The sequence below is a fragment of the Phyllostomus hastatus genome, unplaced genomic scaffold, assembly GCF_019186645.2.
Source record: "Phyllostomus hastatus isolate PE091 unplaced genomic scaffold, TTU_PhHast_1.1 phas_scaffold_60, whole genome shotgun sequence".
In the NCBI taxonomy this organism is placed as follows: Eukaryota; Metazoa; Chordata; class Mammalia; order Chiroptera; family Phyllostomidae; genus Phyllostomus; species Phyllostomus hastatus.
Window position 1 is genome coordinate 17,072,797 of NW_025334038.1, and position 114,741 is coordinate 17,187,537.

The following is a 114,741-nucleotide window of genomic DNA, read 5'->3' on the forward strand; positions in this document are numbered from 1 at the left end:
ATTATTGACTATGATAAATATTGGTGAGGATATGGAGTGTCAGGATCTGCCATACACTGCTCACCATAGTATAAACTGGGACAGCCCCATTGGTAAAGCAGTGTGTCTGTCAATTATTTCTTTTTTAAATTATATTTTATTGATTATGCTATTACAGTTGTCCCAATTTTCCCCCCTTTACCCACTCCACCCAGCACCTTACCCCTCAGACAATCCCCCCACCATTATTCATGTCCATGGGTATGTGTTTAAGTTCTTTGCTACTCCATGCACTACACTGTACTTTACATCCCCGTGACTTCCCTGTTTGTACTTCTTTTTTAAAAAAAAGATTTTATTTATTCCTTTTTAGAGAACAGGGAAGGGAAGGAGATAGAGTTATCAATGTGTGGTTGCCTCTCACTCACCCCCTACTGGGGACCTGGCCTGCAACCCAGGCATGTCCCCTGACTGGGAATGGAACTGGTGACACTTTGGTTTGAAGCCCGCGCCCAATCCACTGAACTACACCAGCCAGGGGTATTTGTACTTATGAATCCCCTCACTGTTAGGAGCCATCCTGCCTGGTTTCAGGGACTGTAGCCTCATTAGCAGACAAGAGTCCCACAGCAAGGGCTGAGCGAAAAGGCCTTGGGGCCATGAGCCACTAAGGAGACAGAACCTATCCTCCCTCTGCCTCCCTCACTTCACCCTGCTTGGCCCCAAAAGATGGCTGGTTAGTCAATGTCAGGTAAGATCCCTTGAGGGAGGGACAACCTAAGCTAGGCACAGCCACAAAAAGGGCCATCAGGGAAGGATTTATGGGACTACTATAGAGAAGGGGCAGTAAGACCTTCACCCTTTATCCTAGCCTGAGTCCTCATTCTATCTGTAAGAAGTCTCCTAATTTCTTGACTGCTTTGCTCCCCTCACCTTACTCACTCTGAAAACAATGCCAGAGGCAGCTGCAGCCTTGTACTAGAACTGATGGCTCCCAAGGGTAATCAGGCCTGATAAAGAATGTACACTGTTTCCGCCGAGGCTTGCTCTGCCTAGCGATAACCCTGTTGGTATGAACCAGATGTTTGAGCTCAAAGCATAGGGAGTAAAACTCCCTACTTCAGCATACACACCTCAACAACCTTTGGCGTCAGCATATCTCACTGACCCTGGCCAGAGACAATCCCTGTATTTATTCAATTATTATCTGTAGATGATGTCAGTTTTTCATGACTATAACTTTTTGGACATTGATTGATGAGCTTTACGAGCATACTATGTATCTCTGTGTGAGCTGAACACAGGGATACATAGTATGCAGGCAAATAAATACCCAGGCAAAGGGTGCTCAAGGCTCTTCTCCTCTGAGAGATTAGCCAGCCTTTTCTCCCCAAGCACATCTTGTCTTGGAAGTCTCATTTCATCCAAGACGGCTGGGAGGACTCTGCCCAACAGAGACTCCTACACCTCACCTCTTCACCCATTCTCCTACACACCCCTCCCATCTGGCAACCATCAAAATGTTCTTCGTATCCATGATTCTGTCTCTGCTCTTCTTGTTTGCTTAGTCTGTCAACTATTTCATTTGGATATCACACATATACATTAATAATTTCACTCCTAAGCATATAATTTTGAGAAATATCTGCTTAGGAGTGCCAGCATACACATACAAGATATATAGCAACATCGTTCATTATTTTGAAAAAATGAAAAAGAAATCAAATCTTACAAACAGAACACTTAACTTAAACTGTGATTTACCTATTCACTGGAACGCCATAAACAAACAGGGAAAGTAAACACTCTTACAGACATCTGTAACAACTTAGCAAATAGGCTATTGAAATAAAAAGAGGTAGCTCCATGGCTGGGCGTCCCATCACGTAGGTTACGCACACAATCCCTCTCCAGGGTCCACCTTGGCAGCTGCACCCTCGCTCACCCGGGCACTCCTGCGGAGGTGACAGCGCTGGTGCCTGTCGGGGCCCAAGGTGGAGCTCACCAGAGGCTGAGAAGAGGCTGAGAAGAGCCTGAGCGAGTCAGGGCCAACCACCAAGCGGTTGAGAGCTGTGGGGTTCCCACCCGTCGTTTTCCAGCCATCTGGGTCACGTTACTTGCTGGAAGCCAAGAACTTTGTGCCTCACAAGCCCTGGCCCCCCTGAGGGAATGTTCAAAAATGAGTACCAGGGGGGTGCATTTGTTGAAGTCTTTAGTGCTCAGGGGGAAAATCCTGAGCGAAATGGAAGATTCTTGGCAGTACATCTGTGATTTCGAAAGAACTTGATAAAGAAGTTAAAAGTTTTGTGTTTGTCCTGGAAGGCAGCAGCCAAACAAACAAAATTCAGTTACCAAAGGAGAATAAGCAGATCCTTGGACTGATCCAGATGTTTCTTGTACTTCAGATTTACATACCCCTAGGACAAGACTTCTCCACCAAATGCTGTAAGATATACAGAACTTCTTTCAATGTTTTATATGTATTAGACATTTGATCAAACAATATAAATAGGCATTAATTACAAGTGGCAGTTTTTGCATTAAAGAGCAATGACTTATCAAGTTGACATGAAGTAATTAAACTAATTGAGTCATACTTCTTAGATATCACTAGTCTGGCATTTCCCTAGAGGAAGGAAGCAAATTTCATCTGTTTTATAAATATCACAGGATTATGAATTTGGCAATAAACAACCTAAAACTGGAAGAAATAAATAATCCAAAAGTTTGAGATTTTTATTCAAATGAGGAGTGATGCTATGTTTCATGCTACCTGCTATTGAAAACTATGTTTTATTTAAAATTGATTGAGGTTCTGCCCAAGATGGAGGCATAAATAGAAACCCTTCACTTCCTTGCATACCCAAAAGAAGGATAACAACCAATCTAAAATCAGTAACAACCAGAAGTGCCAGAAAAATCAAACTGCATGAACTCCAACAACCAAGAAATTAAAGAAAAAGTCAACCAGAACAACCAGACTGTTATATCAAGAAAAATGTATGTGGCCCAAATGAAAGAACATAGCAAAACTTCAGAAAGAGAGCTAAGCAATGAGCAGATAGCCAACCTATCCGATGTTCTCCAGAATTTGAAGCCCTGGTAATCAAAATGTTCACAGAACTGATTTGGCTTGGTCAAAAAATAAAAAAACAAATGAAAGATACCCAAAATGAAATAAAGAAAATATTCAGGGAACCAACAGTAACAGGAAAAAAAAACAGGACTCAAAGCAACAATTTGGAACAAAAGGGAAAAATAAACATCAAGCCTGAACAGAATGAAAACATTAGAATTCAAAAAAGTGAAGAGAGACTAATGAATCTCTGGGACAGCCTGAAACGTTCCAATACCCGAATCATAGGGGTGCCAGAAGGAGAAGAACAACAGCAAGAAATTGAAAACTTATTTGAACAAATAATGAAGGGAAACTTCCCCAATGTGGTGAAGAAAATAGACTTCCAGGAAGCCCAGAGTGTCCTAAAGAAGTTGGACCCAAATAGGAACACACCAAGGCACATCATCATTAAGTTACCCAAGAGTAAAGATACAGAGAGAATCCTAAAAGCAGCAAGAGAAAAAGAGATAGTTACCTACAAGGGAGTTCCCATTAGACTATCAGATGATTTCTCAAAAGAGACATTACAGGCAAGAAGGGGCTAGAAAGAAGTACTTGAAGTCATGAAAGGCAAGGACCTACATCCAAGACTGCTCTATCTAGCAAAGCTTTCATTTAGAATGGAAGGGCAGATAAAGTGCTTCTCAGATAAGGTGAAATTGAAGGAGTTCATCACCACCAAGCCCTTATTATATGAAATGTTAAAGGCACTTATCTGAGAAAAATAAGATAAAAAATATGAACAATAAAATGACAAAAAACCCACAACTACCAACAAATGAACTGAAAAGAAAAGAAAAACAACAAAAACAAAAACTAAGCAAACAACCAGAACAGGAACAGAATCAGAGAAACGGATATCACATGGAGAAATTTCAGTGGGAGAAGGCAGGAATGGCAGGGAAGAAGAAGCAAAATTGGTAGGCATATGGGGAGAGCTCAAAAATGGTATAGGAAACAAAGAACTCAAAGAATTTCTATGTACAACCCTGGACATGAACTAAGTGGGGAGGTGGGGAATGCTGAAGGGTTGGAGGGTGCAGGGTGGAGGGGGGATAAAGGGAGAAAAATTGGGAAAACTGTAATAGTATAATCAATAAAAACTTTTAAAAATGATTTAAAGGAAATAAAATGAGGTCTCAAAAGAAAACAGATAGCATAATTTTGTTTGTATGAAAATTCTAAAGTTCAAAATAATCCATAGTGTTTAAAGATGTATATGTAGGCCCTGGCTGGTGTGGGTGGTGGGTTGAGTACCAGCCTGTGAACTGAAAGATTGTCAGTTCAATTCCTGGTCAGGGCACCTGCCTGGGTTATGGGCCAGGTCCCTGGTTGGGGATGTACGAGAGGCAACTGATTGATGTTTCTCTCCCTCTCTTTTGCCCTCCCTTCCCCTCCCTCTAGAAATGAATAAATAAAATCTTTTAGAAAATAATAAAATAAAATAAAATGCATACATAGGAGTGGAAACTCTAAAGAAAAGCCTAAACATGACCAAAGGAATTGTTACTGCTATGGAATATGGTGAGGAAATTTCTTGGTTATAAATTTTTCCCTGACTCTTGTCACATGGATTTACCTTTACACACTTTTGTTAAAATGCAAACAATTCATGCACCTCTTAATGATTGTGGTTTATGGTATAAAAGTATTAACAGTAATATTAACTCTTTATGTCTAATTGGAATAACCAAACTTTTCTCACAAAAGAGGTGGACAACTTCACCCATCAGAAGAGATCATGAATAAGAACTGAAACTCTGGGTTATCATCAATTCTGTCTATGACAGAGGAATCCATTGGAATACCGCTGCCCAAAGTCCCTCCCACTATGACAGAATGTTCTGTATCTGCACATCATGGCAGCCTCTGTCACTGTAACTTTGCAGCACTTTAAATACAGCTAGTATAATGGAAAGACTGAATTTCAAATTTTATTTTATTGCTTTAAACTTAAATGGTCACATGTGACAGGGCAGCATTAGAAAAATGAAATAAAGTGTCTGCTATAGTGTTTTAAAAATGCAGTCCATCCACCCAACAATAGCTTTGTTACTACCTTTGGAACATACCCCATTTCAATGAAAAAAAAATGTAACTTAAACATACTTGAGAAGTAAGATTTTCTTAAATTCATCAGCTAATCAAATATCTGAACTATAAAAAGGACACTATTTATCATTCTTCTCTTGGGTACAGAAAAAGAGTACCAAATTTTTATTTGTATGTGAAACAAAGTCCTTTTCCATTTACAGATTTGCTATAAAAAAGTGGCAAACTTATTCTACATATAGTTTTCTATTAAAGAGTTATTTTATAAATAGCTTTGTTAGGCTACTATATTTTAAAAATTATTTATGTAATCTAAAATTTTAAATCTAGCAATCCTCAAGCAGATAAAAAGGTAAGACATAGACTGGGAGAAAATATTTGCAAAACACAAAACTGACAAAGGATTGTTATCCAAAATAAACATAGAATTTAAAAACTCAACAATAAGAGAAAAAGTGATTTAAAATGGGCCAAAAACCTTAAGAGACACCTCACCAAAGATGATATACAGATGGCAAACAAGATACTCCACCTCATAATGTCATCAGAGAAATGCAAATTAAAATAACAATGAAATGTTATTTTAATGCCACTGCACACCTATCAGAGTGGCCAAAACCCAGAACACTGAAACACTGAGTGCCAGGAGGATGTGGAGCAGCAGCAGGCACTCTCACTGTCAGTCACTGCTGGGGGGAGTGCGAAGTGGTGCAGCCACCATGGAGGACGGCATAGTAGTTTCTCGCAGAACGAAGCACACTCCTACCTTTCCATCCAGCTGTTTTGCTCCTTGCTATTTGCCCAAGGGAGTTGAAAACTTAACTTTCACACAAATTTGCACACAGATGTCATTCATTCTACCACAAGCTAGTTTAGCATAAAAGGACTAGAAGATTTTTATGGTTTATACAATTTTCTTTTAGTTTGTAATTTAGGAACCCATGATTGACATTTACTTTTTATTGATACTCTCTAAGATTCATTGTACACACACGGCTTCTGTCAGACAGAGTTGCACATAATTAATTGAGTGTTGAACTGCTCACACTAACATTTTAACATAATATTTTATCAGAAAGTACAGTAAATCGCTTACTTTAAAAAATAAAATACATAAAAATTACAAGGATTTTGTCCATTTATTTATGATCTCAAATGGTAACGCTTAAATTAGGAACCAGTTAGCAACTTTCAAAACATATTTTTTAAAATAAAACTATTTTTAAACAACTTTATTGAGGTATCATTGATATACAAAAAAACTGCATGTATTTAATACGTATAATGTGTATGATGGTATGGGTGTCAGGGACAGGTCATGGCGGGCAGTGGGGGCCCAGTCTCCCACAGTCCTCACGTTATGCTGATAGGAACCCAGACATGAGATGCTCTTTGAAGAAGGGAAATCAGGAGATCCTGAAGTCACAAACTGGGGGCATGAACAAACCTTGTATCAGTTCCATATAAGGCAACTGTCTCACACTGGGAAAGAAAATAATCAAGAACAAATTCAGGTCAGTCACTGTAAGTGGTGACATTCTGAGCAACCCTTCAGTAACTCCAAATATCCAAACCCAGAGAATCCTCATTGCCCAGTCCTGTCGCCTCCACCCCAACCCCTGCCAGTGTCAGCATCTCACCTTTACAAGCTCTGAGAGGAGACACATCAAAGCCCTGGGCACTGTCACTGCCTGGGGTGGCACAAAACAGGACATGGTCGAGGCCCAGGAGAGGAGACTAAAGAAGGAACTGTGAGGGGTGAGGTCCCCCATGGGCTCCCATTTGCACTGACACAGGGTCTCAGGGGTCCCCTCTCCATATTCACTGGCAGCCTGAGCATAGCTCCCTCCTTTCCACCTCCAGGAAGAAAACATCCTGTAAGAGACAAGGAAGGGGGCAGGGCCATGAGGTCCTGAAGGAAGCCCTAGTGCTGGGCCCCAGAGAAGAAGTTTCCAGAACTCGGACTACAGACCCAGGGCAGTTATCAGGAAACCTGAGGAAAGTACATATGCGGGGACCAGACCAACTGCCCTCCTGGGGGTCTGTCCTCAGCAGGGACCTCCCACTCTGACCTGCTGGGTTCACAGGATGATGAATCACCAGATTAATCAAGGTGATAAATTTTCCTCTTTCGTATGTGCTTTTCAAAGGAGTGTTGGCAAAAAGGACCTCATGCACAAATATATGGATGGTGCCTCTAAGCATAAAGGCAAGAGGTTGGAAAATTTTTTTCCTATGGTTTGAAACTCTCCTGTGGGACAAGAAAACTCAGACCCTACCCCTCCCCTACCTGAGCACCTCCTTCCCTACATCACAGCTCCAGCCGCCACAGCTCCAAGCAGGACCAGGCCAACAACAATGACCATGATGATGGTAGTGGTCTGAGGAGGCAGCTCTGGAAAGGGAATGGAAGGTGAGGGCCCTGACTCCCAGGTCCCAGGCTCGACCCTGGTGAAGTCCTAGAGAGGCCCTGCCTCCCTGAGAAGAGACTCTGTGTCCAATTCTCCTCCTCACCCCATCTCAGGGTCAGGGGCTCGGGAAGTCCCCCATGCTGCACATGGCACGTGTATCTCTGCTCCTCTCCAAGGGACACCACCACCCACTTCTGGAAGGTCCCATCCGCTGCAGGCCTGGTCTCCACAAGCTCTATGTGCTGGGTCTGGTCCTCCCTTTCCTGCCGCCAGGTCAGGGTGATGTCTGCAGGGTAGAAGCCCCAGGCCCAGCACCTCAGGGTGACCTCACACTCAGAGTTGGGGTGGTGGGTCACATGTGTCTTTGGAGGGTCTGAGGATGAGAAAACGTAGGAACTCTGCGTTACCTCCCATGGGCCACTACAGCAGCACTCACATGACCATCCCAAGAATGGACAGAACAACTGGAGTGGGGGTAAGGAAGTGCAAAACTCCAGCCTGGACTCCAGGACCTGACATGACTTTCTGTTCCTTGGAAAGTTTCAAAATCAGGGTAAGAAGCCTAAGGCTCCTTAGGTCTCTGAGTGGGACAACAGAGACCTCTGATCCTGACCTGGATAGAAGCTGAGTGGCTCAAAAAACCTGAAGTCAGGCATCCATTGAAGTGAGGCATGAGGCAAACAAGGCCTGAGAGTGCAAGTCGCCCAGTGCTGCCCAAGGCTAGTTACTACCAGTGATAAAAAAAAAAAATCTATTACTTCAGAGATTTCCCTTTCCATCTCTGGAAAGACTGAATCCCTTAAATATCTTGAGAGAAAGTTGAGCCTTTTGGGTGAGTCACTTAAAGTTCTAGATCTGAAAACCCACAGAAATCTTTACCCTCAGAATCCAAGGAGCCAGGGAATGGGAGAAGAAATCTCGTGTCAGTCCCATTTTTCTCCCCTTTTGGTTTGGCCAGCTGGATGTACAGCTCCAGCCTGAGGGAAGATCCAGGAGGTACTCTGCAGTTCCTGGTACCTGCTCAATGCGGCATCTGCTTCACTTTCTCCAGGTACCTCAGAAGCCAATTCATACACTCCCCCTCCAGATATGCCGGGTAGTGCTCGGCTAATCTGGCCACCACCTACTTGTACAGGGTGGTCTAGGCCATCTCGTCTGCTGCTCTCCAGGAGCACAGGTCCTCATTCAGGCTGATGTAGTTGGTGCTGTGGTATTCAAACTGCTCATAACAGGAGGAAGCGACCATCAGGCCCCACATCGTAGCCAGAAGTCTACTGGAAGGTGTGAGACCCTGGCCCCAGGCCGGAAGTTAGCCAGGATTTGGCACCCGTGTAGTCTAACACTGAGCTACATCAATAGGTGGTGGTTGATCAGAGCCCCTTTCCTCCTAAATTGAAAACAAAATCCAAGTAAGTCCCTACTGGCTCTTCCTGGATCTAGGGGCCACAAGCATCTTCTGACCTGGGAGTGAATATTGGGCCCACAAAACTCCAAAAATAAAACTAAGCAATGAAGAGATAGCCAACCTATCAGATGCACAGTTCAAAACACTGGTAAGCAGGATGCTCACAGAAATGGTAGAGTATAGTCGCAAAATAGAGGAAAAAGTGATGGCTATGCAAAATGAAATGAAGAGAAATGTTACAGGGAACCAACAGTGAAGGGAAGGAAACTGGGACTCAAGTCATTGGCCTGGAGCAGAAGGAAGAAGTAAACATTCAACTAGAAAAGAATGAAGAAATAAGAATTTAAAAAAAAAAATGAAGAGAGGCTTAGGAACTTCCAGGACAACTTTAAGCACTCCAACATCTGAATCATAGGGGTGCCAGAAGGAGAAGAGGAAGAGCAAGAAATGGAAAACTTAGCTGAAAATATAATGAAGGAGAACTCCCTCAATCTGGCAAAAGAAATATACTTCCAGGAAGTCCAGGAAGTTCAGAGAGTCCCAAAGAAGTTGGACCCAAGGAGGCTCACACCTAGGCACATCATAATTACATTACCCAAGGTTAAAGATAAGGAAGGAATCTTAAAAACAGCAAGAGAAAAGGAGACAGTTACCTACAAAGGAGTTCCCATAAGACTTATCAGCTGATTTCTCAAAATAAAAGAAGAGGCTGGAAAGAAGTATTCAAAATCACAAAAGGCAAGGACTTATATCCAAGATTACTCTATCCAGCAAAACTATCACTTAGCATGGGATGGCAGGTAAAGTGCTTCCCAGAAAAGCTAAAATTAAAGAAGTTCATCATCACCAAGCCCTTATTATATGAACTGTTAAAAGGGCGTATCTAAGAAAAAAAGGTCAAAAACATGAACAGTAAAATGACAACAAACTCACAACTATCAACAACTAAACCTTAAAAAAAAAGAACAAAAGCAAACTAAGCAAACAACTAGAACAGGAACAAAATCACAGAAATGGAGATCACATGGAAAGTTATCAGCAGGGAGGGGGTGGGGGTAAAAGGTACAGGGAATAAGAAACATAATTGGTGGGAACAAAATAGACAGGGGGAGGTTAAGAACAGTATAGGAAATGGAGAAGCCAAAGAACTTACATGTACAACTCATGGACATTAACTAAGGAGAGGAAGACTGGTGGAATGGGGCATGCAGGGTGGAGGGAAATAAAGCAAAGAAAAAAATGGAACAACTATAATAGCATAATCAATAAAATATATTTTAAAAACAAAAAAAGAAATGTATAAATTTCATCTTGGTTTCCAATTTGTTGTTATACTGTTGTTCATAGTACTCTCTTATAATCCTTACTTCTGTAGAGTAGGTAGTAATATCCCCACTTTCATTTTGATTTTAGTAATGAAATTTCTCGCCTTTTTTCTTAATCATCCTAACTAAATTTTTGTCAATTCTGTTGTTGTTTTGAAAGAATTAACTTTTGGTTTCACTAATTTCTTGATTGTTTATCTACTTTATATTTTATTGATCTCTGCTCTTATATGTGTTATCTCTTTCTATTAGTCTTGGATTTAGTTTATTTTTTTTTTCATTGAGTTCATTAAGTTGTAATTTAAGCATTTGCAGCTATAAATTGCCCCCATCACTGCTTTCATTGCACCCCATAATTTAGGTATGCTGTATTTTCATTTTCATTTGTCTCTAATTACTTTCTAAGTTCTCTTGTGATTTCTTTATTTTTGACCCACTGGTTTTTTAGTGTGCTACTTAATTTTTACAAATGTGTATTTTCCTGTTTTCCTTCTGCTACTGATTTCTAACTTCCTCTCATTGGGTTGGAGGAGATAGTCTGTGTGATATCTACCTTTTTGAGTCTCCTAATATATGATATATTCTGGAGAATGTCTCATGTGCATTTGAGAAGAATATGCATTCTGTAGTCTTGGGTGGAGTGTTGTGAATATGTATGTTAAATATAGTTGATTTATTTTGTATCTCAAGTCTTCTATTTTCCTACTTTTATCTTCTGTCTGCTTGTTCTATCCATTATTGAGAGTGGAATTTTTAAGTCTTCAACTCTTGTGGGAGTTTCTACTTCCATCTCTAATTATGTCATGTTTTGCTTCATAATTTTGTTGACCTGCTCTCAGATGTTAAAGTTTATCATTGTTACATCTTCTTGCTCTATTGAAACTGTAATTAATATATAATCTTTGTCTCTTCTAAACTTGTTTGATTTACAGTCAATTTTGTCTTATAATAAACTAAACAGCTCAGCTTTCTTTAGGGTACTGTATGCATCTAATATTTTTTTCCATCCCATCACTTTTAAATTATTTGTGTCTTTGGGTAAAGTGAGTCTCTTGTAGACACCATATAGTTAGATCATCTTTCCCATTTTTCCCACTTCTGCCTTTTTATTGAAGAGTTTAATCCATTTAAATTTAAAGTAATTATGAGAAGATCCAATATGGCAGCATATTAGGTGGAACCTATACTAACCTCCTCCCAGGGCCAAACTGGAATTATAACTAAGTTATTTATAGAAAAATCATCCTGAATAACCAACTGAAAACTAGCTGGAAAGAATGCTTATAACCAAGGACTTACAGAAAAAGCCACATAGAGACTGGTAGGGAATACAAAGGCACAAGAGTGCTGGCTGGGCTCCCACAAACAGTAGCTGAGTTTCCAGAGGCATACCTCAGCTGCAGGGGCTTCCCCCTGAAAAGTATGAAGTCTAAACTCTAAGCTGGGCTTCCAAGCCTAGAGCACCAGAACCAGGAAAGACATCCACATAACATCTGGCTGTGAAGAGCAGCAGAGTTTCTGTCCACTAGGGAGAGACAGCTAGAAATGCAGCCACCCTCTTAAAGGTCCAGCAAACAAAATTTTGTTCACAACCACTCAGCCTGGGATCTAGTGGAAGGAGGGGAGAGTGGACTAGAGGTACATGAGGAAAGTCTGGAGTTGGTGGCTCTGGATAAAAAGCTGAGGGGTTAGCCACCAGAATCCCTGTGCTGAGTCATCACCCCATACTGCAGAAGCTATCATTCTTAGGCAGAGTACTCCCCTCCATGGTGCATCAGCATGGGGGGAAGTAATAGCCACAGCCACAGGAATCCCTCTGGTCCCACCTTGTAAAGCTTACACTCTGCTGGCAAGTACAGCTGGATGTTGATTCAGTAACTAAGCCCAATAAGCAGCCTGTATGCAAAGGCAGATCTCTGGGTGCTTTGAGACTTTTGATGACCTTTCCCCAGGCTCAGTGCTGGTAAAAGCTAGCCTTCATGCTCAGCTTGGTCATTTGCACATGCACCCAGGCCCAGCAGAGGAAACCACAAGCTGTGAATTGCTGATAGCTTAGCTCCAAACAGGTTGCCCAGGGTTAGTCACAAGCAGCGTCAGACATAGGTTTTCATGAGAGTCTTTTCAAAATGACCCAAACCAACACATGCAGTGGCCATCTTCAGACAACAACAGAGCAGAATCCAATAAGCTTCACTATGGCATATCCACAGGAGATCTCAGCAGACACCAAACCCTGCTGAGGTGGATTCAGCTTCATGTGATCAGCACCTACAAGCAGCTTGCACAGTGTTGTGGGCTGAGCCTCACAGTCAGCCAGCCTGAGGCTGATCTCATGCACAAATGGGCCAAAAGCAATCAAGACTCAATTACAATAGGAGGGCCCACAAAACAAACACAAGGGAAATTCCTAGAGCATCCAGCTCAAGTAATCAGGGATACTGTGCCACTGGGTCCCACAGGACATCTATTACATAAGGCCACCCTGACTAAAGTGGGAGTCATAGCAGATCTACCTAATACATAGAAACAAACACAAAGAGATCACCAAAATGGGGAGACAAAGAAACAGGTCCCAGATGAAAGAACAAGAGAATTCCCCAGAAGAGCTAAATGAAATGGAAGCAAGCAATTTATCAGATATAGAGTTCAAAGTAATGATTATAAGGATGCTCAACAGCATAAAAAGGACATAGGAACCCTAAAAAAGGACCAGTCAGAAATGAAGAATAAAATATCTGAAATAAAGAATACACTGGAAGGAATAAACAGTAGGTTAGATGAAGCAAAGGATTGAATCAGCAATTTGGAAGGCAAGATAGAAACCAACACACAATCAGAGCAGAAAATAAATAAATAAAAACAATGATAATTTAATAGACCTTTGGGACAACATCCACACCATAGGGGCACCAAAGTGAGACGAGAGAAAACAAAAGATTGAGAACTTATTTGAAGAAATAATGACACAAAATTGTCCTAACCTGGTGAAGAAAAAAACACAATTCCATGAAGTGCAGAGAGTCGCAAACAAGATGGTTCCAAAGAGGCCCACAACAAAACACATCATAATTAAAATGCCAATGGTTATATCAAAGACAGAATCTTACACATTGCAAGACAAAGGCAATTACCTACAAAGGAATTCCCATAAGACTCTCAGCAGATTTTGCAACAAGAACATTTGGGGCCACCGGGGATTGGCATGAAGTATTCAAAGTGATAAAAAGCAAGAACCTACAACCAAGGCTACTTTACCCAGCAAGGCTATCACTTAAAATTAAAGGGAATAAAGACCTCTCCAGGCATGAAAAATCTAAAGGAGTTTGTTCAGACAAAAACAGAGTACTACAAACCAGTACTATATGAATAAAGGGAGAAGAAGGAGGTGGAGAAAGGGAAGGGGAAGAGGAAGAGGAAAAAGAAGAAGAAAGAAGAAGGAGGAGGGGAAGAGAAGAAGAAGGAGGAGGAGGAGGAGGAGGAGGAGAAGGAGGAGGAGGAGAAGGAGAAGGAGAAGGAGAAGGAGAAGGAGAAGAAGAAGAAGAAGAAGAAGAAGAAGAGGAAGAGGAGGAGGAGGAGGAGAAAGAAGAAGAAACAAACTGAGGAACATAGTTAAAAATAAAATGGCAATAAATGCATGTCTATCAGTAATTACTCTAGATGTAAATGGCTTAAATTTCCAATCCAAAGATATAGGGTAGCTGAATGGATAAGAAAACAAGACCCATATACATGTTGTCATCAAGAGACCCACCTCAAAATGAAAGATACACAAAGATTAAACATAAAGGGATGGAAAAAGAATTTCAAGTAAATGGAAAGGGAAAAAAGCTTGGGTGGCAATATTTATATCTGACTAAATAAACTTTAAAACCAAGGCTATAGGAAGAGACAAAAAAGGACACAACATAATGATAAAGGAAGCAATCCATTTACTGGAAGATATAACCCTATAAACATTTATGTACCCAACATAGGAGCACCTAAATATGTAAAACAAAGGTTGATGGACATAAAGGGAGAGAATGACAGAAATACAGTCATAGTTGGGGATTTTTAACACCTCATTGACTTCAATAGATAGGTCTTCCAGACAGAAAATCAACAAAGAGACAATGGTCTTAAATGACACACTAGATCAAATGGATTCAATTGATATCTTCAGATCATTTCACCCCAAAACAGCAAAATATACATTCTTTACAAGTGCACATGGAACATTTTCTAGGATAGACCACATGTTAGGACACAAAACAAGTCTCAGTAAATTTAAGAAAATTGAAGTCATATCAAGCATCTTCTCTGACCATAATGATATGAAACTAGAAATCAATCACAAGAAGAAAACTGAAAAACAAAGACATTGAGGCTAAATAACATGTTACTAAACAATGAATGACTTAAAAATGAGGTCAAGGAACAAATAAAAGTACACTGAAACAAAAAAAAATGAGAACACAACAAAACAAAATCTATGGGACACTGGGAAAACAGTTCTAAAAGGGAAATTTACAGCATTACAGACCTATCTCAAGAAACAAGAAAAAGATCAAATACGCAATCTAACTTTACACTTAAAGGACGTTGAAAAAGAGTTGCAAAGGTCAAAGTGAGTAGAAGGAAGGAAATAATAAAGATTGGAGCAGAAATAAATGAAATGTAGTCTAAAATACAATAGAAAGAACTAATGAAACCAAGAGCTGGTTATTTGAAAAGATAAGCAAGACTGACAAACTTTTAAACAGACTCAACAAAGAAAAAAGAGAAACATGACAAATAAAATCAGAAATGAAAGAAGTAACAAATGACACAGAAATACAAAGGATTATAGGAAAATATTATAAACAATTATATGCCAACAAATTGGACAATCTGGATGAAGTGGATAAATTCCTAGAAACCTACCATCTTCCAAAACTAAATCAGGGAGAATCAGAGAATCTGAATAGACAATTTACAACTAGTGAAATTGAAGCAGTAATAAAAAAACTACCAACAAACAAAAGCCCTGTACCAGATGGCTTCACAGGTGAATTTTACCAAACATTCTGAGAAGAACTAACACCTCCTCTTCGCAAACTATTTCAAAAAATTCAAGATGATGGAAGACTCCCAAGCTCACTTTTTAAAAAATCTTATGGGTGCTTTATTCAGATAGCTGATGATCTGAGAAGACAGCAGATTTGTACCCTAACAGACTATCATACATGTCCTTTCAATCCAGCCCTTTTTTAATAGGGACAAAAAAGTGTAAGTAAGGAATTTGGAATTCAAGGGGGGAAGTGAAGATAAGGAATTTGGAATTCCAGAAAGAAGTTAATTACATAAAAGCTGCAGTGTGGCAATTTCCATAGCACCCTTTCATCCTCTGATCAGTGATTTTCTATCTAGGTCCTGGGTCCTGTGTCTTGAGTGGTGGACTGTCTCTCCCTGGATCACAATGACTCAGATGCCATCTTGATTGCTTATGGTCTCTTCTGGAGCACAAAAGCTTACTTGTTTGTGGTCTGCTAGAGTCAGGGTGGTCCATACTTTCAGTAATTTAATGTCTATCTTAGTCAGCTTAGGCTGCTATAAGAAACTACCACAGGCTGTATGACTTAAACAACATTTATTTCTCACAGTTCTGAAGGCTGGAAGTCCATGATCAAGAAGCTGGCCTCCTAAGCTCATTTTAAGAGGCCAACATTATCTTAATTCCAAAACCAGATAAAAGCACTACAAAGAAAGAAAATTATGGCCAATACCCTTGGTGAACATAGATGCTAATATCCTCAACAAAATATTAGCAAATCAAATACAGCAATACATTAAAAATATCATACACCATGATCAAGTGGGATTTATTCTGGGGGTGCAAGGTTGATATAATATCCACAAATCAATAAATTTGATATACCATCTAAACAAAATAAAGAATAAAAACCACATGATCACATCAATAGATGAAGAAAAACCATTTGATAAAATTCATCACTCATTTATGATAAAAACATTCAACAAAATGGGAATAGAGGGATCATACCTCAATGTAATAAAGTCTGTATACAACAAACCCTCAGCCTATATCATACTTAATGGGCAAAACTACAAGCATTCCCCTTAAGATTGGCAACAGGGTTGCCCTTTCTTGCCACTCTTATGTAACATAGTACTGGAAGTCCTAACCACAACAATCAGACAAGAAGAAATAAAAGGCATGCAGATTGGACAGGAAGAAGTAAAACTGTCATTATTTGCAGATGACATGATACTGTATATAGAAAATCCCAAAGATTCCACCAAAAAAAGAAACTACTAGAACTGATAAATTCCGTAAAATAGCAGGATACAAAATTAATATCCAGAAATCAGTTGCATTTTTATACTCTTATAATGAACTATCAGAAAGGAAAAATAAGAAAATGATCCCATTTGCAATTGCTTCAAAGAGAATAAAATACCTAGAAATAAACTTAACCAAAAATGTGAAAGACCTGTACTCAGAAAATTATAAGACACTGAAGAAAGAAATTAAGAAGATACAAATAAGTTGAAGTATGTACCATGTTCATGGATAGGAAGAATTAACATCATTTGAATGTCCATACTACCCAAAGCAATCTACAGATTCAATACAATTCCTATCAAGATACCAATGGTGTTTTTCACAGAGATAGTATATTTCAAAAATGTATGTGGAACTGCAAAACACCTTGAATAGCAACAGCAATCTTGAGAAAGAGTAACAAAGTTGGCTAAGTGACCAAACATCTCTAGGGTTCCACTACCCTCAGAATTATGTCATCAGCTGCTATTCAATTCTATCTGCCCTCCTGTACATGAGATAAAGTCTTCTCTATAAACTATTGTAGAAGCTCTCACACTTGCCAGTAATAATTTATTAACAATCCTTAGATTCTCATTATCCTTCTCTAGGGCAGCAATACAACTTGCAGTAACCAGCCCAAAAAATTATTTTCAAAGGCCTATATGATTACATTTTCTATAGCATTTCCCCAATGCAGGACATTTTCTCAGGTCACCACCAGAGACATCTAGCAGTTGAGTTGCTGCTATGTGCCACATCTATCAACCTGGATGATATCCTCTTGGTCTGCAGGCAGTGGATAAGTCAGTCCCAAATCCCCAGTTTTTTGCCTGTGCTCTTGGACCACCCCGATACCACTTGTGTTAGTTAGGGCCCTGTAAGGAGCAGACAATACTACAATATTAAATATGGAATATATTTTTAGAGAAAACACTTGTAAGAGAAAATGAAGAGGGAGACAGAAAAGGCTGAGTGAGCCACCAAAACTCAATGCAATTCTGAAACCAAATGAGAAAGAGAAAGAAGAAAGTTTGGCTAAGTATCCTAGACCCAGGGAAGAGTAAGGAAAAGTTCAGAGAGGATGACAAGGAGCCTGGAGCCTAAGTCAGCCTTTGAGAGCAATGGTTCTGCCTTAGTTTCCCTGCTCTGCTGAGTCAGTGGCAAGATAAGCCCATGGGAAGTATAGCATCAGCACAGATATGGCAGCAGATTTCAGACTGTCACAGCAGGAACCATCAGTCAGTTATGTTTCCTCTATCTGAGGTCTGGGATGTGCATTTTCATGATGTGCACACTGATCTAGTTAAGAGGAAAAAAATAATGATAAAGGAGAGCAAAGGGAAGAATTGCTGGACCAACACCTTTAAGTAGATGAGAAGGGATGAGGCATCAAGCACCAGCCTAGGGACTGACTCTGGCTGGGAGCGTAGACAACTCCCCTGTGGTGAAGGTCCCCACATACATGATGTTGGGAATCTGTAATAGCTGTCTTCTAACGTGTTCGGTTTTCTCAGTGAGGCAGGAAACAGGGTCACTGGCAGTAATAAGACGGGGCAGGAGGGTGGATGTTTGAGCAGAGGATGCGGGAGCCTGAGGGAGCCCTTCAGGGACAGGACTGAGGGCAGCAGTGTGGCCTCGCTATAGTCTCGGTCACGACGTTAACATGATAGCGTCAGCGTGGCTGTGTGGAGCTCCAGCCTCCTGTAGCTGGTGGGGCAGGTGTGGGGCAGGAGGAAGTAGAGTCACCAGCTGTGTAGTTTTTCCAGGCAAGGCCAACAAAGCAAGGGGGAGCCAAGGGAGGGATTAAAATGATGCCTCATGGAAGTTAAGAGCAGGGAGAAGAGGACACCAAGGGGTGAGGGAGAGTGAACAGATGGTAGGATCATAGACCGGGACCCCAGTGGGCTCCAATGGTTGTTGGACTTGATGTAACACAGGGTGGACTCAGGTCTGGAAACAGGCACAATTGTGAGGAAGGTTTGCTGATCTTACATTACAGCATATGATCAAGTAAACATACCAGTGTTTCCAGAGCTTGGGCCCCACTATGGGGATGAGCCGGACAGATGGTGGGCAGAGTGTGGGAAGTGTGAAGTGCAGACTGTGGCAGGCCTGGGTTACTGGCAATGACAAGAGCTAGGGGGTGATAAGGGAGGGGGCCCAGGGAGAGCAGGGTACCAGGTCATGGAGAGAGGAGCTCAGGGAAGTGAGAGACAGAGACTGAGAGCATCCTTGCTACTGTCTGTGTTCTGTTGCTGCTATAAAATTAGCACAAACTGAGTGGCTTGAAACAATAGCCACTTATTATCTCACGGTTGCCTCGTTTACACATCTGACATGGCCTCACTGGGCTAGGAGTAAGGTGGGGGCAGGCCTCTGCTCCTCACTGGGGCTCTGGAAGAACCCTCTACACAGCTCATTCACCTGGCTGTCTGAATCCAGATTCCTGCAGGTGCAGGACTGAGGTCCCATGTCCTTGCTGGCTGTTACCTGGAGCTTTCCCTTGATATCACTTGGGGACCCTGCATCTCATAACCAGCAGCAGCAACAATCCTTCCCAGGTTGAAATTTCTCTGATTTTGCTACTGCAGCCTCTCTGACTCCAGCCAAAGAAACTTCTCTAATTTTCAAAATTTATGAGACCTGACTGAACAGCCCAGATAATCCAGGAGAGTCTCCCTATCCCAAGGTCCTTAGCCTTAATGACATCACCCATGTCCCTTTGCCACGTGAGGAAACCTGTTCACAGGCTCCAAGGACCAGGCTGGGTATCTCTGGGGACACTGTTCAGCCTCCCACCTCTGATGGTGTTGTTGTCATTGAGGATCAAGGAGGCAGCGCTCTGGGAGGGTGACAGTGGGCTGGGAGCTAAAAGAAATGGTGGCGGGGGGGGGGGTCTGGGGGTCCACAGGGAATTCCTACAATGAGGGGAGTGGGGGCTCCAATCTGATGACAGAAGATTCATGGAAGAAAATGTTTAGGCCCTGGCTGGTGTGGGTCAGTGGTTTGAGTGCCAGTATGTGAACCAAAGGTTCACCAGTTCGAATACCAGTTAGGGCACATGCCTGGGTTACAGGCCAGGTCCCTGGTGAGGGTTGTGTGAGAGGCAACCACATATTGATGTTTCTCTCACTCTTTCTCCCTCCCTCCCTCTCTCTCTAGGAATAAATGGAAAGAAAGAAAGAAAGAAAGAAAGAAAGAAAGAAAGAAAGAAAGAAAGAAAGAAAGAAAGAAAGAAAGAAAGAAAGAAAGAAAGAAAGGGAGAGGGAGGGAGGGAGGGAGGGAGGGAGGGAGGGAGGGAAGGGAGGGAGGGAGGGAAGGGAAGGGAGGAAGGAAGGAAGGAAGGAAGGAAGGAAGGAAGGAAGGAAGGAAGGAAGGAAGGGAGAGAGAAAGAGAGAGAGAGAAAGAAAGGAAGGAAGGGAGAGAGAGAGAGAAAGAAAGAAAGAAAGAAAGAAAGAAAGAAAGAAAGAAAGAAAGAAAGAAAGAAAGAAAGAAAGAAAGAAAGAAAGAAAGGAAGGAAGGAAGGAAGGAAGGAAGAAAGGAAGAAAGGAAGAAAGGAAGACAAAGGAAGAAAGACAAAGGAAGGAAGGAAGGGAGGAAGGGAGGGAGGGAGGGAGGGAGGGAGGGAGGGAGGGAATATTTAGGAAAGAGGGAGGAACGTATGGTACTAGGTCTACTGGAGGGAAGAAACCCCAAGGGAGGACTGCAGAGGGAGCCGTGGCCTCAGGGAGACCCGAGTTCCTGTCAGAACTTCAAGGTGCAGGGACCTCATCCTGGGGGAGGGCTGTGCAGTACAGCTGGTCCTGGGCTGAGTACTCGGGGGCGCAGTGGACAGGTTTCAGGGATTGGGGAGGAGGGGGTGTGCAAGGGGACAGAGTGGGGTCTGCAGAGCCTGTGGAGATGAGCGTGCAGGATGTTTGGGGGACCAGGGGTGACTGAGACAAACAGGGACAAGGACACAATGAGGTGGCTTCAGGGCAGATGGTGGTGAGTGTGTGAGAGAGGGAGTGGGGAGGAGCAGGGGGTTGGGCTCTAGCTTGGGCTCTGTCGATGGGGATGAGGAGGTTGGGTGGTGGGGTCTTAGTCCCAGTGTGTGCAGCTTTTCTTGACCCCCTGATTATAGGGTGGAAACCCTGGGTGAGAAGGGGTCTTAAAGGTTAATCCATGGGTTCACTGCTGACCCTTGTGGGGTGGATGTGAACTCACACCAGCTCTCGGGTCTGCCTAGCACCTGCTTCAGAAGAGGCATTTTGGTGTGGCTCAGTGGATTGAGTGCTGGCCTGCAAAACAAGGGGTAGCTGGCTCAGTGCCCAGTCAGGACACATACCTCAGTTACAGGCCAGTTCCCCGGCAGGGGGCATGCGCGAAGCAACCACACATTCATGTTTCTCCATTTCTGGGACACTAGGTATGACCCTGACACAGAAGCCCCTCTTCTGTTCTGCTGAGGGAACAGAAGTTCTGGAGCAGCTGTGGCTCACTTGACCCAATAGCCCAGATGTGCATGTGCACACACTGGGCTATTGTGGAGGGTCATGTAGACATTAAAAAGGTGGTACCAAATAAGATAATTTTTTTAAATTGTTATAAAAGTTGACCTTTGGAGAATAACTAGTATCATTTTATATAATCTTAAAATTTGAAAACATGTGGGAATTATAGATATTTTCTCAGAAGAAGAAGAAGAAAAATGGCAATTTCATGGTTTGGAGGAAAATCTTCTTTGATAGAGATGAATGCTGAATATTTAGGGATCATGATGCTTGCAAGTGCTTTCTGATGATTTCCCCAAAACCATTAAAGGTAGTGTGTCATACACATGAAGTAAATGTGGCAAAATCTTAAAACTATTGAATCTAAGATAACCATTGCACTATTCTTTCACACTTCCTGTATATTTGAAAATATTCCCAATAATATGGAACACCTTTAGAAAAAAAAAAGCAATGACGTAGGAAATGTTCACAGCATAATGTCAAAATAAGAGCAGGGTTCAGTAGTGTGCATGTGAGTGTATGTGTGTCAGCGTGTGAGTCCACGTGTGTGAATTATTCTGCATGTGCATTTATTCACTCAAGATGTTTTAAAATCAACAACCAGGAAGTTTCAGGGCTGTAGAAATATGTCTGTGAAAATCAAATCCCTGTCCTTGTCCTCATAAATCTTGTGTTCTCAAGGAGGGACAGACAGTAAACGATTAAATGAATACGTTGAAAATGTGTGTTAGTGAACTGGGTGTGAGCAAAAGCAAAGCAGTGGGGTTGGAGGGAGGCTCAAGGGGCCTGGGCAGGGGCAGTGCAGGGAGGGCTGCTCAGAGAGGACGCTTGGGGACACTGCCAGGGAGGGAGGGGCTGCCTGGTGGCAGGTTTTCAGGCCCAGGACCAGCAGTGCCGGCTCTGAGGTGTGACAGCCTGGGCGCCTGGGCTGGAGGAACACGGGGAGGACCCGGATCTGGGCCTGTCACATGGCCACAGCTGTGACACCTGGACCTGACCTGGAAAGGGCCCTGCAAATAAGAGGGGTTTCAATGCAGTATAGCGTGCAAAGCTCTCTCCAGACAGTCCAAGAACCTGAAGTGGGAAATAATTTTCCCTCCCCAGACCCCAGGCACCCAGGATGGGTGCTAGAGAAGAGCATGTTGCCAATTTTTCATGTGTCCTTCCTGAGGAAAACTTATAAAATGTTTAGAGTCTCCTATGGTTTTGGACATCTTTGTAAAGTCAACTTGCTAGTCCTCAAATGTGCATAAACTCTTTATATTGCACTCCCTTTCCTGTTGGGGTATGTTGTGTCTTAGGATTGTTTTTGGCGCATATCTGACAGGCTTGGAATCTTCAGAATGGTCCCTTGTAAATGGAGCCCTTCAAATGTGGCCTAATGATATCTATTAAAGCATCCCTTCCATAATGGGTCCCTTCATGTAGGTGTTCGAGGATGGGATATACTAGCACTTCAGGGAGTAAGATCATACCAGGCAGGTTAATCTTCCATATAGAATTAGGGTCAGCATTAGGGAGTCCCCATTCACAGGCCTGTTCCTGATCTCATTCTTTTAATGAGATTTAAATTCTGACAAGTCTAGGTGGGGAGTTAAAACCCCAAGAAGTGGCGGCTCTTGGGTGGCTTGTCTTGCAGCTTTATTGGCAGTTTGATTTCCCTGGCTTGTTTGGGAACTGTTCTGCTGGTGTCCTTGGGCGGTGCATTATGGCAATCTGATTCTGTTGATTCACTGCCTCTGGCAATTGTAAAGTCTCTTTCGCATGTTTGAGGTCCTTACTCCCCTAGGTCAAAAGCCCTCTTTCTTTCCATATTGCCCCATGGGCATGAACTACCATGAAGGTATATTTAGTCTGTGTAGATGTTAACATTCTTTCCCTGGGGTAACTCAAAGTCTATGGTGAGGACTAATAAATAGTTCAGCCTTTTGTGCTGAGGTTCCTGCAGCAAGGGCTTGGGCTTCTATTACTTCATTTATGGTGATTACTGCATACATGGTCCGTCATATACCATTCTCCATGAAGCTGCCCCCATCTGTACATAATTTCCAGTCAGGTTATGTCAGCAGCTAGTCCAATAGATCCAGTATGCTAGAATAAATTTAGTCAATGATTTCTGAGCAATCATGTTGGAGGTCTGAGCTTCCCTCCGAGTCCAGGAGTGGGGTAACCAGGTTTAAGGTAGTGGTGGTTTGTAAGGTAATATTTAAGTTGTCTAATAAAATGGACTGATATTTTCTCATGCACCCTGCTGTCAGCCAGCATCCTCTTTTCTGTACCAATAGGGTTAACATTTGGCGTGGTACTAATACCAGAGTTGACAGCCATACTGTTGTCGTGTGATCTACTTTCTTTGAGATATAGGCTATGGGTTGAGGGGTATTTCCCATGGTCTGTGTTAGTACCCTAAGTCCAATTCCTTGCTTTTCATGAATGTATAATTTGAAAGATTTCTGTCTTGGCAAGGTTTTCTATTCTTTTTATTTTTCTTTTTGAGTTCTGGTCATTCCTTTCTCCAACAGCCTTTCTCTTTTCAATAGGCACATTGATTGGGGCCTAGTGGGTCTTTCCCTTTTCTTTTTGGGTTCTGACTCTCCTTCTGGTTCTCCCACACTGTTTCTAAGAAAAGGGTGGCCTGCTTTAATAACCTTGTTTCCCAGACACTGTAAACTTTAAAGGCTATGTCCACCAGCTGGGAGGGATTCATTCCTAATGCTCCATCTAAATGTTAGAGCTTCCTTCTGATATCTAGGGCACTTTACCCAATAAAAGTCACATTTACCATCTGGACATTTTCTGGGGTTGATGGGTCAACATCAGTGTGCTTTTGATAGGCCTGTCTGATAGATCTGTTCTAAAAAATTCAAAAGGGTCTTCATTTGGCTTCTGTTGAACAGCTTCTATTACATTCAGGGTCCTTTGTGTAGGCACCTTTCTTAAGCCCTTCCTGTTAGGGTCCTTGTTGGGCTCTGTCAAAGGAATCACTCCAACTGGGTTAGGGGTCTCATTGGGATTCTCTTAATGGAGGTGATAAGTCTCTTAATTACCCTTATTTATAACTAGCCACCTTTCATCTGCCATTAGCAGGAGATTTTTTAAAACATTTTATTTATTTTTAGAGAGACAGAATGGGAAGAAGAGAAACCAACCAATTCCCTCTCGCATGCCCCCAACTAGGGACCTGGACCGCAATCCAAGAATGTGCCCTGACCTGGAATTGAACCACAGCCTTTCAGTTCACAGGCCAGCACTCAATCCACTGAGCTACACCAGCCAGGGCTTTAGCAGGATGTTGAGGAGAACTTGTATATTTGCCCAGTTTGGATGGTGAGTGACAAAAATGGAGGTGATAAGATCTACTATTTTCTACATGAGGAGTTGGATTTCTTCCAATTCAGTAAATCTGAAGTGGAAAATGGAGTATGAGCCCAATAGTAGCCAGTAGGCTGGCCTTCCTGGTTTATTTCGCCCATAGAGTATATATGGTATTATCTCAAAGGGAATTGTCCTGCTTCAGATAGGGATGCTCCCTGGCCAAATTGAGTGCCCTGCCCAGTGTTTGCATGGTAGACCATTCCTTCCTCACACAGAGGTGGGACTGTTGTCCCTCTGGGATGTATTTCAGGGGTATCTAGCAGCAGGGGGGTTGGGGGGCGGGAATCTTCCTCTTGCTATCCTGATGAATGGGGCCCTATCCATTTATCTGTCTTGCTTTCAGCCTGCTTGGGTCCTGTCCATTCATCTTTCTAGCTTTTGGCCCACTCAGTGTAAGAACGACCCACTGGTGTTGTCTTGGCCAGTGGGTGAGACTCCCAGGCACTCTGAATGTCTATGGTAACAGTAATACTTGGGGCATGCAAAGAATGGGGGAACCTTGGAGGGAGACATTTAACCCTTTCATTGCTGGAAAAGGAAGTCTGACCAAAGGAACAGGACCCACAGGCCTGAGATATACAACATGTTGTGGATTCCCGGTAATGAGGGAAATGAGCCCCTCTCCCTACATCCTCTAAGGTGCTATACAGGGAGGAGACAGAACTCATCAACAGAGTATCTCATGGAAGAGCACTCAGGGGTCCAAAGAGAAAGTGGAAGGGTGAACTATTAGTGCCTCGTTATCTTGTCCCACACCAGGCAGCTCTCTCAAGCTGTAAAAGGAAATGATAATGGCCAGATTCATATCAATCATTCTCAGTCTTGATATCCTTATCATCATGAACAACCTATTGCCTTCCTATAACCTCGTACCTAAAGATCCCTTACAGCCCAAAACTGTCTCCTATCACCTCAAGGTCTGCTGACTTCAGGTCCCATAGGATCATACTTCAGGAAGTTGTGATCAATACTTCAGTGTCTGGGCCCCTGTCACCACGTGGATAATAATAAAGAGGACACTGGCTGAGCCATCAGGAAGAGCAATATTTACAGCAGACTCATGGGATGGGTGAAGCACATGGCCAGGCTTTATTCTAGGGCTTGTAGAGACCAGCTTGCCCTAACCCCAACCCCACCAACCCCACACATCTGGTATTTGTAGAAGTTGATCCCTCCAGGACTTCCACAGGACAGAGACACTATGGTGCCATGGCTGAGGGGGAACCAAGGTTCTTGAATAACTGGTTGATATTGCTTCCCATCTGGGATTGAGGTAGTTATACCCCAGAAAAAGAATGGGGAGGGTGATTACCAGGTAATCACACTCTTGCATGTCTGTTGGCAGCAATAGGTCTTCTTTTTGGGGTGGGAGTGACATAGGATCATTGTCCTGAAGGTTGCCACCTTGCTGTTCCCACCTGGGAAGGGAGCTTGACCCCTTCCCCCTGTGGTATAAACAACTCGTAGGTCTCAGCTACATGTATCTGCTACTTACATGTTAATTAATCCTATATGACCATATGAACATTTTAGATCTTATAAGAAATGAGCAAAGTAAAAGGATGTTTTTAGTAAAAGTAACTCGAGTGCTATGAGAATCAGGTTCCTGTGTCCTGGGTACCATATCTGTGCAGTTGAGAATCTTCACAAATTCCAGGGAAACTAGAGCCCAGAGAAGGTCACAGGGCTGAAGCTCTCTGGTGACAGGGACCTTGCTCTGGATGCTGGAGCTCAAGAGACAACTGCCTGGGTCTTCAGACAGGTTCTCCAGTCAGCTTGCACCTCCGTCTACCCTGGTTGACACACTTCTGCCTCCCAAGCCTCTTCTCTTACCTTCAAACTCCTGACTGAGGGCAGTAGTTTCTGCCAGTTGGTCTGTGTATCTGGTTCCCTCTCTGGGGTTTGTGGCTCTTCTGAGTCCATCATCCCCAGCCCCAGTGGGAACAGAGAAATGACATGGCAAACTGCCCACTTGCAGTGGTATCCACATAGATGCAGGGAATGAAGTCACATTCCCACCCTTTCCATACCTGAGAACTTCTTACATATCACAGCTCCACGGACTACAACAGCAAGAAGCACCAGGTCAGCAGTGACCTCTACATGGTTAGGATGAGCTGGGAAGGTGGTTCTAAAAAGGGAATAAAGCAGCCTTCATGTCACAACCCAGACCTTGCCCCAGGTACTCTGAATAGCTCCTGTCATACACAATCAGTGAAGAGGCTCTACCCTTCCATCCCTCCCTGCCCCTATCTCAACATAAAAAGTCTGGGCAGCCCCTCTGCTGCTTATGGCACATGTGTCTCTGCTCCTCCTTAGACAGCACCACCACAGCCTGCCACTTCTGGACGTTCCCATCCCCCTCAGGCTTGGTCTCCAAATGCCGCATGCCCTTAGCCTGGTTCTCCCTGCCCTGCCACCAAGTCTGCTGGGCAGAAGCCCTGGGCACAGCACCTTTAGGGCCTGAATGACAGGTCACACATGTGCTGATGGCTTGTCTGAGGAAGGAAAGTTGAAACATATTGAGCCATAGAAAATAAGATTCTCATTGTTGAAGAAACTTAGGTGAGAATCTCAGATATCCCCCTGCCTCCGGTTTAGGTGGCAGTAATTTTCAAACTAAAAATAGGTTCTGGAATGACAAGTCTTCCAAATTACTAATTCTTTCTTTCTTCAGATGTGTCTCATCTTCTGTTAAGCAACTAATTTGGTTTTAAAATTGATATTATTTTTCAGTTTTAAAACATTTATACTTGCTTATTTTCTAACTTGCTGTCAGACTGTACAGTTTGCTAATATTCACTATCTGCTACTTTCTGATACTGAAGCCTTTATGGGACTAATTCCATTTGCTGCTCTCTCTTCTGATTCCATTTCATGGTGTCTGCTCCTGGTCTGTTAAAACTTACTTTTAATTGTGTGCCACACCATTTTAGAAAGGAAAAGTATTGTTTTTAGTCCTGGATGATTTTTTTTCCTGCAGAAAGTTTCTCTGCATTCCTCTCTATGTTACACCTGGTGGGTTTCCAGTCCTGGAGTGTTTTGATCCACAATGGAGGTGTGAAGTATCCTAGATCACCCAGGGGTGAAGCCTGAGTAGTAAATTCCTACAGGTTCACAGCTACCTCTAGGAAACAATATTTCAGAGACCCTGTGTAATGCAGGGGTGCTCCACCACATCCCTACCTTTGTGGTCCTTGGCCCTCACTTCTCTTTCTACTCAATGTCTCGGGGCCATGGAAGGCTTCCTTATCTACTCAGGTTCTGAAATGCCTTTAGGACAGAAGCGGGTTAGGTGCCCCAGGAATCCTGATCTCACCTTCCTGGGCTGTGACTTCCACCTAACCTTGGCTGGCAATGGTTAGGTTATCATCTCAAAGAATGTTGCTTATCACAGAGGACCCGGATGGGAAGGACTCCCTTGGGAAGGTGGACCCCAAATACATCACCATGGATGAAGGTACCTGCTGTCCTTTCCTACGGATCTTCCTATATTCGTTTCCTCCTGTCCTCCCACCCTCCGGACACCTCAATATCCAGGACAGAATCCCCCCACTCAGGGAAAATGCTGAGAAAAGGGAGGAGGGCGCTGGTGTGTGTCCCCTCTTCCCTCCTGTAGGGATGCCTCCAGGAACCTAATCCAGTTTTGGAGAGTTCCTGTTTGTGGCCCACAGTGTCTAGTAGCTGCCTGAAGCAGCATCTGGATACCACACTGCAGGTATCTGAGAAGCCACTTGGTACAGTGACCTGTCAGTTTCCTGGTGGCCTTTATCATGTGTACTCAGTCCTCAGAGCCACAGTTGTAGATCCTTATTCAGGTAGATGAAGTCCTCATTGTTGAGGGTGGACTGAAAGTGTCCCCTGAGTAAGCTCTGTCAGGTAGCCACACAGCAAGATGTGGGAACCCAGGGCCCATGGGCATCAGCCTAGGCAGGGGCTCTGGTGTCCTATCACACCCTCCTCACACCCCTCCCACCTCAGCTTCCTCCTTGTGATTGGTCACAGCAAGCCTCAGTCACTATCAGGACTGAAAATGAAACTTGAAGCAAAAATGTCACTCCTCCTTCTCTCCTGTGAGGGGTCAGTGTGAAGTCCCACCCACAGTGCTGGGAAGGGAGACGGGATGTGTGGACCTATGTCCAGAGCCTGATGCCACTCTGCAGCCTCGCCCTGGTGATCATACCCTCCCAGGACCCTCAGGTTGCTGAGAGATAGATCCAGAGAGTCTTTCTGGACTTTCCCTCTAACAGCAGATGGTCAGGTCCCAGCTTCTCCATCTACCATGCCCACTGCTTCATGCTCTGATCCATTTTAGAGTTGAGGATCCAGGGAGAACTGGATGGACTTGGCAAGAGGTTTATTACTCAGAACCTCGAAGATCAGCCACAATGTCCTCTCTCCACCCTGAAGACCTTAAAGCTCAGTCCTTACCCTCTCCTGGGGGACGGGAGTGGCAATGCATTGCTACCTGTTGTTTTTTGAGAGACAGCTCTAAATATCTTGCAGTTTCTGAGTACTTTGTTGCTCAACAGAGATCTGATTAGGTGACTCTCCCATCTATATACATACACAAATGACAAATCCTCAAATGGTATACACATGGTGGGATTGGCTCAAATCCATCTCCAGCCCAAAATACTGTGGTCAGAGAAGCAGGTTGCACAGAGCAGAAGCTTTTATAACTTGCAGAATGAACTCATGAGGCATGATTTTACCTAACATGGGCTTTGAGCCCTTGCCAATGGGGCTCAGTTGGTTGGGTAACAATATGAAGGATTCCCAGTCAGGGCACTTGATTGGGTTGTGGGTTCAGTCCCAGTCAGGGCACATATGAGAGGCAACCAGTCAGTCGATGTTTCTCTCTCACATCAATGTTTCCCTCCCTCCTTTTCTCTCTCCCTTCCCCTCTCTCTAAAAATAAATACATAAAGTGGGCTTTGGGCATGGCCGGCACTGAGCACTCCACAGACTGTGACAGGATGGTCAGCATTTCCAATTCTGTATGCAGAGATGCCTCTACCCACAATGGATTTTTCTTTCATCTCTTCTTGGGGGTAAGGTCCTCATCTTAGCACCTGGATAATTCCTTTCCCTGGCACAAAATAAAATGATTTCTTCTCACAGTTAGAAAAGGGAGGCCAGGCAAAAAACCAGTATGAGAAATAGATCAGAAATAGGAAAGCACATGACAAATGCTTGCAAATTTGGGGGTAGAAGAATACTTTGGGGAAAGAGTCGTAATCCTAATTATCACTACCCCCCCAAAAAAAAACCTTACAACCCAGCACCAGGACTGAGCTCTTACCACGAGTGAGTCAATCACTGTGCTTCATGTTTCTTCACAAGAGCTGGTGAGACCAGTATGGGCTGCTCAGCCTCAGAAACATAGGGCAGCTGTGCACAGCCATCCAGTCCTGAAGTGGGAAACATATTATCTGAATACACATGTGTCTGACTATGTAGCCCAGAGAAATCATATAGACAGGTTCTGAAAGAATTGTTTGGACACTAATTAAATAATTTGTGTATGTGTGAGAGGAAAAATCCTGCCTTTCTGTTTCTATGACTGTAATACTTTTTACCTTACAACTGAGACCGTCTCTAACTGATACATATTTAGTCAACTTTAAAAATAATTATCTTGACTTCCAGTTAAGATGATGGCATAGGCAAGCACAGCTTGCCTCCTTGCACAACCACATCAAAATTACAACTAAACTATAGAACAACCATCACTCAGAACTGTCAGAAATTGAGTTGAATGAAAGTATGACAACTATAGAATTAAAGAAACTACATCCATCCAGACTGGTAGGAGGGGTGGAGATGCAGAACATGTTGGTCCCACATCCATGTGTGGTGGATAGAAATTCAGGAGGGATATCTCAGATGCAAGTAGTCCCAGGACCCCAAGCCCAGGGTTCCAGCACCAGGAAGAGAAGTCCTCATAACGTCTGGCTGCAAAAACCAGCAGGGATGAAGTTGGTAGAAGAAACTTCTGGAGTGCTAAGCAATTGCTCTTAAAGAACCCAACATGGATTTACTCAGACTCACTCCAACTCACTCCCTCTGAGCTTCTTGAAAGGCACCAGTGGCATACAGAAAGAAACTTAAGTGACATCAAGGTGAGAGCTGGGGGATAGCTTCTTCCCAGACGGAAAGGTGGGCAGAGGCCACTGTCCCTTCTCTGAACCCTCTCTCCACAGACCTACAGAGCCAGCAGGCTGGTGCCATATCTGAGACTCCATCAACCTGGCCAACACTGTTTGCCGCACCCTGGAGATCCCCTGAGGCTCCATTCCACCCAACTTACAGCTGTTAACAATGGCTTTTCCTTTTGAACAGCTGGTCTTGACTCATGCTTCACAACTTCCTAAATCCTCTCAAACAAGCAAAAGCCAGCCTCAGTAAGCCCCCAGCCCCCTGAACCTCTTGCTAAATAGTCCCAGGCACGGCATTAGCAGTAGCCAGCCTGGACTCACAGCTTAGTTTCCCCTAAAATTCTTCAAGCCCAGTACACGTAGCAGCCATCTCAGATTGGTTTATAGCTCAGACAAGGTGGCCCCAGGCAAAAACAGATGGGCTATGATCTTGGCCTGCACCACCTGGAAAGCCCCAGGGCCTGTGCACCCAGTGGACAGCTACAGACCATGTTGAAGCACCACTATCCTGCTCCTGCACAGCTGATCCTCCAAAGTGGGCAGAGGTTGGTAGTCAGTGGTCACAGCCAGTCCTTGCAGCTGAATGGCCTGGCTAAATCCCTCCCAGCGATCTACCAACAACAATCAAAGCTCAACTACAAGAAGAGGATGTATTCAGCTCCCACAAAGGGTATATCCTGAGTACCCAGCTTGGGTGATAGGGGAGGCTGTGCCACTGGACCCTACAGGACATGTACTACATTAGGCCAAACTACCAAGACAGGGAGTCAAAGCAGCTCTACCTAATACATAGAAACAAACACAGGGAGGCTGCCAAAATAAAGAGGCAAAGAAACATGCCCCAAGCCCTGGCTGGCGTAGCTCAGTGGATTGAGTGTGGGCTGAGAACCAAAGTGTCGCAGGTTCGATTCCCAGTCAGGGTACATGCCTGGGTTGCAGGCCATGACCCCCAGCAACCTCACATTGATGTTTCTCTCTCTCTCTCTCTCTCTCCCTCCCTTCCCTCTCTAAGGATAAATAAATTTTAAAAAAATTTTTAAAAAGAAACATGGCCCAAATGAAAGAACAGATCAAAACTCCAGGAAAAGAACTAAATAAAATCGAGATAAGCAATCTAAGCAATCTATCAGATGCAGAGTTCAAAACACTGGTTATAAGGATGCTCAAGGAAATTAGTGAGGACCTCAATAGCATAAAAAAGATCTAGTCAGAAATGAAGGATATACTAATTGAAATAAAGAACAATTTACAGGGAAACAACAGTAGAGTAGATGAAGCCAAGAATCAAATCAATGATTTGGAACATAAAATAGAAAAAAACAATCAATCAGAACAAGAGAAAAAAGAATCCAAAAAAAAAAATGAAGATGGTTTAAGCAGCCTCTGGGGCAACTTCAAGAGGTCCAAAATTCACATCAACGGATGCCACAAGAAGAAAAGAAAGAGCAAGAAATTGGACACCTATTTGAAAATATAATAAGAGAAAACTCCCCTAATTTGGTGAAGGAAATAGACATGCAAGTCCAGGAAGCATAGAGAGTCCCAAACAAGATGGATACAAAAAGGCCCACTCCAGCCCTGGCTGGTATAGCTCAGTGGATTGAGCACGGGCTGCGAACCAAAGCATCACAGGTTCAATTCCCAGTCAGGCCACATGCCTGGGTTGCAGGCCATGGCCCCCAGCAACTGCACATTAATGTTTCTCTCTCTCTTTTCTCCCTTCCTTCCCTCTCTAAAAATAAATAAATAAAAATCTTTAAAAAATACTTTAAAAAAAAGGCCCACTCCCAGACACATCATAATTAAAATAACAAAGGTTAAAGATAAAGAGAGAATCTTAAAAGCAGCAAGAGAAAAGAAGTTAGTTACCTATGGGGGAATACCCATAAGACTGTCTGCTGATTTCTCAAAAGAAACTTTGCAGACTAGAAGGGATTGGCAAGAAAAATTCAAAGTCATGAAAAGCAGAGACCTACAGCCAAGATTGCTCTATCCAGCAAAGCTATCATTTAGAATTGAAGAGCAGATTAAGAGCTTCCCAGACAAGAAAAAACTAAAGGAGTTCATTATCATCAAACCATTATTTTACGAAATGTTAAAGGGACTTCTTCAAGAAAAAGAAGATCAATTATGAACAATAAAATGGCAATAAACATATATCTATCAACAATTGAATCTAAAAAACAAACTAAGCAAACAAGAAGAATAGAGACAGAGCCATGGATATTTTGATAGTTTTCAGATCAGAGAGTAGTGTGGGGGAATGGGTGAAGAGGTGAGAATAAGAAATACAAATAGGTAATTATAGACAACCATGGGGATGTAAAGTACAGTATAGGAAATGGAGTAGCCAAAGAACTTATACTCATGATCCACGGACATGAAGAGTGGTGTGGGGATTGCCTGAGGGAGTAAGGAGTGCTTGATGGAGAGAGTCAAAGGGGTAAAAATTGGGACAACTGTAATAGCATAGTCAATAAAATATAATTTACAAAATAAAAATAATTATCCTGAATGCATTTAGAATCATAAATTTGCATAAAATTATGTCTTTTGATGAAAAGACATTTTTCTAAAAGTGTAATTTGCTGAAAACTTTCCTTAGTTCTAATTAAAAATACTAAATTGGTTTAGGAATTCAACAAGTCAGAGAATAGAAGACAATTGCAATAGAAATATAAACAAAATTCTTTGTTCCAGTTTTATTGCAATATAATCAACATGCAGCACTATGTAAGTTTAAGGTATACAGCATAGTGACTTACATATATTGTGAAATGATTTTCACAATAGGTTTAGTTAGGACTCATCATCTCATATAGATGCAATTTTTTTTTGCTTGTGGTGAGAACTATTAGGATCTATCATTCCCTTAGCAACCTTCAAATATACCATATAGCAGTGTCAACTATAGTCGTCATGCTGCACATTCCATCCCCAGCACTTACTTACCTCACAACTGAAACTTAGTACCTTTGACCAGCATCACCCTACTACTTCTACTTCTTCCTCTGGTAACCACAAAACTGATCTTTTCTAAGAGACACCACCCACTGTGTGCCCCAAACCAGAAGTCAGAAGAACCGAGTATCAGGTTGGGGGAAATTTCAACCCCCATAAGCTTTGCACAAGTCAAGGTGCTGCTGCTTGACTTATTAACCACATTCTGTGTCCATTTATTCTCTCCTTAACTCAGTCCACAGAGCAGCACAGTCACATCACTCCAGAAGCAAACTGACCCCTAATCTTCATGATCAGGAAACCCAAAGCACTGTCCCCTCCCCTGATGTCACACTTTAGCTCTGCTTCATTACAAGAGGGTGGTAGGTGTTCATAGCAGATTTTCCCCCAATAGTGTCAGCCGTGAACATTGGCCCAAATGTCCCGTTCCGTCTTCTCCCAGGCCTTTAGGCTTTGCTGTGAATCTGTCAGTCATAGGAGCTGGGGAAAGGACGTGGAGATTCGTTAGTGCTGTGTCAAGGCATCAAGATACACCTCTCCTTTTCTACAGGCCCACACAGTCTGTCCCTTCCCAGACACATGAAATAAACACAGACCAGCCATGTGTCTTTAAAGAATACTTCAACACTCATAAAGTTATACAGACTTACTTAATAAACATGAAGTAATGAATATAACTGTGTGACTTTGGTGAAGGGGAGTTCAAAGAGCCAGAAAGCTGGTATTAGACTCCTCAGAGGAGCCGTAATAAAGAAACTTACAGGTAAGCTAGTAGATAATAGTGTAACTATTGTATATGTAGTATATTATAATATAAAATAACAGAAATAATGATAATAACTAATGTAGCACAGATGTCAGCACCTCATGTCTATTTACACATTGAATCCTGCCCAGCACATGAAAATAAACACTATTATTTTCCCATTTCACAAAGCAGGAAACTGAGGCAGCACAAGGGAAAGTGCTTGTGAGACTAGAGCAGGGAGTCAACATAGGCCTCCAGGGTGCAGGTTCTAGGCTCCCACAGTTGTCAGTGGACCAGGAGCTGACAACAGAGACTGATGCCCCAGCTGCCGGGATCTGACCTTGATCCAGGTCTTGCAGGCTAACAAGCTCTGAGAGAAAAGAGAAACCAATAAAAGTTCAGTTGGTTGTGAAATACTGCTTCTTTCTCTCTCAAGGTTCTTCTTCAGTCACTCTAAAACCAGATAATTCCTTTCTCTGAGGGAGGATAATACCCTCACTTATTTAGGGGTGCATTTCACTTACTTAAGGGTTTAGACATGAAAACATCTTAAGAGCCAATAAAATATTGTACAGAGAAAAAAAAACACTTTTGAAAACTTGAGATGAAATACTATGAGGGAATTCTATCAGCTGTGAACATGCAGTTTCTGACTCTTGTTGCAGCACAAATGCTTGGGTTTCCTGAGCTTTCCTAATAACAGCAGGAGGCAAGACTGCATAGGAAATGTGCAATACATCAATAATTTACTTAAAAACTTTTAAGGACAGATTCCTTTTGTTTTTAAGCTTTATATTTTAGTTAACAGTGTTCATCAAACTAAGATTAACAAGCATGGTGATAAGGTATATAAGGCAGAAGGGGAAAAGATTGAATTAGAGTTTTCAAATCCACAGGATATGGTAATAAAGGGTCTTGCCCTGGCTCGTGTGGCTCAGTGGACTGAGTGTGGGCCTGCAAACCAAAAAGTCACCTGTTTGATTCCCTGTTTAGGCACATGCCTGGGTTGTGGGCCAGGTCCCCCAGAGAGGCAATCACACATTGATGTTTCTCTCCCCTTCTACCTCCCTTCCCCTCTTTAAAAATAAATAAATAAAATCTTTTAAAAAATGAAAATAAATAAAACCTTTTAAAATAAAAAATAAAAAAATAAAGGGTCTTAAACATGCACCTCATAACTAATGCCAGAGTAATTGAGATAGAAGTCAAATCAGGTTTGGGGATCAGTAACCGAAAGGCAAAAAGAGCCCGCCTGTGTTGAAAGGGACAGCCAGAGTGGAGGAACCGAAGCAGCATTTGCTACATGGAGGTGTCCACATATCACTCAGTGATGACAAGCCACACAGCTATTGGGTACTGAGGAGGGTGTCACCACCAACACCAAGGCCAGACTCCAGGACATGGCTGATTCTCACTCTGGAATCTGGAAAGGGGACAGCACCTTCACCTCTGCTGCTTTAAAGTCTCTAAGCAGTTCTGAAGAGCAGTCTTCTCCAGGGACCAATCCTCAGAAAGAAGCCTTTGGATGAGAAGAAGCTGGCTAGGATACAAATAAGAACAACAGCCATGAGCCAGAAGGACACCAGTCAGCCTGCTCCCACCCAGCCTGGGACCTGGCCCACAAACCAGGCACAAGCCCTGAGTGGGAATTGAACCAGCAACCTTTTGGTTCACAGGCAAATGCTCAACCCACTGAACCCCACCAGTCAGGGCTACTATTCTTAAAGGGTTTTTCAGAGTTGGAAAGGAACAAGCTGGCTATGTTGACTGGTGTCCTTCTGGCTAATGGATAGAGTCGGTCACCACCAACTCCAGATCTAAGACAAAGATGAACAACAAGGAGCAGTGTCCTGCCAAGGAATCCACTCTCCTTCTTCTGGTTTTTCCACATGGTATGAATTGGCTTCAGCACTTTCTGGAATCTTCACCCACCTGGCCCTGCACAGAACACAGAAGATGCGTCCTGTGAACTGACATGACCTCCTGGAGGGTTTGCATTCAGCCGGCTGGTTCTGGGCTATTTGCCCTGCTGTGCACCTCTAGCTGCTGACTCCTCCTGCAAGAGCTTGCTGAGGAGAGCTGCAACCAGCTGTCCAGGCCTCCTTCAGCTTGTCTTTGTCCTCCTCCAGTTTTGAAGAGCTCTCCAAATATCCCTTCATTTCTGCAAGCACTCCTTGAGAGTGCCTGGAACTTCTGCAGTTCATTTACTTGGATTTCTGTAGAGAGTCTGCATAGATCCCTTTTCATTGGTGAGATCTCCCTTCTATTCTGGGCAATTACTGAATGGGCCTGTTCTTTATCTCTTATGGAACCCTTTCATTTTGATGCCAACACACTCACTTGGATTTCTGAAGATGACAGGGCTTTTTACAGGCAGGCCTGGGCTCCCTGCCTCTTCTCAAGCTCTTCTCCAGTTTGGCCACACCCACCTCCTTGCTGGCAAGGTGTTCATTAAGGCAGCTGACTTCCCCTCATGATCATCCACAGCGTATTCACCACCTGCACACGTTCTGTGATGCAGACAGAGGTCTGTTTCTGGGCATCTACCAGCTGTTTGAGCTGAGTCAACTCATTCAATGGTTTGAGGACTGAGACTTTATTTTGGATAGCACCACTTCTGCCTCTGCCCTGGATGCCCTTGACTGCTGGAACTGACCCCTGTGTCAGTTCTTCCACTCAGCCTCACAGAGAGTCAGCTGGTACATCCCTAAAGACTTCCTCTTCCTGCAATCCTCCAGCTCAGCCTGTGCTTCTTTGTACAGGTGCAACAGCTTGCTCACCAGCTTCTTGAGTTCATCTGTCATCCTGTCATGGCCTCTTTCACATCCCAGCATCATCACTGGCCTCCTGCATCATCCAACTTGTTTTTTTAATATTTTATTTATCTACTTTTAGAGAGGGGGAGGGAGCAAGAGGGAGAGAAACATGGATGTATGAGAAAAACATCAATCAGTTGATTGATGCCTTTTAACTTGCATGCCCCCACCCAGCCTGGGACCTGGCCCACAAACCAGGCACAAGCCCTGAGTGGGAATTGAACCAGCAACCTTTTGGTTCACAGGCAAATGCTCAACCCACTGAGCCCCACCAGTCAGGGCTACTATTCTTAAAGGGTTTTTCAGAGTTGGAAAGGAACAAGCTGGCTATGTTGACTGGTGTCCTTCTGGCTAATGGAACACTTAATGCATCCATTCTGAATAGCTTTTATAATGAGGATTTGGTTAAAGGTTTCAGCAGCTTTTGCTGTAAAGCTCTTTAAATCATGGATAAATGAAAAAGATTCAATGCAGTAGCTGCAAGACTTCAGGAAGTCAGCATGGATAACAGACTGATGGAACTTTATCCTGCCACTAAACAAAGCATTGAGCAGTTCACAAAGTACTTTAGTGAGGCAGTTTTAAAAGAGCTTTCAGCTTCTGGCCAAGATGGAGGCATAGGTGGTCACACTGTACCTCCTCACGTAACGAAAACTAAGGACAACAAGAATTTACAAACAAAAAACAAGCAGAACAGAGAGAAACAAACCAAATGAAAGTCTGAATACCATACATCCAGTCCAGTAAGGAGGGGCGGAGTCGGAAGCCTACGGAGAGGAGTCAAGGGGTACCCGCAAGAAAAACCAGTGGCTGGCAGACGTGGGCGCGCAGGGCGCAGATGGCAGTTGGCAGACCCCAGAAGCGCAGGGACAGCTGATGGACTGGTGGCAGACCCTGGGCTCAGGAGGCCACGAGCAGACCCAGTGAGGCACGCAAGGCAGCCGGCTGTCCACAGCCACATTCGCGCGCAAACTAAGCGAAAACGGCAGCGACACAGACCATGCAACCCGGGGACCCAGCACCGGGAAACAAAGCCTGCAGGCACGGACTGAAAACACCTGTGGGAGTTGAGGCCGGGAGATTCTCTCAACCTCACAGGAGGCTCCTTGGGGAAACCCAGAGTCCGAGAGAGTGCACAAGCCCACCCACCCGGGAGCCAGCACCAGAGGGGCCCAATTTGCTTGTGAGAAGCAGCAAGGGGACCAGAGTCCTGGTGAGAGCAGAGCAGACACCATTGTTCCCTCTCAGACCACGCCCCCACATACAACGTCACAACCCAGGGACTAAGGTGCCCCGCTCTGGTGAACACCTAAGACTCCGCCCCTCATACATAACAGGAATGACCAGACCAAAGGAAAAAAATAAAATAAGATTAAAAAGATGGCTCAAACAGTTAAAAGCCCCAGAGCCAGTTTTTTAAAGCAACCGAGAAATAGCCAACCTATCAGATGCACAGTTCAAAGCACTGGTGATCAGGATGCTCACAGAATTGGTTGACTTTGGTCATAAATTAGATGAACAAATGCAGACTACAATAAGAGAAATGAAGGAAAATGCACAGGGAACCAATAGTGATGGAAAGAAAACTAGGTTTCAAATCAATGGAAGGGACCAGAAGGAGGAAAGGAACAACCAAACAGAAAAGAATGAAGAAACAAGAATTCAAAAAAATGAGGAACAGCTTGGGGACCTCCAGGACACCTTTAAACATTCCAATATCTGAATTATAGGGGTACCAGAAGGGGAAGAGGAAACAGAACAAGTGGAAAAGTTATTTGAACAAATAATAAAGGAGAACTATTTCCCAATATGGCAAGGGAAATAGACTTCCAGACAGTCCAGGAAGCTCAGAGAGTCCCAAAGAGGTTGGATCCAAGGAGGAACCCGCCAAGGCACATCATAATTATATTACCCAAGATAAAAATGAAGGAGAGAATTCTAGAAGCAGCAAGAGATAAGGGGACAGTTGCCTACAAAGGAGTTCTCATCAGAATGTCAGCTGATTTCTCAAAAGAGATCTTGCAGGCAAGAAGAGGCTGGAAAGAAGTATTCTAAGTCATGAAAGACAAGGACCTACATCCAAGAATACTCTATCCAGCAAAGCTTTCATTTAGAATGGAAGGGGAGATAAAGTGCTCCTCAGATAAGGCCAAGTTAAAGGAGTTCATCATCATCAAGCCCTAATATATGAAATGTTAAAGGGACTTATTTATCTAAGAAAAAGAAGATAAAAAATATGAACAGTAAAAAAAGACATCAAACTCACAGTAACATCCACACCTAAAACAAAAGCAAACTAAGCAAACAAAGAGAACAGGAGCAGAACCACAGAAATGGAGATCACATGGAGGGTTAGCAATAGGGAAGTGGGAGGAGGAGAGAGGAGGAAAAGATGTAGAGAATAAGTAGCATGGACAATAGGTAGAAAATAGACAGGGGGAGGGCAGGAATGGTGTGGGAAATGTAGAAGCTAAAGAACTATGACACATGGACATGAACTAAAGGGGGGGAATGTGGGTGGGAGGGGGTGGGCAGGGGAGAGGGGAGTGAAGGGGGAAAATGGGACAACTGTAATAGCATAATGAATAAAATATATTAAAAAAACACAGGTGAGATTGAAAAAAAAAAAAAGCTTTCAGAATATGTTCAGAATCAGCAAACCATAGGAACTCCAGAAAGAACTTCAAGAACAAATGTCCCGTGGTGATCCATTTAAGGATATAATTTTGTATGCCTAGGAGGAGATGAAAAAAAATTCCTAAAACCATTGTCTTTGGTTGGAATAGTCTGGTCCAGTGTAAGGAGCACCGTGAAATGGAACAAATGAAGGTGCTTGTTGCAGAGCAACACATCAGGCACTTGAACCCATACAGCCCTCTCCTTGCTGCCTCTACTACTCAAGGTCAGTCTGAGCTGACTCTGTTACTGAAGATTCAGGAGTATTTCTATAACACTCATTTCATAAAAACCTTCCAGAAAATAGTGGTGCTTTTTTACAAAGCTGAAGTCCTGAGTAAGGAGCCCATTCTGAAGTGGTAGAAGGATGCACATGTTGCAAAGGGGAAAAGTGTCTTTCTTGAACAAATGAAAAAGTTTATGTAGTGGCTCAAAAAGGCTGAAGGATTTGAATCTGAAGATGAAGACAGTGAATGAATTTTGAAACTATAGCATCAGTAAAGCAAACAGAGGTTGCAGATAAAATGTCACGTCTAATGTGTCCTACTTTACATAAAACATGATATAAGGGCTTTCATAGCAAATTTTATTTTACCTGTTTCTACGCTTACTGGAAATGTTTAGTTTCAAAAACATTTTAAGTAGCTACAGGAGCTATAGATTTGTATCTAATGTTGCATTTAGTCTTTTCAGTTATCTTCTACCTCCTGTATTTTCTACTATAATAATGTAATTTAAGGCCTTCCACAGTGAACAGTTCATTTTCCTGGGTTTCCTATAAAAAGTTGTCAAGGTATAATTTGGTTTAAAATGTTATAAAAATTGTTTGCAAATTAAACTGTAAAGTATCCAGTCTCAAAAAAGCAATGATTTGTGTGATAATTTGGTATGCCCGAAGCCCTCCTCATCCGAGAAAACTGTGTATACAGCAATTCATTAACATGAATTTTGAGTATTTGCACCATTGCTTGTTAATATTTTCTTGTACTTCTAACCCCAGATGTTCTCGAGTCCAATTGTTCCTCTTTGGTTTTCATTCCTTACTGAAGCCATGGAGAACTTGAAAGTGAGGTCTTTGGGAAATTGTATGTGGCACAGGTGATGGGAAGAAAGTTGAATTTTTTTTCCCATTAAGAAGCTTCTTCTGGGAGTTCTGCCTTAACTGGCAGCAACATTTTCACAACAGGAACAGGATTCTGCCCAGTGCCAGGCTGGGAGGAGGTGAGGGCAGGGCCAGGCACTGAAGCGAGACAAAAGGCTGGGAGAAGCCAGTTCCTGGTGGCTGTTGGGCAGCTCAGATAGCTCTCTGCCTCACCCGCCATGGTCCTCCTCCTAACCTGGCTTTCCCGGTGTTGTGGCCGCCTCCTTCTCTTGCCTTCCTGGCCCCTGGCCCCTGAGGGATCCCAAAGATGCTGCTGTTCCCAGAGCCCTGAGGCAAGCACAAAAGAGACCAGCTCCAGAGACAGTGGGAAGATGAAGTCCCCCACTACGGTAAGTGGCACCAGGAGTGGAAGGCATGACGGGAGATTTGGGAGGGGGGCCTCATTGTCATCCAGCTCCACAGGCCTACCAAGGACATATACCAATCCAGACCCCTGGAGCTTGTCTCCTAGTTCCAACTCCCAGCTGGCCCCCCCACCCCCACCCTGCTAGACCTCAGAGCTCCCTTTCCTAGCACTCCCCACCCCACAGTCCACTGAGTTCTAGAGCAGGAATTTCCCTTCATCTAACAGTTAATTATTTCTGGTGGTGGAGGGGGAGGGACAGGGGCAGGCAGGCAGTCCTCTCCTTCCTCCTTTTACAAGGAGTCCAGTTACAGCCCCTGGGCCAGTGACCTCTACGTGACCACCCCCTTCCTGAAGGGCCTATGCCTAGGAAGCTACCCTCAAACTAATCAAAACCTAGAGGCAAAATTCCTAACTCCCAGCCAGTTTCAGCTCCCTGCCCTGGCTGAGGCTCCCTCTCATGTCCCCTCCCCACCAGGGACCCAGGCACACAGCTGAGCTGGCCCAGGCGGAGGAGCTGCTGGAGCAGCAGCTGGAGCTATACCAGGCCCTGCTGGAAGGGCAAGAGGGAGCCTGGGAAGCAAAGGCCCTGGTGCTCAAGATCCAGAAGCTGAAGGAGCAGATGAGGAGACACCGAGAGAGCCTGGGAAGAGAAACCTAAGCTTCCCACCAGTTCCCACTTTGCCCTCCTAACCTGAAACACTGCACACTACTTGTGACCCTGAGTCCTTCGGTTGGAAACGTACCAGCCTTTCCCAAGCTACTAAAAAAAACAGAAGACACCTCCAGAGGACCAGAAGTTGGAAAGCAGTGGGGTAATCATGACCTCTGCAGTCTTTTTAGTCACATCCCCCACTATGCTTCTTCCCACTCACCACCTCAGCTCCACATACATAACCTAAAACCACCTCACCCCAAATCCAATAAAAGGAAAGAGTGCTTACAGACACAATAGACGCATGTGTTTTTTAGTTTTGTTTAAAAAAAAGTTCTGACAAATAAGGAAATGGGGGTTTAGAAGGGATGATGCAAAAGAGGGAAGGCATGGGGTGGGGTTGGGGGTTGTCAGGGGTAGGTGGCAGTAGTGTCTCCTTCACCCCCACGCCTGGTATCATCTCTTGAAGAGGGACAGACTGTCACATTCCAGGAGAGGTGGATGAGTCCTCTATCGTGTCTGTTCAACTGAAGAGAAAATACGGCAGTTAGAGTAAGACATGAAACAGAAAAAGTGAGATTGGCAGAAATACACATGCCCATACATGCAGATGTCTGTGTAGTGTCTGGGAGCAAAGGGCAGACTTGGGGGTGGAGAAAGACATAATCTGGTAAGAGAAAAGATCCCACATAAAGGTCAATTAAACATCCCAACCCGGCAACTGCCCATATGTACTAGTGTTTCACGTCCATAATGGGATTTAAGACAAACTAAGGAACAAGGAGAATCACAAAGGTTGGAGGAGCCAATTGCTGTGATCAATACTCACTGTAGGAGGAGATGTCTATCTCATCAGGCAGCTCACTGATATTGACCTCAAAGCGATCCTGCACATCATTGAGGATCTTGGCATCATTTTCATCTGACACAAACGTGATTGCCAAACCCTTGGTGCCAAACCGGCCTGCTCTGGCCACCTGGAAGGAGACAGAAGGTAGGACTGGAAGACCCCAAAGAAGAAAACATCTGAAAGGAGGGATAAAGATGTACGCCATGAAGATACAGAAAATAAAGTCAGTGGGAGAGGTCACTGAATGTCCTTGTGGGTACAGGGCGTACCCGGTGCAGGTAGGTGTCGGAATCTTCAGGCATGTCATAGTTAAAGGCAATGTTCACCCGTTCGATATCCATGCCTCGGCCAAATAAGTTGGTAGCCACAAGAATTCGTCGTTGAAAATCTTTAAACTGCTGATACCGAGAAAGCCTTTGTAAGAAAGGAAATTAGAAAAACGTTAAGTCCCTTCTCTCATTTTTCAGTCTTTTTCTCCTAAGGACACACAATACCTTCCCCACGTCCAACGTACCTCTCCTCCTGGGGCATCCCACGGTGGATGGCAATGGCTGGGAAGTTCTGCTCCACTAGGAGCTGGGCCAGGGCAATGCAGCGCTGCACAGACTTCACAAAGATCACCACCTGTGGATGTGTAGGGATGTGGGTCCACGCATGTGTGGAATTGTATGAAAAAGGCGTCTTCAGTAATTACTCTTCTAAAGGAATTCCCCTCAGTTCCTATCATGTATTTCCTCATCTGCTATAAATATTAACCTGATCCTAATCTTAGATCATTTTTAGTGCAAATAAGCCATGTAACAGGTAAAGTAATGAAATATTTCTCAGTAAAATAGTACAAAAACAGCCCTGGCTGGTGTGGCTCAGTGGACTGCCGGCCTGCGAACCAAAGGGTCACTGGTTTGATTCCCAGTCAGCGCACATGGCTCGGTTGCAGGCCAGGTCCCCAGCACGGGGTGCATAAGAGGTAACCACATATTGATGTTTCTCTCCCTCTTTCTTCCTTCCTTCCTTCCCCTCTCTCTAAAAAGTAAATAAAATCTTAAAAACTAAATACATAAATAGCACAAAAACCAATTTAAGAACCTAACAGAATGAAGGTATTTTGGGACTTTTACAACCTGACTAAAAAACCCTTTAAGGATTTTATTGTTTTGAGCTTTATTGCTTTATTTACTGAGGTTATTTATTGACTACCTGTCTGTGCCAGCAATGGAAAAGCAAAGCAGTTCCCACCTTGCTCATACTTGGCTCTAAGACATACTCTCATTTTAATAAGTTCTAGTTAGAATTTCTGCCCTTCTCTCACATCACATTCGAGGTTTTTTCAGTAACAGGGTACTGAATAGATTTCTGCTCCCGTGGGATGTGCTAATCCTCCTTCTGGACTTTGAACTGACCTGGTTGAACTCAAGGACATCCAGAAGGTCAAAGAGCTTCCGGTTCTTCTCGTTGTCCTTCAGTTTCACGTAGTACTGCTGCAACCCATGCAGCGTCAGCTTCGTCTCATCATCCACGAAGATCTCCATTGGCTGAGGGGGAGGGGGGAGGTAGGGGTAGGGAACGGGAGGGCAGAGTGGGGGGGTTAAACCTGGGGGGGTGGAGGAAGTTGATCTCCAATACACCCCATGGGGGGATGGGGAGAAGAGAGAAGACTGAAAACCTCACCCCACCCCCAAAAACACCATTTTAATATGCTCTCTTCCATCTTAGACCTAAAGTCCTTCCTATCAGTAAAGTTCTAACACTGGAACTGTCATGAGAGGAACTTTGCAAGGAGAAAAAGGAATAGAGAAACCACCCAATGGCAAGATGCCACTACCTCAAGTGGAGGTGATGAAGGGAAAAAAAAAAGCTTTTCCAAGGGAGAATATGATCCAAACAGCTGGGAAATGATGGGAAACACTGACTCGAGGTCAGAATAATTCCATCAGAGCAAGTGTAAGAATATGGGGGAAAGGACATGGACTGCTCCATTTGAGTCCTCTCTCAACTAGGGCAATCATATCCATGTTAAGATGGAATGCTAAAATAGATATAATCAAAATGCCATGAAAGCAGCAACAAAAATTACTCCAGATGAGTACCAACTTGTCCTGGACCACAGGGAATAGTTCTGGATGAGACTGGTCTCTGAGCTAAGAATCAGACCATCTGCAGTGTTACATGGAAGCTATCAGTAATACTTCAGAGCTGCACATTTGCAGTTACCTTTTAAAAAAAACAAAACACAACCCTTGAAGGGAAGGAAGTTTGCATTAAAAAGGAATTAACTCAAAATCCAACTCCAGAGCCCCAGTTTCCTAGCACTCTTCACTAATTTGGGAACGTAGTTAATATCAAGACTTGGAGTCCAAGACTTCAGGAAAGGATGTGTGTGTCACAAGGAGATAACCAGAAGCTGATCGCAGAAGGCAGGCTTTCCAAAAGGAAGTTCCACAGCCACCTTCATATCTAATTGTAGCCCCAAGTCCAGTTACAGACAAGGAACAGAGCAGGGAGATAAACAACACTCCACTGCTTATACAACTGGCCATCTAGCCCTAATCTGTAGCCCACCTGGTTACATCAAGTGGAGCACCTCACTTTACCTTTCCTATACCCCTCTGCCCTGAGTATGAAATAAAAGGAAAAAAAAACCTACCACCCCATTCAGGATACCCTTCCCCACCCCAATACATAAGGGAGAAACGAGGAGCACGGCACGCCTTGGGTTCAGCAAAAAAACCGGGAACGGAAAAAGAGGCTGGCTGGTCCTCAGCTTCCTGGTCAGGTTTCCCTGCGGCCTCCGCTGCCGCCATCCACCGCTGGGTGCCGTCCGAATTCTCCCGCCGTGCCACGAAGCTTCTCTCTGCTGCCAGCTCACATCAACCGAAGTTCCATGTGGGTGTGAGGTGTGCGTGGGAAGGAGTAGGGGATGGGGATTGAGGTGCCAAAGGCCCCCCACCCCTGGAGGTGGGGAGGGAGCGCATTCATTGTGCTGTTTGCTCTTCTTTTAGACATGCCCTGCCATCTGTCCCTCTCTTGCTCTCCTGCCACCGGGAGGAAATGAGTGTTGGGGAGCACAAGGCTCCAGTTGTATGCTCGATGTCACCTTGAGGGTGCGTGGCTGTAGGGGATATGTAGGAGACGATGGGTAGATGGTATGGCAGAAAATCCTGCCTTCACCCAAAAGGGAGAAGAGGTTCAAAATGCTGTGATTTAAAAAAAAAAAGTCGAACACTACCCGCTCTCAAGTTAACCCGACCAAGTCTTCCGGAATTTCCCTGGCGCCCGCGCAGAACCTAACACTAGCTATTTCTGCCTCTGTTCGTCTCTTCAAGGAGTCGTCACTCCCAGATGGGCTCGTGCCCCCTTCTTGGCACTTGAAGGACAAGGGAGTCTGGAGGAAGAGGGCACGGACGGGGAGAAGGCAGTGGGCGGGGAGTGGAAGAAGAGAAGGTAGAAGGGTATTTACGTCTTGCATGAACTTGCGGCAGACTGGACGGATCTCTTTGCTCAAGGTAGCACTGAACATCATGACCTGCTTCTCATGGGGGGTCATGCGAAAAATTTCCTGGACATCCCGACGCATGTCTAGAGGAAAAAGGGAACAAAATCATAGGAGAAAAGCAGCTTGTATCATAAACAAAGACCAGAGATAGGCTTCCCAATGAGGTCAAGACTGCTGGAAATAGGTAAACAAGAGTTAATTCAAAGAAAGATTTGCTTCTCTACTCTATTCTCCCCACTCTTATGAAACTACATCCATACTAATAAATACAATGGAAAGAGCAATGAATTTGGAATAAAGATTTGGGATGAGATCCCAGCTGTGTATTTTATCCAGGCAAGAAATATGATGAAACCCCACAGTCCACAACTATGGAACAGGGCTAGAGCCCACTGTAGAGGCACCCAAGGATATGACCTTTGAAAAACACTTTACAAGTCCCTTCTCCCTACTGCTCTCTCCCCAAGCCCCAACTACCTACAAATACTGCACACCTATTACATTCCAGCTCTCAGAGTCCACTCCATACTTGCCCTGGATCACACTTTCCTATCTAGTACCAAGGCTGCTTAAAAAGCACAACAAAGACCAACCCAGGAAGCCAAAGCTATCAGTCATGAGTAACAGACTGAGTCGTTCAGGCCCTACAGTACTCCTGTATCAGATAAATTTCATTTGGCTCCAAAGGGAAACTCCCAGATCACTAGCCCAATCCCAGCACTGCCACTCACCGAGCTGTTCAAGCATCTTATCACATTCATCCAAGATAAAGTGTTTAATATGTTTGAGGTTGAGGCTCTTATTTCGAGCAAGGGCAAGAATGCGGCCAGGGGTCCCCACGACGATATGCGGGCAGTTCTTCTTCAGCACCTCTTCATCCTTCTTGATAGACAGACCACCAAAAAACACTGCGACCTGCCAACCCAGGAGAAAAGAGTGCCTCACAATGAAGCAATTGTGGGTCCTAGAACAGCCTAACACCTAAGTTGCTTTCTAGTGGGTGGGGTGGGGTGGGGTGGGGTTGGGGGATGGGGAACCACTCAGGGGATAAGACAGACTATAAAGACTAATTCCATAATAAATCTAAAATCACCAGTTGTGAGACACCCAGGTTTACAACAAAACAGGAAGTACACAGCATCACCTATGAAGGATTCTTGCCAAAAATGTTTAATTAGTTTAGCTTTCAAATATAAACTTCAATTTACAGGAAATACTGTGAAAAAGTACAAGCTAAACAACACCATAAAGGAGTAACCAGATGAATCCAGAGATAGGACATTCTGCAGAACTGGCCCAGATTCTTCAAGTCACCGTACCATAATTTTAAGCAAAAGAAAATGTCATGACTATTTGTATTTGATCTCGACACCAAGAACACTGTCACAAAAGTGATGAGCTGGACCTATACGGGAGCAAGTGCAATCCTAGCTCACTACAGAGCTCAATAATAAATTATTTCCACAGTCATAACAATAGAAACTCTTTTCTGGCTTCCAAGTTTTAGAATCAACCTAGACAAGACTGCTGGGAGAAAGGACAGAAAGTAAACACTGCTGACAATGTAAAAATAGAAGTATACATAAAGGCACCTGTGTGTGTGTGTGTGTGTGTGTAGCATTCAAATCATATTTAGAAAATTAAAATGAATGTTTCAAAAAGAACACAAAGGAACTAAGTCAAAAAGTCTGTAAGTCGATAAATTTGAGGAAACAGTACCTAATGCTTGGTTTTAAAGAACAATTAGAACTTTTAAAAAAAAGTTAACAAGTGATTATCTTCTGTAATGAAGAATAAGTGATGTGAGAAAACAAATCTTTTCATTATAAGGCCTTCCAGACTATAAAAACATTTTTACCATGCAGGTATTGCTAGCACTACTTCAATTTTTTTATTTTTTAAATATAACAAGGAAAAATTGTAACAACATGAACAAAGGTACTATTCTTCACACCCTTCTAGCCAAGATAGTAGGAAGTTATATACACAAGTTTATATAATAAAGAACAACTCAAGCCAACTTTGTTGGGGCCTACAGACATCTTTCCATTTCTGCCACTTTAAAGATTTTCACCCCTGAAGGGTGTGGATCAGTGGACTGAGTGCTGGTCTGCAAACTGGAAGGTCTCCGGTTCAATTCCCAGTTCAAGCCCCAGTCAGGGCTCACACCTGGGTTCTGGGCCAGGTCCCCACAGTTGGGGGCATGCTAGAGGCAACCACACATTGATGTTTCTCTTCCTCTCTTTCTCCCTTCCCCTCTCTATAAAAATAAGTAAAACCTTTTCAATAAAAAATTCTCAAAATTCACATCTCACCACAGCCATTTTGGAATTACTAACCTTCTCTTGCCATATATATACCCCCTAAATCTCAAACTGTCAACCAAAGAACACTGAAATGATTCAAAATGTTAGCATAAAGAAGCAATAAGCAGAAGGATGGTCCTGTGGTAAGCATCTTCTCTAGCCCAATCACCCAGTCTCCTGCTGTACAAGCATCTTTATATAATGTGTTAAAAAACAAGGAAAACAAAAGCTTCTCCAAAATTAAAACACAGCACCTCTGAAATTATAATGCAAATCCAAGCAAGCCCTAGAATGTAAATCTCTTATACACCAAAGTCTGCAAGAAATTATTAGATGTATCTGAGGCTCACATATAGGCATTTAATGTCTGTGGAACATGAAGACTGCTGGTCTCTAAGTCTCTAATGCCTCCAACTCCCCAAACCCTCATACTCCCAGGTCTCTTTACCTTGGCTTACCTTGACATTGGGCATGTATTTAGAGAAGCGCTCATACTCCTTGCTGATCTGAAAAGCCAGCTCCCGAGTGTGACACATCACCAGCACAGACACCTTAGGGGGTAAGTAGATCGAAAAAATAGTATATCCCTTCACTATCCCTCTGGGGAAGTGACTATCACAAAAGTGTATCTGGCAGAACATAAACTTCAATTCTGAGACCTAAATCATTAACCCCATGATTACTACAAAATATTCCCCATGGCCTCAAGGGTAACAGAGGTCATCTTAGCAACAAGCACTCATGGTTCACAATGCATCATGTAGTTAAGATAAAAACACCCTGCTCTACCCTGGCCAGGTGGCTCAGTTGGTTAGAGCGTCATCCCAAACACCAAATTTTGCTTGGGTGTTCAACCCCCCAGTCAGGGCACATCCGGGAGGCAACAGATGTTTCTCTCACATCCGTGTTTCCCTTTTTCTCTTTCTCTCTCCCCCCACTCTCACCACCCTCTCTCCCCCTCCTCACTAAAATTAATTAAACATATTCTCAGGTGAGGGTCTTAAAAAAAAACAAAAAAAACACCCTGCCCAAATATTCCTACCAAAATGCCCTCCCCAGTACTCTCCCCAGCTGTACCTGCCCAGTAACTGGCTCCAGCTGCTGCAGCGTGGCCAGCACAAACACTGCCGTCTTTCCCATGCCTGACTTGGCCTGGCATAGGACATCCATTCCCAGAATGGCCTGAGGGATGCACTCATGCTGAACTAAAAGAAAAAAGATAAATCAGACCCTCCTAGTTCCTTCCAGCTTTAGCCTCCTCCAGCTCCAACCAACCCCTGCCCCCAGTCCTAACAACTCATCTGCACTCTGTCCTTATTTTCCTTCATCTTAAATAATCCATGATATCTGAGTGCCTGCCACAGGCCATTTCTCATACTTAGGTTGCCATGCTTCGGGTCATGTAACCCTACTGAATGAAGAACTTGGTACCTGACCTAGAAGCCAGCCACCTTTAGACCAGCCATAAAGGTTTCCAGAGACTAGAGTTGGCCTGGCCCCAAAGAGGAGAAATACAAGTAGAGCCAGCTCCTCTCCAGAAATTTAAAATTGCAAGTCAAAGTGATAAAATTAAAAACTAGCAGACAAGGGAAAAAGCCAGTCACCAGATGAACGGTAGTCCTCTAAGGTGCTGGATCACCAGCACTTCCACACTATTATAAATAATACCACCCTATACAAAACTCTTCTACTGATAATATAGTTTCTGGTACTTCCAGTACTTCCCTGTTCTCTAGTCTATCCTAAATATATATCTGTGTTACTAAGAGGCCATGAACACATCTGTTTCTAGGACCTTTAGAGCACCTAATGAATACTCTATGCCCAAGATGAAATTTACCTTCTGATGGATGCTCAAAGCCACAGTCGACAATGGCCCGGAGCAACTCTGGCTTGAGCAGGAAGTCCCGAAAGCCAGAGCTATGGATGGAGACATAGGAGCCCTTAACATCCTTCTTGGCAGGGGCCTCAGTCCCATCTCCCCCGGCTGCTGTCTCCACCTCATCATCTTCATAGTCCAAGAGCTCATTGTCCACATCATTCTCTGCCATAACTGGGCGGCAGGCAGATCAAGAGCGAGGGGGTGTCTGAATGGGTTCACGTAGAATAAGTGAAAACAAGGGAGGAAAGTGGGAGCTTAAGGAACAGAAGATACACTAGTTTGACAGAAGAGCTAGGAAAAAAAAGAAAAAAGACATCAGTCACAAGAAGACAAGCAGAGCCTTCAGCACCTCTTTTGCATCCTCCCCAGACCCCACTTTCCCTAAACTATGAAACCTTTACTTGGCAATAAAAGTAACAAAACACAAAACATAAAAGTAAAAGCAATACATGGAACAGAAAAAATGATTTCAAGGGAGGTAGCCAGGTCACAGGTTCCCAACAAGATTAGGATCAGAGTAGGAGAAACCAGGAAGTTGGAAGGGGAAGTTCAGCTTATAAACTCACCTGTAAATAACAACATTAAGGAAAAAGAATAGGTAATAAAAAGTATAACATGACGGGGTGAAGAATGTAAGTAAAATGAAGACAAGTCCTGAAAATCCTCAAAGAAAGACCCTGTTGCCCTTTCACTATAATCTCAAACTATCAACCCCTAAAGTAGCAGCCATCAGTCAAGGGTGATAGATCAACGTCATCACTGCGCAAAGCGCTCACTTGTCAAAATGAAAACATCATGTGGCTGCCCTTCACCTCCCACAGCTCAACAGCCTCCCATTCAGTGACCTCCACCTGCAGCCTAAGAAATCGCTATGTAATTATTTAGTGGCGGGAGTGGAGGTAAGAGAAATGGCTCTGCCGGGGGGCGGGGGGGGGGAGGAGTTCATCTCTTCATCATACCATGAATAACGTAACAGCTGAGAGGATGACACTTAGCTTTAACTTAGCCTTAACAGGCCTCACATCACCGCTGCGTCACTCCTCAGGTGAGACTCCTTTCCGAAAAACAGTGACACCTCTCGAAAACATTTGGAAAGCGCCCCATATAAAGGTGAGCAAGTAGAGATAAAAAAAACTCCAACTGACCCACCGCGGGCCAAAAGGACCCAAAAATCAGAAGGGGCGTGAAAAGAGCCCCGCCCTCCGCAAAATGCCCAGGACAGAGGACGCCTAGCGCCGCCTTTCACCGTCGCTAGGGCCTCCAGTAAACAAGGGACCCACCGGAGGCGCCGAAAGCGAGGGAACACAATGGCGCCGAGGCCACCATCTTGAATTGAGCCTGTCTAGCTTCCCTACCCGCCCCCGGGGCTCTTTGCTCTCGAAAGGGATGCAAGTGATGAAAATAACGACCAAACTAGGCCCCACAGACCAGGCTATAGCCTGTGGAAGGGGCATCAGGAGCCCATGCAATAGCATGGATGCAGAGAAACGCAGATGGAAATGGATGGTACTGAAGGCCAAACCTTACCTGAGCAAGGCGAACGCATATGGCGGCAGCAACAGCAACGAAGGAGGGAACCTGCCTTCACTTCCGGTTCCCGGTTTCCCTCGACCCCGGCCTTCCGCCTTCTGGGCTGCCAGTGAGCAGGCGCAAGGGACGGCAAGGACCTTCCACAGTTCTGTAGTTCTGCGCTCTATAGGGTTGCCTTTAGAAACTGCCTGTCTGAAATATTTTTTTAAATTCACTTCTAACTCCTCCACTACTGTCAGTGACAAAAGACATAAAGGAAACTAGCACCCCCTTCCACCGATATCTTTTTCTCTTGTCCTACTCTTCTCCACGCCCCTCATCTCTTTATATGTTCTTGCCGAGAAGGTCTTCTCTCTGGGCACCCCTCTACAGCAAGGGACGAGGCTGGCGGCGCTGCGATTTCCCACGGGGTCCTAGGCCCGGTAGTCAAGGTGACCTGGGGGCGTCCACGCTGGAGCTAGAGAAAGTCGACCCCAGCTTGGGTGAGAACTATCGGTGCTCAGCGGCCCTGCCCTTACTTTTTTCGCAACCATGGGGACCGTGGAATGGCATTTGCCCAAAGTAATGTTGGCCAATGTAGCAGATACCCTAACGGGCCCTAAGTGGTGAGTGGAAGACGCAGTCTGGATTGAGGGTTACAAAACATTTCATAAGTATCGTTAATGTGAGCAGAATGTTTTTTAGCTCCGTCTCCAATAGCCCCTTGTTCAGCCTGGACTTTTTCCTGAATGAAGCGTTTGATATCTCTCCCTGCCCCCACCCTATCTTTAATATGCTATGGAAGTCAGATTTGTTGGCTGCAGACTGTTTGACAAAAATGACAGTAAACGTTTGGCTCTTTATTACCATGTAACACAAAGAAGTAGGGACCAGTATTCCCATTCTATTAACACGCCCAGACTTAAAGAATAAAGCAACTTACAGAAAGTAACACAGCTAGTGAGGTGACAGAGCCACAATGTAAAAACCTCTTACTCTATTGTAGCCTACCTCCCTGCTAAGGGGGCTGGTTAATAAATGCACTATGGATTACCTCATTCGTTCAAGGCCTTCGGGAAGCAGGCTTGTTTCCTGTGGCCAAGAGAAATGCAGTAAGTGATCCAAGGATGGTGTCATAGGACAGTTTTTTTGAACCCTAAGTATCAAATTATTCAACAGTATTTATCCCAAGTGCTATCCTAGGATCAGTGGACACAGAAGTCAACAGCCCTGTCATCTCACGGAGTTCACATAAGGGGGGAGACAACACTCAAACACATAAGTATGTCAAGTAGTAGTAAGTGCTATGAAGAAAACTAAAGCAAGGTGATAATGGAGGAAATAAAATGGAATAAGCACTGCTTATAGAACCACCTAAAATAGAAGCAGAGCCACTGAAGAAGCAGGGCCTATGCACACCTTGTGCCTCAGTTCTCAGAGCTACTATAAAGTTGCTAAACTTGCTAAACTCAGTTCAAGGCTGACTCATAAACATCTTAGAACAACTGCTCCTTCATTTGCATATTGGGACTTACCAATCCCTAGCCAGCAATCTTTTATTTGCATGAAAGAATTGTACTGTGTGGTTTTTGCCTTTATAAACCCTGCCTTTCTTTGTTTTCTCAGGAAGCAGTTTGAGTAGTTAAGTGAATCTGCATCTATGGGAGTGGAAGTTCAGTCCTTTTGCTCAAATAAATAAATACCTTTTGTGCTTATTATAGCCTGGGCCTCTTTGGTTAACGAAGGGCCAGAGTGCTTGTTCCTACAGCCCAGCTTTCCTCTACAGCTGCCATCTATAGTCCTCAAGTTCCCAAACCAGGAATCACATGTTTCTCAACTTTAGAGACATAATAACATATTATTTGCTATGTTTCTCCAACAAGTTTCAAAAAACAACCCTTTTGGGCGTTTGGGGAATATGAAAACAAGGCACAAGAGAGTGACTGAAAATGAGAAATGATGAAGCAAAAAGATTTGCCCATAGCCCTGGCCAGTTTGCTCATTTGGTTAGAGTGTCATCCTGTTCACCAAAAGGTTTCAGGGTTCAATTCCCAGTCAGGGTACATACCTAGGTTGCAGGTTCAATCCCCCATGAGGGTGAGCACAGGAAGCAACTAATCAATGTTTCTCTCTCCCTTTCTCTCTCTTTAAAATCAATAAACATATCCTCAGGTGAGAAATTTTTTTTAATTTTTAAAAAAGGATTTGGCCCTGGCTGGTGTGGCTCAGGAGACTGAGTGCCAGCCTGTGTGAACCCAATGGTCGCCAGTTCAATTCCAGGTCAGGGCACATGCCTTGGTTGCAGGTCAGATCCCCGGTGGGGGATGCATGGGAGGCAAGCACACATTGATGTTTTCTCCCTGTCTTTCTACTTCTGTTCCTTCTCTCTAAAAACAAATAAATCTTTTTTAAAAAAGGATTTGCCCATAGTCATTTTATTGACAGTTTTTATTGTTACAAAGGAAGTCCATGCATACATGGGGACATAGCATCACTGTATCCCCAGATCTCAGGGAGCAGTGACTGTTTGATGGGTCTTCGGGGGAATAAGAAAAGGGAGAAATCCAATAAAGAGAAAGACCAACTTAAGAGAGACAAAAGAGTGCCTATGAAATGCCTCATCTTTCTGGAACTACAGTAGAGGGGCTAAATAAAATCATTTCACCTTTTTAGGGATCATAAGTTCTCTGGGAACAAAGAAAGGTGGGAAGAGCCAATTCTTCAGAGAATTACTGGGTCACAGAATACATGAGTAAAATTAGAGAGCCACAGAATGAGAAAACAGTTGTGTTTAGGTTTTGGCAGGTGGACAGGGTGGTAATAATATCACAGGATTGCCATTAATTGAATCACACCTACTACGTGCCAGAAACCATGCTAGGGTCTTTATGGAATGATTCCTAATCATTGCAGCAACCCTGGAAGGTAAGCATTATTGTTCCAGTGTAGCAGAGGAGGACAGTGAAGCTACAGGTTAAGTAACTTGCCCTGGTTAAGCAGCCAACAAGTAGCAGGGTCAGAAGAGGGACCCAAGCCTACAAGGCTCTGGAGTCAGGCTGTTTCCTACATTCCTACTTCTCCATTCTACAAATTTCACAGAGGGGATGGGTGAGGCTGACTTGGGAGTTTACAAGGTCCCAGTGAAGGTTAAAGAACAATAAGGGTACAGGAACAAGTATAAAGGACACATGGACAAAAACTAGGGTGGGATGGAAATGGGAGGGAGGTGGGGAGGGTTGGGGGGGTGGGCTGGAATGGGAGTAAAAGACAGAAAACTGTACTTGAACAACAATTAAAATAAAATGGAAAAAAAACAATGAGATTCAGGTCTGAGCAGGACACCTATATTTCACAGAGTTATTGGGTCCTGCCTCCTAGAATTTCTAGGAAATGGAGAGTAGGATTAGGGTGGAAGGTGATTCTGATTTGGGGATTTCTTTGAGGGAGGGAACCAGCAGGAAAGACAGGCCCCAGGATTTGTCTTAGGCAGCAATCCTGTAGTTGGAGTGGACCTGGGGCCTGACATCGAAGACCATGCCAAGAAGCTGGGCCAGGACACGTTCACGGTTTTTCTGCTGGGAGCTCTGCATGACCTGCACCTGGCGCCTTGTAGCCTGCTCCACTTCGGCGGACAGGTTCCCCTGGGATCCCATGGCCTGGGAGGTGGGGAGTAGAAGAAAGGAAAGAAGAAACAGAAAGGAAGGTCCAGGCGTGTGGAAGGAAAGATCCTGGAGCAAGGCCAGGAAGAAAGGCCCTCTCCAAAGACCACATCCCATGGAAATACCCAGAGACCAAAGAAAGCAACACAATCCCCCTTCCTCCAAGACCTGACATGTAACTTCTACCTAAAACAGACTGTACAATCCCCACCTTACCACCCATGACCACTAAAATCTGCCCTCAACCCCAAATATCACCATACTCCACACAGACTGGCAATTCCCCCACACGCTGTACAAGTTCTTCAAACGCCCAGATTCTGTTACATAAACAAAGCTTGACCAATGCCATGGTCCCCACCAGGATCCCCTTCTGTCCTTTACCACCTTATTTTCTTGTAGAATCACCCTGTACACATCCCACCAACTTACAACCCGGGATGCCTTCCCAACTCTCCTCAGACTCACCGCCTGCTGCTTGCTCTGGAATTCCTGCTCTCGCTCTCGTCGGTATTGTTCCACTTCCATCTGTGCCTCCTCCTTTGCCTGCTTCAGACGCCTGGCCTTTCCTGGAAGCAAAAGAAAAGACAGGATCAGGATGAGCCTTACACAAAAAGTGACAGTAGGGGGTCAGTCCTTTTCAGGAAGTTATTCTGTCTTCTCTCAGCCAACCAGCTGCTAGATTCTAACAGTCACCCATTTCTTCCCTCCTAATCAATCACCCCAGCCCCCAGCTCTCTGACCCCCCCCCGCCCCTCCCATCAGGCTTGGGTTTTTCTAAGGACTCAAATGCTTGCTGTCAACTATCCCCAAATTTCTTTCCAGATTCTTAGGGGAGGAAGAAGACTCACTCTTTCTGGCGTCTGCCACCTTCTCAGCCGCTCGTTTCTCTGCTTGCAGGAGTTGCTGGATACCCTGGGATTGGCTGGCCATTTCTGTGGTTATGGCAGATTCTGTTCAGGATGCTACCAAGGTACCAAATGGCTCCCACCCCACCCTCCACCGCCTACTTCTCCTCTTCCAGCTCGTTGCTGCAGTCCTCCACTACCCCTGGGTCTTAGTGCTCCCCTTTTCCCTCAGCATCCTGCATCGGCAGTCTCCCCCAAACTGATCTCCCAATGGTGGCAGGTCTTCCTCTCCCACCTCACTCTGGCAGTATCCAGAAGGAACGCTTGGGGGCAGCAGAGACCAGACCCAAAGCTGCCCATTAACTTCACGGCAAGCGCAAAGCTCTCCCAGTCGGGAGATCTAGGAATGGAGGCAGGGGCGGAGAGAAGGCAAAAGAGAAGAGTTTAGATGAGGGTGAGAAGGTAAGGAAGTCACCATGCGTGGAGCACTGGAAAAAGAGTATGCTGAACTTCTCTGAGTTCTTTTTTTTTTTTATTTTAAGCTCTGAGTTCTTTCAACGTTTTTTCTCCTCTTTTTTGTCTCCCTCCGGTTTCTATCTCTTCTCCTACGTCTTTCCCAAGTCCAAATTTCTGCATCCATCCCACTTGCCTTATCCTACATTGTTGTTTTTCCATGCCTGTGTTTTGCCCTTTTTTGATCTGTCCCTATTCTTGGCCTTACTGTGTGTTGTTTTTGTTGTTGTTTTTCATTTTCACTGTGATTTTTTAAAAGATTTTAACTTATTTATTTTTAGAGAGAGGGGAAGGGAGAGAAACATCAATGTGGTTGTTTCTCCTGTGTCCCCTGCTGGGAACCTGGCCCGCAACCCGGGCATGTGCCCTTCACTGGGAATCGAATCAGCCACCTCAATCCACTGAGCCACACCAGCTGGGGTTCACTGTAATTTTTTATTCAGTCCTTATTTCCCTGTTTTCTCTCTCTTTTCTCATCTTTTCGTCTTCCACTGCACCACTCCTCTCTCCTCCCAGTTTGGGAGAAGCAGGGATAAACCTCCAAAACGACCTCTTTATCCTTGCTCTCGCCTCTCTGCTCCTTTTTCTCGTCTATCCTCCAGTCTCCTGGTTTCAGGAGGACCTTTTATCTTAACCCTAGTTTCCCTCCGGAGGTCCGACAGCAGAAACACACTTCCCAGCCCCCACCACTGCCCCTCCTTGGGAATAACAACATCCGGTAACGTGCCTTAAGTCATTTCCGCCCTTTACTTGCGCCTACCCGCTGCACTTCTGCGAGTCTACAGTGTCTGCATCTTCCCAGCAGGCAGCCTCCCAGCGTTTCAAGCGTACGCCTCTGACCTCCTGCTATGGGAGTACTTAGGCGGGCGGGGGGAGGTCTGATGAGTAACCCCGACCCCCAGGGTCCCACAGGGAGAAGCCTCTACATCCGTCAGCTGGGTACATTATATTCAGTTTCTAGCTCCTTATTTGAAATTACAACTTTGTAACTCAAGTATCTGTTGATCAAAACTTCCCTCATCAGTCTCAATTTGACTTTTTCAATGAGCTGCAAAGTAATAATTTGTCCTCAATTTTACATAAAAAAATTAAATCTTTAACCCCAGCCCCCCTTAAAATTTTTCAAACTTATCACTTTGTAAGGGATGTGTGTTAGAACAGTCGTCATCTCTTGCTGAAGCTGTAAAAACCAGGTACTGAAGGGAGGGACGGAGGGAAAGGCAGAGGGAGAGGGGACAGGCCGCCAAGGCTGCGATCCCACGATGCCTTTTGCTTTCTCAGCCCAAGAGTTCCATGGCCTCCGCTTCCTGCCGCCAGCGCTCTGCGTCGCTTTGGTCGGTACTTGCCTACAGGTCGGCTAGTCTCGGCCGAGGCCCCCCTCCAGCGACACCCAGGCCTTGATGTAGATGCCAGGCCCCACCTGCAGCGGGCCTGTGCTCGCCATGACATCCCTGCTCTCTGCCTGTTTCTTGGGCTCCGGACTGACCCCGCCCACCAGGACCGCCACTGGAACTAGGAGCTGCAGGCTGCTGCCCGCCAGGGCCCTGATGGTGAGTCCACCTATGGGGAACAAGGTCCTGAGCAACTGACCGGGTCTGAGATGAAGGCCAGCAGTTGAAAAACAAGCTAGTTATTTGGTCGTGGGACTTAGAGAGGTAACTGACTGAGTTGGCACGTGGCTGTCACCTGTGCCATTACAATACTGAGCTACCTTTGTTTGAAGAGCCCATCATTCCTCAAACAGCAACTGGTCTTCAAATTTCACATCTTTCTAAATTAGTAGCCACTTTGTCTTTTGAGGGGTTTGCGGATAGCACAAAAAGTAGCATAGAGGGTAGGCTCTGGAGTTAGATTGCCTGGATTCAAATCCCAGCTCCATACAAACTTTGCTGAGGCTTAGTTTGCCATGTGCAAAATTAAATAATAACAACTCTTGCTATGTGGCCAGCACTTCTCATAAAGGAACTCTTTTAATCAAAGTAACATGTTTAATCCTCACAATAATCCTGCAAAGTAATAAGTACTAATATTTCCCACATTAGGATACAACACAGAGAAGTTAAGTAATTTGCTACAGTGGTAAAGCAGGGATTGTAACTCAGGTAGACCAGCAAGAGTATGATACTGTGTGATACATTACAGAATCATACTGTGGTAGTGCCTGTGTTCATAGACCCCTGCTGGGGTGAGTGTTTTGAGAACCAACTGAAACAGTACACGAGATAAGCACTCAGTTGACACTGGCCATATTGTTCCTATTGTTGTCACCACATCCATACTCCCTTACCCACAGTGCTGCAACTCACACACACTCTGAGAAACAAACACTTTTTATCAGTCTGCCACCAAATGAGTTTGGTGGCAAAACCTAACCTGAGCTAATGATTTGTTTTTATTGTACTGATGTCAGTATCCAGACCTTTTGCTGCATACATCCATGTGTTTGGTTCCTGGTGCCGCCCAGGACCTTCTGGGCTACTTGATACACAGTATGTGAACTTTCAGATCAGCTCTATTGAATCCCAAAACATGGAGACCTGAAAAACCTTTGACACTGCAGTTTCCTGTGGGGACCTGTTGATCCCGTACTGGCAGTGGAGGCAACTCTGTAGAGGTACAACCCTCCTTAGGAAAAGGAAAGGTGAAACCCTCATTTCCCATCTGGGGATTTTCCTTCCAGAGTAAGAGCATTTGAGGAGAACCTCTAGGTTAGGATGAACAACCTTCACTTAATTTGATTGCCACTATTACCATCTCCCAGCTTCCCAAGTACAGGAACCCACTCCCACTCCCCAGTATCTGCCTCATAGTAAAAAGGAAAAGATTCCCCTTTAATTCCCCTTAATATAAGTGAGATAGGCTGGCACACTGCGATTTTCTTAACTTAAAGAGAGGAAGTTTATAAAGTGCAGCAATCTAGCCGAACTGGCATTGTAGGTAGTAAGAACCGAGCACCCCGAGGCAGGCCAGAGACCTCATCCAAGTCGCAGGCCAGCCACTGCAGGCTGTGTGACTGGGACAGGCAACTCACCCTCTGAGAGCCTGACTTGCCTCTAAAACACAGGCTGTGTGAATAAGAGAGGCAAGAACCTGGTGCAGTTTGGCACTAACTAGATGACAGGTAGTGTTCTTTTTATTCTGATATTATTCAATTAAGGCTATTTGAATAATAAAAATCTCCCTCAATGTATGGTAAGTGCTTCCTTCATTGTATTGAATTCTCAGAAGCCTACAAGATTAATAATATCTCGCATGCTGTCCAGCCTCTTAGGCCTTACTTTCTTCTAGTCCCTGCCAGCCCTGCCACCAGGGGGCCTTCTAACTCCTAAATAGAAAGGTCCATCTTATTCAGTTGCCACCTGCTTTAGAAACCACTGTGCCTTTAAACACATTTTTTTTTAACTGTTGAAATGATCTAGGATCCCCTGAGGAGACAGCATGCCGCTCAGCTCCTATGTTAGGCCTGAGGGATTTGCCCGTTATTGCTGGGTTGGCTGTGCTGAGTTGTCATACCAGGGAGATGCTGGTGATTGACCCCTACCTTTGGGCTTTTGGTAACTTCTCTTTGGACCCATCACCTCAGAGGGAAGCTGTCTCAGTTGTCAGAGACCCCTTTATAAACACATCTTTGACAATTACTATTCTCTACATACAAAAAGAATTAGCAAACACTGAAAAACAGGATCATTTTCTCACAATCTTTACAAAAAGGATAAAATCCAATGCCAACCTGACATATAGATATATAGATGCAGGTTTTTTTAATGCGACATTCACTGCACCTCTGCTGTGTTGGCGGCACAGTAGCTGACATACACCATCCATTACTCACTTGGATCCTCACTGCAGAAGTAGGCTGCGGCCCTCTTTTACAGGTGGCTGAGCCATCTAGTCTGTGTTCCATTTGCCTTTCCAACCTTACCTCCCATGGCACACCCTCAAACCCACAGCTCCAGCTACGTGGGTCTGTGTTCAGTGACCCCCCCCAACCCAGCATATTTTTCACAGGGCTGTCTCTCTTGCCTGTTGCCTTCCTATCCACCTGATTTCCACTTTGCTATTTTACCTTCCCAGCCCAACATAAGCCACACCTCCTCCTGGAAGCCCTCTCTGACCTTCCTGCCCAGTTACCTTTTCTTCCTCTGCACCTGCCTCAGTCAGTTGTCCTCAATATAAGCCTCTGATATTGGTGGGGTTTTTTGAGTGACTTGTACCAGTTAGTGTGGACTTTGCTTTAAGGTGGAAAGCATCTTATTATGGGAAGGGGAAGAGCAGCCTTTCATCACTAAGACAAAAAGTCCATATATACTCCAGAAAGTGTTTTTCATATTTATTTTTCCCAATATAAAAGTACATTGGAAAAAGTTGATCTCTACTGCTAAATTGATGATAAAGTTGGCATTTCAAGTTACTGGAGGGAGGTGAAAAAATGGAGTTCTTCCTCATACCTACCTTAAAAGTAAATTACAGCAGATTAAACATCTAAATATCACAGGAAGGGTACATACCAAATTCATGGAAGCAGTTCCGCTGGGGGCAATAAAACTTAGAAGGCAGCATCAAAGAAAACTTTAGCTTACCTATGATGGCTTTACTTCTTTAAAATGAAATGATGTTGCCCTGGCTGGTGTGGCTCAGTGGCTTGAATGCTGGCCTGTGAATCAAAAGGTCTCCAGTTGGATTCCCAGTCAGAGTACATGCCTAGGTTGCAGGCCGGGTCCCCAGAAGGGAGTGTGCAAGAGGCAACTGGTCGATGTATCTCTCGCACATCGATGTTTCTCTCCCTGTCTTTCTCTCTCCCTTCCCTCTCTCTAAAAATAAATAAACTTTTTAAATAAAATAAAGTGGTGTTACAAAAATGACAATATGTTAACATACCCTGTGATAGGAATATGGATACTTATTGTACTATACTTCGTACTTTTTTAATTTTTTAAATTCCGCCCCCCCCCAAAAGTAAATATGGTAGGAAAAACACACAGGAATATCTTTATAATCTTGGAGTGGAGAAAACCTTCCTAAGAATGAAATAAAGTCAAAAGCTATTGCTACAGATTTAACTACATTAAATTTTTAAATTTTATTTTTATTCATTGATTTCAGGGAAAGAGGAAGGAAAGAGAGAGAAACATCAATTTGATGTTCCACTTATTTATACATACATTGGCTGATTCTTTAATGTGCCCTCACTGGAGATCGAACCCACAACCTTGGCATATTGTACATAAAATTTTTTTTAATGGAGAAAATATTTACAATGTCTATAACAGACATACAGGGTTGATATCTAAAGTAAATGTGAACAAGTCATTCACAAAAGAAACACAAAAAGCATATGAAAAAGAAAATTTCATAATTAGAATCATTTTTTAATTTGTCAGATGGGCAAAATTGAAAGGTTGATAAGATTCAGTTTGGTAAAGGACGATGCAGGCGCTCATTTTCTTGGTAAGGGTGTACGTTGGCACAAACTTGAGGGCAGTTTGGCAAACTCGCGCATGTTCTTTACTCAGAAATTCCACTTCTGAGAATTCACCCCGCAGAAATACCGTAAGGAGTCTGCAGAGACATGTGTATGAGGCTGAACAGTTTTGGAAACAAGTCTATAAATTGGTGGTAGGAGACATTTGTTTCATGATCAGTGGAACCCTACAGAGTCATAAAAAAGAATGAGATCAATTATGTTTACTCTTGTGGAAAAATATAAGGTGTTAAGTGAAAAAAGCAAGTTGCCAAATAATACATATAGTGTGGTCACAGGTCTCTGAAAAAAAAAACTGTGATGTGTATGCATTTATATACACCAAGACAAGATTGGAAGGGACCACAGCATACTCTTAAGAGTGAATAAATTTATTCTTTATTCTTTAAAAATTTAAAAAACAAAAACAAAAAACGGCACCCTGACTTGTTGGGTGGAGCATCATCCTGTAAACCATAAGGTCAAGGGTTTGATTCCCAGTCGGGGCACACACCTAAGTTGTAGGTTCGGGCCCCAATCAGAGTGTGCACAAGAGGCAACCAGTCGATGTTTCTCTCCCTTTCTGTCTCCCTACCATTCCCTCTCTCTAAAAATAAAAAATAAAGAAGTATGTCCTTGAGTGAGGATGAAATAATAATAATAACTAAATGAGAGGAATTTTTTACATTAGTTATGTCCCTTTTACATTAAAATATCAGTAAATAAGATGGGGGAAGCCACCCATGGTCCTGCCACCCAGAGACTGGAATTTGCACATGTCCAATCTGTGTTCTTGAATCACAGCATTTGGTTTCTTTTGCACACAGTTGTAATCAGACCCCATGTACAGTTTTGTAGCCAGCTTATTTCCACACAGAGACATCATTTTTAGTGCCTATGTAATATCCCATATCGTATTTTACTTATGTTTTTTAGTTGGAAGCCTTAAAACCTATGAACTTAAAAAACATCTGTGCAAGACTGAGCATGCACCCACTCTCATACCTGCCATGAACCGTGGGAGGGAGTAAGCAGCTGAAAGACAGGACTACTTACTTGTTGGATGGGACAAGTTGGGAGGGCTTGTGACAGGTCATATCAGTACTAAACAGAAGTGCCCCTCATCCTGATGTGGTTTGGGTACATGGCACTCAAGTATGCCAGGAGATGGGCAGTGGCCAGCCAAGACTGGGTGCATTCTGTCTTCCTACCTTCCTGGCAGTAACAAAACAGCCCTTCTCCTGTCCCATCCTTTTCCTAGATAGCTAGTACTTCCTAGTACCACAAAAGATTTAAGGACCTCCAGCCCTGGGGCGAATAAGTAGGTCTACAGGAAGAGAGGGTGCCTCACTCACCTTCCTCTGTCCCAAGAGTGGAAGAGGTGCTTGGTGGCCTTGGCAGGTGGGCCTGGCCAGGAATAAGATGCCCGGGTTGGCAGTGAACAGCACAGCCCTGAGCCGGCCTGCCCTGGAGCAGATGCAGTGAGGTCAGGGCACAGGAAGGGGGAGCTCAGCAATGGCAGTCTCTCTTTTGTGTTCCCCAGCCTCTTGTCAGACAGCCCCTGGCAGGGACCCTCTGTCTCAGTCCCTTCCCTCCTGCCCCACAACCCGCCCTTTGGCCAGCAGTCATTTGGACAGAGCTTGCTCTGCTGCTAGGAACTTTTCTGTGGCTCACACTCATTGCTGATCTGGGCCCTCTACCTCCCCACTCTCCTCAGCACAGCCTGCGAAAGGCTGGCTGAGAGAAACTCCCCTAAAAACATTCATTTTATGCAGTTATTGAAAAGTGGTATAAAAAGATACTTTTCTATATCTGTATATTTATAATGGTATAGAATGGAATGTTCAGATATTTTACCATCTGGATTATAATGTGGGATGACAAATGCAATAAGAGGTAGAGAGTGACTGTATTTTCCAAGCCAAAAACAGAGTACATGGAGGTTTTTGACATTGCCCTGGGTGGCTGCAGGCAGGCCGGAAAATGTCATTTGACACAGTAGAACCCCCCAGGAAACTAAAATAGTTTGTGGGGACACAGGTCAGAATATGTTAAACTACCACACTTATTATGCATGTGGCAAACTGTCAGTAAATAATTGGTCTAGTCCAGAAGGGCGTGAGTGACTGGCAGGATCCAGATGGTGCCCTGCCAAGGAGGGAGGCCCCAGCTAACTCCTCTCACTGCTCTGCCACCAAGAGCCTGCATGACTTCTTCCAGCCACTGCCAAGTCACAGTCCATCTGCCATGGGAATAAAGAGTAAGGATGGAGAGACCCCTGGGCAACTCCTGGGCTGGACCTCGCCCTGGGATGCTGCTGAAGAGGAAGAAGAAGACAAGGCATCCAGGGAGCACATTGAAGGCAGAAGCCGCATGGAGAGCTCGAGGATGAGTGGAACGGCAGGAGGTCTTTGGACCACTTGAAGGTGAGGAACCCTTTCCCAGCCACAGCTGCCTTTCCCCGCAGTCTGCTTTACCTATACGCCCTCCCTCTGGCCCACCCTGCTTCTCTTTCCCCATAACCTTCTCACAGATTCTTCCTAACCACTCCCATTCCACCTTCCCAAACACAGGACACTTCCCAAGAGGCCCAGGAACCTGAGCCCTTCCCAGCCTGGACAGATCACCTGGCCTGGGAAAATGCCCAGAAGTGCCAGCAGCAGCTGCAGCAGCAGGAGGCAGAGAGCTTGCAGACCCCCACAGGCTGAGGGCTCCAGTCTCAGCTGGTGGCAACAGGAGAAGGAGCAGTGGCTCTTCCGAGAGTGAGCTGGAGCCGAGGAGGAGGAGCTGTGTGAGAGGCAAGCCAGGAGCCAGGCCATCACCGCAGGCTCTCAGGGGCCTGGGGCCCAGGGCCCAACACCCCGCAGAGCAGGGAGGGGCAGCCTCTGGCACTTAGATCAAGTGCCCAGGCCCCACCCTGGGGGAGGAGACGCAGAGGCCATGGCTGCAGTCCTGGTGGCCAGGGCCCGCCCCCCCCCCCCCCTTGGAGGAGCAGGTGGCTCCTGAGGGTCCAGTGCATTCGCTGGCACCCTGACCACTTCCTACAGTGATTATGGAGCCAGATTGAGACCTGGGAGCTAGGCCAGGTGATGGGAGCTGTGACAACCCTTTCCCAGGCCCTGAATCATTCAGAGGCCCTTAAATGACCTCAGGAAAACGGAGAAACTGCAAGGAACGCAGCCTTGGGGCAGGATGGCAGGAAGGGCACAGTCAGAGACAGGAATGATGAGGGCCAGGCAGATGCTGCACAGCAGAGGACACATGGGGTGGGAGTGGAACTGGTAATGAGTGGGGGTGGGGAGGACAGGCCACCACCGCTGCTCCTTGACTCTTTCATTTCCTAATAAGACCTGGTTCGCATCTCACTCCTGGTGTCTCCTCTGCCTTTTTTCCATTGCTGTGGTTTTCATCACCCATGACATCTCCTTTCCCGCCCCGCCAGCCAAAACCCACAGCTCCCACACACCTGTGACATGCATGCACGCACTAACACGTGCCCTCAGCTGGCGACAAGAAACCCCCTGCTTGCCCACCCATTAGGTTGGTCCTAAGAAGGCCCAGTTTGCCCTCCTGCGTGACTCCACTCCCTATGCTGGTCTCCCCTCTGCAGTCAGCCCCTGGAGAAATAGATGTGAAGAGAGGCCAAAAAAAAAAAGGAACAAACCCAGTTTCCCTCCCCTCCCCAGCCAGAACCACATCCTCCTCCCCACTAACACCCCTCCCCCAGCATAGACAGGGCTTTCCCTTTGCTGAGTCACTGAATGGTCCAAGTTGGGGGCAGCCAGAGCTGGGGGACATAAGGAGGTTGTAGGAGGTCAGAGGATAGAAGCAGGATGGATGGAGGAAGAGCTCTGTGTGTGGGAGTGGAATTTCAGTTGCTAAAATTAGAAGCAGGGGAAGCAGGCGGAAAGAGCCAAATTATGTAACCTGGGTTGTCTGCTCTTGGGCAACATGGAATCCAACCCGAGGCCATCTCTCCCCTTCAGTTCACTCCTCTCTCTCCTCCAGACCCTGAGGAAAGAGTGAAGTAAGATGGACTCACTATAGTCAAGTTGTTAAAAACTAACATCAGGTAGGTTGAGGCCTGAGGAAATGATTCTCTTCTCATTTTAACTAGCCTTGGAACTAAAATTTCTTAATTTTCCAGTCCTGCCTCAATGCCTGGGCACACATCTGACCTCCAGGTAACCCCCTGATTACCCCTGAAGGACTCAGGTATACATTCACCTGGCATCCACCATCCGGACCACCTGTCATCTGACAGATAACTTTCCTGGACCAATCCTAGAATGCAGGACTGACAGTTCTCAAGGATTACACTTTTTACTATAAGAACTCTTAATTTTTCTTCCTTCTTCAGAAATATTTGTGGGTTTCTGCCTAGTTATATTTCCAGTTTGCAAACTCTTTAATAAATCTTTATCATTTATTTCTAGCCAAAGCCTTCAAACACTTTTTTTTTGGGGGGGGGGGGTTGACAGCCTCAGTTCTTAACTCCCTCCATCCAGCTTCTGCCCCCATCCCAAATTTGAGGTTTATCTCTGGGCAGGCAGGCATGGCCTTCCAGATAAACCTCTCCTCTTCCTGAGGCTGAGGAAAAGGTCCTGTGGGATAGAAGGAGGAGGTCTAGAACTCCCACAGAGGACTGGGGGCGCCACCCCTCCCGCTGTTCATACTCAGTTCTCACTCCTGCTCCCTGGACTGGGTGGGATAGGAAGTTGTGGACGGCACCAAACCCACTGCCGCCCCCAAGGACCAGCGGCAAACTTGGTGAAGAGAAAGGGCAGGACTGAGGGTACGGGCATGAGCAGGCGTGTACAGTCTGCACTCGTCCACATCAGAGAAGCTTATGAATCAGGAACTTATTTTTCAGGTTAGGGCCCCAGCCTGCACAGGAGAAGCCCAAGGGTAGAGGGCTCTGGAGGATGCGGAGTGGCAGCCTCAGGAACGTGGGGTGAGCATGAAACCGTTGGAGAAGACCCATCCGAGAGGCCCAAGGCCTCCGAGGGACCAGCCAGATGTTCCGGGAGCGGGAGGAGGAAGGGCTGGTGAGAAAGAGCCTGTGAGAGGAAGCTGCTGTGATTCAGAGAAGAGACTTTGAGCTGTGAGCAACCCAGGCGTCCGGTTCCTTTCACAGGCCGGAGATTTCGGAAGTGGCATGCAAAGAGCTCAGGTTTGGGTGGGGGGATCCAAAGCTGGAGGTTGACAGGTGAACAGCAGAAAACTTTGGTGTCCGACTTTGCTCCTGCATCCAGGTTTCTCTCTGGTTTTTCAGCACATCACCAACCATTTGCAAGAGTTATATAAAACCACAGCAAAATAAGCCCCGATACCTGGCCCCCCAGACCTCCCTGTTTTCAGTGTTTCTCCCTGATGTCTGGCCCCCAGCCCTGTTGGGGGTTCCCCTAAGATGAGGGCTGTTCACTTTCTCTGACCACACGGTTTCCGCTTCTGTGTCTATTTTTCCTAGGCTGATAAAAATACTGAGCCCTAGAGGCCCTGGCTTCCTCTGACCCCCTGGGGCCAGGCAGCAGGCATCCTGTCCACCACAGTGGGGGCAGGGAGGGGGCCCAGGGATCCCCAAGGGGTGACTCAGTGCCCACCATGAAACAAACACTAGGGAGGTGGAAGAGTGCATGTCCTCTAGAGTTGGAGCGAGGAATCAGTTCTCTGGAGGACGCCTTGGGTTTCAGTTAGAGAAACGGAATTGGGAATGAGACTGGTAAGACTGAAGAGGGACTGAGTGGGAATTGGGGTCCAGGCAGGTCTGGGTTAAGTCAGGAAAAGGACCCAGAGGGACTCTCTTCAGTACAGTTCAACCCAGCATCAAGTAGCCCAGAGATAAATTCAAGCTCGGCTTCAACTTTCCAGTCCCTTAGGGGAGGCATGGTGGGTACAGAAGAGGGGCCTGTGAGGCGGAGAGGGCATGAGAGCTTGCACTGACTAACGGGGAGAATTTCTGTGGGCAGAGGTAGAAGGGCTCTGTGGGTAAAGGAAATGGCTTGAGCAGAGGAGGAAGTCAGAAAAGCAGTATGTTGAGGAAAAGAGTGTCCTGAGGTGGACAAAGCACAGGTGTGAGTGAGCAGGTATCGGAGGGACAGGATTCAGGCTGTGTGATGTGCGATGGCGCTGTGACCACTGTGCTGGAGAGCGCTACAGGTGCAGGCTCCAAGGGAAGAAGACAGCAACGGTGTTTTGAACACCCACTATGTGTGACCATGGCAGGTCCTCCCTTTCTTAACACCAGTAATGCTGTCGACTACTGTCCAGAAGGGTCGGAGTGAGTCTCCATTGTACAGATGAGAAAACTGAGGCCATCCATGTCCTGTTACTTGCTTAGGGCCACACAGCTGAAGAGTAATGGAATCATTAAACTCATCTTATTCTAAGACTCCTGTGTACTTACTGCATAGGTCTCAATAACTCCAAATGGCATTAAAAGAGGAAACAGGCCCTGGCTGGTGTAGCTCAGTAGACTAAGCCCAGGCTGTGAACCAAAGGGTTGCTGATTCAATTCAAAGAGGACACAGATTTTATAAACTTCAAGAAGGTAAGTCAAGACATGGCAGCTGATTGGGGGTGAGAATGAGAGAAGAGTCAAATGACTCCGAGTTTTGAGCCAAGGGGATCGGAAAGGGCAAGTTGTCCTAAACCAAGGAGATGCATGTCCAAGGGGAAGTTGAGGAGTTAATTTCAGGTATTCGATCAGTAAATCTGTATTCAGCAGCAGACAGAAGCATGGTGCTCTGCTAGACAATGAACACAAGTGAAATAAAGTCACTGCCCTCAGCACGCGTGGTCTAACGAAACAAACACTACACAGGTATAAATGAGACAACTACACATAATAACGGGAGCTACATCTGCATAGAACAGTGATTTTCAGCCTCATCTCATGGCACCCAAACTTAACATTCTGCAGGACACAAAGATGCATATAATTTTGATTGATTCATGCTGGAGACTGTTGTGTTGCATGTTGTCATTTTTTTAATTTGACAATCTAAGGGAAAAGGTCAGTGTCCCTCACTAAATAATCAGGTATTGCACGTTTTAAGAATTCTTGCAGCACACCAGTTGAAAATCGCTGGCTTAGAATAATAAGGGCTCACAGAAGGCCCACGGAGCCGGAGGTGCTAGCATGCCACTCAGGTGGAGATCTCCAGCAAGCCAGTATGGAGCATGAGAAGGACATTTGGGCTGGAAGAATAGATTTGGGCATTACTCCTCCCCATGAAGGTTGAACCTCTGAGTTGATGGGATTTCCAGAAGAGAAGGTGACCAGATGAGTCCTGAGGGAGATCAAAGGAAGAAGAACCAGTGAAGGAGCGAGATCAGGGAGCAGTCAGTAAGTAGGGCAAGGAAGTGTGATGCTGTGCAGAGGCCGCATCTGATGCTTCAAAGGCGTCAGGTAGGTGAGGGTTGAAAAGATCCTTTGGGTTCAAGAACTAGATGATTACAAATTTCGAGAAAATAGTTTCCACTTATCAGAGGGGCAGAAATCACTTTACATAAGATGAGGAATGAGTGGGAGGTGAGGAAAGGGAGGTCGTGGGTACAAAGTCATAGAATGGTGAATACAGAAGAAACTAAGAATTGTCTCTGGTTCAACCCACGAATTTTACAGATGAGGAAAATTTTACTAGTTCCTAAAGTGGTTAAAGGGGTTAGTCTTAAGACAGCATGCAGAAAAGGAAGGTGAGAGATGGAGTGGACATTTGAGGGAGAAAGAGTAAGGATTTTTTATTCTCAAGGCAAAACTATCATCTGTAAAATGAAGGGAAGGAGCATGAAGAGAGCAAGATACTGAAAACATAAGAAAGAGAGAGAATGCAATAAAGACAGGGAATGGGATACAGAGTACACAGGAAAGAGCACTTCCCTGAGTTGAGAAGAAAGGAAAGATCAAACATAAAGGTAACAGAACTCAGGAACTGTACTTTGCGTGGCCTTGAGCTCAGTGAAATAGATGACAGCATCACCAACTGAGATGAAAGAGGTAGAATGGAGAGCATAAGAGGCACGGAGACTTAGACCGTCACCTGCACTGTGACGGATATAATCAATAAAGAAGAACTGAGAAACACGGGGCTCTCAGGTCAGACAGTCAGGATTAGCTGTAGGCCTCTTACAGTGTCATGACTCCTGCAATGCTTGGCAGCCTAGGAGAAATGCTCAAGGACAAGACCATTAAGTTTACCCAAATCAAGTGTTTCAGATCCTCTAGCTAGAACGTCAGGTAGGTAAGTGATTCCAAAGCTGAATGAATGAGAGGCCGGAGTATAAGTCTCATCTTTGTGGTTTCAAAGTCTCTAAAAATGGTGGTAGGGGATGAGATGGAGAATAACTGAGTTAGATATACAAGTTGTTAACAGCATGGTAGAGATGTTGGTGGAGAAGACTGCGTGCACACAGGAAGAGCATGGCAAATGCAGAAGGAATGGGCTTCAAGAGGAGGAGTTTCCAAAGGCGCAGGGGAGAAGGAAACTGGCTTCTCCTCTGCCACCTGTCCCTCGTGATGAGTGTGGAAGAAGGAGCAGGCAGGATTCACCAGAGAGAAGGAGCATCATTAGGAGAAATCCAGGTTTCCGAGTGCCAAAGGAAGATGCTTTCAAAAATAAAAGAGAGGATTTGAATATAAGAGAAGTTCCACAGGATGCTGTGAAACAGATCTGTAGACATGTCCTTGCAGAGTAGGAAATCTAATCCAGGGAGAAAATCCCACTGAGAGGTCAGAAGCAAACAAAATCTGGACAGTTCTGTCCCTAGGAGCAAGAGGTTGCTGCTTCTGGAATTTCAAAATGGAAGACATACAGCATTTATTAAGGCAAAATAAAAATAACCTCAAAGGTGTCCTATGGGAGTAGGCAAGGTAAGGCATCTCATCCAGCCCTGCAGCTTTAATAAACACCTGCTTTGCTGACAGTGCCTGTCCAGCTCTGGCCTGGCCTGTGAAATCTAGACTCAATCAACTGCTAAGTGACATCTCCACTTGGATCAATAGGTTTAGAGTTAACAAACCCAAAATTAAACTTTTGGTTCTCCCACCCCTTCGGAATCCTACATCTCTCCCAGTCTCCCCATGTTCACCCCCAGCATCCGTCCAATCTATCATCTAGTCCCGTCAATTCTACCCCTGAAATATATCCCAAATTTGTCTACTTTTGTCCAGGAGACACATTTTTCTTGGCTGCCACCATCTCTCTCCAGGATTATAGTAATTGCCCCTGAACTGGTGTCCCAGCTCTCAATGTTGCCTCCTACAATCCAGTCTAAACAGAGGAGCCACAGCAATCATTTAAAACATAAATCCAATCACCTCTGCCTCTCACCTCCCTCCCTCTCTCTCCCTCTCTCCCTCTCTCTCTCTCTCTCTCTCTCTCTCTCTCTCTCTCTCTCTCTCTCTCTCTCTCACACACACACACACACACACACACACACACACTGACATCCTTCAAAGCCTCTCAGAACAAAGAACAGTTTAACAAAACCCAGATGCTTTACCCCTCCTTGCCTAGCTTTCTGTGAGCTGGGCCCTGATCTCCCCTTCGACCTTATTTCCCAGCCCTCTCTCATGCCTCTCTCTGCTCCAGCCATACTGGCTCCTTTCTGTTCTTCAGCACTCCTAGCGGGTGCCCACCCTTTAGCCTCTGCAGAAGATATTCCCTTTGCCTGGAATGTTTTTCCTCCAAACCTCCACCCAATCACTCTTGTCATTTGGGTCCCACCTTAAATGCCACTTAGGACTTTTCTGACCACTGTGTCTAAAGTAGTTCCCCACCACTGTTATCACACCCCTGTCTTACTTCCTCACAGCACTTCTTGCTGATTCCTCTTCAGTGTATTTCTTTTCCGCCTTGCCTTACTGGGATATAAACTCCAAGAGCGACAGACCCCTGTCTGACTGGTTTGCCGCAGTACCCCTCCTGCCTAGAACAGTGCCCGGGATGCAGTAACCTCCCAATGAAGAGTTATTAAATGGAGAGATGGGTGAATAATGGGGCAAAGCAGGATAAAGCTCAACTTTAGGTCTGTGGCTCAGACTGGGCTTCATTTAGAGCCAGGGTTAACTATAGGGTTACACATGACGATCGGTTTGTTTGAAGATTAGCTCTAGAAACAGGGTTGTGTTAGATTAGAGAATAAACTTGTTTGGGGTTCGTTTATCGGGATGTACTTAGATTTGGCATTAGGGTTGAGTTTGGGTTGTGATTTGGGTTGAGGTTAAATTTGGGTTAAGGTCAAAGTTGGTATTAAATCCCAATTTTGATTTTTGAGGCTAAATTTAGGTTTCAGACTAATGTCATTTCAACCCCATGGGGAGCCTCAGAGATTTCATTGGTTTCTCCACAGAGACCACTGTAGAAACTGCATTTCCCTGAGTTTGGAGCACAAGACTCCAGTCATCACCACTCCCACTCAGGGAAAGCCCCAAACCAACTGCTGGCCACCCCAAGAAAGAAACCAAATTTCACATAACCTCTGAAACTGAGATTGAAACCAAGATTGGCCCATGTCAAGGAGCATCCTTCAGCTCAGCACAAACCCTGTGACAGCCAGCCCGGCCCAACTCTGCCTTTCCTTCCTCTCTGTCTCTCATGTCTCCCTACCACTCCTCACCTTCCCCTTTCTGTCCGTCGATGCATCAGCCTTTCTCTCTGACCTCAGTTTCCCCATTTCTATTTCTCACTGTTAATTGTAATGTCCTTTTAGATTTTTAGAGAGCTGAGGTCTCTGTTCATCAGCTCCTACCATTAGAGAGGGAGAAAAAAAAGGACCCCAGAGAAAGAGGGACACAGAGAAAAGGAAAGGGGCACAGACCAGGAGGGAAACCAACAGCAACACAACAGACAGTGAGGTTAAAAGAATAAGAAGCTGAGACGCAGACCAGGAAATTAAAAGAGGCATCTATGACTGCTCTCTCCTCCATCACATCTGCTCAGTCATCAAGACCTGTAGATTGTGCCTAGAAACTCTCTTCTCCTTTCCATTCTCCTTCTGTGGTCTCAATATAAATGCAGGCTCTTGTCACCTATTTGCTTGGTTATGCAAAACCCTCCTAACTGACCTGAACACTTCTGGTTTCCCCCCCAGCACCCTCAACTCCCTTACCTCAGTCCTCCTTTTGTGTAGCTGCCAGACTCATTTTTCTAATATATTAATCTGGTAGGTCCCTCTCTCACTCAAAATTTTTTTGTGGCTTCCATTATAATTAGAATGAAATGCAAACTTCTTTTTGTGGTTTCAAACCTTCAGGATGAGTTCTCAGCTTCCCTCCCAAGCCTGTGGCTTCCTCTTCTATCTGTACCCAATAGCATAACTCAGCACACTCCATACCATCTTTTAATAGGGTCTTTTTTAAAAAATTATTTAATTTTAGAGAGAGGGGAAGGAAGGGAGAGAGAGAGAGAAATATCACTTTGGTTGCCTCTTGCACATGCCCCAGCTAGGGACCAGGCCCACAACCCAGACATGTGCCCTGACTGGGAATTGAACCTGCTTGATTTAGTTCACAGGCCAACACTCAATCCACTGAGCCACACCAGCCAGGGCTCCATAACATCTTTTAATTCCAGTCTTTGCACATACTGTTCCCTCCATCTGGAATACTCCTCACCATCTTCTTTGCCTCTGTGCTTAATGCCTGAATCACCTCTCCCAAAGTCCGATGGCTTTTCTGTAGGCTGCCGTGAGCCCATTGTCACAGAACTTATCATACCTTATTGTAATTTTTTTATAACTTTCCTGTCTCCCACACTGGTCTTTGAGGTCCTGGAGAAAGACTATTCTCAAGGTCTTATACAAGGTCGATAAATGTTAGTAGAATAGAAAGACAGCTAAGGAGACGGAATGAGAATAAAAAGAAATAATAGATAAGACTAGTAAGGCATGAAAGGCAAAGTTGCAGGACTTCAGGTAGAGGGAAGAAGACAGGAAAATAGTTTGTACACATCCTGAACATTACTTATGAGCCACAGGACACCAGGACCCCTCAGAGACTTTGTGCCAGAGGAGCGTGGCAATCTGCCCAATGCCAGAGCAGGAAGGTTTCGGCCTCCATCACTACCACCCTCAGCACCAGCCCCTCCAAAACTCTCCAAATGAAAACATCACAACATTAGTAAGAGTGATTATTGTTTTCTCAATATCATGAAACATGAATAAAATCCTGTTTAGAGACCTGATTTTTTTTTAACCTGCAACTTATAAGCTAAGTGATAACTAGCTCATGTTCTCATCAATGGTTTTCATAATAGCCAAAACCTAGACACAAACCAAATGCCCCTCGGCAGGAGAATAGATAAATGAATTACAGCCTACTCACCAGACTCTAAATAGAAATTATTCCACAGTGAAAACCCACTACAATCTGCGCGACCATGATGATGGCACTCACGGACAGCGCTGCCTGGAAGGAGCGAAACTCCAGTGAGTGCATTCTGTGTGGTTTCATTTACCTCAAGTTCAGAAGCAGGAAGAACTAATCTACGGTAATGGAGGTCAGAAAGTGGTTGGTGATCTCTAGAGGATATTAACTGGGAGGGGGCTTGAGAGAAACTTCTGGGGACCCAGGAATATGTTGAACCGGGTGGTAGCTACATAGCTATGAACAGATGGAAAAGTCTGTCAGGCTATTCCCTTAGAAAACGAGCATCTCACCATATCTAAGTCACACATCAAAAAATAAAAACAGGGAAATCCTTAACAATTTTAAAACAATGTATTGGTTCTACAAATGCAGCTTCAAGGCCAATGGCTTAGCTGCCACACTCCTTGACCCTGGAATGTGTTTGTTTGCAGTTACTTAAGTCTGACCTGGGGGTGAGGTATAGGTCCTCATCATACATGGCTGTGTGGCATCGACTCTGGGAAGGGGGACATACATCTATCTCAGGACACTTTGGAATGTGCTCCATGAGTTGTTTCACTAGGACAGCAGGCACAAACCAGAATGTCCTAGGAAAGAGGTATGTCCCAGGTTTCTTGATATGAAACATGCCAGACAACCTAGAAAGTACTCACACTGGGACAAGTGTGACCTGGGCCATTTGGGACAAGGATAGGGGTAAAGAAGAGGAAATGGGCACAGAGAGAAGCCTGTAATCAGCCAAGGATGCCGAGGTGTTATACATAATCACTCTTCAGGGAAACAGGCCTCCAGCCCACACCCCAGCTGATACTCTTCTGGCTCCCCTGAATTTACTGTCTTTCTCTGGAACTCCTAAGCCTGACCCCACTCCCTGGCCCTGCCAGCCCACAATTCCCCTGACCCCACTCCCCTTCCCAGAACTCAGTTGTCTGAGCCCCCAGCTTGCGGTTCTCTCCTAGGCCTCAGCCTTTCCTGCCTTCGGCTGAAACAGCAGCATCTTCTAAGCCCTGGGGGCTTCCCCGGCCCCAGCCTTGGCCTAGAACCCGCCTGCCGCCTGCCTGCCACTGCCGCTTCCTCTATAAAGGGACCCAGGGGCCTCGCACAGCAGGTGAGACTCTCCCACCCCATCTCCTTGGGCTGCCCGGCGGTGGACTCTACCCGGCCCCTCCTGCACCTCCTGCCTGGGCCTGGGCCTTAGTGGGTTTGGTTTTGGTTTGTTTCCCTTCTCTGGCTCTCTATCTGTCAGTCTCTTTCTCTCTGTCTCTGTCTTTTCTGTTTCTGCCGCGATCTCTCTCTGTTTGTCTTTCTGTCTCCAACTGCTCACCTCGGGGTTTCCCTGACTGCATCTTGTCCCCTTCTCTGTCTATCACCCTATGTCTTGTGGTGGCTGTCTCCTCAGGAGCAGGCCAGTCTTGTGCAGCGCCCCACCCCAACCCAATCACTGTCTCTCTCCATGCAGGTTCTCCTCATGACACCATTTGGACATCTCTACCTCCTGAGGGTGCATGGTGCCCACCTCCTCCTCCTTCTCCTTCTGGGGCTACTGCTGGCTCTGCTGCCTGAGGCCCAGGTGAGGCAGCAGGAGAAGAAGGTTGCAGGGGTAGCCCAGCTGAACTTTGGGCCCTAGAGCCCAGCAAACTCTCTTCTCCCCCTAGGGGCTCCCTGATGTTGGCCTCTCAGCTGCACGGACTGCCCATTATCACTCCCAGAAGCACTTCGAACAAGGCACCCTCAAACCTGCCGCTCACCTTGTTGGTAAACATCCTCTTGCCCTCCCAGACATGTATCCCTCAGCCCCCTTCTAACCTCCTTCAGGGACCCAATCATCTATCTATCCCACCTTTTCCCAACTTTCCCCACCCCCCAAAACAGAGGCTCCTACTCCTACTGCAGGAACTCAGTCCAGCATCTGCTTCTTCAGGGATTAAGACCTCTGACCCCCAGGTCCTTGACCCACCCCCAAACACACGTACCTATGGCTCTTCCTAGGAGACCCAAGCACCCAGAACTCACTGCGCTGGAGAGCGAACACAGATCGTGCCTTCCTCCGCCATGGCTTCTCTTTGAGCAACAATTCACTCCTGGTCCCCACCAGTGGCCTCTACTTCGTCTATTCCCAGGTGGTCTTCTCTGGGGAAGGCTGCTTCCCCAAGGCCACCCCCACCCCTCTCTACCTGGCCCATGAAGTCCAGCTCTTCTCCTCCCAGTACCCCTTCCACGTATCTCTCCTCAGTGCTCAGAAGTCTGTGTGCCCAGGGCCACAGGGACCTTGGGTACGCTCAGTGTACCAGGGGGCAGTGTTCCTGCTTACCCAAGGAGACCAGCTCTCCACTCACACAGATGGCATTTCCCACCTACTCCTCAGTCCCAGCAGTGTCTTCTTTGGAGCCTTCGCTCTGTAGAAACATCCAGAAAGGAAAAATTGGTTTCAAGGCCTTCTCCCCATCTTGCCTCCATCCTGACTATTTCAAGGGTCACGACACCTCTCCTTTGACTATTCCAACAGTCTCAAGTCTTCCCTGCTCACATCACCTGGAGCTTCCAAAGAAGGAATCTCGGCACCCCAGGACTCCCTCCTCCTTGAATCACCCCAGTGCTCTGCTCAATGCTCGATGCTCGGCTGCGGACTTAAGCCTGCCTAGAGATCCCGGCTCCGGCTCCGAGCTCTGCTCTGCGCTGCCGGTGCAAGGGCTTAGCCCTGGGCGTGGAGGGAAGCAGACACATTGGGAGCTTGGGTGGACGTCTGGAGGCAGGGAGAGGGGATTATTTATGAAGAGAAAAATTAAATTATTTATTTATGGAGAATGCAGAGAAGGTAATAGTAGAGGGACATCAGAAGAGAAAGAGATAAATATGCCCCAGAGATGAAGCTGAGAGGCATTGCACAAGAAAGACCACACGAGAACTCGAGTGGAGTTGAGGGACCGAGGTGCTCTAGAAGAACATGACGGGTTCTGAAGGGCCAGCACTGCTTGACTAGACACCCCACGAGGCAATATCTGCAGCCTCGTTTAAGCCCAATAAATGTTTTTTTCTCTGAAATGCTGTCTGCCTGTGTCTGTCTGGGAAGGAATTTCTCAGGTCTCTCTTAAGGAGTGAAGAGAGGACAGAAGCCTCAGAGGGCGTAGGAGCTGGGGGCGTACAAAGAGATACAGGGGCTTAAGGAGCCCTGTGGCTGGTGCAGGGATGGGGAGTGGGGTGGTGCAAGGCAGCCAGGCCCTGCAGGGGAACCAAAGAATAAGCTGAAAAGACAAAAAAATGGGGTTCAGGGTCTGGAGGAGTGAAAGTCAGAGGATCCCTGGCAGATATGGCCACATAGCAAGGCTGTAAGGTGTAGGGGTTACAGGAAGCCTCCGGAGGGAAGTGACTTCACAAAAGGGTCTTCAGGACCACAGGGATGGAGCATGGGGGTCCCCGGGAAGACAGGGCCATGCAAGGGCCCTGAGGAGTTGGAAAGTCTCCAAGGCTAGGGGCTTGGGAAACACAGATGACATTTGAGGGGACGTGGTCACACACAGGGGGTCTGAGGTCTGGGGCTGTCTCCAGGGATCTGAAGAGAGCAGGAGTTCTTTGGGGATACATAGCTATATGTGGGGGTTCTGAGGGATGGAGCCTTCAGGCGAAAATCAGGGTCTCAGGTTCTTCTGGAAGCCAAGACTGAAACCAGCACTGTGAGTCCCTGATCAGAACGAAAGGAAAAGGCCTGCCCTGGTGGAGTTTGTGAATTCCCAGGGTTGCCTTCATTCCCTCTGGGGCTGTCCCAGGGCTGTCCCTGCTGTCCGCCCCCAAGCCCTTCCAGAGGCCCTGTCCATACCCCCACCTCCCTTCCCCCAGCTCTTTCTTACTCCAGGGACCCAAACTCATGTCTCAGGACCCAGCACAGCTTCTCTCCTTTTTCTCACCATCAAGGACTCAGCTTTCTAAAGCCCCTTCCATTTCTACTTCTGCTCCTATGTTAGTCCTCTCTGAAAATCAGAGGGGACTGGTCCCCAAAAGGAATGGAGTCAATGGGAGTTGGATCAGAGGGGAACAGGGTCCAGCCTTCAAGGTCCTACAGTCACAGCAGTAGCTGGCCCAGCAAGCCCCTCTCAGAATCCAAGTGGGGAGGGTGGTGAGTATCCCTGATGCCTGGGTGTCCCCAACTTTCCAAATCCCCGCCCCCGTGATGGAGAAGAAACCGAGACAGAAGGTGTAGGGCCCACTACCGCTTCCTCCAGATGAGCTCATGGGTTTCTCCACAAAGGAAGTTTTCCGCTGGTTGAATGAGAGCCTTTCCCCGCCCTCCTCTCCTCGGGGCGTATAAAGGCAGCTGTTTGCACAGCCTGCCAGCAGAAGCTCCCTCAGCGAGGACAACAGGGAACCGGCCAAGAGAGAGAGAAGCAACTCCAGACCCCCTGGAAGTAATCTCTCAGACGACACAGCTCCCAGAGAAGCAGCCAGGCGACTCTACTCTCTTCCTCTGATACCACTTCCCAGCTAGACGTGAGCCCCTCTGGAAAGGACACCATGAGCACTGAAAGCATGATCCGGGACGTGGAGCTGGCTGAGAAGGTGCTCCCCAAGAAGGCAGGGGGTCACCAGGGCTCCAGACGGTGCTTGTGCCTCAGCCTCTTCTCCTTCTTCCTCGTGGCAGGAGCCACTACACTCTTCTGTCTGTTGCACTTCGGTGTGATCGGCCCCCAGAGGGAAGAGGTGAGTGTCTTACCAGCCTGGGCTTCTTCTCCCAGCCAGAAAGAAATGGGGGAGAAGGAGGGTCAGAGATGGGGAGAGAACACTGGAGAAAGATGGGAAGGCAGAAAGAGAAATGGAGAGAGATCAGGGAAGAGAGAAGGATGGAGAGATAGAATATCTGTCACCTGGAAGGTGCTAACTAAACACTTGTTGAATGAATGAATGAACAAGAGATAAACATATATAAAGAGATATGTAGAAAGATATGGGGTGTGGGTAGAGAGATGGGAAGAAAACAAGTGATATGAATAAAGATGGTGAAATAAAGAGATAAGGGAGATGTGAAAGACTGGTGAGGGAAGGAGAGATAAGGAAAGATGAAGGCAGAATGTCTGGCTTGTGGAAGGCACTCAACAAAAGATTGTTGAATGAATGAATGGACAAATGAAGAGAGAAAACTAGACACATCAGACAGAGAACACCCACTAGACACGTAGCCAGCTGTTTCTATCTAGGGGTGACTTGCTCTGATTCTAATTCTCCTCCTTCTCCCCAGCAGTTCCTAATTGGCCCCTCACTGGCCCGGACCCTTGGTAAGTGTCTCCAAAGCCCCTCTCCTACTTCTGGGTTTGGGTAGAGTTGGGGTTAGTCCTGGGATGGTAGCAGCGGGGGAAATTTAGACTTGGGATTTGGGGGGATGAGGAATGGAGGTCAAAGAAGCAGGGTATTTTTTTTCCGGAAGCTTAAGGGTCTCATCTCTTTCTTTCTTCTTTCCTCCTCAGGATTATCTTCTCGAACCCCAAGTGACAAGCCTGTTGCCCATGTTGTAGGTAAGAGTTCTGAGGATATGTCTAGGGAATGAAGAAGCAGGTGGGCTGAGGAAGGATAGGATTTGGGGACTGAACCCAAGATGAAGGTAGACAGACCTTGGAGACAGTATGAGAAGAACTCACTGAATTCAAGGGAAGGGTGGAGAAACACCACAGGCCTTGCAAGGTATACTCAGAACCTCATGGCCCGATGGGATATGGGAAGACAGACAGAGGGGACAGGAACAGGATGTGGGGGGTGAGCAGAACTTGAGGGCCAGGATGTGGAGAGTGGAACTGACAGGTTCACCTCTCCCTCTCTCTCTCCCTCCCTCCAGCAAATCAGCAAACTGTGGGGCAGCTGCAGTGGAAGAATCAGGTTGCCAATGCTCTCCTGGCCAATGGTGTGCAACTGAAAAACAACCAGCTGGTTGTGCCGTTGGATGGGCTGTACCTCATCTACTCCCAGGTCCTCTTCAAGGGCCAAGGCTGCCCTCCCACCCACTTGCTCCTCACCCACACCATCAGCCGCTATTCCGCCTCCTACGCCCAAAAGGTCAACCTCCTCTCCGCCATCAAGAGCCCTTGCCAAAGGGAGACCCCAGAAGGGACTGACGCCAAGCCCTGGTATGAACCCATCTACCTGGGAGGGGTCTTCCAGCTGGAGAAAGATGATCAACTCAGCGCCGAGGTCAACCTGCCTGACTATCTCGATTTTGCCGAATTTGGGCAGGTCTACTTTGGGCTCATTGCCCTGTGAGGGAGCAGGATGTCCATCCCAGTCCACCTTAATCCCTTTATCAACCTCTCCTTCAGACCTCTTCATCCCTTCTGGTTTAAAAGGGGAATTAGCGGCTCAAGGCCGGGTCCTGAGCTTAGAACTTCAAACACTTAGAAACCTAGGATGCACGAATGCGCTGCCTGGACAGTGGGGCACTGGCCACCACCAAGCCCTCAAACTAGGGCTTCCAGAATGCACTGGGGGCCTCAGGTTTGGGTCTCTGAATGCAACCTAGGTCACCTGGAATGTGGAGGCCAGAACACTTCGGACACATCCCTTGAGATCTTACCTACAAACTGATATAAGTGGACCTCAGGCCTCCATGGCTTCAAATGTTTCCAGACGCTTCCCTGAGATGGAGAGCCCAGCCCCTCCCCCATGGGGCCAGCTCCCTCTATTTATGTTTGCACTTGTGATTATTTATTTATTATTTATTATTTATTTATTTACTGATGAAAGTTATTTATTCAGGATGTTGGGTGTCCTGGGAGACCCAACACAGGGGCCGCCTTGGCTCAGACATGTTTTCTGTGAAAATGGAGCTGAACTTTAGGCTATTACCACCTGGCCTCTCGGCCTCTGTGCCTCCTTTTGCTAATGTTTTGAAAAAATATTTATCTGATCAAGGTGTCTAAACAATGCTGATTTGGTGACTGACTGTCACTACATCACAGAACCTCTGCTCCCCAGGGGAGTTGTGTCTGTAACCGCCCTACTGGTCAGTGGCGAGAAATAAAGTGTGCTTAAGAAAAGAAACATGGTCTCTTTCTTGGAATTAACTCTGCATTGGGGGTGGGAGGCTGCTCCCTGAAGTCCTCTTCCACCAGGCTTAAGATCCATGGACCCAGTCTTAACTCCCTGGACTGCTGGGGCTCCGGAGACCCTACAGAAAACAAAGCTCAACCAGATATGCCCCACCCCCAGGAAACTGAAGCCTGAACCTAATTACCTTTCCCTCAGGACATGGGAATTTCCAACTCAGGGAATTCCAAACCAGTGGGGAAGTCCTGCAGCTCAGGTGCTCGGGTGAGATTTCCGGCTGTTGCCCGTGAAAGAAGACGGGGAGGAGCCATGTTCTCTGACACCTGAATCATAGCCAAGGGACTTCCAGACATTCAAGCATCTTGCACTCCAGATCACACTCTGGGAGCCCTCCAGCCAACCCTTGCCTAACTGTGCAACCTGAACCAGTCACTGAACCTCATCTATCAGATGGAGATAAGAATGCCCAGCACATATGGGACTACAAGAGAAGAGAAGATATAAGCTACCTCAGGGCACTTAGCATAGCACGTGGCAGGGTAGGCACTCAGTGAATTCTGGCTTTTTTCCTTTATTCAGCCCCCAGCCATCCTATCCCCTTCCATCTCTCAGTGGGTGGAATTGAAGAGATAGAAGAAAATAACAAACTCGGAATTAGATGTGGCTGAAGGGTTCATATGCCAGCTTGGTCTCACTGATTTTCTTGACAATTGATGAAAGAAGGAATGTGAGGTGGGTGAGTTGGCAAGAGAAAAGCACCTCTTACCCCCAGGAGGCTCTTCTGGGCACAGTCACAAACAAATATGAAGTCAGAAATGGAGGCCCAGAGAATGTGAGCCCACACTGGGCTCGGAAGTTGGGCTTTCTCCCCTGCCACTGCGAAACAGCATGAAGAAATAAAATGGAGTCACTGTCGTCGTCAAGCCACTAAATTACTAAAATCAAGTAGGTTGGGGCCTGAGGAAACAATTCTATTCTTGTTTTAACTAGCCTGAGAACTTAAACTTTTGAACTTTCCTTTCCTGTGTCAATGCTTAGATATACATCAAACCTTCTGCCTGATAAAACCGTGACTACCCCCTGAAGGACTAGGGAAAGAATGCTCATGTATCCAGACCACCTGACATCCAGTATCCAGAACACTGGTCATCTAGAACTTTGCCGTCTTGGACCAATCCAGAGACTAAGAATGCAGAACTGACTTCTCTCAAGCGTGTACTGTTTGCTGTAAGAACCCTCAGCTTTCCTCTCTTCCTCAGAACACTCTGCACATTGTCTAGTGGTGTTTGTTTTTTCCACTTTGCAAACCATAAAACCTTTGAATAAATCTTTATTATTTATTACTAGCCAAAGCCTTCTGATACATTTATGCTTACTCGATATTATGGGGGCAGCAGTGCGATCCGAAAACCACCCTGCTGCAATCCCAGCACCGCCACTGGATTCGAGCAAGGTAGCTATTTGAGCCCTCTGTGCTCTGTCATCTCCGTGACAGTTCTGGGATTCCGGTGGTGCATTCTCTGAGTTCTGAACCTCCTTCCTTTGGTTGAGTGGTTGAGGTTCAGAGCTTATATTCTTCGGTACCAATTTTTGTAATGGGATGTCCTCTGTCTAAGTTTACCTCAGAAGGAGTCCCCACCTGGAACACCAGCTATATATATGTTCAAAACTGATGGTTTATTCTCAATGAAGTTATTACCCCAAAGGACCACATATACAAAAGATAACTTAGAACTGCAGTGGTCATTTTATTTATTTATTTATATTTTTTAACACTTTATTTGTTTCAGTTTAATTTTAATTTTTATTTTTTAGAGAGAGAGAGGGGAAGGGAGGGAGAAAGAGAGGGAGAGAAACATCAATGTGTGGTTGCCTCTCGCACATTCCCTTCTGGGGACCTGGCCCACAACTTAGGCATGTGCCCTGACTGGGAATTGAACTGGCAACCTGATGAAGAACCTGGCCCACAGGGTCCATGTGTTGTGGATGCAAGAAACAAATTTATACAGACTACAGAAGTCCTGTGGAGAAAAAGGGATGGCATGGCCACTCCCTGAGTGAGAGAGGGCCCCAACCCCTCCCTGGACAGGCTTTTATTGCTTTTCTGGGCACATTACATGGAGGATGGTCCTCATTTACAATGCACAGGTTCCCTTTAGGTGGTTACCTATTATAGATAACAAAGGAGAGGAAGTTGCTAATTACTACAAAGAAAAAAGATATTTGCAAATGCAGAGGAAAAAGTGCTTGAACTGGTTACACTCCATCCTTGGGAGGTTTAGCATAGATTTTAGAAGTTACTTGCAAGATATGCAGTAAACATTTGCTGCCTCAATTTAAGGTGAGGGAGTTTTAGCAAAAAGCAAGCCTCAAAGCACCCTAGGTACAATGCAGGCCTGATTCCCCACAGAAAAACTGACCTGCGGGTTTGGCTTCCTGTGTGCTGACTGGCCCCTGTCGGCTTTCTGACAAGGCTGGGTTACATTCGCCATGCCACTCGGAAAGGTTCCCTGTAGCGACCCTTTTGTTCCTGGCTACCCTTTGGTTTATGAGCTGGCACACAATCCACTGAGCCACAGTAGCCAGGGCTATTTATTTATTTTTAAAGATATTCCTTATTTATTTTTAGAGAGAGGGGAAGAGAGAGAAGAGAGGGAGAGAAACATTGATTGGCTGCCTCTCACACGCCCCCCAAGTGGGGACCTGGCCCACAACCCAGGCTTGTGGGAATCAAACCAGTGACCTTTTGGCTCGAAGGCCAGCGCTCAGTCCACTGAGCCACCCCATCCAGGGCTTCAGTGGCTACTTCAGAGATTTTTAAAAATGTATTAATTGATTGATGAGAGAGAAAGAAAGAAAGAAAGAAAGAAAGAAAGAAAGAAAGAAAGAAAGAAAGAAAGAAAGAAAGAAAGATCAATTTGGTTTTCCACTTATTGATGCATTCATTGGTTGATTCTTGTATGTGCCCTGGCTAGGGATCAAACCCAAAATCTTGGCATAGTGGGATGATGCTCTAACCTTCTGAGCTACCCTGCCAAGCCGAGGGATCTTTTGAAATTCCAAAATTAGTGACTTTGCATGCACAATTGAAAAACCTTAGAAATGTTAAACAAGCTGAATTTAAAGCAGTTTTCAATTGGTATTTAGAGGACTCAGAAATTAAATGATTCAAAGGTAGCCTAGCCCTAGCTGGTGTAGCTCAGTGGGTTGAGCACAGGCTGCAAACCAAAGGGTCACCAGTTCCATTCCCAATCAGAGCACATGCCTGGGTTGTGGACCAGGTCTCCGGTGGGGGTTGCACAAGAAGCAACCACACATTGATGTTTTTCTCCCTCTTTCTCCCTCCCTTCCCTCTCTCTAAAAATAAATAAATAAAATAGTTCAATTAATTAATTAATTAATTAATTAAAAGAGCTCTAAAAGGATTCTAAAAGAAACTTTGCCCATCTCAACAGATGCTTTATTTTTTTTTTACTTTTTCTCCCCACTGGAACCTGATATTTCAAATAATTTAATGACTCTATGATCAGGAATTTGGCAAAATTGAAAGCTAAAGATTCAAAGCTTAATGGGAATTTTTTTAAATCCTCCTTCTCTAACCTAAAATAAAACTATGTACTCAGAGGGAAAGAAGCAAATTAGGAATGATGTACTGGAACAGGTAGCTCAACCTATGATGCCACATAAGTTAAAACCCAGTCTGGGGGAAGTTGAGAGCAGCTGGCCTTATCTTACAAATCTTTGTGAAGCCAGAAATGCAGCTCCAGAAGCAGGGCAAATCCACCTATCTTTACCGTCCTCAATTCCTAAGATTGAAACACGAGAAAGAGAAATGTTCTTTTTTTAAAGCACAAACTGCTGCTCTGATTCCAAAACTCCTTGCCAAGGACAAATACAAATCTTAATTGTATTATCTACAAATATTAATAAGAAAAGGCCTTAGCCATCTAAAAAATTAACTTATAAATTAGTGGAGTTTTGCCTTATTGTACTGACTCATGGCTGAAATTTTGAAAACAAAACTATTAGGTCTTTGTTTGCATCTGTGTATGTTCATGTATGTTGTGTGGTATTTTTTATCTCTGGATAATACTGCTAATTTGGATAAGAGCTATGTCTACCTGGCTTAAAGAAATTAAATGCTTACATAAAACTTCTAAAAATATTATAAAAACTAATCCAGCTTTCACCAATGTGGCTCAGTTGGTTGAGTGTTATCCCGCAAAGTGAAAGGTCGGTATCGGGTTTGATACCCGGTCAGGACACATGCCTGGGCTGTGAATTCAGTCCAGGGTCAGGGTGCTTACAAGAAGCAAGCAATCAATGTTTCACTCTGACATTGATGTTTCTCTCCCTCTCTTTCTCTCTCCCTTCCCCTCTCTAAAAATAAGTGAATAAAATCTTTTAAAAAAATCCAAGTGCTTTTTCAGGATAAAGTGCTCTGGGAAGATATTTGATACTAAAACTGGTTTGGTTTGCTTAAATAAGCATATCTTTACAGTTATCAGAATTATTTACAATACTTTTATTCTACCTGGGCTTATTAGTTAAATAAGTTCACACTATCTCTGTTGCAAAATTTATCAGCAAGAAAAATAACTCCATAGAATAAAATTTTCAAGTAACCTAACCAAATTATTGAGAACAAGTAAAATAAATAGATGTAAATGAGTTAAAAGTTTTAGGTGAAATTTTCAGCAATATTTATGTTTCATGGTATATTTACTTAAATAGTTTATCAAAATCTTTTGGTAACTTGTATCTTAGAGTTTTGCCAAGTTAAGTTAAACTGTGAGTCAAGTTAAATTCATTAACTGTCTACATCATTTCCCAGTAACATAAAATACTAGAACATCAATAATTAAATAAGTCTATCTACTTTTGACTTCTTATTACAGAGAAACTAAAAGATAAATTCGGATCTGTTAATGAACATGTTTCATACTTTGTTGAGGAAGTATATGTTATCTAAAATTTATGAAATGTATTTGCCAGTAAAAGACACTATGTTTCCAGAGGTTAGGAAATATATTCATAAATTTGCCAATCTACAGAATGCTAATTGCTTACTTTTCAGTGGTCATTAGGAATTAAGGTTTTGCTCTGGCTGGTGTGGCTCAGTGGATTGAGTGCCAGCCTATGAACACAAAGGTTGCTGGTTCAATTCCCAGTCAGGGCACATGCCTGGGTTGCAGGCCAGGTCCCCAATTGGGGGCTTGCAAGAAGCAACTAATCAATGTATCTCTCGCACATTGATGTTTATCTCCCTCTCTCCCTCCCTTTCCCTCTCTCTAAAAATAAATAAATAAAATATTTTTTTAAATAAATTAAGGTTTCTAAGGGTTAAGAATTCTAATTACTATGGAAGGAAATAACAAAAGTGTTCAGGAAAAGAAGATATAAGGCATGGAAATGTCTTTTAAAAATCTTTTTTTTATTGATTGTGTTTACAGAGACAGAAAGGAAGGGGGGGAGAGAGAAATGTTGATTTGTTGTTCCACTTATTTGTGCATTCGTTGCTGCTTCTTGTATGTGCCCCAACCAAGGACTGAACCTGAGATCTTGGTGTACTGGGACAATGCTTTAACAAACTGAGCTACCTGGCCAGGGCCTGGAAGTGCATTTTTTTTCTAATGCATTTTTTAAGAAATTAAAAAGAAAATAGTTTGTACTAAAATAAGTTGATTGTTTCTGAATAACTAAAAGGAGATAAGCTAAGAAGGACAAGGAAAGTTGTGAAAGGTTTGTGAATAAGAAAACCTGAGAAAGAAATTTTACATATGGTCAAACTAAATAAAATCAAAATGAGTTTAATTCAGTAAATGAATGTATTATTTTTTAAGGACTTTATTTATTTATTTTAGAGAGGGGAGGGAAGGGAAGGAGAAAGAGAGGAAGAGAAACATCAATGTGTGGTTGCCTCTCACGCACCCAGAACTGGGGACCTGGCCCACAACCCTGCAGGTGCCCTCACTCGGAATCAAACTGGCAACCCTTTGGTTTGCAGGCCTGTAGGAGACTGTTCTGTGTGACATGGGCCCAGCTCCCACTCAGAAGGCCAGTGGAAAGTGAGGTCCGATGCATAGGACCCATGCTCACAAATAGGTTCTCCCATGGGGAATCGGGCCTGCATTGTACCTAGACTACTATGAGACTTGCTTTTGTTAAAACTTCCTCACCCTGAATTGAGGCAGCAAGTACTTACTGTAACTTCCTAAAGTCTGTGCTAAACCTCCCCAATATGGAGTGTAACCAGTTCAACCACTTTTACCCTTGGTCTGCAACATCCTTCTCTTTGAAGTAAGTAGCACCATTCTCTCCTTTGTTTTCTGTAAAAGGTAACCACCTAAAGCGAACCTATGTGAACCTGTGCTTAGTAAACAAGGAACCTCCTAAATGTAATGTGCCCAGAAAAGCAATAAAAGCTTGTCAAGGCAAGGGTCGGTGCTCTCCCCTTGAGAAAGTGGCCGTGCTGTCCCTTTCTCTCCACAGGACTCAGTAGTTCATATGAATTTGTCTCATATTTCATCCACAATGTCATGGACCCCACAAGCCAGGGTCCACATCATTGAGGCCAGCACTCAATCCACTGAGCCACGCCAGCCAGGGCTGATATACTCTTCATAAGAGATTATAAAGAGAAAGCAAACATTTTGTTTTATTAAAGTTATGTTCTGCCCTCTGTACTTCCAGGTTTTTGATTGCTTAAGTCAACAGTCTTCTTAATATTAAAAGAGCTAAATTTTGCTTACAACTATTTAACTTTCTGTATTTGTTGTGAAGTTTTGTGTTTTATGTATTTTAAAGATTTTATTTATGTATTTAAGGGAGAAGGGAGAAAGAGAGAGGGAGAAATATCGATGCTTGTGAGAGATACATCAATCGGTTCCTTCTCGCACACACCCATCTGGGCACCTGGCTCACAACCCAGGCATGTCCCCTGACTGGGAACTGAACCAGCAACCTTTGGATTCACAGACTGGCACTCAGTCCACTGAGTCACCCCAGCCAGGGCTGCCAGTGAAGTCTTTGCCACCATGACTAAGTAGATAACTAAGTATTGTTTTACAGTGACCTATGATCCTATTTGACCAATTATATTAAAGTTTTTATATGTTTGACAAACTTCCCAAAATTCAAAAACTAGTTCTTTTCTTAACATAAAGATAACTGAGATTTTTAAAAAGAATCTTTGAAACATTCCAAAGGATCTCCCTCTATCTCTCTCTCTCTCTCTTTATGAAAAAGGAAAATAAACTAATTAAGTCTATTTGAGTTGCTGACATTACATGAGAAGCATTGTCAAATAAGAAATAATAATTATATGCTATACTTGTATGCATATATTATTGTTAAAATACATTTTCTAGAAATTATATTAAAATTCCTGAAATCTACAATGTCCTAATATAATGTCTTCATTCATCATTCTAGTTATCTTAAAATGTGCTGCAGAGGAAAGCAAATATGTCAACTGCATCATAATCAGATCTTTAATCGTGTCACATTAAGTCTTTGACATTTATAGAACGTCATTGTCTTACTCTGACTTTTTTTGCAAATATGTTTCATCTTCATAGAGGACTTGGACACTTACTCTAAAATACATGTTTCCGTTTAACTCTCAGATTATACCTTTAAACTGGCTGAGGATTTGCAGAAGTCTAAGGAAAAACTGGATTCATGAAACTGTTAACCAAAAGAGCAAGATCAACAAGAATTAATAACATGGAGCCGAATGAACTGATGAGAATGATTACAATTTTTATAACTTTATTTAAAATATTGCTGGTTCTTTAATCTTTTGTGTTTCTAGATATAAGGGAAACTTTTCTCTTTTTTTAAAGATCGTATCTATTTATTTTTAGAGAGATGGGAAGGGAGGGAGAAAGAAAGGGAGAGAGACATCAATGTGTGGTCGCCTCTCCCATGCCTCTCATCAGGGCCCTGGCCCACAACCCAGGTGTGTGCCCTGACTGGGAATTGAGCCGGCGACCCTTTGGTTAGCAGGTGGCACTCAATCCAATACAAGTGAGCTACATCGGCAGGGGGAAACTTTGCTCTTAAGCAACAAATTATACTTTTGTAAGCAGAATTGAAACATTTACCTTTTTCTACCTACTTGGTCCCTTCAGAATTCAGAAACTCTCAGTGACTATTCTTATTTTCATGACAATATTGTTATTTATATAAGTTAATAAGAACCTGTTCTCCTTGTAACAGAACACAACTGGAAACTGATTATACTACGGAGGCTTTCACTGTAATGTAATACCGGAGAGACACGCACATAGACTCAGATACGAGCAGACAGCTTTGAGGAATTGAGACTGATTTATGGAAGCCAAAAAACCCTTGGATATATCACCCTGGTACTTTGCTTACAGAATTCTCAGAAGCCTTAACCAGGTGAATAAAGAAGGTTGCTTCCTGGCAGGTGCAGGAATCTGAATTACTCAAAGAGAGAACCTCACCCAAATATATAGGTATTGCAGACGATGTCTGATGGCAAGTCCTTGCCTTGACTTTTCTGGCCTCAGGGGCCTTTAAAGCTCAATCTGAAGATTCCTTACGAAAAATTCCAGCAAAGCAGATTTAAAAGAAGTCTATTGGTTATTTACCATTCCTGCTGCTTATACTTAAATAACAGGCCAACTTGTTTGAAACTAGACTTATTTCACAAACAAATTAGTCTTGGCTACATGGGGTAAAAATGAGGCTTATTTTAGAGAGAAAAATCACTGAGGACTAAAACTGCCCCTTTCCCAAAGCCGTACAGGTGAAAGTGGGGCAACTTGATAAAAACTTCGGAGAAATCACTACAACAGTTCACATATGGACAGCCTTCATGCCTGTTGCAGAAAAAAGACATTCGAATTGAAAACCACGAGAACTACCAAACCCTTGCACGCCTGCTTTCGCTCCATCTGAAGGTGACTCAAGCCAGACATCCTCAAATCTTCTCGACTGGCTGCCTTCAGAACTCACTAACTGGGATTATAGTCGGCTTCAATCAGTAAGCATTGTTTTCCTTTTGTTTCCATAGAGATGCCTCTTATTAAATACCTGATTATTTTCACTAGAGGCCTAATTTTGGGAGTTACCTGCATCGTAGCCTCTTAAAATGAGAGACAACTATTTAACTGAACTCACCTATTCCCAAGACTGAAACTGGTTTCTAAAACTGATATCTAACAGCCCTGGCCACTTAGTTCAGCCGGTTAGAGTGTCCTACTGATAGGCCAAGGTTGCAAGTTTGATCCCCAGTCAGGGTACATACAAGAATTGACCAATACGTGCATAACTAAGTGGAACAACAAATAGAAGTTTCCTTCTCTCTCTCCCTTCCCCTCTCTCCCTTCTCCTCTCTCTACTCTAAAATCAATTTTTAAAGAAAATAAATAAAACTATAAATAATAATATCTTAATTGATCCTTTCCTAATGCTTCAGTCTAAAAATTGGCACAAATATTGAGCTGACTATAAACTCCTATGGCAGGCATGTCTTTGACCCATGTCTTCCCTCCTAGGGGCATGATGGACCCAAGGAAGGCACTGCCACCTTGGCATCAAGGGGCTTTAAAATGTTTTGTTTGATCTACAATGTTTTCTAGGAGAAAAATCCTAATCAAAAAGGGAAAATGAGGAGTAGAGTGAAGAAATAAAATAGAGTCACCAGCAGGCAGGGGAAAACCACATGGTGTGCCGCAGGGGTGGGGTGACCCACTGGGGTGACCTCGATAGGGCCTGGAGTCCCCCTCTGCCTCCTCCAGCCCAGGGCTGAAAGGCAGTCATAGGACGAGAGGGCTGCTGTTACTCACCCTGGCCCCCACATTTGCCCATTCAAGGGAAGGAGACCTGAAGTGTGAAAGAGGGGTGAGAACTTTCCATCCCCACAACAGGTGGCATCAGATTTTCCTCCTCTCCTTCTCCCCAGGTTCTCCATGGCGTCCTCAGATACCATCCCCATACCATCTCTCTCTGAAACACCCTCCCAGCTTTTTCCTTCAGCCTCCTCCCTTCACACCCCATGAGCTGTTGTTTTTGCTCCTTGGAAGGAAAGTTAACTCTGGGGTAGCGGTGAAAGGGCCTTCAGGTTACCCGCAGGGGAGAAGTGCTGGGCCCTTCAGGCCTCCAGTTCTCAGCCAGTTCCAGGGTTCCTCTGGGGCTGGGCCTTTCTGAGTAGTGTTTGCCTTCCCCTATAATGACCCCTCTCTCCATATTGGAGGGGCCCAAGAGAAGAGTGCAGTGGGGTGGGGTGGTGTTCATGTGGCTCTGAGAATCAGGGTGCTTGGAGGCGCTCTGAGTCTGAGGAGATCCCCTTCCTTCTACCCTCCAACTGGGCCAATGCTGGGACAAGGCCATTCAGAGGCAGAGGGTGGGTGGGACTACAGACCCCCATCCCAGGGATCAGCCCCCACACAACGTGTTATGAATTGTTTCAAGTATCCAGTAAAACACAAGAGAATACTTAACCAACCCTTGTTTCAAGCATCCAGAAGAACACAGAGAATACTTAACCAATTTTGTGTGCCCACCCTGAACCGAGACATGTTAACATGTCAGCACCTGTATGGGCAGCACTAAAGCTTGACATTCTTTATTTTCATCAGGATCAAAATCAGTTTCCAAACAGTGTCCTGCATTTTATCCCTGCCACGGGGTCCCTGATGATTGGGTCCCCAATAGCTGGGCTAACAGACACACTCCCACCCTGCAGGGCTGCCATCATCACCCCACCATCACAGCCCCAAAGAAAGTCTTCCCTCTCCTGTAGTCCACCATGTCGGGGTGGCTGATGTTGACGTACACCCTCTCGCCCCTCTGGAGCTGCACCAGGCCGCCGACCCCCACGCTGGTGTACCAGAGCTTCCGGGTGCGGTCCAAGGCTGGGCTCACAGTCTCGACACCCTCGAGCAGTAGGTCGGGAGTCCTGGGTCCGTAGGCGCCCCCCGCCCGGTACAGCCGGCTGCGCAGCGTGAACGAGCGGTCGAGGGGGTCCCCGTCCGCAGGGGGCGCCCGGCCTCGGTAGCCGACCTGGCAGTAGAGGTAATAGAGGCCGTCCCGCGGGAGGGCCAGGCCGTCAGCGCTGGAGAACTGCGCCCCGCTCCTCAGAAACGCCTCTTCTTTCTCCGCCTCCCAGCCTAGACCCTGTCCCTGCGTCCAGGCGCCTGCGGAGAAATGGGTGGGTCGGCTCGGCTCTCGGAAATCCGATCCCAGAGGAGCGATTGAGGCCGGGATATCCTGGGAGGGCGGGCAGGGGGGCAGGGGGGGGGCCGCTTCTAACCCCCTGTGGGAACCAAGCTGGGAGAGGGCAGGGTAAGGGTGCTGCCTCTGCAATGGGTGCAGTTGGGGACTGAGGGCACCTGGGCAGGGTGTGGAGCGCGGCTCTGGGGAGGAGATCCAGGCCAGGTTTTGCCTGCTCCCGTAGGGAAGCCAGAAGCTGGAATGTGGGGCTGGTGGAAGTGTGGCTCATTAGGGGCGAGAGGTGGTGAATTGAGTAAGGCCCAGGGCACTGCAATAACGGAGTAAAGGGTCTCTAACAATGGGCAAACAGAACTGGCCCCCTTGGACTATTCAGATCTACGAGACTCTTACCTATGAGGTGAGCAGCTGGGAGCCTGGGGCTGGGATCTGTTTCTGAGTCCTGCTCAGGCAGCTCCTGGGACCCTGAAAGGGGCGAAGAGTCCACGATTGGGACGGGGCGGCTACCCAGGCATGATCGTCCTGAGAAGACAGGGCGCCAGGGCCCAGGGATGGGGCACCTGGATTCCTGGACGGAGAGTAAGAGAGTATCTGGGGATGCAGATGGATGAGAGATGGGAGTCCCTAAGGGGCTGGAGCCGGGACGGGAGATGATCTGCTCTTACCCAGTTGCTGCTGAGCCTTTGCTTGTGCCCCGGGGTCAGTGGTCTCCGTTACCTGAGTGGGTGGGGTCACAGTAGCCAGAATTCAGTCTCCGCTGATGCCAGTCCCACCCCTCTCAACCATAGACCCAACCTCCCAGCCCAACATCCATTCCCCAGCAGGGGAGCAATCAAGGTAGATACACTTCGACAGGCAGACTGAGGCCTAAGTATTTCTTGGGAAGAGGGAGGAGACAGAGAGACAACCAGGAAGGGCCTTGCAGACATCAGGACACAACAGCATCACAGGAACAGGGAAAGAGCCAGCAAAGAGGAGAAGCAGAAACCCCTGCCAGAGACAGCCAAGCCAGCTGAGCAGGTGACGCAAGAGACCCCAGACATAGCCCAAAATAAGTGAGCATGAGCAACAGCCCTCTGGGTTCTTGTGGCCACTCACCGGTCCTCCTTGCTTCTGGGGCACCACAGCCAGCACAGCCAGGACAGTGATAGGCACAGCCAGCAGTAAGGTCACCAGGGAAGTGGTTCCTGCCACAGCCAGCAGGAGGCAGCCCTTCCCCCGGGGCCTCCTCCCCCAGCCTTCCAGCCCCAGCGCCCCCATTGAGACTGAGCCAGGGCCAGGGGAAGGGGGCTTTCATATCTCAGGGGTGGGGCCCACCCTCCCCATAGACCCACACACCTGCTTGGGACTTTCCACACACCCCTGCTCCCCTCACCCAGCTTCCTGTTTACCCAGAGCTGGGGTGGGGCAGCTGGATGCCGGGGTTCCTTGAACTGGGGAAGGAGTTGAGGTGAAGAGACAGGCTTTCAGCATAGATCTGGAGGGGATCTTAGAGATCTTCTGGCTCAATAGGGAGGGAAACTGAGGCCCAGGCAGGGCAGGTAGCTTGCCGAAAAGTCTGGTAGCAAAGCTGCAATGAGAACACAGAACTCCCAATATCCAGTGCATCCTGTAGGCTTCTGCACCCCAGAGGAGGGTGCTGGAGAGAGGGCTGCACCCACATCCCTGATGTCAAGAACTGGGGTCTTGAGAGATGGACATCCAGGTCCCTAAGAAGAACATTTCCCCACACTGGACTGACCTCCTCCATTCCTGTCTCCCCCAGCCCCTAGAACTGAGTCTCCACAGCAATGGCAGCTGAAGGGGGTCTCACCGAGGAGGGATGGAATGAGCATTACCTTACTGGCTGCAGAGTACACATAAGAAAACCATAAGGCATGTCCTTGAAGAGCTTTGCAGCCCAGAATGAGCTCCATCCATTGAGTAGGTGTTGACTAAGTGTTTATGAATAAATGAAGAAAGGACAAATGAATGAGTAAGCAAGATCAGGCAGCACAGATCAAACGAACGTTAGGGCAGACCATGCGGTAGGAGTTGAGGGAAAGACCAAGTCCAAGGAAGTTAGAGGTGGTCGCAGATCATCTCCCTTTCTCGGCGACATCTCTGTGTGTTTGGATAATAATAACAATATAGTTAGTAGGTAAACAGCACTTAGCATGTGCCTGCAACTGATGCATACACTTTATATATAATAATTCTTTTAATCACAATGAAAATCCTATAAGAGGAAACTGAGACAGAGAGACATTAAGGAACTTGTGGAAAGTCACACAGTAGTGGTGGAGTTGGAATTTGAACCCAGGCAACCTGGCTCCAGAGCCTTGATCAAAAGTTTAAAAGCTAGCCCTGGCTGGCATAAGCTCAGTGGATTGAGCGCAGGCTGGGAACCAAAGTGTCCCAGGTTCGATTCCCAGCCAGGGTACATTCCTGGGTTGCAGGCCAGAACCCCCAGCAACCACACACTGATGTCTCTCTCTCTCTCTCTCTCTCTCTCTCTCCCCCTCTCCCTCCTTTCCCTCTCTAAAAATAAATAAATAAAATCTTAAAAAAAAAAAGTTTAAAAGCTAAGTGAATTCAGATTTGTGCATTTCACTACATGTAAATTTTGCTTTCTTCAGCTCTCCAAAAGAGAAACAGAGAAACAAATAATGAACTCAGTCAATGCTAAACATGGCAAAGGGTTTAGAGATGAAATGTGCTGATGTTTGCAACTTCAGAAGGTATCAAAAAATCAGATGGATTGATAGATAAGTGATATAGCAAATGTAGAAAAATGTTTAATTGTAGAATCTAGATGGTAGGGATACGTTCACTGTACAATTCTTTCCATTTTTTCTGTGTTTAAACTTTTTAATAATAAATGTATAAAACTTCCCCAAACTGAATATTATCCTACTGTCCTGCAAGAGAGAAAAAAACAATATGAAGGGGGAGTGAGAGGAAATAGCAAAAAGTTTCTGAATTTGGAGAAGAAAATGCAAATGCTTACAGACCCAGGCACCAGATCTCCTCCCGACCCCTTGCCTCCCTGAGTTCCCCAGTCCACCCTCCTCAGGGACGGGTGTGCAGCCCTCCAGCACACATCTCCCTGACCATCACAGTGCCACTAAGAAGGCTTCAGCCACGACCCTGTCCAGAGGGCCTCAGACTACTGCCCTTACTTATTTTTGTGCTTAATATCAGAATGCTGCCTCTAGCAAAAGTCCACCTGGATTACCCATCCCTTTTTTCAAAACATCAATTTGTCATCAACTTTCTCTCCTAGATCTAACAGCAGCGCTTCTGTAGATCTAGTCTGGCTGCCTAGACTTTCCCGTTTGTAAATCCGTCAGCCAAGCACCCTGCTAGATAGAGCCCGGAACAGGAGAAGGTGAGTCACCTCAAAAGCACCAGAGCTCCCAGTCTGCTGTGGGAGCTAGGGTGTGTCCACACACATACACTGAGATCATGAGCTCTCAGTGGATGCAGTTCGAGAAGTAACTGGGAGAGAGTTAATCAGGGAAGGCACCTGGAGGATGTATGCAGTCACTGACTCCTTGCAGAGTCAAGAGGATGGCAGGATCTGAGAGGGATTACAGGCTTCTTTACAGTCTGAGGAGTCTGAAAGGAAAAATGTCCTAACCCTACGGTAAAGCCTAACTTCCTGTTCTAACAATGCTGGGGAGGCCTCAAGGCTGGGGGGAGAAGTGAAAGCCAGAGAAGGGGCAAGAATGTCACAGGTGTCAACAATTCCTTCCACCCAGGCAGTTCCAGCCAGTTGCCCAACCCAGCCCTCAACCCCCTGCAGGCCATAGGCTCCGGGTAAGCTGGAAAGATGCAGGGACCCTTGGGGGAGGGTGTGGGACAGGCACACCCCGGAGTAACATGAGGCTATGGTGAAAAAGTATAGCTTTGAGGTCCCCTCAGCCCTGGAGGAGTCCTCTGTCCACCCTCTGTCTCTGCTCCCTTCCAAAATTAAAAACAATCCACTTCTGCCCCTACTGCCTTCCGTGGCCACCTCAGGCCCTCCTCTCCACCTGGGCTTCTGCTCCCAACCCCACCAACCCCCACCACCCCATACAGCCCAGAATTCCTCTTGTACCCAGGAGGGTCTCAGTTTTCAGACTCTGGTCAGTGCATCTGGCTCTGGGGTAAAGTCAGAGGCCGCCTCTTTGCCTTCAAACAGGAACCAGTGGTTGTAGGCAGGAAGTGCCTGAAGGGAAGTTATGGGGCCCCAGCCACTCCTCCATGGCCCACTTCAGCCCCACAGAATCTGCCCAAGAGAAACAGCTCTCCAAGCTCTGCTGAGTCCCTCTGGGGCTGAAGGAGAGGACCCCTGAGTCCCTCAGGGGCCAGGTGGTGCTGGATATTTTTAGGTCACCATGGTGGCTAAGAAAGGACCAGGAGATAAAAAGGTCCAATTAAGGGTTTTCATTCAAGGCCGAGACACTGAGATCAGGCAGGCCGAGTCCGAGCAGTCTGCAGCAGCAAGGGAAAGGGCAGCAGGATTTTTAAGGGTGCATAGCCAACCTCCGAGGAGGGTGGGTCACCCTGCTGATCTGCCCCAGGTGTCCAGGGCATAGGTGTTTGCAAGACGATGTCCTCTGATCAGTGATGGCTGATTCGGTGGCAGAAAGTCAGGAAGATTTATGGGCCTTCCCTCTGGAAAAAGCTCGAAGGAGAGGGGAGGACAGTGAGGATTCAACAGGTTTCCAGAAGGATGCCAGCAGCTGTCTCAGTTGCTTCTGGTAACAGGGAATGTCGTGGTTAGTAGTCAGGTATTTAGCTGGTGACGCATACCTTCTTTGTTATAGCATAGGAGGTGGCTTTGTTCTTGAAGTCCCAGTACATTCTAACAGACACTGCCCTCCCTACCTTTCCACCAGTCCCCACAGGCATTCCAAACTCTGGGTTGTCCTTTTCCATCAACTCCCTTTCTGAACAGAACTTAGAAGTATCCAGTGCTGGGAAGGCCCTTATAGTCAGCCTGAGGCAGGCAAAAGGGGATGGGCTCTGGAGCTGGACAAACTGAACTTGAACCCCAGCTCTGGCACTTCCAGGCTGGTTCCTCACCAGAGAGATGGGCACCACCGCACCCTCCTATGTGCAGTGATGAATGGAAAGGGCCCAGTTCAGGGCTGGACAGGAGTGAGGGTACTCGGCCTGGGAAGATTATAACAGAGGGCCTGTACTTTACAAATGAGGAACTTGGGGCACGTGACTCACCCCAGGCCATTTAGGCTGGCAGGGCAGGGGCTAGGTTTTCTGACCTCCAGGCCAGTCTTCCTTCAGTCCCCAACCTAATGGCAGATTTGAATGACTTGATAGCAGGCGAGGTGACCCTCGCACAGGGTGCAGTGTGTGAAAAGGGATGTGTGCAGTTTATGAGTAAGTAACCTCTCAGGACCAGCAGTGAGGTGGGCAAGGGACTTCATGGGGAGACCCAGAAGCAGTAGGGATGGCAATGGGAGCCTCTGAGGGATAAGAGGTCTCAGGAGCGAGTGACATAGCCAATGATGGGTGGGTCCCTCTGGTAGGAGGTGAGGGAAGAATCTCGGAGAGTGTATTTGCCTGCCTCTAATACTGTAGGAGGGGTCACTGAGATATCCCCACCAACCAGGAAGATGAGGTAAACTGAAGAGGGAAAGGGGCCCTCTCATACTCATTCCTTTTCCCTACAGACAAATGCCTTTACCTCTATGGCAGCTCAGGGCTGGGAGGGCTCCTGGTGTGGTTCTGTCCTCCTGTATGTGTCGGCTGCATCAGGGAGGTGAGCCCACCCTGACCTCCGTCATCACCGCCCAGCAATGCCCCAAGGGACCCCACCCACACCCTTTCTTACCGCTTTCCCAGAAGCTCCCATCAACCCTGACACGCCCTGGTGAGGAAGGTGGGAGAAGCTGGTGGGAGAGGGAAGGGAGAGTGTCCAAAAAGAGAGTCCAGGGCTTTGGCCATGGGAACAACAGGCAAGTCAACGAGTGAGGAACAGACCTAGGGGGTGAGGAACTGTGGGGGACACTCAGGAGGATTGGGAAGCACAAAGGTTGGGCCATGCTGACCTTTTTTTTCTTTCAGTGAGGAAGCTGGAAAGGAGCTAGGTGAGTGCAGGGGGCAGGGAAGTGGGTGAGGGGGCCACTAGAGAAGGCTGAAGCTTGAGATGGTGGGGGCCAGGGAAGAGAGAGAAAGCAGGAGCATGAGAGAGTCACTGAGATAAAAATAAAAGAGAGGCAAAAACAGAAACAAGAGAATGGGTAGAAGAGAGGAAAGAAATGGTGTAGAGATAGGAAAAGGAAGTAAAACAAAAGAGAAAGAGAGGAGAAATGAGAGAGACAAAGAGTGAGAGCCAAAGAGACAATAAAAGAGGCTCTGGAAAAGAGAGACACCAAGAGAAAAGTGAGGGAGAATTAGAGTAAGGGGCGGGGATGGAGGGAGGTGGACAGTGAGACACAGAGCCAAAGGGAAACAGGAGAAAAGAGCCTGAGCTGAGGGGAGAAGGGAGGGGTGTGGGGGAGGAGAGACTGAGGAGGCAATGATGTAAGAAAGTGGGGGTGGGGCAAGCACTCACAGGTCAGGCTCCGCTGAGGGAGGCCTCTCCTGTCACCTCCCTCCTGTCAGCTTCAGCACTGGCCTCTAGGAGCAGGAACTCCACCATGCGTCTCTGTGGAGGCTGCCCTACTGCAAGCGACCTGACTTTGGCGATCCAGAAAGGGAAGGCTCCATGGGGGACCCCAGCACCAACTACACCTGCATTGCTGAAAACAAACCCACCTGAGCCCCCAGATACCACCCTCAACCCAGGCAAACATCCTGTGGCTCACCCAGCAAAGACCATAGTCTTGAGGCCTCCCATGTCTCAGACTTCTCAGTCTATCTCAAGCCCCCATTCAATATGGCCACCATCAGAACTTAACTCACTTACCTTCCCACCCACTCTGGGATCAAGTAGTGACTTATTGGATGAAGAAGGGTGTTTAGGGACCCAAGCTCCCCTGAGGCCAGAACAGAGTATAATAGCCCCTGCCCCACCCCTTGTATGCAGTTTCTCTTTCTACTGTTTCAGTTACCTGCAGGCAGAAAATACTAAATGGATAATTCTAGAAGTAAACAATTCCTAAGTTTCAAATTGCACACCATTCTGAGTAGCTTGCTGAGATTTCATGCTGTCCCGCCTCATCCTGCCTGGTACATGAGTCATCCGTTTGTGCACAAATCCACCCTGGATACGCTACCCAGCTGCAGTGCATCCCACTGGGTTACAAGACCAGCCATTGTAGCATTGCAGTGTTTGTGTTCAAGTCACCCGTATCGCACGCAGCCTAACACTCTGCCACAGTGCCTGTGCCTACGCCTTTCACGTTGGTCCCCTCACTTCATCACATCACCTAGGCAAGCATTGTTCATCTCATGTATCACAAGAAGAAGGGTGAGTACAGGACAATACGATATTTTGAGAGGGAGAAACCACATCCATATAATTTTTATTATAGTATGTTGTTATAATTGTTCTATTTTATTATTATTGTTTTCAATCTCTTACTGTGCCTAATTCATAAATTAATGCTTATCATAGATATGTACATGCAGAAAAAAAACAGAGGTTTTGAAATATATCTCCTGTGGATTGGGGCAGACTTTTATATTTGTCTATGGGCAACTGACAAGTAGGACCAATCAGATTTGATACGTCTCATTTCTCAGGAGAATCAGCCTCAGCCTCCTGGGCCCAGGGGAATTGGGTCCTATTCTGTTGAGCCCCAGGATAATGGTGGGAGGGGTTCTAGGCACAATTGCTGGGAAGCTCCCTTCTTGGACCTTTCTAGGTCAGGCTTAGCAGAAGGGAGAGTTAAGAATCAGGGGAACCTGGAGAAGAGCACACCAGGGTATCCAGAAAATGTGGAAGGAAATACATGAGACCTATTAGAAGTTAATGGTGGGACAGAGAGAGAGATTTATTGGGGTCTTCTGATGAGCACTGGGATCTGGAATCACTTAGCAGAGGCCATCCAAGCTGTGGCAGTGTGTTCCCATGTGACAGTGGCCTGGTGGTGACATGGCCAGAGTCAATTCTCTTCTTGATCTCGGTCTCCTCCTCCTCCACCTCTCTCACTGCCCCTCCATCTCTTCCATTGCCATGGCTCCATAACTCACATTTGCCTTGGTAATAGATGGTGCTGCCCATGGCCACGGAGAGAAAGCTGAAGGCGTAGAATCCAGCCCGAAGGAGGAGGACTGTGAGGGCCCCTAGCTGAGGAGGTCCTGCATATGGGTGGTAAAGAAGAAGAGCTTGGTAAAGGGGACCCAGGGAATAATGTGCACAGGCTCAGGGAGGGAGAGAGGGCAGGGAGCCTCAGGGAAGGACTCTCAACTCCCTCTTCCAGGGAGAGTGGAGCCTCTAGCCAAGGACATGCAGCCTCCTGGGGCCTCACCTTTCTCCACCACCAGCAGGGTCCCATTCCCTGTCCCGACACCCAGGCCCAGCACCTCCACACTGCACACATAGATTCCAGCGTCACTGCCTCGGGTGTCCCAAATCTGCAGCTCAGCCTGGTGGTCACAGAGGAAGCGGGAAGAGGCAAGAGGGGCCAGGCGGCCCCTGAACTCTGGAGTCCTGTTCCTCACCTCCTTCTCTGGGGCCACCTTATCCCGGTACCACGTGACGGAGCCAATGGCCAGTCTCCCTTGGCTGGCATTGAAGGAGCAGGGCAGGAGGACAGCGGCACCTTCCTGGGTACGAATCTCAGGGGGCTGGGACACCCAGAGAGCACAGGATTCTAGGGGCAGAGAGAAGACCCAGATAAATGCCTCCCCAGTCACTCTGAAAAGACAAGAGAGCTTGCAGTAGAATATCCCAGCTGTCACTAACCCACAGAGAGTCAGGGGACTAACACATCATGTGCCTCATTAAACCTATTCCTATTTACCAATCTAATGTCTTAACATTGCTTATTAAATCATTCTCAATTCTTTCCTGTACCAATTCTCACACTCAGCTTTCATCATTTTCCAGCTACACTCACCAGTAACATCTTGCTGAAATTTAACCTGTCACAATGAAATTGAATCTCAGAAATGAATGTGGCTGCCTAGTTCACTGATAGCATTAATTATATCATCCCAGGTATTATTTCTGTGCTAATGACATCCTATAGTATACCACCCTTGCTACTTTGGTTTTTGTTAAAGAGCATTAACTACTTAAAACATCAGGTGAGGACCTGGTTGTAATTGATTGCGATCCCTATTTAAATGATCTAAATTGATGAATTAAACCAGTTATTAAAATCCCTGATCAAATTCTCTGATTAGTGAAATTTACCAGCCATTCTTCTATTTCAGTGGTTCTCAAACTTAAAAGCTCATTGAAATCACCTGGAGTCTTTGTTAAAACAGCTCCCTGGGCCCCATCCCCAGACTTTTTTATTCTGTGGGTCAGGAGTGGGGCCTAGATTTGCCCCAGGTTCCAGCTGATCTGAAGCTACAAGTCTGGAGTCCACACTGCATTTAGTTAAGGAATATGTCTGATAGGTAAGGTCTCTCAGTTAATTAAAACCAGCTTCACTAAGAAACTTATCTCAGATTTAATTAGGCCTTCCAAACTCCTAATTATATCTAGACCCAGATAATAAGCCTTGTTTAATTGGCTTATTACGCTCATCAAATTCAAACTGACCCCTTAAAAAAATGGATCCCTTCAAGTCGATTTTATTGGCCCTTTCAACTTTATCCTTTTAGGTAGGTGGCTGAGGAGAAAAGAGCTCTGGGTGGAAGCTGGGGAGTGACCCCGCCAGCAGGCAACATGGAAGAAACTGAACTGCGGAGTCCCTGGATTTCAGCTCTGTGGAGGGCCACGTGCTCCCACTATCCTTTCCTTGCCACTCCCTCAGGGCTCAATATTCAGCCCCCACCAGCCTGCACCGCAGGACATCTATGTCCGGCCTCCCTCATTCTTCCTCCTCCCAGCCCCATAGCCCTCAGAGTCCTGGGAGAAAGCCCTGTCACCTGGATGGACCGCGATAAAGATGAGCAACATCATCTGGGCTGTGCCGGAGGACATTCCAGTTGAAGGGAACCTGGGCAGTGAGGTCTGAGCGAAGGAGGAATGGTCTTTGGTCTCGAAGGCCTTTGGTGACGATGAGGGCGGAAAGCTTTCTATGACCCACAGGACTCACATATCACTTGCCAAGAACCTCAACCGCCTGGGACCTTGGGCATGAAATGCATGACTCTCTGAGGAGAGAGGCTTCTGCTGATGGTGATATCTGGGTCACGAGGAGGTGAGAGCAGGTTGCCTAAGTATTTGAGAGAGAAGGTAGGGCTTAAATGTCTGGTAACACCAGGGTGGGTGGGTGGGCAGGTGAGACCAGGATGTGGTTCCCCCAACTTCCGATGTTCAAGAAGACCAACCCTTAACCCAGAAGCACCTCCCAGAGCCCTCCTGGCCCAGAGCTAACCTATGTCCCCACCCCTTGGGTCAACAGGGCCCAGGCCCACCCCATTCATTTTTTTCCCTTGAATCTGGATCTCCCCCAGAGCAGCTCTAGAAATTCTATAATTGTAGGGTTTAGGAGAAGCAAACTGATTGGTGGTGGTGACAGGGTTGCTAGGGACTTAGTCCCTGTTTAACTTTGGCTGTTGACTAGGAAGGTTTGGCAAAGTGAGTGCAGCTGATGGAGATGCTTGGACTCATCCAGATCTCCACTAAAGGAATTCACCTCTCACAGAGGTCTGCTTTATGGAGAACTCGGTGCATGGACTTATCACCCACTGGTAAATTCACTCATTTATTATTTTATTCATTGTTTAACTAACATTTATTGAGAAATTACAAAGTGTCCATTACATGAAATGTGTTTGTAGAGACACAAATGAAAGATACATTATGTTACATGTGGCTGCAAAGTTATACAGGGATTAATACAAGAGTATGCCACACATGTATCTTACAGACCTTTGTGAGACAACACAGCAGGTAGAAAAAAAAGATTATCTGTAATGTGTCTGGTGAAACATGGGCCCAGCTCTCACCACACACTTCTCTCTGGCTCCTTTCAGATCAACACGTTATTTTTCTTTGTGTCTGTGTTTCCAACTCCTCCCCGTGGCCCCCATAGTCCCCCTTCTACTGCAGTGAACTGGAGTGTTTTGTTTTGTTTTTCTAGAGAAGCAGTAATCTCATGCTTAAGAATTCTGTCTTAGAGTCAGGTTGGATTCAAATGCCAGCTCCCCAACAAACTAGTTATATAAGTTTGAACAAATTATTTAACTTACTCTGAACCATCTAGGCCAGGACGCTTGCCAGGGGGGCCTAACCAGAGGGTGTGGGACTGCGGTGCCAAGGCAAGGCAAGGGCTGCCCCCTGGTGGCTACATTGCATGAGAAGCCTCCCCAGGATCTTAAATTCTAGCTTCTGCCCTGTCCCTTACCTTGCCTCTTGCTATCAACACCTACCACCCCACAAAGAGTAAATGTAGAGAAAATTGGGTGTTCACTCAACTGTGAGAAACCCATGGTTTGGAGAGGGAGAGAAGGTGACCACTTAGTGGAGTGGGGGCGGGGGCTGGAATGGGTGACTGGCCTGAAAGTAAAACCTTACTGTCACAGTGCATACTCACTTACAGAGCTCTACTTCATGGCCTAAGGCAACATAGCTTAGAAGTCTAGTCAGCCTAAATTGGAGTCCTGGTTCCACTACTAGCACATGTGGAAAATGGGAATAGTAGCATCTGTCACTCCCAGATCCTGCTGTGCTGGGTGCTCAGTGTCTGGTAGCCCCTAGTTCCTCCCCAGTCACGGGCCAGGATGACCCATGTGACAGCTGGGCCTGAACTCACGGGTGTTTTGTTCTCTCTATCTTTTATTTACTTACGATTTTAAATATACAAAAATGCTGTGGACTCCAAAGACAATATTTAGATTTCTTAAGTCCATCTAGAATAAATTCTGTGTAGAATTTTTTCAATAATTCTGAGATGCTCTGGGGAACTTTCACCCGAAGGATGGGAACTGCCATGCAAATCAGCTCAGCGCACACAAGGATGGAATTTTTCAAAAGAAAATTTTAGCAGAGACTCAAGAGGAGAGGCAATGAATAGAAAAGTTGTTGGGTGGAGGTGGAGAAAGGGAGAAAAAGAGTGAAAAACTGTAATGGCATAAACAATAAAAATAAATTAATGTTTTAAAAGATTAAAATAAAATAAAAATAAAAGGTGTGAAGTGGATATACACACATATCTAGCCTATTTTTTAAGTTGATTTTTAAAGAGAGAGAAAGAGAGACATCAGTTTGTTATTCCTCTTAGTTTTGCATTCGTTGGTTAATTATTGAGCCAGGATCAAACCTGCAACTTTGGTGTATAGGAATGATCCTCTAATCAACTGGACTACCAAGCCAGGGCTGGTCTAACTTCTTTAACATCCAGCTGTGGGCTGACTTCAGTGTGATCAGAACAAGTAAACTCCCACCTCAGAGCTCAGAGCAGGTGAAGAAGTGACGACCCAGAAGGGACTCTGGAACCCCAACACAGGTGATTCCACCTCACCTGGTGTTTCTTCCTCTAAGTGTGGGAAGGGGTGAGATATGAGTGACATCTCTGGCCAACTCCTTATAAGTGTTTTCAAACTAATTAACGGTTCCAGTTTATACTTTCAATTTCTGACCACAATTTCTTCTCTGAGGGTCAGAGCATTGGATCTATCACCTTCATTCTTCCCCTGGCATTTGTCCAACCTCCCCCACATTCACTGACAGATGGCATCTGATTCTCTGGCTTCCCCTCTATTTCAACCTCTGTCATCTCTCTGGAAGGCTTAATGTCCAGGGAGATGACATTTTAAACACTGAGATATAGTATATACAATAAAATGCACAGGTCTTAAGAGTATAGTTTGATGACCCACCTCTGGTGAGTCATCAAACAGCACTGCAATTGAGATATAGATCATTTCCATCACCCCAGAATTTTCCCATGTCCATTTTTGGTCAATCCATCGCCCCTCCCTGTAATCTATTAGGGTTATAAATCCATGATTTTAAACTCCTATGGATCAGTTTAATCTGTTTTTAAACTTCATATAAATGGAATCATGTGGTATACACTCTTGTATCTGGCTTCTTTCAATCTGCATAATGTCTGTGACATTCACCTATGTTGTCGCACACCTCAGTAGCTTGTGCCTTTATTGCTGAGTAATGTCAATTATACTAGTTTTTTTTAAGATATTTATTTATTTGTTTTTAGAGAGAGGGGAAGGGAGGGAGAAAGACAGGGAGAGAACCATCAATGTGTGGTTGCCTCTCACACACCCCCAACCGGGGACCTGGCCCACAACCCAGGCATGTGCCCCGACTAGGAATGGAACTGGCGACCCTTTGGTTCACAGGCCAGCACTCAGTCCACTGAGCCACACCAGCCGGGACTATACTACTTTGTTTATCCATTCACCTCATAATGTACAATTGGGTTGTTTCTTATTTTTTTTGCTATTGTGAGTAAATCTCCTATGAACATTCTTTTTTAAAATGTTTATTTATTGCCCTGACTGGTGTGGCTCAGTGGGCTGGGCATCATCCTGCAAAACTAAAGGTCACTGGTTTGATTCCCAGTCAGGGTGCACATGCCTGGGTTGCAGGCCAGGTCCCCAACTGGGGGCATGCAGGAAGCATGTGATTGATGTTTCTTTTTCTTTTTTTTTTTTTTAAACACACTTAGATTTACTTTTTTTTAAGATTTTATTTATTTATTTTTAGGGAGGAAGGAGGGAGAGAGAGAAACATCAATGTGCGGTTGCTGGGGGTTATGGCCTGCAACCCAGGAATGTACCCTGGCTGGGAATCGAACCTGGGACACTTTGGTTCCCAGCCCGCGCTCAATCCACTGAGCTACCCCAGCCAGGGGAAGCATGTGATTGATGTTTCTCTCACACGTCGATGTTTCTCTCCTTCTCTTTGTCCCTCTCTTCCCCCTCTCTAAAAATAAATTAATTAATTAAATGTTTTAATTTTTTTATTGACTGATTAATTGATTTTAGAGAGAGGGAGAGGGAGAGAGACATGGATTTGTTATTTTACTTGTCTGTTCATTCATTGGTTGATTTTTGTATGTGTTGTGAGCAGGATTGGACCCGCAACCTTGGCACATTGGGGTGACATCCTAACCAGCTGAGTGAGCTGGCCAGGGCTCCTACGAACATTTTTGCATATGTCTTGCAAATGACTTTTCCATCCTGGATTTCACAGTTGCTTCCACTTGTCCACTCCAGCCAACACCTTGACTCTGCATGACCCACACCTTAGATCTCATCACTATGGAAGCTGTTCCACTTTGTCATCTTACCTGCTTTTTCACAGGAACATAAGAGCAGTCAGGCCTGAGTCCCTCCAGACTCCTGTACCCTACACAAGGACATTCATACCATTCTCCTGTTGGAGTTTCTCTCAGTTTGAATCAACACATTTTGAGCATCTGCAATGGACTTACCCAGGCAACCCTGTCCTAGCCACAGTTTTAACCACTGCCTCCCCAAGCTATATCTTCATATCAGTCTGCACCTTTATCTCAGACCTCTTTCTTGAGGTCTGAGTCCAGAATAGCTAACTCCCCTCTTGATACTCCTCCAGAATGTTACAGGGGCACTCCAAAATCATCAGTGTCTGCCATACTGGGCCAGCACCCTGTATTCTGTCTCAGTGAATGGAAATACAGCCATCCACTCACTTAAGGCAAATCCTCAGGATTTATCCTATTCTGCCTTCTCCTTTAATCCCCCATCCACACAATCTCTAAGTCTGATCCATTCTGCCTCTGAAATGTCTTAGGTATCTCTCTGCCTCTTAATTCCCACTGCTAGTGAAGGCCTTCATCTCAAGATGGCCTCTCACAGTGGCTTCTCTGATAACTAGTATGATTTCTTTTCAGTATCATTCCATATCTCCCTCTCTGAGCATCAAGGCTCATCCATCCATTCAACAATGATTTCACTGAGTGCCTTCTGTGTGCCAGTCATCCTAGCCTTATCTCCTCTTACATCACTTCCCCTCACCTCTCTCCTTATCTCATATCTCTGTCCTCCACTCTTTTTGTCTCACCATCTTTATTCATATCACTTGTTTCTTCCCTATCTCTCTCCCCATACCTCACATCTCTACACCCCTCATCTATACACACACACACGCCTGTTTATTCACTAATTCATTTATGTGCTGTGAGCATTCAACGAATGTTTAGTTAGCACCTTCCAGGTGAAAGACATCCTCTCTCTCCATCCTTCTCTCTTCCCTGATCTCTCTCCATATCTTTTTCTGCCTCCCTGTCTCTCGCCAAGTTTTCCCTCCCCATCTCTCCCTATCAGCACACCTCTTTCCCCCACCCCATCTCTTACCTTTTTTCTCCCCCATTTCTCTCTGGGTGTGAGAAGGAGCCAAGGCTGGTGAGGCACTCACCTCTTCCCTTTGCGGGCCGATCACCACTCCACTGAGAAGCCTTCCCTCACTCTGCCAGGCTGACTAGGACCACTCCCACGTGCCCTCAGACTCCCTGTGCAAGGATGCTTAAAAATTTAATTTATAATAATAGAAGATTTTTAATCCACATCTTTCAGAAACTGATAAATCAAACAGACAAATATTACTAAAGACTGAAGAATAAAACCAAACAATCAACAAGCTTGCTCTAACAGAAGTATGTAGAATCTTAGAAAAAGTAGAAAATACACATTCTTTTCAGGTATGCATAGGCAGACATTTGGAAAAAGAATCAAACTTACGTAGAACACAATTGCTGCCCAAATCTATCACAATTTAAGATCAATAACAAAGAATATTTGGTATGTATTTGGAAAATTTAAAAGTGCATCTCTAATATATTTTTTATTAACTTTAAAAGCCTGCTTATAAAAAATTCAAATCTTAAAAGAAAATATTATAATAGAATTTAAAATATTTTGAATAGAATGACTGAAAACACTGCTTATCTAAACTGTGGGATGTAGCTAAAATAACTCACAGAATGTGCATTTTAGGAAAGAAAGTCTTCTTTTAAGACTTTATTTTATTTTTAAAGAGAGGGGAAGGGAGGGAGGAAGAGGGAGAGAAACATCATTATGTGGTTGCCTCTCACACACCCCCTACTGGGGACCTGGCCTACAACCCAGGCATGTGCCCTGACTGGAATGGAACCCTTGACCCTTTGGTTCACAGGCCAGCACTCAATCCACTGAGCTACACCAGCCAGGGTGGGAAGAAAGCTTGAAAATCAGTAAGTCAAACAGGTATTTCAAGAAATTAGGGCTCTTCCTCTCCAGAACACGCTGTACCTTTCCTGTCCCCGTCTTCTTCCCCCCTGGTGGCTGGTGCATTATCTTGCCTTTCTCTCTCCTAAATTCCAAGGGCCCTTCTTTTGCCTCTGTAACTTGTTTCCTGCACCTATGCAGCCCAGCTGGCTCACTTCTTCTACATCTGTAACTTTCTAAATAAACCTCTCTTTAAAAAAAATTAGAAAAAGAGCACAAAGTGAAACCCATAAAACACTTTTAGGAATTAATGAAATAGAAAACAATGAAATAAAATACAAATATCTGTTTACAGAGACCACTAATACTAAAAATCTCTGACCAAATTGACTAAGCAGAAAAAGAAGAGAAAAAGCAGGCACAGACCAAAAATAAATAATTTAGAGGGAATGCAATGTCAGATACAGTATTTAAACTGCAAATTTTGATAAGACAAATAATGTTCTAAAAAACATATGACCAAAATTGACTCAAGAAAAAATCAAAAGACTGTTGTATCTGTAACCATTAAAGAAATGAATCAGTTGTTAAAAATTTAACCACCAGAAAAACCACCAGATCATTATGAAATCTTTAAAACAGAGATCATTCCACTCATATAAAAATTATTCTAGCAATCAGAAAACAGGAAAAGTTTCTCAACTTATTTCATTAGATAATATAACCTTGATACAAAAGCCAGGCAAAGACAATTTGAAAAAGGAAAAAGCATAAAACAATTTCACTCATGAACATAGATACAAGAAAAAAAGAACAATAAAAATATTAGGAACTCTAAGCCAGAATTGACTAAATAATATCAAACAACCAAGCAGTCTTTATCTGGGAAAGCAAGTCACTATTCATGTAATTCCTAGTTCCTATTCATATGGTTCATTGCATTAAGAAATTAGGGAGGACAGCCCTGGCTGGTGTAGCTCAGTGAATTGAACATGGCTGCCAACCAAGGGGTTTCCAGTTCGATTCCCGTCAGGGCACATGCCTGGGTTGCAGGCCAGGTTCCCAGTGGGGGCCAAATGAGAGGCAATCATACATTGATGTTTCTCTCCCTCTTTCTCCTTTCCTTCCCCTCTCCCTAAAAATAAATAATTTTTAAAAAAGAGATTAAGGAGGACAATCTTTATGACCATCATATGACCATCTCAATCAATACAATAAAAGCATTCACAAAAGTTGTTCATGATAGCAACCTCTCTGTTTTAAAAATAGAAGAAAGCCATTTCCAACAGTCATTTATGGTTTAAAAATTAGAAATGTATACCATGTGTCTCTATTCTCCTATAAAATGTAGTGTTCATTTTTGAAATGGCTTTGTATTTTTCTTCTACATCTTTCCTCCTGTTCCCATTCATCCCTTCCCGTTACATCTTCTCTGAGTACTTGTACTTGTGATGTGTGGCTTTCCATCACTACTAAAATGCTACACAAAATTTTGTTTTTCAGTTCATGGTGGAATTTTGGCTACAATTTCCACCAAGTGGGAAATTGCTTCTGGTGTATTGTCATCTGTCAGTAAGCTGGGTTGCTCTTTTTTTCCTTTTAACCTTTTTTTCTCATAGTTAATTGAACAGAAGCTTTGGCCATTTCTTGTTTTGTTTTGTTTTTTAAGGATACTTTATGTGTTTATTTATTTATAGACAGAGGGTAAGGGAGGGAGAAAGAGAGGGAGAGAAACAATGTGTATTTGCTTCTCATGCACCCCCAACTAGGGACCTGCCCTGCAACCCAGGCATGTGCCCTGACTGGGAATCAAACCAGAGACCCTTTGGTTCTCAGGCTGGTGCTCAGTCCACTGAGCCATACCAGCCAGGGCTAGTCATTTCTTTTTGTTACTCCTGTTGAAATACGCCAGATTTTTCTGAACTATTATCAGAGGACCTCGTTGTGGGTGGGGAGAAAGCCCAGAATACGTAGTTTTCCAAACTTACAAGTTCAAGAGTTTCTCCTTTTGCCATAACCATGGATTATGTCCTTTAAATTTGGCACCTCTGTGTAGCTACTACCTCCTTTCCTCTGAGAACCTCTCCCTGTTAAGCAAGAGTCCACCACCACCTTAGGCTTCTTTGTTTCACAGGAGGCCTCACAGATGGCCATCTCCCAACTGTACCTAAGTGATACACTTAATGCTAGAAAGAGAATTTTCCTGGCAATTTCTGAGACACCTGGGTTGCTTTGGGTGCTTTAAGACGTTCTCACTTTACCTTTACCAGTGCTGAGTCTGTTCAGTTAGCCCTGCCCTTGGCTTTTCCCTCTTGGGGTGAGGCCTTTCCTCCCAGGAAGGACTATTTGCTGTTTGTGTAACATCACCGGGTTCCTCCCTCCCCACTCTTCCCTGAGGCGCTGCTGGGAACTGCCTGCTCAGCTTTGAATTTGGTCCCACAAGGAGGTAGGAGTATATAGGTATTCTGTATCTCCTAGCTTCACTGAAAATGGGGTGTGTGTGTGTGTGTCCAATCTCTTTATTGATCTATAAGGCTTCCAGGAGAAAGGGGGAAATTTAGAAATAAACTGCTGTCATGTTTCCATCAAAGCCCCACAAGGAGGCATTTTAGAAAGAAAAGGCTTTTGGCAAAGGCAGCATAAGTGAGTGGGTTAAGATTCTACAGAGCTGAACCTTGTGGGCGTGGAGGAATTCTGGCTTGTTTACCCACCTTTCCTCAGAGAGGGCCTCTGGTTTCCCAGGCTGCACAGTCTGGTTCACACACCAGGACGGACACACTTTTTGTTCATTTCCAGTGGGAAACAGAGCCGAGGAGGTCCATTTCTTCCCAGCCCTGTACTCCACACATACAAACCACACGTGTGTGCACATATGTGCACACAGGCATACACTAACATACACATTGCATTAGTCAGGGTCCAAACAGAACACAGCCCTCCAATTAGGCTACTTGAGGAAATGGTTTCTTTCTTTCTCTTTTAAGATTTTATTTATTTATTTTTAGAAAAAGGGGAAAGGAGGAAGAAAGAGAAGGAGAGAAACATCAATGTGTGGTTGCCTCTTGCATGCCCCCTACTGGGGACCTGGCCCAGCACCAAGGCACGTACCCTGACTGGGAATCAACTGGCGACACTTTGGTTCACAGGCTGGCATTTAATCCACTGAGCCACACCATCCAGGGCTGGAGATGGTTTCTTTACAAAGGTGGGAGTGGGGTGGGTGTACAGGGATATTGCCAGCCCAGACCCCAGGGATGAGGGGAGGGACAGGTTCCAGCAGGGATTCTTTTTTATTGTTGTTCTTATTATTTTTTATTTTATTTTTTAATGACAGTTCACATTCAATATTATATTAGTTTCAGGTATACAGCATAGTGATTAGACATTTATGTAATTTATGAGTAATCCCCCCACTAATTCCAGTGCCCACCTGACACCATACAGAGTTATTACAATATTATTGACCATATTCCCTGTGCTGTACTTCACATCCCATAAATATTGGTTCCAGAGGGGATGCTTACTCATTTGTAATTATTAATACAAAGTAAACCAATTATATTGAATTTCAGTTATCAAAATATTACTAAAAAGTTGAGAAAGCATAAACCATGTACTTCCTTATTACCACATTAAATAAAAGGCAAGACATTTAAAACATAAGAGATTGAAGTTAGATTTTAATAAATAAAGACAGTGCAAACAGTATTTTTGCTTGGCTTAAATAAGAAGTCGAAACTGTGAAGCAGTCTTTGGCAAGGCAACACATGTAATGTTGGACATGAGAAGATGAGGTACAACTTTTCTTTTCCAAGTTCATAGACCACCTAAAATGAATTCCAAGGCCTACCAACACCTGGAAGAACATGGTCCGGCACAGCAGGTTACCTGAAGACGAGCACTGCCCCGAGGTGGAGATTTCAGCCAGCCTGAGGTGACCTTGTGGAAGGTAGCCAGAAGAACGAATACTCTCAACCTAATGTCCTTCCTCCCACTGTTTTTCTGCCAGGCTCTCCATCAGCCAAAAACAGCTAGAAGCCAGAGGTGCCCTTAATGTGGTCTGTACAGGCTAGTCTCCTGGGCAGAGTGGAGGGGGAGGGGAAATAGAGGGATAAACAGAAAACATCCAGGACACACATACAGACAAGCTCTCTGGCCAGTGTACACACTTCCTGTAGGCACACTCTACAGGGCCTGATTCTAACCAGCCATGCCCCCAGAGATCATGGCATCATGACACAGGCCGTTGGCAACACGGTGCCAGTTCCATAAGGGACTCTGATGTCACCAACTTCCAGCAGGTAATTACTTCTTTATTTATTTTTAGAGAGAGGGGAAAGTAGGGAGAAAGAGGGAGAGAAACATAACGTGCCAGAGAAACAACTATTGGTGGATTGCCTGTCTCAATGCCCCCAGCTGGGGACATGGCTGGCAACCCAGGCATGTGCCCTGACTGGGAATCTAATTGGCAACTTTTTAGTCCACAGACCAGTGCTCAGTCCACTGAGCCACACCAGTCAGGGCCCAGCAGGTAATTTTTTAAGCCAGCTCATCATTCTCTCCACGACTGCATGGCTGGACACTAACAACACTGGCCTCAGTGACTCCTTTTTTCTGCGTCCAAGGCTGATCAGTCCCACCACCCACTGACCTGTGCTTAAGCTGTGTTGATACCCACAGCCTGGGTTTAGCAGCCTTGTAGGCTTGGAAACCACTTTATTGCTTTAGGGCAGTGGCTCTTAGACTTGAGTGTGTATCAAAATCATCTGAGGCACCTGTTACAAAAGCTATTGTTAGGCTCCCACCGCAGGGTTTCTGAATCAGTGGGTCTGGGCTGGGGCCCAACAATGTGCATTTCCACCGTGCTTCTGTGTGATGCTGGTGGAAGGACCACTCACTGAGAACCCCTGCTTTAAAGAGAGGGTTATCTTCCCCTATTTTGAAGTTTTCAGTGGATTCTTTGTGGTAGCTCCCATGCTGCGCCCTGGCAGCTCTCTGTCCAGAGGCCCCATGTCTCCTTCAGCCCTAACTGCTGCACACCGGCCCTCTCTGTGGTCAAAAGGCCAACCCCAAGTTTGGGTGGGAGGTGTCTTCTCTCATGTCTCATCTTCACAGGCTTTCCTCACATCTATGTTTAGGCTAAGTGCAATTTTCCACCCACTTGCCCTGTTAGATACTCTTTACTTTTAATTTTTGTCCCATGGTCAGAGAAGCTGTCACATTAGCACAGGACATTTTTCTGAGCATCTAAGCTCTGCCTCATCATGGTAGTCTGCCAAGCCATCCTGGATGGAAAGACCACTCTGAGCTCTGGCTGGTGTGGCTCAATGGATTGAGCATTGGCCTGCAAACCAAAAGGTGCCAGTTTGATTCTCAGTCAGGGTACGTGTCTGGGTTTTAGGCCAAGTCTCCAGCTGGGGGCGTAC

General features: G+C 45.4%; 8 protein-coding genes, 1 non-coding gene and 2 pseudogenes across 18 annotated transcripts; 5 read left to right on the forward strand and 6 right to left on the reverse strand.

Annotated features, from left to right (window-relative positions):
* Positions 1–7,455: 7,455 nt before the first annotated feature.
* LOC123810324 lies at positions 7,456–26,857 on the reverse strand (annotated as a pseudogene).
* Positions 26,858–27,849: 992 nt separating this feature from the next.
* Positions 27,850–40,307, forward strand: LOC123810325 (annotated as a pseudogene).
* A 717-nt stretch (positions 40,308–41,024) lies between these two features.
* MCCD1 (mitochondrial coiled-coil domain 1) lies at positions 41,025–42,287 on the forward strand. The gene is made up of 2 exons (XM_045826100.1): positions 41,025–41,321; positions 41,814–42,287. The coding sequence occupies exons 1-2, from the start codon at positions 41,151–41,153 to the stop codon at positions 41,994–41,996; spliced, it is 354 nt and encodes a 117-aa protein (XP_045682056.1). The 5' UTR covers positions 41,025–41,150; the 3' UTR covers positions 41,997–42,287.
* Positions 42,288–42,289: 2 nt separating this feature from the next.
* Positions 42,290–52,173, reverse strand: DDX39B (DExD-box helicase 39B). The gene is made up of 11 exons (XM_045826099.1): positions 52,049–52,173; positions 50,480–50,812; positions 49,717–49,844; positions 49,098–49,190; positions 47,065–47,248; positions 46,298–46,416; positions 44,241–44,372; positions 43,355–43,464; positions 43,110–43,254; positions 42,820–42,967; positions 42,290–42,517 (listed from the first exon to the last, which is right to left on the reverse strand). The coding sequence occupies exons 2-11, from the start codon at positions 50,688–50,690 to the stop codon at positions 42,501–42,503; spliced, it is 1,287 nt and encodes a 428-aa protein (XP_045682055.1). The 5' UTR covers positions 50,691–50,812; positions 52,049–52,173; the 3' UTR covers positions 42,290–42,500.
* Positions 51,246–51,323, reverse strand: LOC123810537. The gene has a single exon (XR_006784264.1). It is a non-coding gene; the product is annotated as a small nucleolar RNA SNORD83 (small nucleolar RNA).
* Positions 52,174–54,457: 2,284 nt separating the features above from the next.
* ATP6V1G2 (ATPase H+ transporting V1 subunit G2) lies at positions 54,458–61,649 on the reverse strand. 2 transcript variants are annotated; one of them, XM_045826073.1, is made up of 4 exons: positions 61,631–61,649; positions 56,541–56,624; positions 56,158–56,258; positions 54,458–55,686 (listed from the first exon to the last, which is right to left on the reverse strand). In XM_045826073.1, exons 2-4 carry the CDS (start codon positions 56,620–56,622, stop codon positions 55,513–55,515), a joined length of 357 nt encoding a protein of 118 aa, XP_045682029.1. In that variant the 5' UTR covers positions 56,623–56,624; positions 61,631–61,649; the 3' UTR covers positions 54,458–55,512. The 2 variants fall into 2 exon arrangements, with proteins under 2 accessions (XP_045682029.1, XP_045682028.1); XM_045826072.1 differs by lacking the exon at positions 61,631–61,649 and adding an exon at positions 56,700–56,830.
* Positions 58,338–66,946, forward strand: NFKBIL1 (NFKB inhibitor like 1). Its single transcript, XM_045826074.1, is given in 7 exon segments — positions 58,338–58,372; positions 58,374–58,604; positions 64,713–64,867; positions 64,870–64,937; positions 65,085–65,194; positions 65,196–65,470; positions 65,473–66,946. Coding segments are annotated over 7 exon segments (1,053 nt in total). The 5' UTR covers positions 58,338–58,343; the 3' UTR covers positions 65,658–66,946.
* LTA (lymphotoxin alpha) lies at positions 66,518–77,923 on the forward strand. 4 transcript variants are annotated; one of them, XM_045826069.1, is made up of 7 exons: positions 66,518–66,583; positions 68,925–69,061; positions 74,865–75,002; positions 75,841–76,078; positions 76,341–76,451; positions 76,537–76,636; positions 76,871–77,923. In XM_045826069.1, exons 5-7 carry the CDS (start codon positions 76,350–76,352, stop codon positions 77,281–77,283), a joined length of 615 nt encoding a protein of 204 aa, XP_045682025.1. In that variant the 5' UTR covers positions 66,518–66,583; positions 68,925–69,061; positions 74,865–75,002; positions 75,841–76,078; positions 76,341–76,349; the 3' UTR covers positions 77,284–77,923. The 4 variants fall into 4 exon arrangements, with proteins under 4 accessions (XP_045682025.1, XP_045682023.1, XP_045682024.1 ...); XM_045826067.1 differs by having other exon boundaries at positions 74,865–74,940; positions 75,841–75,989; XM_045826068.1 differs by lacking the exon at positions 66,518–66,583 and adding an exon at positions 68,118–68,233 and having other exon boundaries at positions 74,865–74,940; positions 75,841–75,989.
* Positions 77,924–79,232: 1,309 nt separating this feature from the next.
* Positions 79,233–81,894, forward strand: TNF (tumor necrosis factor). 2 transcript variants are annotated; one of them, XM_045826180.1, is made up of 4 exons: positions 79,233–79,573; positions 80,109–80,145; positions 80,335–80,382; positions 80,700–81,894. In XM_045826180.1, the coding sequence occupies exons 1-4, from the start codon at positions 79,388–79,390 to the stop codon at positions 81,119–81,121; spliced, it is 693 nt and encodes a 230-aa protein (XP_045682136.1). In that variant the 5' UTR covers positions 79,233–79,387; the 3' UTR covers positions 81,122–81,894. The 2 variants fall into 2 exon arrangements, with proteins under 2 accessions (XP_045682136.1, XP_045682137.1); XM_045826181.1 differs by having other exon boundaries at positions 80,112–80,145.
* Positions 81,895–92,488: 10,594 nt separating this feature from the next.
* Positions 92,489–94,487, reverse strand: LTB (lymphotoxin beta). 2 transcript variants are annotated; one of them, XM_045826172.1, is made up of 4 exons: positions 94,208–94,456; positions 93,775–93,826; positions 93,503–93,574; positions 92,489–93,075 (listed from the first exon to the last, which is right to left on the reverse strand). In XM_045826172.1, the coding sequence occupies exons 1-4, from the start codon at positions 94,367–94,369 to the stop codon at positions 92,636–92,638; spliced, it is 726 nt and encodes a 241-aa protein (XP_045682128.1). In that variant the 5' UTR covers positions 94,370–94,456; the 3' UTR covers positions 92,489–92,635. The 2 variants fall into 2 exon arrangements, with proteins under 2 accessions (XP_045682128.1, XP_045682129.1); XM_045826173.1 differs by lacking the exons at positions 92,489–93,075; positions 93,775–93,826 and having other exon boundaries at positions 94,208–94,487.
* Positions 94,488–94,551: 64 nt separating this feature from the next.
* NCR3 (natural cytotoxicity triggering receptor 3) lies at positions 94,552–103,396 on the reverse strand. Of its 4 annotated transcripts, XM_045826170.1 has the most exons (6): positions 103,088–103,396; positions 101,515–101,859; positions 101,237–101,344; positions 99,654–99,840; positions 97,191–97,833; positions 95,634–96,709 (listed from the first exon to the last, which is right to left on the reverse strand). In XM_045826170.1, exons 1-4 carry the CDS (start codon positions 103,140–103,142, stop codon positions 99,827–99,829), a joined length of 522 nt encoding a protein of 173 aa, XP_045682126.1. In that variant the 5' UTR covers positions 103,143–103,396; the 3' UTR covers positions 95,634–96,709; positions 97,191–97,833; positions 99,654–99,826. The 4 variants fall into 4 exon arrangements, with proteins under 4 accessions (XP_045682127.1, XP_045682126.1, XP_045682124.1 ...); XM_045826171.1 differs by lacking the exons at positions 95,634–96,709; positions 99,654–99,840 and adding an exon at positions 94,552–94,679; XM_045826168.1 differs by lacking the exons at positions 95,634–96,709; positions 97,191–97,833; positions 99,654–99,840 and adding an exon at positions 100,548–101,127.
* Positions 103,397–114,741: the final 11,345 nt, after the last annotated feature.

Bases quoted from the DNA above. Each gene is read 5' to 3' on its own strand.
- DDX39B (XM_045826099.1), bottom strand. From the start codon at position 50,690: ATGGCAGAGAATGATGTGGACAATGAGCTCTTGGACTATGAAGATGAT. The intron at 49,191-49,716 runs GTACAGCTGGGG...TTACCCCCTAAG, and splicing joins TGGAGCCAGTTACTGGGCAG to GTGTCTGTGCTGGTGATGTG. The intron at 46,417-47,064 runs GTGAGTGGCAGT...TTTTTCCTCTAG, and splicing joins TAAGATGCTTGAACAGCTCG to ACATGCGTCGGGATGTCCAG.
- LTB (XM_045826172.1), bottom strand. From the start codon at position 94,369: ATGGGGGCGCTGGGGCTGGAAGGCTGGGGGAGGAGGCCCCGGGGGAAG. The intron at 93,827-94,207 runs GTGAGTGGCCAC...CCACCCACTCAG, and splicing joins CCCAGAAGCAAGGAGGACCG to GTAACGGAGACCACTGACCC. The intron at 93,575-93,774 runs GTAAGAGCAGAT...CGCCCCTTTCAG, and splicing joins AAAGGCTCAGCAGCAACTGG to GGTCCCAGGAGCTGCCTGAG.
- NCR3 (XM_045826167.1), bottom strand. From the start codon at position 103,142: ATGTCCTCCGGCACAGCCCAGATGATGTTGCTCATCTTTATCGCGGTC. The intron at 101,860-103,087 runs GTGACAGGGCTT...CTCTGCCCCTAG, and splicing joins CTTTATCGCGGTCCATCCAG to AATCCTGTGCTCTCTGGGTG. The intron at 101,345-101,514 runs GTGAGGCCCCAG...ACCCATATGCAG, and splicing joins CCTGCTGGTGGTGGAGAAAG to GACCTCCTCAGCTAGGGGCC.
- ATP6V1G2 (XM_045826073.1), bottom strand. From the start codon at position 56,622: ATGGCCAGCCAATCCCAGGGTATCCAGCAACTCCTGCAAGCAGAGAAA. The intron at 56,259-56,540 runs GTGAGTCTTCTT...TTTTGCTTCCAG, and splicing joins GGTGGCAGACGCCAGAAAGA to GAAAGGCCAGGCGTCTGAAG. The intron at 55,687-56,157 runs GTGAGTCTGAGG...CCCACCTCCCAG, and splicing joins TCCAGAGCAAGCAGCAGGCG to GCCATGGGATCCCAGGGGAA.
- LTA (XM_045826067.1), top strand. From the start codon at position 74,892: ATGATGATGGCACTCACGGACAGCGCTGCCTGGAAGGAGCGAAACTCC. The intron at 74,941-75,840 runs GTGAGTGCATTC...GTTCTCTCCTAG, and splicing joins CTGGAAGGAGCGAAACTCCA to GCCTCAGCCTTTCCTGCCTT. The intron at 75,990-76,340 runs GTGAGACTCTCC...CTCTCCATGCAG, and splicing joins CCAGGGGCCTCGCACAGCAG to GTTCTCCTCATGACACCATT.
- TNF (XM_045826180.1), top strand. From the start codon at position 79,388: ATGAGCACTGAAAGCATGATCCGGGACGTGGAGCTGGCTGAGAAGGTG. The intron at 79,574-80,108 runs GTGAGTGTCTTA...CCTTCTCCCCAG, and splicing joins TCGGCCCCCAGAGGGAAGAG to CAGTTCCTAATTGGCCCCTC. The intron at 80,146-80,334 runs GTAAGTGTCTCC...TTTCCTCCTCAG, and splicing joins CTCACTGGCCCGGACCCTTG to GATTATCTTCTCGAACCCCA.
- MCCD1 (XM_045826100.1), top strand. From the start codon at position 41,151: ATGGTCCTCCTCCTAACCTGGCTTTCCCGGTGTTGTGGCCGCCTCCTT. The intron at 41,322-41,813 runs GTAAGTGGCACC...CCTCCCCACCAG, and splicing joins AGATGAAGTCCCCCACTACG to GGACCCAGGCACACAGCTGA.